This window comes from Artemia franciscana, unplaced genomic scaffold, assembly GCF_032884065.1.
Source record: "Artemia franciscana unplaced genomic scaffold, ASM3288406v1 Scaffold_1013, whole genome shotgun sequence".
Lineage (NCBI taxonomy): Eukaryota > Metazoa > Arthropoda > Branchiopoda > Anostraca > Artemiidae > Artemia > Artemia franciscana.
This window is the reverse complement of record NW_027062723.1, coordinates 163,671-305,751: the sequence shown is the minus strand read 5'-3', so window position 1 is coordinate 305,751 and position 142,081 is coordinate 163,671. Positions and strand designations below refer to the sequence as shown.

The window sequence follows — 142,081 nt, the reverse complement described above, 5'->3', positions numbered from 1 at the left end:
AAAGAGTAGTAACATTCGATTCCCTAATCAACACTGTTTCCTAATATAATGGCTGCTACCGTAACAATTAGTTCCCACTCCCTTCACCTAGTGGGACCGACATAACCTGAGGCTATATGAAAAAAAAACTTTTTATTTAATAAACGTTAAGCTAATTAAACTTAGCTAAAGCTGACCAATTAGAAGACTATTCACAAAATTCAGAATGACTAGTATATTTGAGAATACGATATTGAGTTGATATTAGGCGATCTCAGAAGCATGAGCTAATGTCAGACACTGACACAAGCTGAGCCTTGGTTTTGGGAAAATTTCGTTGTGAAGGGGCCTTAAGCTGGACTTGTCTTTTGCTTAAATTCCGCATTACTATTTAAGTTATTATTACCCTTTTTTTAAATGTCGATTTGCTTACAGGTAGGGCAGAGGGGTGGTCGCATAAGCTCAGTTATAAACAGATGCGAATTTCAGCCTCATCTGGATCTGGAATTCCAATGTTTTCCTCCAATTTTCTTTACCTTTAGTCTTGATTATAGGCTATTTTTTCATCTTGAAATTACTTACTTATATTTTTTTTATGCTTCTTCAAATAAATTACTTATATTTCCTGAAAATAAATCCGTTGAATTTTTCCTTTCCTACCGCCTAATCTGAGACGCTTGGTTTTCTATGTAATCAGTTTTCCTAACTACTTGGAGACGCTTCTCCAGGGACTTTTTAGAAGCAATAGCCCTTCTCTTAGGACTTGTAAATTTTGACATATTTTCCTAATTAGTAAAAGTGAGCTCGAGTCCAATGACTGCATTTGAATTGTAAAGGATTTTTAAAAATTACTTCAGCTTTCAGAAAGTGGCAATGAGGGTATAGAAGATATGCTAAGGGAAGGTGGGATTGGGGGTGTCAATTCATAAAAATGTAGAGGGGGCAAGGATCTTTTTCATTTTTTTTTTAAAGGAAGACACAAAATAGGCATTTTTCAGGATCTAGAGGGGAGTGGGTAATTTTTTCCGTTTTTTTCAATAAGAATGAAAGAAGTGTTTTCGGGAGTCTAGGAGGGGTGACTGACCCCACCTCCCTTCAAATTGCTGCCCCTAGGGGGGAGTAGACGACAGTTAATAAGGCTAATAAGGGGCGATATCAACAACCAAACCTGAGATTTGTCTGAAGAACCCCTAAGAGGATTTGAAAGATTTTAACCTGGGAAAGCACCCATCCTTAGTTTCTTGCCCCCCTCCATTCCATGAATACATCTTCTTATGCTCTCTCTCTCTCCTAATTTTTGCCTCCTGTACTTATGGAATAAGGTGCGCAATTGTCTGGGATTTTCTATAGCTTATTATATATATATATATAGATTTGGCATTAATTCAAGACCAGGAAATGATCATTTCTAACAATCCCCTTAGGTTGTTTTCTTGTATTTAAACAAATCGAATCTGTAACCATTTTGACAAATTAAATGCAATAATCCTTTCTTAGTTTATGAGCCATTTCCGTGGAAATTTTTATTCAAGAAAAGAACTGTTTTGAATATTATCTTATGAATGAAAAACGTTGTATTATGGTTGATCGTAACGGTTTTAAGTGCAATATTATATATGATTTTCCAATCATGTATATCATGATTTTCATGATTAAAATGTATATCGTGATTAAAATCATGATTTTCCACCCAAGTATACATGATTTTCACGGACATTTCATAAAAATTTGCACCTTAGTTGAGGAATAGTTAAGATTTGCTAAAACTAGTCCATTTCTCTGAGACTAACTATAATCTATTAAATAGTTCTCGTTAAAATGTTGTTAGTAAAGAGTTATCCATGGTAGTAGTAACTGTATCAAAATAATCTCCATTTATGCTTATACCGAATGTGTAAAATCTATTAGAGTGCTCATGACATCAAAATAAAGCATTTTTTGCCTCCCTCATGCAATCTCTTAGGTCTGTTCATTCCTGAATACCACTATTTTCTAGGATTTTCGGATATTTCAAAATTATTAAGCTTTTAGAGTATGACTTCATGTTCGTTGGCCTGTGAAAATAGATAATTAAAACTAATTAATTAATTTTTTCAACGCTTCCGATTTTTCGCCTACATTGCTTTTTTTCAAATTCGATGCCTGCTACTACCAAAAATTGCATAAACAAATTTTATTGTAAAAAATTGTCTTTATTATTAAAAGTCTTTTATTAAAAATGGAATTCCCTATTTTTCCTAATTTAGTTGAGATACATATATGTGGTCCTGTAAGATTCTACGTTACAATTCAAATAACCAAATTTAATGTTCATTGTCCTTGGTATTTCACGTTTAAATGTACACATACATAATTGTTAAGATAACTAAGCTCACGTAATTCCAGAAAAATGGCAGGAAGACCTCCGGAAGCAGTCCGATCCGGATGAAAATTGCACTATCATATTTATTTCAAAGCTCTTTTTTAATTGATTTAGTCGACAGTCCACTATTGATACTATAAAACATTTTTAGTTTACAAAACGCTTAATCTGTTTATTTTTAGTTTTCTTAACTGTATATTTAACTAGTAGGTATTACCAAGTAATGTTTCCTATATTTTTAAAACCGTCTTTTATGATTTGTTTATGTTATTTGGACAGCAAATAACTATACTGTAACCTAAGGTGAACAGGAATTATCCCGCGCAACAAGGAAGATGCTGCCCTCAGAAGCTTATGTAAATCTTAAGTATAATGTACCATATAATAAAGACAAAGGCTCAAAACAAAAAATGTAGATTTGGCACATTATATTGTCTTGGTCCCAACTATCTTGCGCGGGCGCCCAAAGGTAAAAACGCGCATATACATGAAAAGTCATTTTCAAGTTAGATATACCGCTGAATTCTGTTCAAATAGGCGAATCGATTGGTGTAGTATGTCGTAATAAAATCCTCTGCAAAGATTTTTTTAGGAAAAACACGTATCTGCAGCATTTTGCCCTATTTGCCAAAGTTGAAAAATCGACAGTTAGCAGTGTTAGCGAACTTTGGTGTGTATTTAAATTGCATAATTGGAAAGAATACTGTCTGAAACCAATTGTAACAAGATTTTACTTCAATTCTGGGTCTAGTGTGATGCAATGGGTGGGAAGGTGTCGCAAAGTTTGAGAAACTTTGAAGGTGATTTTCTTGAAAAAGGAAAAGTGTATAAATGCGTTTACATTTGGACGGCCGTGCATTTTAAGAAGGGGTAAATTATACTGTAGTACTTAGGCTAGGGGTTTAAGAGGTGAAAATTCATTATACTAATTCTTTTATCGAAACAGCTCAAACCAAGAGTAGCAGCGAAAACCGTATTTTGATTTAATGAAACAATTGAGAAGCATGTTTTACATGGATGAGAATTCTATTGTGGAGGATAGAATGTTATATAAGCTTAAAGAGCTTTAATATTTCTGGTTGTTAATATTCATATCATATTCTTTTTATTGCCAGGGTATGCGAAAATTTATTTTCATTTCCCTGTGTACATTAACAGATGTATATTTCAGATTAAAAAAAGGAGAAAAAATGGCCTTGGGAGTTCGTATCAGAAACTGGCTAAATTAAAAATTCTGTCAAATGTGAAACAGTTTATTAAAAAAAGATACAAATGCAGTGCAGTGTTTCAAAATAGGATCAATAAAAGTTTGCAAGAATTAATCTAAAAAATAAAATTGGCAATCTGAACGCGAGCAATTTGGTTTTATTGCTCGTAAAAATTTGCATGGCGTGAAATTGTTGCAAATTTAAAGTTATCAAACCGTGATTTTATTAGTTGTCATTAAAAATGTCTTTCAAAATGGGAACTGTATGCTTTCCAAGGTTTACATAGCTAGAAGAGAAAACGATTAAGGTTTCATATTTCGAATATTCATGAACAAGCTACCAAATGGCTGTATCTGTATTTTCATTAACTCCCCTTTCGGTGTACTAAATTCACATGTTTGCTCTTAAATTCGTTGTGTCCCAACAACTGATGAATATTAACCAAATTTCTCTTTGCTCACGTCTATTTTATAAATCTGAAAACCCTAAACATTTGGACTGTTGTCCAACTAGTGTACTTTTAAATATTCTTTAAAAGTAATCACAGTAGTTGGAGATTTCTTGAAGTATATTGGAATTTTTTAGTCATAAGACATTTACTGTTATTTATAGTCATGAATATGCCCAATTTATATTATAACCTAGAAAATATATTATCTTGAGTTTTAAAAATGACAGTCTTGTTTCAATACAATAAAACAAATAAAAAAGACATACAAGGTTATGAAATTCCAAAACATTGTGAAAATTTGGCAAATTTATGTCGCTTTCAATTCATTTCCGTGTAAATACTATTTTGTATAAAAATAGCTTGTGTAATCAAAATTTCTGTAGACGTGGGTTCCTTTGGAAATTTACCCCTCCCCCATCTAAATTACCGGGATTTAAAAGTGAAAGTGAATCCATTTATTTTTAAATCGATGATATAGCGTACTAAATAAATATTCTACACAAGAACTAGAGCTTGTACAGGAGGTGTAAATTGCTTATCGAAAGGGGGAAGAAAAGAAAAACGACTGTGGAGACAGTGGAAACTTCATATTCTTTGCATCGTTTTGCAGATGGCTTGATATTATCCTCTCCCAGAGTTGTTCAAAGGGGGGAGGGTGATTGGGGCAAGCTCTCCTGGGTCCATGGCTGGAGGGGGCACCGCGGCTGGGGGGTGCTCAATTTGATCAAGTTTTTTCATTTTGATTCTCCTTTTTTGCTTATATTTGAGTAGTTACAGGGGAGGCTGTAATTAATTTTTCCTTGGGTGCTACCAACCCTAAGAACGGCTCTTTCCTCTTCCCGCAATCAATTCGGTTTAAAGAATCATGTTACCTGGTGTAAACTTCTGTGGTAAAATCGTGCTTTTCAACAGAACAAGGTATTTCGTTTAAAATTACCTTTTCTCTCTTTTTTTAAATCTCTAAGAAACAGAACTACCTCTTTTGACTGATGAGTCAGTTTGTCGGCTTGATTTTCCGATTCTCTTGGTTGCTAGCTTGCCGAATGTAGGAATTTATAATATATTGAACAATGTTCCAAATGAAGAGATGAAGATATATATGTTTCAGTCAAGGCCTATCAATGGGAAAATCACTGTGTGGCCTTTGGAGTTCTAAATTGAGACTGGAAACCAGGATTTTTTTTTAAAGGAATGCCATATTTGGTTTATCCTTTATTTTAAAGCTCTAAAAAAATTTCTAGTTCCACTTTTTTCAAACTTCAAAATTTTGCCAACCCAGATTCTTCACGCTTAATTCCAATAGGCATATATTTCCCGATATATGCAATAAACATCAAACCATTTTGATTTAATCAATATATTGAAAGACTTTTAGCAAACTTGGGAAGAGAATATGCTTTTACTAAGCCAATTCGGCCAATATCATTAGATAATGGTATCGATAATTTTTTTTTTAAATGAATATTTTCGCAACTGCTTAAAGTATGAGATTGCATCAGGGGCTTCGACACTGAAACCTTAAATTTAGATACTAGACTTGGTTAAATTTGCTTCTGAAAATTTCAAGTAGTATTTGACCGCCTGTGGCCAAATACTGCTTTGAACCCAAGAGGGTCACAAAAGGGCAATTAAGGCAACACATAAGGCCAATTAAGGAAAGGTCATATTTCCACCCGTTATCCTTGTTTCTGTAGTTTGAATACTGTATAACGTTTTGCTTGGTATATTAACAGGGTTTGGTTTACACTGTCACTATTAAATGGTGAAACTCTGTTGAATCTTACAGCTTTATGTACATACTGCTCAAACTACAGCAAACATATTTTGCAATATATAGGTGGCAATTTTTTTTCAAAATCCATAAGGGATTCAGTTTATATTCTGTCCACAGTAGTCGTAAACGATTTTTTCTCCCCAAAAATCATACAGATGGTGCTGAGATTGTCATTCTGCCTTAACTATTACATTTTGAATTAAATGTTATATAAAAAGGAAAGTTTCTTTTGGCACAACTTTCTCTTAAAATTTGTTTTCGAGCTCTTTCTAAGATCAATTGAACGCAAGAAGTTGAGGAATTATGAATCATAAAGCGGGGCTTTTCATGTTAGAAAAACTGAAAGTCCACTAGCAACTGGGGAACTATGTTCTACAAACTTGTTAATCTATCTTGGCGACAAGAAAATCGTATGGAATCCATTTAGAAGAGGAGGAAAAATCCAAGAGGAAAAAATCCTTAATTTGGACTATAGCGATCTTTCCGTCTTTGCTTCACTGAACTGGAACGAGATTGCGAATCTTTTTGCGGACCAAACTTTGTCTCTCTTAAAAGGCGAAGTGCTTCGGCTTGTTTTTATATTTAATTGTATAAAAGAAACTCGAAGTTATTTACATTGGGAGATTAGGTTTAAAAATTTATATTTTAGAATTGTTTCTAATACTGCAATGTTTTTCAGTTTCGAACCTTCAACTTCTAATTGAAACTTCAACTTCTAATTTTGGAGTTGAAACTTCGAAGACATATGAGGCTAATGAAACTATCTTTCTTTGGTGGGAGAGTGGAAGGATTCTAAAAAAAAAAATAGTTTTAGGTCTGAGTGATCTTATTTTTATCCACAGATCTTCCGTATTTCTCCAACACGCGTCGGAAATTTGGGGAAGTATCATCGTGTCATAGAGAAGGATCTATATTTTCATTGTCTTTCCTTGTTATACGTCCCACGTTAGAGAAGTTTTTATTTCGAAGTCGTAAGATAGATAAAATGGGACAAGATAAAAAGTGCTAATATGCTGTGTCTGTAAAACAAATAACTACCTCCTTGGACTCACATAGAATTAATTACCGGATTTTTTAGCCTGTAATGCACCTACTGCTACTACTAACAGCTCGCCACAGCATGAAGCCGCCCGAGGCCAACACAGCTACGCACACTCCTCCTCCATCCCAATCTGTTCGAAACCTCCCTCCTTACGCCTTCCCAGGAAGTTCCCATTTCCTTTAAATCTTTATGACATCCTTTCAACCCAACCGCGGAAGGCTTGCTTTCCCTTTAGCCCTAGACGTGATACACCAACCCCTAATTATCGTAATTTTTGGTTCTGAGAATATCTCCTTAATATTAAATGTTTCATGACGCTTGAATCTGAAGTATTACTCTGTCCTTTCATAAACAAACCTAAATTATAATTAAAATTGATCTATTTTAAAAGACCATGTTAGGAAAAGACATGGCCGTAGTTATGTTGTTCTTCTATTTTTTTTTTCTTATTTATTTTTTTTTTTTTGATATGTGCTGTTGCGTTTCAGTTCTTTTGAAATTGGTCTCTGTCGTTTTTTAGAATTTTAAAAATCAGCACAGAGTATTACGGGGTACTTTTTTGGCTAAAATTTTCTGATACTCTACCCCTCCCCTCACGCCACAAACCTCAATCTTTCATTGCTAAAGCAATGAAATATTGCTAGTACATCGCTACAGAAACAATGGTTTAGTTGGAAAGTATATTTGTTGTTTTTATTCAAAGAGCTGTATGTAATGTAGCTATTAAATATAAAAAAAAACAGTTTTTTACTGAAAGTAAGGGGTGACATTAAACTTAAAATGAACAGAAATTACTCCGTATATGAAAGGGGCTATTCCCTTCTCAACGCCCCGCTCTTTACGCTAAAGTTTTCACTGTTTTAAAAAGTAGATTTGAGAAAAAGAGTCGAGCTTTCGCGTAAAGAGCGCGGTGTAAAGTAAGAAGCTCCCTACTTTCAGTTAAAAAAAAACTTGTCTTTTTTGATTAATTTCTGAACGTTTTTCAATTAATGCATGTTTTGATTTTGGCTCTCTGCACATGAATACTTAAAATGAGATTAACATATTTATTTATTTTTGCTAAATGACTCTTTCTTGGTTTTGATCGGACAATTTTGAGAAAAAAGGAGTGGGGGAGGAGGCCTAGTTACTTTAATTGGCAGGAAAATTAAGAAATGCAATTAGGAGGTTCTACCTTTCATTTATAAATAAGTTTGTATAGGGAAAGTCTTGTCAGCTTTCAAAGATAAAATCCGTTGAATTTATTCAGTTTAGTACAGTGGTTATAAGTTTTAGTTTCAAACAGTTCGTGGTAACGAACTATAGTAAGGAGCGATCCGGCTCAATAGTAAACGAAACTCTAAAAAACGGAATTTTGATACTAATAGATACATCAAAAGAATCGGATTTTCATGCTGATTTTCAATATATAAGTTTCATCAAATTTAATATTACTCATCAAAAGTTGCGAGCCTGAGAAAATTTGCCTTATTTTGGAAAATAAGGGGAAATACCCCCTAAAAATCATAGGATCTTGACGAAAATCACACAATCGCATTCAGCTTATCAGAGGACCGTACTGTAAAAGTTTCAAGCTCCTATCTATACGAATATAGAAGTTCGTTACGTAAGTTAATTTATAAGTTACGTATATTTTTTACTAATAAAAACGTTCGTTAAAAATTAAAAATTCTAGTTGTCTGTTTAAGTAACCGAAAAATTGGAGGACAACTAGGCCTCCTTCCCCACACTTTTTCTCAAAATCGTCTGACTAAAACTAAGAGAAAGTCATTTAGCCAAAAAAAAATTAATACGCAAATTTTGTTTTGATTATTCATTTGCGGAGAGCCAAAATCAAACATGCATTAATTCAAAAACGTTCAGAAATTAAATAAAAAAACAAGTTTTTTAATTGAAAGTAAGTAGCGACATTAAAACTTAAAACGAACAGAAATTACTCCGTGTATGAAAGGGGCTGTTCCCTCCTCAACGTCCCCCTCTTTACGCCAAAGTTATTTACTGTTTTATAAAGCAGAGTTGAGAGAAAGAGTCAAACTTTAGCGTAAAGAGCGGGACGTTGAGGAGGGAAAAGCCCCTTTCATACACGGAGTAATTTCTGTTCGGTTTAAGTTTTAATGTCGCTCCTTACTTTCAGTTGAAAAACTTGTTTTTTTTATTAATCGTAGGAAGTAGCGTGTCCTTTTGAAGCACTGCAGTCGCGCTATTTTAGACGCAAATATTTCTTGGCTTGTAGGCCTACTGTCTTGAAGTCTCTGATTCTTAATCAGCACAAGTCCAGACAATGTTTCCCAAGTGTTACCCCTGATTGACGATTAAGATTTTAATAATTGAACTATTTCTATAGATTTCTTTCTTCTTAGTGAACTCAAATATCATATAAAAAGTCTTTCGAGAGCTTTTGTTTAGACTATCCCTTTAATTGTTTGTCAAATATATTTACACAGAAAGTGGTTTGATCAGTTCTACCGGGTTTATGCATTTCCTTAGAACCGGTTTTATCAACCGGTTCACTCGGTTTTAGGGGTTGTATTCTACAAATTTTTGTTGATAGACTATAATTTTCATTGTTTGGAATCTTTATTTATGAAGAAGTTCAAATCGTTTGACTTTTTCTGCCAGTCTTTATAAATTGCCTTCCAATGTGCCCTCAATTGTAAGAGCAATTTTAAGACAAATTATTTTGGAATCTTCATTTAAGGATTACCTTCCGTTGTTGAAGACTTCATTTATAGAGAAAAGCCATGGTTTGACTGGTTCTACCGGTTCTTTGCATTGCTTTCGAACCGGTTTTATCAACCGGCACTCTCGATTTCATTAAATTGCTTTCTATCTAATGGATATAGATATCATCGGAAAAAGTACCTTGGGAATCTTTGTTTAGATACCATCTCTTTCATTGTTTGGAAACTTTATTGACAAAGAGACCGAACCGTTTGACCGTCATTCGCTTAATAGCCTCTTCAAAATTATGTTAGAGTATTTAAATGTTTTATTTCTTCCAGATTTTAAATTGATTTTTTATTTACCTTTGAGCCCTGTTCTAATGCCCAGTTAGAAAGAGGATATCGATGTTGCCATGTCTACATTCTCGAAGGACTTCAGTTTTTTTAGGATGATAAAAGTAAATGGTGGGACATTATTACCTTGAATACGCCAAAGGGCATATCTGCGAAAAAATTCAGCATATCTGCGAAATTATTAAATATTTGAATAGGAGATATTTAGCTATAAAATATATCTAGTACGATTATGTGAACAAAAGCCATCAATGGAATGAGGAATTTAGAACTGGGTCGTACGAATAATTTTGGGTCTCTTGAGGAAACGGAAAATTTAGATACACCATCTCTGGCGATCACGACGATCTCTGGTAGAATATCAAATCCGTGTAATTTTTCACACAAATTGGTAATCGAAATAAATTCCCAGAATTTTACTTGTGAGATCTATGTAGAGGGAACTTTAGACACAAATAGAACCTCAACCCCGACCCGGAAGTAAAGTATACTGTATCTGATTTCTGTCCTACAATACAGGGTTGCAAGAAAAATTGAAGAGATAAGGTGTTCATCGATTCCCCAGCTATCACCAACCGATAAAGCAGATTTCCTTTACCATAAACGGTGCATCTTGTTCAAAATTGGCTTCTTTGCAAGCAATGTGTATTGATTTTGGACGACCGCAGATGACATTCAAGAGTTTTACTTCGAACTTTTTTATTTTTCTGAAAATCAGACATGGTTTGCGCCTATAGGGAAGGGTAGCGAACCCTTCAGCCCCCCTTAAAAGACAAGCGTATAAGCAAACAAGTTCCTGGGAGGGTGTAAAGAGGGAATAGATTGGGATGGAGGAGGAGCGTGCGTAGCTGTGTTGACCTCAGGCGACTTGGTGCCGCGGTAAGTTGTTAGTAGTAGTAGTATATGGAAATATACACTATTTTACAACATTAAGATGATTTATAACGTTTTTTTTCTGGCAAAAACCTTTCAAAGCTTAAAAAGAGAAAAATCTTGGCGAGTACTTTGGGTAGTACCGAATACTCGTTTAATGCTTTGGAAGTACTAGCTTGCCCTCGAAAACATTTCATCAATCTGAACTTTGAAATGAGAATACACTAACAATATCGACTTTAAAGAAAACAGACAAAGAAAACCTAACAAATTTGATGCATTCATCTGTGTCTAACAATTACTACTACTACTAACCACTCACTCCAGCATCAAGCCATCTGAGGCCAACACAGCTATGCTCGCTACTCCTCCATCCCAATCTATTTTTACACACTTTCCCTTAAATCTTCCCTTACGACATCTCCCCCCCCCCATTTCGGGAGCTACCTTGGTTAATTCTTACAATGAATAACACGTTGAAATAAATTTTAGGAAATTAGATAAAACTGTATACGCAGTATCAAATGCTTTAGAACTCTTTTTGTCAAACTACCCAGACCAAAGCAATGCGGTCTGGCATGTTTTCTGTGCAACTAGAAAAAAAAGAACCTTTGAGTGTTGTATTATGCTTCCAACTCTAGTCTTTGTGGGTTAGATGCTTTCTATGTAACTAAGTCTTGTTGTTATCTCATAGTTTACGTTTAGTTGCCCCCCCCGCCATTAGGTCGATGAGGAGCAAAGTTTTTAAAGTATAAATTCTTGCATGCATGGAACACGTACTGACCAGGTTACCACCCTCTATTGCCCTGATTTATCACTAGTTTCGTGGTTTCTTTTTCTCCCTGTTTACAGCAGTCCCTGCAGGAATCTAGTTATTGTTGGCGATACACTTTTCTGTTGACTTAACTGAAGTTTGTTTTAAAAGCTAAATTTGAAAGAACTGCAAGCAGGATAAACTAAAAAATTTTATCGTAAACTTCCGAAACCTTAAAGGTTTTCTGGGGGTTTTGACAAATAGAGTCGAATATAGACGCGACATTACTACAATTGAATTTACAGGTTTTTCTCTAGTCTAGTGGTTTTCGGACGATTTCAGATGATTTTGTATTGTGTTAGTGGCAGACCCGATATAAACCATAAAATATGTGTCTGACCATCCTTCTGGTGCCAAGATTTAAACTATATCTTCTTTGTAGTAACTAATCTAAGTGTTATTGATGACCTTGGTATATAGATAAGAATAAACCTTCCTCTTAATTCCTGTTTTCTAATCAAGTAGTAGGAGTCATTTCCAGTTCTTTGAATATAACCAAATCTCATTGTTTTCCCATCTTGCATAATTAACCGTGTCAGAAGCATATTCAGTTCCACAACATTATTTGTACTTTTGCCGCACAAGTTCTTTTACATATCACACATTAGATATGAGATGTTTCTTGCCACTATCCCATTTGTTTAAGGGTCATCATCTCTCTCCCAGGTTAAAAAGGGTAACCACAGGCATTTCTGTTCCCCCTTGTACCCTTGAAAAGGTCTTTCTCTTGAGATTCGCGCTTCAATTAGGGAGTTCCTCGTTTGTAAGACATTGTTGGTGCGCTGAATCCCACTTCTCAGTTTCTTCTCAAGAGTCATAGAGGGAGGATCTCTTTTGTTTGTGAAGTTGAGGAACTAACGATTCTCTTGACTGAAGTAGTCGAGCCACTTGGCTCCTCAAGAAATAATATATTATTCTCTCTCTCTCTTTTCGATTTTTTTTTTTATGCTTTGTCCTTTAGGCACTAAAGTTTTGAAAGAACTAAGCCTTCCCTTAGAAACCTCAGTAATCTTCTAAAGTGTGCTCAGAACGATGGTCGTTAAATGATTTTAAGTTGCCGGTAATTGGAACTTTTTGTGTCGCTACCGTCAAAAATATCCCCTAAAACTTTAGCCTTTCAAATAATCTTACTCTTATCTGGCTTTCTAGAAATATAGAAAACTAAACTTGTAAATTATCATCAAATTTTGACAATATATAAAACTTTGAAACAAAAAAAAAACTTTGCTTTCATCTTCCTATTAAAGGCCAAGCCAACTTTTGAAATACTGTTTTAACTTTTGAGGTAAACAAGGAAAGACATCCCAGTTAATTCATTCAGGGTAACCATTGCTTTTTTAACATGGTATTTTAACTGCCATCTAAAGCTATAAAAAAATTATATCAATAATGGAATATTCGTGCGTCGTCAGGTATTGATTTAAGCTTTTGAAAACCGATAAATTATGGTTAAAAATACTCAATATCAAATATTACTCAATGGTCTAATATTACTAAACGAGAACAATTAATAATAGCAGTATTACTAAATAACTGTTAAAATATTATTATAAAAAATACTATATAGAAAATTCTAAATATAATTAAATACTACTGCTAAAAAGAATTATCCTACTCAACTATTAATACTAAATAACATCACTAAAATCACTTAACTTAATGTCCTTTGTTATGATCATTTAAAATTAGCGTACTGGTAGTAAGTTTGCTATCGAATTTTATTTTATTTTTATTTTTTATTTTATTTTTTATTATTATTTTTATTTTATTATAGAATTGTTATTTTATCTAATAGAAAAACATAAAATATTTGAAAAAATATTTTTTCCCACAAGAAGACATTCATGGTAACGGCACAATAAACTCTAAATCGTAGCAGTTTCTGTTGGATCTGGGCCACATAGTAACATAACTGTTGATTTTTTTATTTTTTTTTAGTTACCCTTAGTATCTCCTTCTTTGTTCCTAGGTTGGTTTTATCGAAAGAACAGTCACCCATGCTTGTGTAGCCTTCTTTATGACATTCATGGTAACGGTACAGACATTCATGGTAACGGCACAGAAAACTCTAAATCGTAGCAGTATCTATTTGATCTGTGCTACATACTAACATAAAAAATCGATGAGAGCAATCGTGTGATGCACGATGGTGCCAGACACCCACAAACAAAGAATTAAGACATTCATGGTAACGGCACAGTAAACTCTAAATCGTAGCAGTTAAGAAAAAAAATCGATGACAGCAAAGAACGAAATATTTTTCCTTACATCGGAACAAGAGTTACTATCTGCTGAATTTTCGCCCTTTGATTTTTTTAGTTACTCCGAGTATCTCCTTTTTTGTTCCTAGATTGGTTTTATCGAAAGGACAGTCTAAGGGATTTGAGGAAAGACTGATTCAGTTTTAGCTGTGAGGTCTAGCAGTGTATTCCCTAACTTGATTTTATCACTAATTTCAATAAATTGAATAGGAGCTAAAAAAACAAACAAAAAAAAAAACAAAAACGGATGATTCTTTGACAACGGGTGCACATAATTACTTTAGGGGGGGGGGGTGATTAAAGGCTAGAGGCTTACTAGGGGAAGGGACTTGCTAATTAAAATGTGCTTTATTAACATCGTATATTAAGCTTGTTTTATGGTTTTGTATAATTCTGTCCCTTGTGAACGACGGTGGAGGATGCCACGTTTCTGTCGGGTAATACACGATAAGTTTGTAGAACTGTCACGCCGTTAGTAATGCTATGCTTCAAGTTTCTGATTTGACAATTGCTGGGGAGGGGATACTATGCTTAAAAGGTACTTTGTTAAGATCAAATGACAAAGGTTTTCTGTATTTTTTGTTCATAATTTCCTTAAAATTTTGCATCGTGGCTTCCCGTGATGAGCGGTGGAGGATGTCAGCTTTTCTTGCAACCACGAGGAACTAGTTTGTGCTGACACTGTCGACTGCGGCAAGTTCACTTCAGTCGCAAATACCACCTTTCGTTACATGTATACAATTATCTCTCAATGGCACAAATATTGTAGGATTCGGCATTAAGTGGCAAAAAGAAAAAGATAAGGTTTTGTCCAAAGGACTTTGTATGAGCATAGCCAATCCAGGCTCACAATGAGTATGAGTAGGAAGAATGTAGTAAAGGATCCAAATCGCTTAACTCAAAAATAACAACAGGGAAAATTGACGCAAAGTTTGAATGGCTGATTTTAATCATAATGAAATGAAAAGGCTAGCATATTCAAATTGGAGAAAAGGGCGATATTAAAGCTTAGAATAACCAGTAATGACCTTAAGTAAAAGGCTGAGGCAATCACTTCTCATTTGTTCACTCCCTGCTTGCGCTAAAATTTCACCTTTGCTTTGCTGAGAATAAGGATGCTTTACCAAAGATAAAGCTAAATGATTATTCCTTGATTATTTTTACTATCACATTATTATATTATTATATCGCTATAGTATTATAATTACATTGTTATGATTAAAAGGTAAAGGTAAAGGATACGGCATTAGACTTTACAGTCCGTACCGGCGGTGCTGATCTCCGTTTCTTGGCCTTTCAGCCAGGAAGTGCAATGGGGGGTTGGGGGCCAGCCATCCTGTGCTTTCGCACACCCTTCCTGTTTACCTTCCCCAGATTTCTCCAGGTACCCATTTAGAGCTGGGTCGACTCTAGCTAAGCTTACAGAGTCACGCCACTGACCCCCGTCCCAAACTGAAGAATTGGGTACACTGGGATTCGAACCCGCGTCCTCTCAGACAAGGGATCCCGAATCCATTGCACCAACCCACTCGATGATTATTATACTATATTATTATATATAACAGTACTGTTCTATTGTTATATTTTTCTTTTATTATAGTGATTATTACTAACTATTCTGCGATTACTCATGAGACCTTGAGTCTCTAATCTAGATTTATATTATTCTGTTAGCCTGTGTATTTTCTGTGCTCTTGATGGTTTGGGAAATCCTGTTGAAACCTTGTCATGTTTGACGCATAGTTCTAAGAGCAAAAGACGGAGTAAAGTGACTGTCCTTTATTAGAAGATCGTATCAAAAATATGTCTATATTGCATTTGTAAAGTAAAACTTTTAAATTAAATGCAACTCTTGATTAAACAAATGCTCTTCACCTTAAATTAACAAAAAAATTTATTTTGTTAACAATATTAAGAATTAATTCAAACCAATAGCAAAAATAGTAATTATTTTTTTTTTAATGAAGTTGTTATTTTTCTAAAAGTTAACATTTTCTATTTTTTTTTTTGTTTTTTTTTTTTGCCCTCAAAAGTTTTCAGATTTTTTTTTTTTTTTTTTTTTTTAATGTTTCAATTTTATTTTCTTAAAAGCAAATAACCCTTAATATATTTTCGAAATTTGTACTTCATGATCTATTTCATAGCGGTCCCTAGTTATGAAAAATGTTCCAAAAAGTGAGTTGAAAGTTTCGTATAACTAATTTTGATTAATTATAATAACAATTCTTTAACATATAGCTATTAAGTTAACTCCCACTCCTGTTCCGAAATTTAATTTAGCTCCCCATAAAAACGACAAAAATATTTCCTCTTTTGCAAATAAGAATTCCATATTTCCTTTCCAAACATAAAAAACACATTCTAACAAAGATGAAATACAATGTATACACATTCTATAAAGGTTTTGCTCTTTCTATTTTGAAAGTGACAGACTTTCTAAAGTTTTTCCTGTCCTCAAAAAAGCATATAACTCCGGCAATTTAATCTCAGTTCCGCAGCTGTTTAAAACTATATAAAACATTGTCGCCTGTGAACCTGTTTTTCTTTGGTGTTTGCATAGGTCTTGCAATAGAAAATTACAAATACTAGGGACCTTTTTCCCCTTGATAAATAAAATGCATTTCATGTTGGCAACAAAGTTAATTTTAAAGACAAGGGGAAGGAATTCTTTTGATAAAAGGAAATGTATTTATTAATGCAGGTCATCTGTTTACATAGTTTAGGCACAGAGAAACAGAATTTACATGTGAAATATGTTGTGACTAAAAAAATGCTCGTTATTTTTACTGGCTTAAAATTTCACACAAAAGAAATTTCATCAGGCTTTCTGTTCGTTATATTGGCTCAAAATTAAACAATGATGGTAATTTGCTCTACAGACATTAATTAATGAATTAGTTTCATCCCCTTCCCCTAAACGTGCTACGGGAAGAGGTACTGTTTACTGATTTTTCCTCCCCTGTTTCCCTCCTGAAATCAATAATCATGCATAAATATGAACTTGAATTTAAGGTGAAAGCCATGAAGTATTACCTCTGCTCTATCGATTGATCAAGTCTGGGAGTGTATAAATTTTGGTTCTTCTAGATTCAATGCTCAATATTTGGTAACAAGGTTCAGCAAGGTTTCGCGAAGGAGTCTCTCCCTCTCCTAACTTGAAAAATTGTGCTGTTTGGCTTGTCTACCCTCCACCTCGTGAAACTGATAATCATGCATAAATAGGCTCTTTGTAAACTGGAATAGCTAAATTGAGATCATCAATTTAGCTTGAAGCCCTCTCCTCGGATGAACTGGCCCCCAATAATTTCTTATTTATAAGACAGCCCCTGTGATCAGCTTTTTATATTTAAATTTTATTCTTATTCCTTCTGGGTTACAAGTAACCACTCTATAGAGTGCATTAGGTACCAATCTTATTTCAGACTCTGTTAGTTTCTAATACTCAAGGGGAGTCACTTACAAGAAACTTATTCTAATTTAGTCTTCCAGTATTTATCCCTGTCCAACTTTCAAAACGCAAAATCCACAAGTTTGCTGGAAACGAGAAAGCATTTTAGAGAAATATAACTTTTTAGCCAACGGCTGATCGGACATAAATTACAATTTCAGTACAAGACACTCGGCCTAGCTTTAGGCTAAATGTAAAACCAATTCCTTGAACTTTCCCTACCTCGATCTGCAATTAGAGAGTTCAGATCAAGATTCTACCTTGGGGACGAGAGGTGCGGGAAATTGATATTTGAAAAGGAAATTAATCCTATCTGATTCAGATACGTTTAATTGTCTTGAAATATAATTGTGCTGCATATCCAAATTCTAATCTCTGAATGTCTAAACTAATAATCTTACTTCCTTTTAAATCCTATGAAGGATTCCCAGGACAGGAAAGAAGATCAGACTGTAAAAAGGGATCTCTAGAAAATACGTAGACTGGTGAAGGTTTGAAAATCCAGCTTTGACGTGGAAGGCTTTTGAAAATTGAGTAACTGTAGGCAAATAATAAGAATGAATTTGCTGCCAGACTGATGAAATGCGTTCAAACCAATTTTGCGCGTTTAAAACCAATTGTTTCTTGAGAGCCTAATTTTTTTAGTTTAATTCACTTTCTATGACAACCCCCCTCCCGTACTTTCTAGATTGGTAGAATCGGAAAATTCCCTAAAGTCAGCTATTCGATTTATCCTTATTCGAAACAAAATATTTGTAATCGTTCTCTGTGCCCCCCCCCCAGTTAATCCACACAGCGATTTAAAAAAAATACGGACTGGGGAAATGCATTATGGTTTTGGATGGCTGACTTACAGCCTCTTTGTCTAGAGAAGGGGGAGGAAAAATGCGACCGTAATAAACATTTCTAGCATGCAGGGTGAGCGGTAGAACTTAGGAAGATTCTAAAACAGAATGAGAAGCAGTGAGTCACAAGTCAAACTAAAGCTCGACAACCCGACTAAAAAAAAAAAAAAAACTCCTTGCAAAAAAAAATGTTTCAAGTAATGTGTACTATATATGATAATCTGTCATGATTTGTCGATTCATAGCGTCAGTGAGAGATGCAGTAATTTAATTTTTTTTCCTTATTTATAACACATTATTTTGATTCATTTTCTACCAGGTATTTTCTATTTCAGTCATTTTCAGTCAACTACTAAAAGTAGATTATAATCGAGATTAAGCTCAACTAAAAAAAAACCTGGCTAAACAAAAATAATCTGTTTGGATCTGTCGATTGACAGTGCGTTTTAAAGACATACTTCTCAATTTTTTGCAGCCACCTTAAACCTAAAAAGTAGCCTCAGGTTGCAATTGCTCGAAACCTCCACATCGAATTCTTTTTCACTGACGAAATGGATTTTACACTTGAAATCTACATTGTAAATATGCTGTTCCTCAGACAATCTAGATTGTGAAAATGATTGTGAACATTTGACAATCGAGATCATGAGTTTCTGATCTGTATTGTGATTTTGACAATCTTGCTTTGATTGTGAAATAGATTGTGGACATTTGACAATCGAGATCATGAGTTTCTGATCTATATTGTGATTTTGACAATCTTGCTCGAAAACAAGATTGTGGATTTTGCCAGTTCAGGTATCTTTAGTTGTGGTTTTTATAAATTTTGCTGTTCCAAAGTTTGAGGTTAGAAAATTTAGCTGTATTAACTCCTTTTTTCTACTGATATTTCTGAATGTTATTTGAAGAATATGGTTTTGTCCCTGAAAAAAGACTCGTTCATTCAATCAGCATGTCTATGTGCATAAACTCATGCGGAGACCATGCTTATCTTAGGCTCAGGCCAAAGTTTCTTGTAAAACAGGTCCCTAGCTTATATAGAATAGAATATATTTATTCACTACAATAGCTGGAGCTAGCATTAGCATGTCATGAAAAAAATAATTTATACCTTCAAAAACACTCACAGGAAAATTTAAACAAACATTAAAATTTAAACAAACATTATATTTTAATATTTATTGGAAATTATAAAGTTTATCTGCTTTAAAATTATCACTATTTTTATGTTCACCAAGCTTTAGGAACATATTGAGTTATTCAATTAAGCTATTATTATTTTTGTTATTTAAAATTGATCCATGTACTAAATATGTGTCTATGATTTGATCTGGGTTTCTGGTTTGCTTATCTGCCGCTAATGAGTACTTTTAATATAATTCTATATTTAACCCAGTTATTGCTTTTTAGCTTCTGATGTGTAGGTCTTTATCTCGGATAAGGGGTTTAAATATTTTCAGGAGCACTCGAAATAGAAACAAAATGTTTTTATTCTATTTCTAACAATTAATATTATATATTCCTATAGCTTGGTGTCATTAAAAGGTGTGAGAAACTTCTGGTGGCCGGTTGTGATGTGAATAATATATATTAGCAATATGCCAGTCTTCTTGATTTTTAGGGTATTTGATTTTTGGCTTTTTTATGATGGAATCACCCCCAAGATTTTGAAATATACGCCATGAATTAACGCCACTGCTCCTATTCCTGACATAACCAGCATCTACAAGTCTGTTTATGCCTTTCAGTGACACTAAACTGATGAATATAAAATTATTAATTAATTGATGAAAATAAAAACGAAACTTTCTTTTTGGCTGTAAGTTAAGTTGAGAATATTCTAATTTCTCACATAAAAGAAAAACCTGCAAATCCCATCCATATATTCGCGCCTAGTTTGTATATATTTGTGAAGGGGCTTTCTTGATCAGGAAGTTTTTGTCTATATTCTTTGTAGTATCATATACCGAAACGTCCATCTTGATGGAGAATCGCTTCCATATTTTGTTTTAATATTTTATTTTGGAATGTAATATCGACATCTGATCTGACTAACAGATATGAATAGCTGAGGCTGCATGCCAGTGAAGAAACTGAAGGGGATACTAGAGATTTCGTCATTGGAGGGGGGAATCATCAAATTTTAAGGTCCCTCCATGTATACTTGCACACTAGATAAGAACTGCGTTGTCTCGGCTGAACAAAATTAGAATCTAAAAGGGAAACAATTCTTGGTGGTTGAACATTGCTTACAAGAACTTAAAACTGCTTGCTTAATAGACAGTTAAGCGTTGCTCATGTTCGTAAGCAACTCAGGTTCATAAGCAACTTAGGTTCATAAGCAACTTAGGTTCATAAGCAACTTAAGTTCACAAGCAACTTAGGTTCATAAGCAACATAGGTTCATAAGCAACTTAGGTTCATAAGCTTCGAAGATAGTAAAGCTGGAGCATCACTTATACAGCGAAATAAAAGAAAACTTACTGCTTTATGATAGATGGTATTTACTGGTCTTTTCTCAGAATACCACTCGTCTTCTCTGTTTATCAGTTTCACATGCTCACTGGTCTCTTGCCTTTTTGTATATCTTTAGAACAGCTCAGAGTAGAGCCAGAACAGTTCTATTCAGTTAATTACCACAATTATTCCTTGATTATGAGTTTCCGTGATAATATTTAATTTGCTAGTCATTCGTTTTAAGTGGTAGTTTGATCAACATTTTAGTTACATTTTCTTTTTACAACTTGGAACTCAACTTTTGACCTGAGTCACTAGTTAAAATAAGTGTGAAAAGTATCATGCGATTCAATTATTTGGTTTTTACTTTATTTTGAAACGGATCTGATCGTAAGAAAAGCAAAATTAAATACAGAGAAGCTGGGTAAAATTACTTCTTCAGGAAAGATATCTTTGCAGAGAAAGAGAGTGATGTAGACGGGGGGAATTCCCCCCCCGATCCTCCCAAGGAAGGCCCAAAGGGGCAACTGGAAAAAAAGGGAAAAAATGGGAAACAAAAGATGCGCTTTCATGTTTTAATGAACTTTACTTTTTATGAAAGTACCTACTGAACCACCCAGGTCTGGAACCCGGGTGTGCCTTTGCATAAAGTTTTCTTAGCGGCAGTCTGTAATTCAATTACAATATAGCAAACGTACACAGAGGGATTTCTTGAAATATTTAGGTTATTGGACCCTACTCAGAAAAGTTGAAAACATGTGCCCATCGGGGCTAAACCTCCCCTGCAAAAAACCCCTGACACATCCTCACTCCCCCCCTGGATCAAAACTTGTTTGCCAATAACAATAAAATTGTGGCACGAACTGTTTCTTTCAAAGTAGCCTTGTTACTGAGAATATGGTATCATTGTCATTTTTAGGACTTGTTTATCAACTCAAAGTGTTATTACTTTAATATTTCCGTGTTGCATTTAAAATTTTAGGCAGAAAACAAGTCTCTAAATGTTTTTTTCTTCAAATGCAACTTGCAGAATATTCGGTTCAATCCTTAGGTCATTCTATCCCTCCTTCGAAAATTTTGGGGCGCAATTCTTTTGCCACCGAAAAAAATTTAATAATAAAAGTCGAGCCCCCAAAGGTTTTTTTTTCGGGAACAGCCTTTAAGCACATTTTTAAGATTGAATCTACTGGAATTGAAGTTTACATGCTAAAAGTGACAATAATTTAGGCATTTAATGTACAGACACTTGTTCATCTTAAGTGAGAACTTGCTCATTTTAAAAGCATTGCATCGTAATTTCAAAAAGCAATTAACATCCGTCTCTCAGCTTTTACTATTCACTTTTTGTTTCTAAATATCTTTCCATCACGTCTTAATTATTGCTTCTTTCCGCTTCGATGACGTTTTCGCAACTTTCTTAGCAATTCGACAGATTTATACATTCTCTCTTAGTATGTTCCAAATAGTAAAACTTTGTTCCGTGAACTTGTTTGAATTTCATCTCCTCCATGTCTTCCAACCCGCCCTATGAAATACTTTGTTAAAAATAGTCCATCCTGTGAATACCGTGAAGAAGAAAACTTTTTTTAATCATAGAATCTTTTGAAAGCTCTCATGTTGGGGTTTTTAACGAGGCAACTTTCTTAAAAGGCTTTGATTTTAAATAGGATTTGGAACTTTGTTGGATTCATATTTAATTCATGCCTTTTTGTATTATTAATATAAAATTAAGTTATAGTCAATTGAAGATTTCATGTTCCTTTTTTAGTTTATAAATTCGTGAAGCGAATGATGTATACTATAAATACAGAAGTGTTAGATTCAAAATCATTCAAATATTCGTATTTAAATATTCGTTAGTAAGGAGCGACCCGGCTCAATAGTAACCAAAACTCTAAAAAACGGAATTTTGATTCCAATAGCTACATCAAAAGAATTGCATTTTAATACTGATTTTAAATATATAAGTTTCATCAAGTTTAGTCTTACCCTGAGGAAATTTGCCTTATTTTATAAAATAGGGGAGAACCCTGTAAAATTCATAGAATATTAACGAAAATAACACCGTCAGATTCAGCGTATCAGAGAACCCTATTGTAAAAGTTTCAAACTCCTATCTACAAAAATGTGGAATTTTGCATTTTTTGCCAGAAGGCAGATCACGGATGCGTATTTATTTGTTTTTTTTTTTGTTTTTTTTTCCTACGGGTGGTCGTATCGACCCAGTGGTCCTAGAATGTTGCGAGAGGGCTCATTCTAACGGAAATGAAAAGTTCTAGTGCCCTTTTTTCAGTGACCCAAAAAATTGGATGGTACCTAGGCCCCATCCCACGCTAATTATTTTCCCAAAGTCACCGAATCAAAATTCTGAGATAGCCATTTTATTCAACATAGTCGAAAAACCTTATAACTATGTCTTTGGGGACGACTTACTCCCCCACAGTCCCCGTGGGAGGGGCTACAAATTACAAACTTTGACCAGTGCTTACTTATAGTATTGGATATTGGGAAGTGTACTGATGTTCTCAGGGCGATTTTTTGGTTGGGGGAGGGATTGAGAAGAGGGGGTATGTTTGGGGAACTTTCCATAGAGGAATTTTCGTGGGGGAAGACGATTTCTATGAAGGGACCACAGGATTTTCTAGCATTATTAAAAAAAAAAACAATGAAAAAATAAATATGAAAAAGTTTTTTCAACTGAAAGTAAAGAGCAGCATTGAAACTTAAAACGAACAGAAATTATTACGTATATGAGGGTTTTCACCTCCTCCTAATACCTCGCTCTTTGCGGTAAAGTATTTTTAGTAATTTCAACTATTTATTCTACGGCCTTTGTGATTCAGGGGATATTCTTAAGGAATTGGGACAAAATTTAAGTTTTAGCGTAAAGAGCGAGATACTGACGAGGGGGTGAACCCCCTCATATATGTAATAAAAACATGTGAATACAGAAGTTCGTAGCGTAAGCTAATTTGTAAGTTTTTTACTGTTTTAAAAGGTAGAGTTGAGAGAAAGAGTCAAACTTTAGCGTAAAGAACAGGGCGTTGATGAGGGAACAGCTCCTTTCATATACGAAGTAATTTCTGTTTTAATGTTGCTCCTTACTTTCAGTTAAAAAAAAACTTGTATTTTTTATTTAATTAAGAATAAAAGGTAATTTGAAGAGAATTAACTTTCTATGTAGTAAATGGTAGTCTTTTGAAGGCATTTTAAGGATTTATGAGAAGTCCATAGTTCCAAGTTCCAAATAAGTCCATAGATACAAAAGGAATGGTTGGACCTCTAAACTAAGTGCCGAATGCTTTTAACACTATTGACAGGGCCATATGCAGGTTTCCTTTTCTTGGTGGGGGGAGGGGTGTACAAGCAAAGGCTTTACAGAATTCAAATATATATGTATATATATATATATATATATATATATGTTTTTAACTACGTGAAACATGTGAATATACAACATTCTTCGCTGTCCCATTGTCTGTGCATATAAATAGATTGTCAGGTTTACTGACTCTTGAACATGCAACATATAATTGTCCATGGGAAAAACAATCCGTATTCAGATCTATACCTCATTATTCTAATGATGTGTCCCTGTGTCCTGGTCGTCATTTATATTCCCTGTGTCCCGGTCTTCATTTGTGTCCCGGTATCCCAGTTTGTAATTTCTCTTTGAGTGTCCCGGTCGTCATTAATATTCCCTGTGTCCCGGTGTCCCGGTCGTCATTTGTGTCCCGGTCTGTAATTTCTATTCGAATAATCCCTGTGTCCCGGTCGTCATTTATATATCCCGCCTGTGCCCCCGGCGTCCCCGTTGTAGTTGTGTCCCTATGTCCCGGTCGTCATTTATATTCCCTGTGTCCCGGTCGTGATTTGTGTCCGGGTGTCCCAGTCTGTAATTTCTCTTTGAGGTTCCCGGTCGTCATTTATATTCCCTGTGTCCCGGTCGTCATTTGTGTCCCGGTGTCCCGGTATGTAATTTCATCAGTTGACAAACATGACGTCAGTCGACAAACAACTTCATGACGCATACAGCTCAATCCTTATAATGACGTCAGTCGACACACAAACATGACGTCACTCGACACACACACACACAGACAACTTATTTATATATATATACTAGCTGTTGGGGTGGCGCTTCGCGCCACCCCAACACCTAGTTGGTGGGGGCGCTTCGCGCCCCCCCCAAGCCCCCCCCGCGCGCGTAAGTCGTTACGCGCCATAATAGTTACGCGCCATTGTAGTTGTGTCCCTTTGTCCCACCTGTGAATATAGATATATATATATATATATATATATATATATATATATATATATATATATATATATATATATATATATATATATATATATATATATATATATATATATATATATATATATATATATATATATATATATATATATATATATATATATATATATATATATATATATATATATATGGTTTTAACTACGTAAAACTTGCGAATATACAACATTCTTTGCTGTCCCATTGTCTTTGCATATAAATAGATTGTCAGGTTTACCGACTCTTGAACATGCAACATATAATGGTCCATGGGAAAACAATCTGTATTCAGATCTATACCTCATGATTCTAATGATTGCCCTTGAGCTTTGTTGATGGTGATTGCTAATCGACCATTCCCTGTCCCGGTGTCCCGGTCGTCATTTACATCCCCCTGTTTCCCCCGGTGTCCCCGTTGTAGTTGTGTCCCTGTGTCCCGGTCGTCATTTATATTCCCTGTGTCCCGGTCGTCATTTGTATCCCGGTGTACCGGTCTGTATATACATTCGTTTTTTAGTTTTGTTTTTCTCCTTTATTTTTTTCCTTTTTTTTTCTTTTTTAGTTTATTTAGATTTTTAGATTTTTTAGTTTTTTTATTAGTTTTTAGTTTTTTTTTCTTTTTAGTTTTTTTGTAGTTTTTACCTTCTTTTTAGTTTTGTTAATTTTTTTTTTTTACTTATGTCCTGGTCGTCATTTATACTCCCTGTGTCCCGGTGCTTTGTTGATTGCTAATCGAACATTCCTTTTGTCCTGGTCGCTTTCTCTTTGAGTGTCGTCATTTATTTTTTTCTTTTTTAGTTCTTTTAGTTTTTACCTTTTTTAGTTTTTTTTAGTTTTTTAGATGAAAATTTTTTTTAGTTTTTTCCTTTGTTTCTTTTTAGTTTTTTATTGGTTTTTACCTTTATGTTAGCTTATTTTTCAGTTTTTTCCTTTTTTTTAGTTTTTTTTTATTTTTTATTTTTTTAGTTTTTTACCTTTTTTTAGTTTTTTTAGTTTTTTTAGTTTTTTTAGTTTTTTAGCTTTTTTACTTTTTTTATTAGTTTTTAGTTTTTTTGTAGTTTTTGCCTTTTTTTAGTTTTTTCAGTTTTTTTTTTAGTTTTTTATTGGTTTTTACCTTTATTTTAGCTTATTTTTCAGTTTTTTCCTTTTTTTTAGTTTTTTTTTAGTTTTTAGTTTTTTTAGTTTTTTACCTTTTTTTAGTTTTTTTAGTTTTTTTAGTTTTTTAGCTTTTTTATTTTTTTTATTAGTTTTTAGTTTTTGCCTTTTTTTTAGTTTTTTTAGTTTTTTAGCTTTTTTATTAGTTTTTAGTTTTTTTTGTAGTTTTTGCCTTTTTTTAGTTTTTTTAGTTTTTTAGCTTTTTTATTTTTTTTATTAGTTTTTAGTTTTTTTTGTAGTTTTTGCCTTTTTTAGTTTTTTCAGTTTTGACGTCACCTGATCCAGTTTTTTCAGGTGACGTCACCTGATCCACGATCCACAGATCCACAGACAACTTATTTTTATATATATAGATAGTTTTTTTTTTTTACTTATGTCCTGGTCGTCATTTATACTCCCTGTGTCCCGGTGCTTTGTTGATTGCTAATCGAACATTCCTTTTGTCCTGGTCGCTTTCTCTTTGAGTTTCGTCATTTATTTTTTTCTTTTTTAGTTCTTTTAGTTTTTACCTTTTTTAGTTTTTTTTAGTTTTTTAGATGAAAATTTTTTTTAGTTTTTTCCTTTTTTTCTTTTTAGTTTTTTATTGGTTTTTACCTTTATTTTAGCTTATTTTTCAGTTTTTTCCTTTTTTTTAGTTTTTTTTTATTTTTTATTTTTTTTAGTTTTTTACCTTTTTTTAGTTTTTTTAGTTTTTTTAGTTTTTTAGCTTTTTTACTTTTTTTATTAGTTTTTAGTTTTTTTTGTAGTTTTTGCCTTTTTTTAGTTTTTTCAGTTTTTTTTTTAGTTTTTTATTGGTTTTTACCTTTATTTTAGCTTATTTTTCAGTTTTTTCCTTTTTTTTTTAGTTTTTTTTAGTTTTTAGTTTTTTTAGTTTTTTACCTTTTTTTAGTTTTTTTAGTTTTTTTAGTTTTTTAGCTTTTTTATTTTTTTTATTAGTTTTTAGTTTTTTTTGTAGTTTTTGCCTTTTTTTAGTTTTTTTAGTTTTTTAGCTTTTTTATTAGTTTTTAGTTTTTTTTGTAGTTTTTGCCTTTTTTTAGTTTTTTTAGTTTTTTAGCTTTTTTATTTTTTTTATTAGTTTTTAGTTTTTTTTGTAGTTTTTGCCTTTTTTTAGTTTTTTCAGTTTTGACGTCACCTGATCCAGTTTTTTCAGGTGACGTCACCTGATCCATCCACAGACAGACAGACAACTTATTTTTATATATATAGATAGATATATATATATATATATATATATATATATATATATATATATATATATATATATATATATATATATATATAGGATATATATATATATATTATATAAGAAGCTGTGTTATCACACGCGCTTGACTAGAGCTTTGAATTACATTCTCTGTTACTTTATTTTTTCAAGTGGCATGTGTTATACCGATAATCTCAGTACTGAAGCGATGTTTGGTTAAGGGTACTAGAAACTCCCTTTTCTCATTCGACGGTCTTCTTCCTCTCCCCAGAAGACCAGAAATACGTTAAAAGTGGAAATTTTAGTGATGTCTCCTAAGATTATGACACTTCTATGTCAGTATTTTCAAATACTCACCTTCCTTCCATTAGAAACATTTAGCTCGACTTTAATTAGTCTTGTATTTTCTCTTTACACTACCCTAGCTGCTTACTATATTTTGTCGCTTCCCTTATTTTCAACCTAAAGGTGCTATGAAAATCCGTCGCTAAATTGTGTGCACGGGACTGCCGTGTCCCCACGGTCAAGGAGAATGAGGATTCATATCTCTATCCCTCCAGTTCGTGTGTTAGAGTAATAAACATATAATATTTTGAAAAAAAACGACTAAGAATTCAGGCAAACGCCTAAAAAAGACTCTGGACACACCTAATAGGACAGGAGGCTGGTAGTTAGGAGGAAATTGAACCTGGGCTTTGCATGGAGCTCATCTTTTGTCCAATGACGATTTTATCTATAGATTTTTGCATGTAAGCTCCTAAACTTAATTGAACACGATTTATAACGAGTTAAATCAGGCCAGTAAGTAATTAAAAGTTATCTTGCAATAATCTCGGAAATAAGAAATAGAATTCGGTTAGGATTCATGAAATGTTTGTCATTGGCGTCCAGCTTCCGCCAGTTCCGGACCCAAGTATTTTTATGATTTTTATGGATTTATTATAGTTTCATATTATAAGTGTAAAACAGGTGTATATGCTTCTTCTGATTCAAGTGTTAGTCTAGTTTATCGTATGCCCCCTCCCCCACCCAAAAAATCCTACGTACGTGTTTGGAAGGTGTCATAATTCAACTCTTGATGTCACAAGATTTCTATTGAGCCTATTCATTACTTTCCCAGAAATACGTGTAACCAGAGTCCTTGAGGACACAAATTTGATCAAGTGCAGGAATAGGAAACTACACGGAAAATGCGAGGAATTACAGAAATAATCTACAAATATCGGTTAAGGGGTTATGGGTCTGAAGAGCCACATCCCCTGTGGACGCGCCTAGTTTTACCAGTCATTTAACTTTATACATTATTAAATGCCTTAGAGAACATCAATTTTGCTTAATAAAGAGTAATCAATTTGCCCCCTCTTGCTTAATTATTCATCAGACCCTTTAAATTCTCTAAAGATGCTTTATAATTCAAGAGCTATGTTGGCAATTCTTAATTTTTTTGACACGGTGTCAAAGCTCCGCTTTTCCTCCTACAATTTGCGGGTCAACTTTGTCACAGTGATTTTTTTTTTCATCGGTGAAATGTCTTCTTATTTCATGCTTGTAAAAAAAAACTAAAAGTAGTCTTTATACGTTTCTACATTGTATGCACCTGATCAAAAGAAAAAATGTAGATGTTGCAAATATTTACAGGCCGCTACATTGACAATGTACACGTTGCAAAATTTTTGTCATTGATTCCTTCTCTTCGAGGAAATTTTTATTTTGTTCGGAGAATTTTTTTTTTCAATTATAAAAAAAGAAAAAGATATGCGGGCTGTTCCTACTTCTAGAAACTCATTTTTTTTTTTTGCCTGCTGAGACTTGGCCAAACATGAAACAAAAAAAAAAAAAATGAAACTAAAGTCTAACTGTATCCCCGGACTCCAAAGAGCCCCTCAAAAACCCGTAATTAAGCACACTGGCTGTTAAGTATCAAGTAATACACAAATCCACTATATTTTGTCAACTTAGTGAGAAATCGGCGTGGCTTGGACACTGTATCTCATTCCAAAATTTTGAGGTTAATTGTCAGTGTTGCCAAGTTGAATTTTGAAATAAATAAGCAGAACTATTTAGTTAAGTTTGGCAATACTTTTCAATAGTAACAATTCAAACAGTAACAATCTTGATTCCAAGAAATAAATACACATTCAAAGAAAAGTCATACCTTCTTCGGGTGTTAGATGTCATGTAATGAAAAATCGCTGATTTTTCACCTGTGTTTCTTTTTTTTAAACTTGGCGCGCAGCTTTTTCTTTAAAAAGTGAATTTACGATCTATCGTATTTTTTAAAATATAAATGGTTTTGAATCACCCTTCCAGACAATCAGATTTCGTTTTTCACTGTCTTTGGCATACACTTTGAAGGAAATAGTTAAACATTATTAAGATCTTACTTTGTTGAGAACTTGTTTATTATCGAAAGCGGTTCTGATTATTATTAACCATGAATTGTAGGATGAAAATTAAGCCGTTCTTGGAGAAACTTTATAGGGGGGAGCACAAAGCTGCCTTTCGTCAAGTTTTAGAAAGTCCTGTTGAAATCAAACTTTGTTTCTGGGACCGTTCCATTTTGACGACTTTGTAACTGAAATTAAAGCAAAGTTTTGATGGGAGCCATATTGGAATAGAGTTTTGTCTTAAACTTTTCTGAACCCTTGGAATTTCAGAGGGATTTTGTGTGAACATTATAGATTCTTGAAAATTGCATGGGAACAGGAAAACATTTACTTTTTGAAAATATGTTATTGCGAACTGGATTTTATTTTTTTTTGTAAAAAAGAAGGAAAATTTAAAGTGAAAAATGCGGTTCAGAAAGCACAAGTAAATAATGGAAATTATATGTATTTTATAATAAAAAGTATTCTATTTAACTTTTTATCTACTTTTGACCTCTTGCTGAAAGTAATGATTTTCTTTTTCTGAAATACCAGTGATCTCTTAGGTTGACCTTTAACGCAAAAATGATAGGTATCAGGAAAAAAAGAAAGAAGAACGTGTTGTATTTTGAAAGTAGTATTTAAATTTAAATTAGGATAATTTCCTGAAACAGGTAAAATCATTTTCACTCTAAAAATGCCTCAGTTTATCAATTACTGGAAAACTCAAAATTAATCTGCAACGCAAAAATAATGGATACCAAGAAAAAAGAAAGAAAAACGGATTGTATTTCTGAAATTAGAATCAAAAGTTGAATTACGACAATTTTCTAAAAAAGTAAAAGCATCTTCAATCCAAAATGCCTCAATTTGTCAGTTACTGAAAAATTAGACAACAAAGTTTTTTCTCTGATTTAGATTCAATATTCTTTAACTTAAAAAAAGAGAAGTTTATAAAGCATGATGAATAATTGTTTCTCTTTTCAGATATACAGAAAGCACTAAGGCGCGATGGGGCAGCTGGAATGAAGGCGAAAAGGCTCTGTGATACGACTAGAAAGAAAACATAGGGAGCGTAATTTGCTCAAGTTAAACGCAGTTACTTCTTTTCCTTTACGTGAAAAAAGTAGTCCTACAATTTTTTCGTTTCAGTGTGCGCTTTGAGCGCAAAAAAAGCGCTTTGCTTATTGGCTTTGTGCCATTTTTATGTTCATGCTGCCTTTAGCCTATCTGCGACCACCATTTCTTTGCTCAGCAGATGGCTTTAGTGTATATAGTTTATGGTTGTGATGAGTGACTGTATTCAGCTTTAAGAATAAGTGTTTCTTAAATTCAGAGAAGAAAGAAGACAGTGCGTATTAAACTCACTACATATTGAGCAGTGGGGCTTTCATGAACTTGTATACGGATCTAATTGCTGAGAGTGAATAAGTCTGAAAAAGTATGCTTTTTTACTTAAGCTCGAGAAATTTAAAAATTGCTTTATTCGTTTTTATGTTTTTTCTAACCAAAGAGAGTTTATAATCAGTGTGTACTTTACTAGCAAATGTAATTCATATAGACATTTATTTGGGTCATTAGCTCCTGCTTAAAAGGATGTTATGCAGTCCAAAATCACTGAAAATGTGTTCGAATAAGGTGGAAAAGACGAAAAAGAATTGAAAAAATCCTTTTTCCATGTATGACTTTTTGTCATACCCCAACGCCATTCCACTTGGATGTAAATCTTTATAGATTACCCTAATCTAATATTAAACTTACCTTTTTATCGTTCAATTGGCTTACCTTGTCCTCAACTCGGAACCACTAAAAATGGGAAAGCAATGCTAATTACATATTTAGTTAAGGGTGAAATACACAGATCATTCAGTCTAATAGGATCAATGGCTTCCATTAACCTAGTTAATACGGATTTTTTTTATATCATCTTGTGATCCCACAAAAAGCTACCTTCTTCGATTTCCAAAGAATTCGCTAATCTATCAAGCAGAACACATATTTAATTGATTTAAAAAAAAAATATTTAGAATGATTTAAAAAAATATTCTGGTTGTTTCGAAATTGTGAAGTTTTTAAGGCAGTATTGCAATTTGGCAGAGTTGTCGCGTTCAACCATGAAAATACATAAGTAAAAATATTTAATTGAAATTGACGCGCTTCTCATCCATAAAAATTCAAACATTAGCAATTTGTTGAGTTCTCAAAGACAATTGATTTTAAAATACTTAATTTTAAATGACCTCTATCAAATAAGTTATTATGCGTGGTAACACTCGGTGTCACAAGTGGTGCTCTTCTTGTCGTAAACTCATTGGAGTTAACAATCCTCTTGGTTTGGATGATCTGTGGCGGAATTTTTGAAGTGGAATACGTCTACGCAAGATCTCATTCTTTTACCCTAACTTGTACCTGAAATTATGTTACCTGACGTTTACCTTCATAACTAATAAATGTATCTTAGCCTGTCACGTTAACTTTTCGGTAATAAACAGAAAGTTTAGTTAAAACATTTGGGACTCGCTGGAATTTTTATTTGTTAGTTATGTAGCTGTAGTTCTGTTGTTTCTTCATTGGTTTTTGATGTTTCCCACCAACTTGGAGTTAAAATAACCATTTCTTCTCAGTAAAGAAATATTAAAGTTGGGTTGGGATTGAAACAGGGTTCACCAGCGTTACCTAATGTTTCTGATTCAAGAAATTTTCTGTTTATGTACTTGCAACGCTGTGATTATTGGCTAGCCGTTTTGTCGCTATTAGACGGTACCGATTCATATGCGTGCCAGTATCTTACCGAAACTTGCATAAGTACCTTTGTTGACAATAGCTAGGATCGCCTGTTATTAGTTAAATTGATTTTTAAACGTAGACGGTGTTTTTTTTTTTTTTTTTTTTTTTTTTTTTTTTTTTTTTTTTTTTGCTGTCATTATTACTTTGCGATGTAATGACAGTTTTTTACAAAAATTGTTTAAACTCCCTTTTATTTTAACTATAGTAAGTACCAAGGGACCAAAATAAGTATCGATAAACTTTTAATTTCATTTCACATTAATTCCTATAAATAATACTTGTTTAATATGTACAAAAAAAAGCATCAACAATTTTCAAAAATTTTAAAAGCAGTCATAGAATTCAAAGTTTTCTTTGAATTCTGTTTTTTTTTTCTAATATACATCTTTTAATCGCAATTCATTTCTGGAATTAATGATTATTATGATTATTATGAATCAATGATCATTCTCAAAACCATTAAAATGTGAGAGAAGTAGTTTAGTTTCTCATATTAGAGCCATTCATAAGCCGAATCAGTAAATCGCTCTGTCATAGCAAACGCTTATATATAATAATAATGAAATAATAATAATAATAATGTAGTAATACAATAAAAATAATATCTAGTAATATGTAATGAAGTAAATAATAATAATGAAATAAAGGTATGGGCACCATGGGTGCCATATTTTGAAAAATACCTTTGATGTTCATAAAAAAATGTCCGTCCTCAGCCTTCGAAAAATTCTTTTTTTCCACCTCCATTTTTTGTAAATTTATGCCGCTGATTAGTACCCAAAAATAATAAAAGCAATATGGCCATTGAATAACAGATTTCCGTAAACCCATTAACTCTAGGCATAAACCATGGATGTCAGAAATACAGCCTACGTGTCATTAGTTGCCCCTAGAGTGTCGTGACATTGTTTGCAGTGTTTGCAATGGCACCTACACAAGAACTTAGTTCGGTAGGAGGATCTAGAATTTCGGGTAGACAGTACAAGTCTCCCCTCCCCAAAAAAAGTAAATTATACAAAGAATGGGAAAATATGACACGTATTGTAAAAACACGAATATTGAGGGGACAATCGACACAAAGAACATGCTTATTTGAAGCATCTATGGGCTATTCTTATTTACTTCACTTGTTTGTTTTCAAAAGTTAAACCAATATAGCAAATGTCATTCTAGGTTTACATATGGACATTTTAAGCTAAAGATCAAGATCCATAATGTGATTTTGATATCAAGCTTTGATGACCTATTGAAACTAAAAATATCCTAAGTATCTTTGTGTTTGAAATTCTCGCCTTTTTTTTTTTTTTTTTTTGTTGACTTTTTCAAACATCCGTGCCACCTTGATTTACCTCGATGTTTTCGAAAAATAAGAATTTAATTAAGTTATTGCCTAAATACATTTCGAAAGACAATTTCATGTCATGGAGATTTGGCTTTAAAATCCCTAAAGTAAGCTTTGGTGTAACGAATAAGCAAAAGACGAATATTCCAACCACTTTCATGGCTGTATACAGGGGGGAGGGTGTACCCAGTCGTGACCCCCCCCTTGTTTAATCGATTTAACGCGTGAATGGCTCTTTCAAAATATTTGATAGAAACTATATAAAATATTTAATAACTTTCCAATATTTCCAAATTGAAAGCTAAATTTATATTTGGAGTTCTAAGCAATATTTTCTGTTCTAAATAATTTTTTTGCGACCAATTTATTTCACCATTTTTCTACTGTGTAAGCAACGCTTTCCCTATTTAAAGGTGCAGCCAAGGTTGAACAACTGAATGGATTCTTCTGATTTGTGCTCCTTTCCCCTACAGGATTTATTCTGGATATGGCTCTGTGTAGTAGCTTTAATTGCACCTTAATTGTATACTGAAATAAACCACATTACCTACAGATTAGTCAAAGAATTTCTTCTACATTTGAGTGCACCATGCTTTAATTTTTGTTCAAGTTTGACCGATAGAAAGTTTAGAAAGTTTATTTTCTAAGACTTATTCTTGGGGCTGTTCCATCGTTCTTCTATTTTTACCATAAGCTACCAAGATTTACTGTAATTATTTTGACTTTCAAAATTTGAAAGTATTAGGTTTAACCTCTCACTATTTTAATTACAACTTAATGTAGTTATCTACTGCTTACCATGGTAAGTGATACTACCTACTGATTACAATTGAAAAGAATTGAAATTGAAAAGAAAATACGACATAGCTTTCAATATATAATATTGACGGATTTATACTTGTGTTTACTTCTAGTCTGTTAAGCTGACTCTATATTCGTTGAGTTAAAAGCTACCATATGCGTTTCACCAGCCTAGCAATTCGCAAAGTTATCAACCATGGTAACACAAATTCTGGAGGTACTGGAACAGCCCTGTAGTCTTAAATTTGTAGATTTTTGTTTTAACTGTGTTTCTAGTGTTTGGCTATTGTAATTGTATTTACTGAATGAAGTATAAGAATACTTTCGAATTTACTGTGTTTATAAGGGATGATTTTCCAGTGTTGATTGGTCGTCCGAAATGAAGATACAGAAAGTCCGAAATTCATGGTTTTAACAGTTTGAATATTAATCTAAAAGGTGATGTGTGTCGAAAAATTGGCAAGCAGCAATTATTTTTAAAAATGCATTTTTTTTTATGATTCTTTAGGCTTGTCAAGCAGTTTTGGCTGTAAAAAAAAATTGGCAAGTAGCTGGTTTCGTAAATTGTTTTTGAGGGATTTTTCAGAATTTTTAAGTAGTTTTTCTCGCCATTATCAATCACTGTATCAAGGCGAATAACCTGGGCAACCTTATCTTACGTAAAATTGTTCAAACGGACTTTGTGCGTTTTTATTTTTGACGGCCATGTTTGCTATAACATCTATTTTCTTTTGATGGGTGATTGTTTTTAAACGATGAAGTTTTATTTTTTTTTTTTTTTTTAGTTTTTTATTTGTTCATATTTTTGTCTTTTTTGTTTGAAGTTCTGTAAACCTGTTGCTACAGACTTTGTATTTTAAGCGCCTCATGTATTTGAGACGAGGTAGTTGTCCCCTAGAAAAAATAAATCTTTTAGTTTTTTCAAACGATTTGGTGTAGTTCAGTCATAATCTTCAAAATATCCCCCCCCCTCCCTCCCTCCTGGAAAGTCCAACATTTTATGTAAGGTCACTTGGCCGAGTTTTTGGACTTGTAGAAAAGAGTTGCGGGATATTTTTTTCTTATGATTCCACTTTTGTTAATAACGTCTTACTTGAGCTATACTGAAAACTACGTATTACTTTTCAATAGAAGACTTTCTTTTTTCATATCAGTAGGATATCTATAAGGGGTTACTCTTTCTCTTTCTTATTTGATATGTGTTCTACAAGTACATTGTTCATGCAAGAAGTCTGATAGGAAAAAGAGTATAGTATTAACAAACTAAGCCAAAACTAACTTGCTATGTAATCTTATTGATAGAAATGGTTCTACTGAAAGGTAAAAAGAAAATTTCTGATCTGGTCAGTGTTAATGCCAAATGGAAAGTCTTGGTGACTTTTCATCACTATTTGATGAGAGCACAGCAAACGGCAGAGAGTGAAAAACAGACCACCTGAAAAAAAAATTACTGCTTGCTGTTTTTTTTTTTTTTGTAATTTTCTGTACGCGGACAAGTAGCCATTGTAAATTGCTTTCGTGACAAAGGGGACTTAGCTTAAAAGGAAGAACATGAGTATATCCAAAATCATGATTTGTACGCTGTTGAGATAGGAGCATTTCAGTGACAGATCGGAATGCTATTTCTTCAAAGTGATCGAGGATCCTTAGAGTTTTAATTCAGCCTTATCATTTTGAATTTTTGTCAAATTTTGGGCTAAATTGACGACTTCTAAAGAAGCGTAGAAAATAAAATTGGCAACTACTCTGGTGTATTAAAGATTTGCTTGATCTTTACGAGTTCTTATCTACGTGTTTTGGGTTGATCTATTTGTCAAATCACTTACGCACCACAATCCTGGAGGAAGCAGGAAAGAGAAATCCTGAGAAGGAGAAAGCAGGGTCGAAAATATCAAAAATGCACTTTTTTTACTGACTAGCCAGCTTTCTTATATACTAATACTACCGTTTATATCGGAGGACACGTGGTCAGTGACGGTACTCCTAGGTATCAAGACTGCAGATTAAATTTGGTGAGGTTAGCAATAGACGGAAAAGTAGCCCTTTTGAGGATCCCATTAACCCTTAACAGTAGTTTTGTGTCAAAATCATGAAAGAATTACTTGAAAATTTGTCTTTTTTTGTTTTTGTTGTCCTTTATAAGTTTTTTAGTAAAATCTTTTTATTACCAAATAATAATTGAGATAAAATTAGATAGTATTGCCCACCGAATAGAAAACGTCTCATAGCAGCGATGAACGATTACAGACATATTTCCTCTTGGTTTCCACAATCCTTCCGGTTTTGCCTTATTTTCCTTCTTCTCTGTATTTGAGGCCGGTTATATATCTGATAGTAGGTAGTTGCTTTGGGAAGCTATGTCTGCGCTAATTTTTAAGCGGTGTTAACTTCTTATGCCCATTCCCATGTCAAATCCAAAAGCTGACAATTTTTGTTGATTAGTAATCAAAAACCTTTATTGATTCCTGCGTTATAATTTGCGTAGTTGCGAAATGTTATTTTGAGGTATATATATATATATATATATATATATATATATATATATATATATATATATATATATATATATATATATATATATATATATATATATATATATATATATATATATATACATATATATATATATATATATATATATTATTACATAATTGTAGATTTTTTTGCGGATGTCCTCGAATCTGAATTTTCGTTTCCTCCTTAGATGAACCGGCTAGGCTTCAATTTTGAAGTACCTGGGGTATGAATTTGCAGAGGTAATGGAAGTTAAATCACATAGAAGTAATAATTTATAAACTGTCTTTGGCAAGCATTATTTTAAAATATTCTTTATCCAGACTTGCGTGCTAGGAGCACCAGAACGTGCAATCGATACATATTCACTTTCACTAAAATCAGACGTGACTAACCTCAAAATGACGAATTTCAACCGTATCTTAAAAAAAAATGAAAAGTTCCTTCTTTTTTCTAAACCTTTTTACTGGTGTAACTTTTTTTACTCCCTAATTTATTTCTGAACATAATTTAGTATTTTGAATGACTGCAATAAGATTGCTTGAGGATGAAAACTATATAAATATATGGAAAGTATGAAATGTTTCAGATGGGAATAAATAAAACAAACTCATCAATGTTGAATTGTCGGTAATATAAGTTCATGCTCTTTTTCATGAATTTATTCTATTAAATAATGTTTATTTTCTAAAACTAAAAGATAACACACCATAGATTTTTTTTTCTGCTTGGGGCTCACAGAAAGCAGAATTTTTTTTTGGCTTGGGACTCGCACAACTTAGAATGGACAGAATATGCAGTTACCCCCCACTTTCTTTTATTTCTATTTGTTGCTCCCTTTTTTACTTCGCATTTCTTTTTTTACAATTTTTGAAGTTTCTAAGGATAAGCGTATTTGAAGTTTGAATCCGAAAGTTTCATGAGTGCAGCCTTCTTTTGATTGTACATTGTGTTTTTCCTCTTTGGCAAGTCGTCAAATATTGGGGTAACCCCAGCAAAATATCATACGAGACAGCCTTATGAGTAGATAGGTGTTTTTAAGGACTGTGAGTGATTTGCGCTGATTTGGGTGAAAATTGTATTTATAACATATATTTTGTACCTTCGTCTTTATATGTCGATTTTTTAGTGCTTATTGTGACTTATGTGAGTTCCCTACAAAGGGATAAATCTTGTACTAACTTCTTTTCAGATTGCGAGTTTAACTGCTACTATTTGTTGTCGCAATTTGTTATTTCATGCTCAGGCCAAATAAAGCCTTTGTATATCTGCTTTTGTCTTTACTCTAAATAATTTCTATAGATTTTGTAGGCCTATTCCCATTAATCAAACAGTTCGTGGTAACGAACTGTAGTAAGGAGCGACCCGGCTCAATAGTAACCAAAACTCTAAAAAATGGAATTTTGATGCCAATAGTTACATCAAAAGAATCGCATTTTAATCGTGATTTTAAATATATAAATTTCTTCAAGATTAGTCTTACCCGTCAAAAGTTACGAGCCTGAGAAAATTTGCCTCATTTTAGAAAATAGGGGGAAATACCCCCTAAAAGTCATGCGATCTTAACGAAAACCATCAGATTCAGTGTATCAGAGAACCTTATTGTAGAAGTTTCAAGCCCTTATCGACAAAAATGTAGAATTTCGCATTTTTTGCCAGAAGACAAATCACGGATGCGTGTTTATTTGTTTTTATGTTTGTTTTTTTCCCCAGGGGTGATCGTATCGACTCAGTGGTCCTAGAATGTCGCGAAAGGGCTCATTCTAACGGAAATTAAAAATTATAGTGCCCTTTTTAAGTGACCAAAAAAATTGGAGGGCACCTAGGCCCCCTCCCACGCTCATTTTTTCCCCAAAATCGCCGGATCAAAATTCTGAGATAGCCATTTTATTCACCATAGTCGAAAAACCTAATAACTATGTGTTTGGGGATGACTTACTCCCCCATAGTCCCCGTGGGAGAGGCTGCAAATTACAAACTTTGACCTGTGTTTACATATAGTAATGGTTACTGGGAAGTATACAGACGTTTTCAGGGGGATTTTTTTGGTTTGGGGGGAGATTTGACGGGGGGGCTACGTGGGAGGATCTTTCCATGGAGGAACTTCTCATGGGGGAAGAGACTTTCAATGGAGGGGGCGCAGGATTTTCTAGCATTATTTAAAAACAACAATGAAAAAATAAATATGAAAAGTTTTTTCTACTGATATTGAGGAGCAGCATTAATACTTAAAACGAACAGAAATTATTACGCATATGAGGGGTTTACCTCCTCGTAAAACCTCGCTCTTTACGCTAAATTATTTTTGGTAATTTCAACTATTTATTCTACGGCCTGTGTGATTCAGGGGTCATTCTTAAGGAATTGGGACAAAATTTAAGCTTTAATATAAAGAGCGAGGTATCGACGAGGGGTGAGCCCCCTGATATACGCAATAAAACATACGAATATAGATGTTCGCTACATAAGTTAATTCGTAAGTTACGTATATTTTTTACTTATGAAAACGTTATTAAAATTTAAAAGTTATAGTTGCCTTTTTATGTAATCAAAAAATTGGAGGGCAACTAGGCCTCCTCTCTCGCTCCTTTTTTCTCAAAATCCTCCAAATAACTATGAAAAACCCATTTAGTCCAAAAAAATTAATATGCAAATTTCGTTTTAATTATTTATGCGCGGAGAGCCAAGATCAAAAATTGCATTAATTTAAAAACGTCTAGAAATTAAACAAAAAAAAAGTTTTTTTAAATGAAAGTAAGGAGCGACATTAAAACTTAAAACGAACAGAAATTACTCCGTATATGGAAGGGGCTTTTCGTCCTCAGCGCCTCGCTCTTTACGCTAAAGTTTTTTTTAAATTTTTAAGAAGTCGAGTTAAGAGAAAGAGTCAAACTAATGTCGCTATTACTTTCATTTAGAAAAACTTGTTTTTTTTTTGTTTAATAAGGTAATTAAGGCCTTCCAATGTAATACTACTATTAGCAACTTATCGCAGCACAAAGCCACCCGAATTCATCACTGAGCACAATTTCAAGTTTTTTTAGACGGGTTTGAACCACAGTCTCCAGAGTTTCCAAGTTAGACATTATACATTACGCCTGTGATTCCCAACACAGGGCATACGCCCCACTGGTGGGGCATGGGAATATTTTGGTGGGTCATGGGCAGGACGTACACCTTTCGACTGACAACACTCTAGAGCCCGAATAAAATAAAATATTTTTCTTGTAAATGACGTGACATTCACATATTTTTAAAGAGCAAACAAATAATTTTTAAAGAACAAAAATATTTTTATTTTTAAAGAACAAGTGATAGTATTGTAACGGCGCCCTCCATTGTAAGAAGGTGTTGCATACAGAAAAAAATTCATTCGCATAAAATACACCTAGAGGACAACTCGGAAAAAGGTACCAAGTTAATGGCCTTTTAAACTACCTTCAGGTGAATACGCGTTATATTCAGGGTAATAAAATTTAAACATAACGAGGGGGGCATCAAGATTTTAAGAATGCCGAGATGGGACATGGTGCAAAATCGGTTGGGAACCGCTGCACTACGCTATCACAAGGCTCTTATTATATTGCTACTGGAGACTACTAATACTAACAGCTCATCGTCGTACACACTTGGCTATGATCTAGCGAAAAACCCCGTCAGTTACTTGACTAGATTACTCCAGGGTTCACCATTCCCTGAGGGAAAGGGCCATTGAAAGGCAGATTTTAACCGCACTTTCCAGAGTTTCTAGGCGTGGTTTCGTTCATTGAAATTAGCTCAAAAAGACGCATCTCAGTAAGCCAAATTTTTGGGCATTCTATATTTTAGTGTTTCTGCATGAGGCTAATAATCTTATTCATGACTGAATCATTTGGGAGTGAGATACGCCCTTTTATAACAAGAAGTAAAAGTGACTCGGGCTTTCAATATCACATATTTCTGCAATAAAAGGGAATCACATTTCTGTACAATAGCAATTTTTGTGCTAAATGAACCGCAAATGATTATCAGCCTTGTTGTATGGACCGGCAACGTCTACAAATAGTCAGACAACTAATCAACTAAATTAAACGAAATTTAGCGTTATTATTTCTCGAGAGTTGCTTCAAAATAAACTCGAGAAACTTTTTTTGGGGAGTTTAAATTAGTTTCAAATGGTACTGAACTCTTTACTGGCTTCTCTAGATAAAACTCTTAGCAATGAGCGTTTTAACGGGCATCTATGACACCTGTTTAAGGTATATCTTATTTTGTTAGTTTTTTGGATCACCAAATTGAAGCATGACTTTTCTATCATAGTCAAAACAGTATCATTGACTTGGCAAAAGTTAAAGCATTTCTTATTATATTATCTTCTTTCCTGAATGGTCATATAGAACGTATAGTTACTGAAAGTTGGGGAAACACTTAATCAATCGTAAATTCAAGTTATAGTGCCCTTTTAAGAGTCAATATCAATCGAAGGTAACATAACACCTCATCTCACCCTCAACTCCATATGGCATGAAATAAGAGTTTAAAAATAGCCATTTTAATCTGACCGATCAAAAGGTAAAAGAAATTGCCTATATTGAGATCGTACAGCCCCACGGGGAAGGGCTGCAAATGATATAAACACTCTGTATGAAGTTATTGCAAGGATTTTCAAGCTATATGATTGAGGATTTGCGTGTATCGTATTTATCGTATTTACTTTAGTATTAACTTTACTTTAGTAAGTATTATCGTATTTACTTTAGGAAAGTAATCAGAGAAATAAATCACTCTGAATTTATTTTTTAAACAGGAAATGTATTTTGATTCTAAAACAGCAAGTAATAGCTGTGAAATACAGGATTTAGGTTATTCAACAATGGAGACATGAAAAGATTGCCTTCATAATGTAACCAAAAACGGCTATCTTTACGTTCCACAAATATTTCTATTTCTACCCTTAAACCAAACACAACATGTCATATTTGTGGACCAATATTATTTTGTATATCTATGAATGTATAAAGCAAGTTCAAAATTGTAAACGAGTAGAAGTTTGCCAGAAAAGCTTGATTAACAGCAAAGGCTATATCCAAGATTTTGTTTGGGGGGAGGGGGGCAGGAAAGAAGCAAATTTTGTTGATATGCATTTTGTTACTTTTTTTTACGAGTCGGACAGAATTTCAGGGGAGGTCGAACCCGGTATACACCCCCTCCTCCTCCTGGATATGGCCTTGTTAACAGCTCTTGGCACTAGCCATATTGTACTGTTGATATTAGGCAGCTCTTAAGAACTGCTTATGATGATAAAGCCGACAAAAAGTACGGAATAGTTATGCAGCATGTCAAAATTTCAAAATTTTGACAAAATTTCAAAAATTCAAAAAATTTTTGAGGAAATGTCAAAATTTCCTCCTTTGCAGCAGTTTTGCCTACTTCATTTAAATAAGCTCCCATTCAGGACAATATAATGTCAGCGCCAAATGCGATTCCCTAGTGGCAACAATTTAATAAAACTAATCAAAATAAGGAAACACATTTACTTTTCCACGTTAATTTGAAAAAAAAAACACAAAGTTTTTTCAGTTCCCTTCAAATATATTCAACTTTTTTGCGCTGACTTAATAAGAGGAGATGTGTCACCCATTCGTCATTTTCCCCCTAGCCTCATCGTATAAAAAAGACGATTGAAGCAAGTTGAGCTCATTTGATTGTAAATATAAAGTTCTAGCTCCCTTTTTAAGGGCCAGCGGGAACTAAACCACCCTATCAGCGCTTCCAAAAGTTCTACAAGGCATTAGAGCAGAATGTAAAAATTGTATTTTTGATGGAAAAACTAAAGATGTGAACAAAGTGGCCCAAAGGGTGAAATAAGCTGGACCATACCAGTGTACTAGAACCCGGGCCCTGAATTATGCAAATAGCCACCCAACCCTCCATTTAAAGTAATGGCTTCATAGGTTTAATGTGCAAGAAACAATTAGACACTGGTGGAAAATACATTTTAATTTGAGTAATTTTAACTTCGAAATAATTCATCCCCACCAATACCGATCAAAATGCTTGATTTATCTGGATTGGCTGGTTTAAGGGGATTTCTTAAAAATATAGTAACTGTTAATATCTTTATTTCCTTCTTATGCTCTACTAATTTGTATAAAAGTAAGTAAAAACTTCACAAAAGTAAGCTAAAGCGGCCTCTTCGCCATGAGCATTTGTGAATCAGCGCCCCTGATTATAATTATCAAAATTTAGCTGTTATTCATCTAGATTCAGTTTTTAGATTGTGAATGTCACTTACTTAAATAACAGACGTTTTATTGAATATTGATATATTGTGTGAACATTATCAGGCGTGGCCATTGTCTCCCCTGGACCCCCCTTTGGATTAAAAAAAATATTTTTATATGTTTGTTGAATTTTATTATGCCTGGCAAGGTGGGTAGGAGAGGAAAAGGAGCTGGAGAAAAATGGTTGCCAGGGAAGGTAAGGGTGGGCAGGGGCTAAGGCGGTATTGGGAGGTTAGGGTGGGGAGGAGTAGTTGAGTATTGAAGAGTGATTGAGACTGGATTTGCTTATTATTATCATTATTTTATATTTGTATTTATCTACTGTTATTTTTAATTCAATTATTTATTGATTTATTAGTTTTTTCTTATTATTCATTTTTGATTTATTTATAATAGGTTTAAGAAAATAGTTAATGTTTAAGTAAATAGTTCAGTTAATTGGTTAGTAGTTACTTGGACTTTCGCACGACCGCAAATCCTCATAGGTTTTTTCCAGCGAGAAAGTGTTGTTTAATTTATTTATTTGTTTGTGAATGTGGAATAATAAACTTGTGAACTTATGAACTTTGATGAGTTTTTCGAGCTTGTCTCCCCATAGGCCTATGTCATTTATATATATATATATATATATATATATATATATGTATGTGCGATTAATAAATAAATAAATGAACTTGAAAAAAATGAAAATGAACTCATTGAAAAAAAAAAGAAAAATAAAATTGCTCCATGCTACAAGTACTAGTGAACTGATCACAAACCTGTTTACCGTTTCAGTTAGAGTAAAACACTGATTTTTTAAATGTCAAATTCCTTGTGTATTAAACTTCTAAGTTTTAACAAGCTAACACTAATCTTAACAAATAATATCCCTTCACTAGCTTCAATTGTATCGTACACTAAATCATTCAAACCATCCAAGCTGTACCTGCTCGAAGATGACTCTAGGATTTTGAATCTGTTTTTATTATATACCTGCTCACTGTTGCCATGACTTAGACAATGATATCGACTCATCGATTCAGTCAGTCTGTATAATTTGATTCCATTATGTTCTATACGGTTCACAAGCTCATCATCTTCACCGCCACATCCCCAAAAAGTGTTTGCATAGCCATTCAGTTTTTGGAATGTTCGGGGAGAAATTGAAAGAACTCCGCCAATATATCTTTTATAAGGAAGTGTATAATTAGTCACAGACAGGCGACTAGACAAATGAATGATTCCTGACTTGATGCAATCATATCCAACTGAAGTATGTTCGGACAACATATCCAGATCGTGAAATATCAAACACGTAAAATTATCATATTTCTGTATCTCTTTGTATCCGATGTTCAATAAAGAACCGCGATTGAACAGGAGATCATCACTCTGTTCAATAATAAATATTTGATAATTCCTTTTTTGCCTCTGTAGAAAATTATGCATATGACGCAAAAATATGGACAAATTTTCAGGTCTATTTCTATAAGGAACAATTATAGCAACTTTTATTTCACGTTTACAATCAATTGGAGCCCAGCCACCACGATGTGGTTTGCCTTTGAGGTGTTGTGCTACCTCTTTCATCACTACAGCTTTCGTATTAACCTCTATTCCTTCAGATACGTTTCTAGTTATGCAACGTCTAGCACCTGTGTAATTATTTTTACCAATTGAATATTTGTCACTTGCGATTTCTGTTAAAAAAGTGAATTTCACTAAAGTCACTATTGATATCAAAGCAAATATGCGTGCAATTACTCGCCTTTTACCCAATGTTTTTGCAAATCTGCTATTTAAATAGCAAGCTTCCATTACGTGTATTTTTCACCAGTACAGAATAGACTAAATTGAACGTCTGCATTCAAAACAAGCAACAACAAAAAAACTAACGGTAGTAGACTGCTTTGCTTTTTTGATATGGTACGCTACCCATAATTACTTGACTTACAAGTGAAATTGTTGCTTAACGTGAATTAGCTGAAAATAATAATAATTTGTACAGGAATGTATCCAGGATTTTTTTTTTCGGGAGGGAGCACAAAATGATTTTTCTGGGTTGGGGGGATACAAAAAAACTTTAAAAAATTCATTAAAAATTTGCTTATACTCATTTTTTTTACGTTTTCTCGAGTCTGACAAAAATTTGTTGTTGTTTTTTTTTGGGGGGGACTCTCTGGCCCCCTAGATATGGCCTTGAGCTTGTGCAATATACGTTTGTGATTTTCGATTTATCCAGGGGAGATAATATAGCATGGAGGATCCAGTAGAGTCGGACCAAATTCAGAAACATTTTGAGATGTATCCTCCCGAAGTTAAGTGGTTAAAGCTGAGTCCTTACTTTATGACATTCGATACAACCTTGTAAAACAATAAATGCTTATAACTGCGATGGTATTTCCCGATAGAATTTTATTTTTCTCTCTTTAGATGGGCCAACTGCCTTTAGATAGCCTCATCAATACCCCGCTCTTTACACTAAAGTTTGACTTTCTCTCAACTCTAATTTATAGAACAGTAAAAAACTTTAGCGTAAAGAGCGGGGAGTTGATGAAGAAGCAGTCCCTTTCATATACGAATTAATTTCTGTTCGTTTTAAGTTTTAATGTCGCTCCTTACTTTCAGTTAAAAAAAACTGTTTTTTTTTTTTTTTATTTGATTTCTGAACATTTTTGAATCAATGCATATTTTGATTTTGGCTCTCCGCAGATGAATAATTAAAACGAAATTTGCATATTTGTTTTTTTGGATAAATGGCTTTCTCATAGTTTTGATCGAAAGATTTCGAGAAAAAAAGAGCGGGGGAGGAGGCCTAGTTGCCTTCTAATTCTTTGGCTACTTAAAGGGCAACTAGAACTTTTAATTTTTACGAACGTTTTTATTAGTAAAAAATATATACGTAACTTACAAATTAGCTTACGTAACGAACTTCTGTATTCTCATGTTTTTATTACGTATATGAGGGGGTTCATCCCCTCGTCAGTACCTCGCTCTTTACGCTAAAGCTAAAATTGTGTCCCAATTCCTTAAGAACAATTCCTTTTGAATCACAAAAGCCGTAGAATAAACAGTTAAAATTACTAAAAATGCTTTAGAGTAAAGCGCGAGGTTTTAGGAGGAGGTGAGCCCCTCATATGCGTAATAATTTCTGTTCGTTTTAAGTTTTAATGCTGATCCTTACTTTCAGTTGAAAAAACTTCTTCATATCTATTTCTTCATTGTTTTTTTTTTAATAATGATAGAAAATCCTGCGCTCCCTTCATGGAAATTTTCTTTCCCCATGACAAATTTCTCCATGGAATGTTCCCCCAACATATCCCCTCTTCTCAACCCCTCCCTCCAACCAAAAAATCCTCCTGAAAACGTTTGTACACTTCCCAATAACCATTACTATATGTAGGCACTGGTCAAAGTTTGTAACTTGTAGCCCCTCCCACAGGGACTGTGGAGGAGTAAGTCGTCCCCAAAGACATAGTTATAAGGTTGACTACGCTGAATAAAATGGCTATCTCAGAATTTTGATCCGGTGACTTTGGGAAAATAATTAGCGTGGGAGGGGGCCTAGGTGCCCTCCAATTTTTTGGTCACTTAAAAAAGGCACTAGAACTTTTCATTTCCGTTAGAATGAACCCTCTCGCAACATTCTAGGATCACTGGGTCGATACGATGACCTCTGAAAAAAAAAAAAAAACGAATAAACACACATCCGTGATCTGCCCTCTGCCTCTGGCAAAAAATACATAATTCCACATTTTTGTAGACGTGTGTGATTGCCAGATAAGTGTCCGATTTTATCTTTTACAGATTATTAAGTGAGTGTTAGGTCCGTGGACCGCAAGAGGCACGCTCTGATGCGCTAAATCTGATGGAGTGATTTTCGTTAAGATTCTATGACTTTTAGGGGGTGTTTCCCCCTATTTTCTAAAATAAGGCAAATTTTCTCAGGCTCTTAATTTTTGATGGGTAATACTAAATTTGATGAAACTTATATATTTAAAATAAGCATTAAAATGCAATTCTTTTGATGTAGAAATTCCGTTTTTTAGAGTTTTGGTTACTATTGAGCCGGGTCGCTCCTTACCACAGTTCGTTACCACGAACTGTGTGATTGCCAGATAAGTGTTCGATTTTATCATTTACAGATTATTAAGTGAGTGTTAGGTCCGCGGACCGCATGAGGCACGTTCGAACGCACTAACTCATGTGCGTCACTACATCCACGCAAAAATTGATTAGCCACTAGTGTTGAAAATGAAAAACTTATAAGAGACAGATAGACCTTGTAAAGGTGTATGTCTTAATGTACATTTAAAAGAGGGCGACTTGTCTATCGTATCCTAAGTTAAGCCAAACTCGAAAATTGAGAACTGATGCGCAAACAAAGATGTTTATTTTAACGCTGCTTCTCATCATTTATTTTTTTTTTTACCAAGATTGGATTGGCCGGCGAAAAGTAATTTGCTTGAGAAAGTTCACTTTATTGCATAAACAGTAAAAAGACGCCTCCAAAGAGTTCTCAATAAAAATTTATACAAGTCAATTTATTACGTCAGAGAAGCTGTGCTCAATGCCCCCCTCAATCAATAAAAAATATCTTGTCTTCCGGTTGTTACTTTTTTTCAGAGATAATGACATCGAACCAATGGTCATAAAAAGGAGGAGGGAATTCAATCTAACGAGAATATTTGAGCCCAGTACTTTTTAAAGTAACAAGGTATATTACAAAACAAAACCTGCATTTGTATCCTAGAAAGACGATAATTTTGACTGAAACGACATTAAAAAAAGAAAGAAACAAAATGACTAAATGTATGCCTTGACTTCAGTTGAAATATTTTAATAAATGTATACCTTGAAATCAATTATACTTTGATTTCAGCAAACTGCCACTTGGTGGTGATTTTGCACCAAAGGAGAGAAACTAAATCCATACAAAATGAAAGCTTTGCATGAAGGCAATGGAGATTATCAAACAATTCGTGATAACGAACTGTAAGTAAGGAGCGACCCGGCTCAATAGTAACCAAAACTAAAAACTGGAATTTCGAATCCAATAGATATACCAAAAGAATCGGATTTTAATGCTAATTTCAATATATAAGTTTCATCAAGTTGATTCTTATTCCTTTCATATTTCCAAAATATCACAAGTGAATTTATTTTGTTGTAAATATGTAGTCATTTTAAGACGCGAGAAAAGGTTTTAAAAAATTAAGTAAAAAAAAGACAACAGAAATGTCACTGCAAAAGATTATTTCTCTAATAGGAAAGTCACGACTAGCATATATATATCATCTTCATTTAGTATTTAGAAAATATCACATGTAAATTTCTTTTGTTATAAGTACATTCAACGTCATTTTAAGACATGAAGAAAAGGTTGAAAAATTTCTAAGTTGAAAAAAAATCAAAAAATGAAAAATAGGGGAGGGGGGAAACCAGAAGTTAGGGAAGGGGTATAGGGGGCCCTTGGAGGTGCGACATAGATGACCATAAGTTCCCTCTTAAAAAAAGCGTTGATAGAAGGGGTTATTCCCATGAATATGCAGATACAAGCGGTTACACTATGCCTATGTTAATATGTGCTGTCAAGTAAAGTTCAATACTATATCATAAATTCTGTTAGTCCATTTGAAATCAAATAAAAAAGTTTACTTAAGTGGTCGTTCCTCTGATTACGCTGACTCGATCATTTAAATTCAAATAAACCCGTTTATTAAAGTGGTCATTCTTCTGATCCAGTGAAGTTTGAATATATGCAAATGAGATTCTCATGGGAGTATGCAAATGATGTATCAACTGTAGTATTTGGAATCAGGTTGCTAGATAAACCGGTTATGTAAATTATGTATCTGTTAGACCCATTGAGGCTATATCGATGGAATAAATTATCTATTTTTTGAAGTATAGGCGATATGTTCCTGTTGGAATATGTAAATGAGGTTCCGGCTGGAGTACGCAAATTATGTGGGCCGTTCGTATTTATAGAATATCTTTAAAGCCTCACGTGTGCTGGCCGGCCGTAGATGCCCTATACTACTTATTTTCAAGAGCAGATATACTTGAATGAAACTTTTTCCAAAGCACTGTTACACAAAAGTTAAATCTTAGGATAAAAGATCGGGGGTTAAAGGGTTTAATGGGGACCCATTAAGGTTAGCCCTAAGTAAGATATTAAAAACGAGCAGAAATTAAGTAAAAGTACGCAAGTATTATAAAAGGTCGACTTTTTCCCAGACAACTCTAAAACGAACGCTCTAACACAAGAACGATGCGGTAAAAAGTTTATTTGTTTTTATGACAATACCTCGAGAAGGGAAAGGTTTATTTATTCACAGTTCCTTTAAACAATGAAATTTCCGGTTTAAATATATAGAAAGCCAATTGGTAATGAAACCACTAGCTACCAAATAATGAAACCAAACAAACAAAAATAGACTGAATGATTAAGTCAAATTTTAAAGTAAATATTATTACTGAGAATGAACGACAGAAACTTAAAAAGAACAAAAACAAAAATGAGTAATCCAGTCAAACTGAAAACAACAGAATCTACCAAAAATAAGAGTTAGTACCACCCCATCAAATCAGTCACCTCAACACAGGTCCACAGACTTGACTGTCATCTCTATTTTGTATACTTGTCACTATCTACTTTTAACGTTAAGCAAAAAAAAAAAAAAACACAAATTTTTTGTATGTTTTCAAAGCAAAAATGAAATTATTATTCGACAGTCCCGGAAACCCATAAATTTTAACAGCTAGAAGTTTAGAAACTTAAACTGAATACACTTAAAACACTAAATAAAACATGTTATATTAAAAAAAATATTACCGCTATTGGTAATAATAAACAGAATACCAAAAAGACGAAGTCATTCCTTGTGAAAATAAACATAATTTGCATGAATTTAACAAGTTCATACTTTCTAAGTTAGCAATGCATTTCACGAAAGACGAAACTTTAAAGCGAATTTGCACTTTGTATTACAATGTTCGGCTTAGCTGTTTGCTCCAGAGACGTTGTCAGTATTCAGATCTCGAACTTAAACTTCATCGCCCAACTTTGGGTAAACTTTTAATGAGTTTGACCGTCTCAATACTCTTTCAATGTGGGAATCGGTTAGTATTTTCAACGACTTGTATGATCCCGTAGGATTTCAACGGAATTTGCATTTGCTTTCAACGCTTAATTAAGCAAGCCTATATTTTCCAAAGTTGGAAACAAAATCTTCTACCGAAGCCTATGTTTGAAGTTGGCCATTTCTAGTCCTATAATATGAGTTTAAATTGTTGTTTATCTTATATTCGAAATGGAATTATTGGCAGATCATAAATTTGTAGGTTCAGCTAAACTAGTTAAAATAATAAGCACAGAAATTTAAATAGGAATTTAATTTCTGAATGGAAATCCTATGTATAGGGGGTTCCAACTAAATTTGAAACCGAGGGAAAGTAGGTTTAGCCAGGTTTTTCAAGGGCTAAGAGGGCTTAGGTTTTATCCCAAAGAGAAAAAGAAACATTAATGTCCAATAGTTCCGTGTTAAGATAGTGTTTTAATTCCATTGGTTTATCTTTGTGACGTATTTTCGCAAGCCAATGACATTCCTTAAGCATAGATCAGAAAGGGAAGCAAAATAAACACGTCTCTAGATGAATGTGCATCAAATACTAGTGCTGAGTGACAAATATAGACTGAAAAAGAATTGTGATTTCAGGGGAGAGAAACAACTCAACGTATTTAGAACCTGATTTTCCTTTTGTGAGAAATATTAAGCCAATAAAAAGAACGAGCAGTTTCAAAGCCAAAGATAAGCCAAAGCCAAACCTGCTTCTTGAGCTGCAAAACGTCAATTTTCAAGTCAAATGCCGGCAAGTGCAAATTCTATTAGAGCCAGCGATTCGTCTAGGTCCAAAATCCTTCACAAGAGGTTTTGAGCCCCTCGTCTCAAAAACCACCCCGAAGTAAGAGGTGAATTTTGTATTTATTCTTAAAATGTCAGCTCATAGTAACATAAATGCTGCAGCGATTACCATGCTCTTTGATAAATTATCACCAGATGATTAGCCTTTTCAAGCAACAAAAAGATTTTACCACAGCAAATAGGCGTTTTCTGTCATTTTGTGCCACGCGACATCAGCTTTGGGCAAAATAGAGGCGGAACGCCAGGCAATACTAATTCTAAGATAGTCAATCGATTTGTCATGGTATAAAACCGTAAAAATAAGGCTCTCGCTCCTATATTGATAATAAAAAAAACAAGTTTTTTTTAAATGAAAGTAAGGAGCGACATTAAAACTTAAAACGAATAGAAATTACTCCGTACATGAAAGGGGCTTTTCCTTCTCAACGCCCAGCTCTTTATGCTAAAGTTTGACTCTTTCTCTTAACTCTACATTTTAAAACAGTAAAAAAGTTTAGCGTAAAGAGCGGGGCGTTGAGAAGGCAAAGCCCCTTTCATATACGGAGTAATTTCTGTTTGTTTTAAGTTTTAATGTCGTTCCTTACTTTCATTAAAAAAAACTTTTTTTTTATTTGATTTCTGAACGTTTTTGAATCAATGCATGTTTTGATTTTGGCTCTCCGCAGAGGAATAATTAAAACGAAATTTGTATATTTATTTTTTTGCTAAATGGCTTTCTCAGAATTTTGATCGAATGATTTTGAGAAAAAAGAGAGGGGGAGGCAGCCTAGTTGCCCTCCGATTTTCGGCTAATTAAAAAGGCAACTAGAAATTTTAATTTTTTACGAATCTTTTTATAAGTAAAAGATATGCGTAACTTATAAATTAGCTTACGTAAAGAACTTTTGTATTCTCAGGTTTTTATTACATACTAGCTGTTGGGGTGGCGCTTCGCGCCACCCCAAAACCTAGTTGGTGGGGGCGCTTCGCGCCCCCCCCCCGCACGTGTAAGTCGTTTCGCGCCATTGTAGTTGTGTCCCTCTGTACCACCTGTGATATATATATATATATATATATATATATATATATATATATATATATATATATATATATATATATATATATATATATATATATATATATATATATATATATATATATATATATATATATATACATATATATATATATATATATATATATATATATATATATATATACATATATATATATATATATATATATATATATATATATATATATATATATATATATATATATATATATATATATATATATATATATATATATATATATATATATATATATATATATATATATATATGTTTTTAACTATGTAAAACTTGCGAATGAACAACATTCTTCGCTGTCCCATTGTCTGTGCATATAAATAGATTGTCAGGTTTACTGACTCTTGAACATGCAACATATAATTGTCCATGGGAAAAACAATCCGTATTCAGATCTATACCTCATTATTCTAATGATTGCCTTTGAGCTTTGTTGATGGTGATTGCTAACTGAACATTCCCTGTGTCCCCGTAGTCATTTATATATCCCCCTATGCCCCCCGGCGTCCCCGTTGTAGTTGTGTCCCGGTCGTCATTTATATTCCCTGTGTCCCGGTCGTCATTTATATATCCCCCCTGTGCCACCGGCGTCCCCGTTGTAGTTGTGTCCCTGTGTCACGGTCGTCATTTATATTCCCTGTGTTCCGGTCTGTAATTTCATCAGTTGACAAACATGACGTCAGTCGACAAACAAGTTCATGACGACATACAGCTCAATCCTTATAATGACGTCAGTCGACAGACACACAAACAAACAACTTATTTATATATATATAGAAGATAGATAGATATGAGGGGGTTCACCCCCTCGTCAGTACCTCGCTCTTTACACTAAAGCGTAAATTTTGTCCCAATTCATTAAGAATGACCCCTGAATCACAAAAGCCGCAGAATAAATAGTTCAAATTACTAAAAATACTTTAGCATAAAGAGCGAGGTAATAGGAGGAGGTGCGCCCCTCATATGGGTAATAATTTCTGTTCGCTTTAAGTTTTCATGCTGCTGCTTATTTCCAGCTGAAAAAAAAAACTTTTTCATATTTATTTTTTCATTGTTTTTTTTTTAAGTAACGCTAGTAAATCCTGCGCTCCCTTCATGGAAATTTTCTTCCCCCATGACAAATTCCTCGATGAAAAGTTCCCCCAGCAAATCCCCCTCTTCTCAACCCCTGCCTTCAACCAAAAAAGGTCCTCCTGAAAACGCCTGTACACTTCCCAATAACCATTACTATATGTAAGCACTGGTCAAAGTTTTGAACTTGTAACCCCTCCCACGGGGACTGTGGGCGAGTAAGTCGTCCCCAAAGACATAGTTATAAGGTTTTTCGACTACGCTGAATAAAATGGCTATCTCAGAATTTTGATCCGTTGACTTTGGGAAAATAATTAGTGTGTGAGGGGGCCTAGGTGCCCTCCAATTTTTTTGGTCATTTAAACAGGGCACTAGAACTTTTCATTTCCGTTAGAATGAGTCCTCTCGCAACATTCTAGGACAACTGGGTCGATACGATCACCCCTGGGAAAAAAACAACAAAAAAACAAAAAAACAAATAAACACGCATCCGTGTTCTGCCTTCTGGCAAAAAATATAAAATTTCACATTTTTATAGATAGTAGTTTGAAACTTCTACAGTAGGGTTCTCTGATGCGCTGAATCTAATGGTGTGATTTTCGTTAAGATTCTATGACTTTTAGGGGGTGTTTCCCTCTATTTTCTAAAATAACACAAATTTTCTCAGGCTCGTAACTTTTGATGGGTAAGACTAAACTTGATGAAACTTTTATATTTAAAATAAGCACTAAAATGCGATACGTTTGATGTAGCTATTGGTACCGAAATTCCATTTTTTAGAGTTTTGGTTACTATTGAGCCGGGTCGCTCCTTACTACAGTTCGTTACCACGAACTGTTTGAAACAAGAAAAATCACAATTTTTCCAAGCATCTCAATTCCCAATCACTGACTCACGAGCATATCATTATTTATTTTAGTTTTTTTCTGTCAGAGCTTGGAGATTATAAAAAGACCTCAGAAAGATGTTCCACAGTTGGATGCTACCACATAGGCGGATCAGAGAGTGAACCAATTCTTTTTCTTTTAAAGAAAATGAATTTAAAGGATATTTACGAACTTGTAAATTGGTGACACACCGGGAACTAGCATAGAAGGGGTAAGAAACGAAATCGAAGAATTGTGTAAAAAAATTCAGAAAGAAGAAAAAATTAGTTTAAAAGTCCAACTGGCTCCACATATTATATCTCAAAAGAGGGGAGGGAAGATCAATGTGTAGTTCTATTATCAAAATGGAGACATTTCACAAACTTCGAGATATCAATGAAATTTTAGACCGTTGTATTAAGAAAATAAATAAGACCGCCGAGAAATATTCAGAAAATAGTCCTGGGTTTACGATAACAGCGATTGAAGGATTTGATTTGCACCTAGCATTTGCTGACTATAACTATCCCATTGGCGAAAAAGGGCTCAAAATCCCTGAACTCTTAAGGAATAAACAAGCTATTATTGATCTTAGAATTGAACAAGGAAATGGATGCTTTAAATGGAGAGTTTAAGCTAGTGGGCACCAAATTTTGTCGGATAATGCTACCAAGAAATGGCTTCCAGCTTTGAATGAAGCGGGGTTAGACGGGGAGGGGGCTTTCCTACTGTTTGGTTTAAATACTTTGAGGGAACATGACCTATTCGAATGAAAGATATTAAACTCTGGGAGATAGAAAACCCAACTGTAGTAATAAGCGTGCTTTTTTTATGAATCTAATGAAAAAAATATGTCCAATACGGGCCCCGTCTAATTTTAATGTAACATATTATCCCTTCTTATTGTACGTAGAAATGATAAACCGGATACTTTTCCCCAACAGTAAATCTCAGTAGACTTATTTCTAATAGGCAATATACTAGATATTTTGGGTTTATCACCTGGCCCCGACATCTAACGAGGGGAGATTAAAGGACCATTTGAAATATTGTTCCTCCTAGGCCTACAGGTAGAAGAAACGTTACCGTAAGATAAAGCGACGCTATAATTTAATCATAAAAAATTTTGCGGATAAAAAAATTTAGTTTAAATATAAAAATTTTGCGGATTTCGACTCAATAATTGAAAAAACCGAGGATCATTTAGGCCAGCACAAACCAGCAGCTTTCGGATAAGCTCTAGTCAAGTCAAATAGGGAATTGGTGAAATACTCGGAACATTTAGTGCCTTCTTGCAATATTGAGGGTTTAAAAGAACTTTTAAAAGATGCAGAAGTTTGCCTACACGAAACATATGAGACTAAGAGGGAAATGGTCATTACTGAAGGTGATAAAAAGAAAACAGACAGTAAAATGTGCTTTCATTTGTGAAGAACGTCTAGGAAAGGACTCAAAATCTATCAAGAAGCGTTCTGTAAAAGATCATTGTCATATTACAGGAAGTTTCAGAGGCATGGCCCACAATGTTTGTAATCCTGTATCAAACAGTTCGTGGTAACGAACTGTAGTAAGGAGCGACCCGGCTCAATAGTAAGCGAAACTCTAAAGAACGGAATTTCAATGCTAAAAGATATATCAAAAGAATCAGATTTTTATGCTGATTTTAAATATATAAGTTTCATCAAATTTAGTCTTGGTCATCAGAAGTTACGAGCCTGAGAAAATTTGCCTTATTTTAGAAAATAGGGGGTAACACCCCCTAAAAGTCATAGGATCTTAACGAAAATCCCACCATCGGAATCAGCGTATCAGAGAACCCTATAGAAAAAATTTCAAGGTCCAATCTACAAAAATGTGGAATTTCGTATTTTTTGCCAGAAGACAAATCACGGGTGAGTGTTTATTTGTTTTTTTCCTCAGGGGTCATCGTATCGACCAAGTGGTCCTAGAATGTCGCAAGAGGGCTCATTCTAATGGAAATGAAAAGTTCTAGTGCCCTTTTTAAGTGACCAAAAAAATTGGAGGGCACCTAGGCCCCCTCCCACGCTCATTTTTTTACGAAAGTCAACGGATAAAAATTTTGAGATAGCCATTTTGTTCCGCATAGTCTAAAACCATAATAACTATGTCTTTGGGGATGACGTACCCCCCACAGTCCCTGGGAGAGGGGCTGCAAGTTACAAACTTTGGCCAATGTTTACATACAGTAATGGTTACTGGGATGTGTACCGACGTTATCAGGGGGATTTTTTTGGTTTGGGTGTGGGGTTCAGGGGAGGGGGCTATATAGGAGGATCTTTTCTTGGAGGAATATTTCATGGGGGAAGAGAAATTCAATCAAAAGGGCGCAGGACTTTCTAGCATTACTATAAAAAAAACAAACAATGAAAATATAAACATGAAAAAGTTTTTTCAATTGAAAGTAACGAGAAGCATCAAAACTTAAAACGAACAGAGATTATTACGCATATGAGGGGTTCTAAAATTACTTTAGCATAAAGAGCGAGGTATTTAGGAGGAGATAAATACTTCACTCTTTATGCTAAAAATTTTTTAAGTAATTTCAACTATTTATTCTACGGCCTTTCTGATTCAGGGGTCATTCTTAAAGAATTGGGACAAAACAAGATTTAGTGTGAAGAGCGAGGTATAACGAGGGGACCAACCCCCTCATATATATAATCAAAAATATAAGAATATAAAAGTTTGTTACGTAAGTTAATTCTTAAGTTGCGTATTTTTTTACTAATAAAAACGTTCGTTAACAATTAAAAGATCTAGTTGCCTTTTTAAGTAACCGAAAAATTGGAGGACAACTAGGCCTCCTTCCCCACCCCTTATTTCTCAAAATCATCTGATCAAAACTAAGAGAAAGCCATTTAGCCAAAAAAAGAATTAATATGCAAATTTCATTTTAATAATTTATGTACGGAGACCCAAAATCAGACATGCATTAATTCAAAAACTTTCAGAAATTAAATAAAAAAAAAATAAGTTTTTTGAAATGAAAGTAAGGAGCGACATTAAAACTTAAAACGAACAGAAATTACTCCTTATATGAAAGGGGTTTTTCCTCCTCGACGCCCCGCTCCTTGCGCTAAAGTTTGATTCTTTCTCGCAACTCTACTTTTTAAAACAATAAAAAACTTTAGCGTAAAGAGCGGGGCGTCGAGGAGGAAAAACCCCTTTCATATAAGGAGTAATTTCTGTTCGTTTTAAGTTTTAATGTCGCTCCTTACTATCATTTCAAAAAACTTGTTTTTGTTATTTAATTACGTATCAAGCTTTATCTTCCTATCGGCTTCCTCAATCTTTACTATTATTAGGATTTTCAAAGATTGAGAACGTGAATTTTTAGTTTAAACCAATCACCAAGACTTGTGAGAGATATATGGCCCCTAAAAGTTTAATGGAAGAATGATAACGATACAAAATACACCGTGCAATTTTTTGATACTCTTAGTTTTTTACCGAAATCCTTAGAAAGTCTAGTAGAATCCCAACACAGTGAAAATCCCTTCAACTTTCCAACAATAAGACAAAAATTTCCTCCAGAAGAATAATTTTCCCTACTTACACGGAAAGACGTTTTTCCTACTCTTACCTGGACAGTTTTGAGAGGTTTTTGGAAAATACATTACCTTCAAAAGAAGCATTTTATAATGATTTGGTTCAAGAGCGACTTTCTGAGATGGATCTTGATTTAGCAAAAACAGTATGGAAAAAATTCAATTGTAAGAATCTGAAAGATTATACATCATTTTACCTTGCGTCTGATACACTTACGTTAGAATTACATTACATTATGTTTAACATTACATTAACATTACATTTTATTAACATGGAGTTTAGTGCCACCATTTTTGACCTTTATAAGCTTAAACCCAACTATTAATAAGTTCCCCTTCCTTTGCATATGACATAATGCTAGAAATGATGTAACCGAGCAAAATTGAACTGACTACAGATCAAGAAATATATCTTTTTGTAGAAAGAGCTATTTACAGTGGTTTAGTTCTCCATAACGATATGTATGTAAAGTGTGACCCTAAAGATAAAGAAAACCAACCTATGGACTCTGTCTAGACACAAATGCTCTTTATACACAATGCATGTCCCTGTTTCATACCCCATTGGGGGATTATAAGTTTTTAGACCCATCCGAATACCCCGATTTTAATACCGTTGAAGAGAATGGGGAATTTGGGTACTTTGTAGAAGTCAGCGGGGCTTTGAGAAACTGTGTATTATGAAGATTTCGTACACCCAATTTCGAGGGGAAAAATTTGGTTTGAGGATTTATCTCCTTATAATCAAAGACAGGTGAAAGAAGAAAAGGTGCCTTGGACATCTAGTGAAAGTTGGTTGCTTGTTTAAACTATAAAAGAAATATTATTTTATATTATTAAACTTGAAATGGGTCCTTAACCATGATTTTCGAGCTTTAAAAAGCTTCAAATATCCAGCCCTATATTGAACATTTTATGGAGAAAAGAGCTCCCACTTATTCAAAAACCAAAAGCGAGCTTCTTAAACTTTTCACTAATACTATCTTTGGCAAGTCAGTAGAGCAAGAGCGCAAACAAATGCGATGTGACATTATTACGGATTTACCTCAACGATCACAAATGACAAAAGATTTAAATTTCCAATGTTATACCATAATATTAGAAACATGGCTTTGATTTTTAGGAAAAAAGACATGTTTTCCTTAGAAAAAACGTTGCCGTTGTGGCAGGAATCCTTTCGACAAATTATACAAGCTAATTTCTATTAAGTTTAATTTTTAATTTCTGTCTTTACTTTTCACGGAAAAATTTAAATTTTGACGATTTTGTTTGATTTTTAATTGGACACAAATGGATAACAAACGCAACAAAGATTCTTCCCATGCAGAAAAATGACTTTCCTAGCTTTTCAAGGAAATGGATTTTCCTTGTTGTTCAAGCCAAGGGACTTTATCTTCATGTATGCCGTGTTCAGCCAAGGCAATTCTATTGCTGTACTTCGTGTTTCGATCCGACACCATTTTTAGGGGATTTTAAGGCTATTTTTTGGTTATATAGGCTGTGTTCATCTTTCACTTCAGGTTGTAACTACCGCAGCAACCACGATAGTCTTTTGGTGCAATTTACGAATTGTGAAGTTAAAAACGAAGAGACCCGAATCGCTGGGGAAAATACAATTTTTTTGAGTTGTTTCAGCACAAAAGAAAGAAGGACGCTGCATTAGTAACCGCCTGGTACCATCTTTATTTAAGTTATTCAGTGATATAACCCTGGGAATATTGTCGTCCACACAATTTTTTAAGATTTCCGAAAGAAAATAAATTAACACTAGATTAATCATTTTTATCTTTAATTGAGTAACTAACTTAAAAATACTAGAAAATGACTCGGTTACCTAATAATAAACGAGTGAGCTAGTCAAAGATTTCCCAACAGACCAAATAATATGTTTCATAATAAAGGATTTGCCAATGGGTAACCCACTGGGATCACAAGGTGTACAAGAATACTAGATTTCCATGGCTGGAGCCCTGCTGCATCCTTCTCTCTTGGTGTACCCGAAAGATTCCAGTGCCCCCACCCCTCCTGTATTTACACAGAGCGCAGCATGAAAAAAAAATTCGGGAAAAATATTCGTCCGTGATAGGAAAAAATTAACCTTAACAGGAAAATGCAAGTAAGTTATTAAAAAAAACAACATATATATAAACATATATATTCTAATGAGTAGATTCGTTTTGGAAGTTTCTAAAATTTGAGATTCTGCTCTTTTCTTAGTGACTATTGATAGTTTTCTAAAAGTGACTTGGTAGACAATGTTTCTTCATTGAACACTTTTGTATGTCTTCTCTTAACCCTTAACCTTAGCTTTCTACAACCAGCTGTTCTTAGTTCAAATAAACATATACTATACGTAAAATATATTTTATTACTTTACTTCATAGTCATACAAGAGAATTCTGTTTTACAGTTACATTCTTACATTAGAAAAATTGGGAAAACTTTTTCGAAAAAACTGGGAAAACAGCTTTTCCTAAGTGAAAATCGCAGTTGAAGAAAAACTATTTCATTCGATAAGGTAATTCGCACGACTCTTTACAGTGAGGTAACGCATTATTTTTTAATCTCTTATTTCTAAATTTCGTAGTATCTTTGTTCAAAGATACTATCTTTGATCTTCGATCAAAGATCTTGGTATGTTCAAAGATCATTGGACTTATTACTTTTTTTAAAATTCTGTAAAGTTTATGCTATTTTCTGCCAATTAGGCAGCAAAGTTGGTTTTGGTTTCAGACAAATATTGATTCAATACTATATAACAGTTCTAGAATATTCTAAAACTGTGGTTTCTTCATACATTTTAAAAGAAAGAAATATAACGCACACTATAGTTTAAAAAATACCGACAAGAAGCACTAAAAAATGTAGCACGTACACCTTTCTCAAAGTGCCACTTCGGCTGATTATTACACAATATGTAAACAAATAAATAAAAAAATCTAAGCAGAGCTGTTTGACATAGTTTCGAATCACAACGCAACCGTTGTTTACTAAGATCTTTTAGTAGAACCAAATCCACTGAAACCCATGAGTGCTGACATCTCATCAAAATCCTCGCCAGGTGGTCCATCATCAGTTCGTTTTTTCTTCTTTCTCATTCGAGACAACTCCCTCTGTTTAGCTTCATCATCTCTTACTTCTGCTAATCTTGCATCTAAATCATATTCTTTGCTCTTCTCTTCTTTTTTCTTTTTAAGCATATCCATTCGTTGCTTTACCTGATCTAAGCTTGATCTCTCTACGCGCATTGACATGCCCAAATTCTTTTGATCTAAAAAAAAACTAATGAGTAATAAGGAATATAATATTACTAGGCCAAAACATCTACGCACGCTCCTCTTCTATCCAAGTCCATTAAACCTCCCTCCTTATTCTCATAATTCTGTGTTTTGATACTTTCCTGTAATTTGTTCATTTGATTTGCCTGTTTTCTGTTTTGACAAGCTTGGGTAGAAAAGATTTGCATCTCATCTTCGTTAACAAAATTTTAAAAGACTGTCTGTCTTATTTAACTCCATGCTACTAAAAATAGAGTTATTCCTATTTAATGTTAGTAGTACAATACACGCATGCTCCTCCCCAATAGCTGGTAGGCCAATAGCGTCGTAGTCTCTTTTGGAACTTAAACAAGACGCTAAAACTTTCATTTACTATTTAAATGAGACCTGTCACAATATTCTAGGACCACTAGGAACATACGATCACCCTAGGAAATAAAAACAATTTAAAACAAAAAATAATCACTCGTCCATGAGCATATTTCTCGAAATTAAATAGAAATTAATTTTTGTCAACTGAAAGTTAAGAGGAACATTAAAAATTAAAACGAATAGAAATTATTCAACATATGAGGATTCCTCTTCAATCCCTCGCTCTATACGCTAATGTATACGCTCTATACCTCATCTCATCGTTAAAAATCAGATTTTTTCTCCTAGAAGAAGGCACTGTAATTAGAATCATAATAAAAAGAAAACGCTGAGTAAACATCACAGCTGCCGCGTACACATCTCCTAAAGTTAATATTAACTTAAAACGACTACTGCCTATACTATAATAGTCGCAATGACGCAACCTCATTCCGGATAAGAATGTGACCAATATGTAACATTGTACTTTAATTAGGTCCTTTCGAATCATGGGGGTGAAACAAATTTGGTGGTTTCCTCAATGTCAACAATCAAACAAATATATATATATTATAACTTCAAAATGGTAACACACTTACGTTTCTTGCCATTAATATGATCCAAAAAATTGATGGAATCCTTTACGACGCAATCACAAACGTTACAATAATACCTAAAAGAAAAGGTAAAAAAAAGTTAGTTGAGCAGCAAAAGTAATAGAAAATCATTGTGCAAGGAAAAAATAATTATTGGGCCACAAACACACATTCAAACTTGTTTTTTTTTTGTCCATCATTTTTAACATAGCATAAAATAGGCCATCCCGAATCAAGACAAATTTTGAGCGACAGGAGTTTGAAATTACCAAGTTACATGAAATATGACAACTGTTTTGTCTTGAAACAAGGCTTCACAAAAAGTAGATATCTACCAACACTGCACATCGCACCAGTCTTTACAACAGGGCCAACGACAATAAGTCACGGCTGGCCTTTGTACACCTCGCATGTAGAAAACAAAAAAAAAAATTGCAAAGGAAAGAAAAATCTGATTTCAGGATTATTCTATTGGTCATGAAGACATTTACTGCAGTAATTACAAAATCTGTCCATAAATACGCCAAATTTATAAAGAGTTTATAAGGCTCCTCAAAAGTACCTCACCAGCCATGATGTTGATAACTTTTAGAATACAATGAAAATTCTCTAAAATCTCAAGGAAGTTCAGCTTTTAATTAATCGCTAGTTTTTCAGAATTCAACAAATGTAAGAAAATATCATGAGTTAGTTTATTTGAGCTAGTTTTGCAGATATGTGTAGGATAAACTTTAAAGCAACAATTTTTGTTTGTTTTAAGTTTCCACTCAAACTACAGATGAACTTTGTTTTTTAAGAAGAATAACTCAAGCCCTTTCTAAAGAAGGCAAATCTCATCTTAGGGCGTAGTCTCGTTATAACTTCTCCCTAGGCATGCACTTGTCCTTTTATTTTGAACAAATAATTGTAGATACTTATTTTTAACCCGTCTATCAAAAGCTTATTCTAACATTTATAACTGCCTATGTTACTATAAAACATGTATGTTATTATTTTTGTTTTAATTATTTTTTGCCTTCGAGTCCAATATCAAATATAATTAATAGGGAAGAATTAGACGATGTGTAAAGCATTTTACTTAACATCTACTATTACTTCCTTAATTTAAACAAAGAGAGCAGGCTATTTATTTTAGTGTTATCTTTTTAACAAAAACGTGAAGATTTTCTTGGCGGATAAAAGTTGACATAGCTTGGATGATGACTGAGAAATCAACTTTAAAAAGCCTTTAAATTTCGCCAAAACATTAAAATATGAAGTGTACAGCTGACGTATTTATTCCTGGACAGTCAAGACACATAGCATAAGACATATGATACTCAGTTGTGTTTTGCTTTCTTCGATATTTACCCTTATTAATCACGGCTTGCGTTGTCCTGAAGGTAGTTTATAGACAGTTTACTGGTTTTAAAGGTTTTTTTCACGACATTTGGTAGTCATGTAAGGTTCCACCTTCATCCAAGTACAAATTTCTTTCAGAATCAAAAAGGGGGAGGGCTATTTCCTTTTTCAGGTTTTCTTCAACTATTAAAACTGTCCAACTCTTTACGATATTTATGAAGGCAATTTTCATGGATTAAAATAATTCCTTACTAAAACCAAATTAAAAATATCCTTAGACTCAAATACCTCAACTGTTACACATTTGTTTAGGTCTTAAGCATATTTCTTAACAACAACAAAAAAAATCTAACTAATAATCCAGAATTAAAAGACAGAAATGAATTGCTAATAAAGCAAAAAAAAGAAGTACTTAATATTTCTAAGCTGTCACAGTTTGCAAAAACTGTACTGCAACCTAGACTTTAGAAAAGAAAAGAAATAACCCACTGTCTAGCCCAGAGTTTGTACCATGTCTAGCCAAAAAAAAAAAAGCAAACGTGAAAATATAGTTTAAAAGCCCCCATTGTTAGGTTCCGACCAAAGAATATGTGAGACAAGAGGATAGAGAAAATTTTATTTTCTCATTTTATAGAAAAATTTCAAAATGAAACATGACAGTTAGACTCCCTTTGGCTACACTTTTTTTTCTATCACGCTCCATTTCTTTTACAGGGTATTTATGCAGTTTTTGCGTGGAGCTTGGAGCCTCTGTAACTCTTGCATGCTTTCCGGTGGGTAGTTTCTGTCACTAGTCAACAGTAGACCTGAAGAGTGTTCATTCTACAGGACCACCACAGGGTACAGGGTACAGTTTCCACCTAGTAGGTGGAAATGTATTATGTAACCACCTAAATCCCAATCTTTTCACAATTCTTGTTGAAGAAAAAGACCTTGTTCATAAAAGCAAGTTACGTATTTTGGACCTTTTTAGTGAGCTTTTTATTCTTAAGAAGCTTTTTTTACAAACGTAAATCTAAACCTTCCCATTGGCTATGAGATTTTACTACCTGTAATAAAGGGTGAGGAAAATAAAACAGAAAATTTTCATTCTAATCAATGGAGAAAAGCAAATCACTAAAAGGTATCAAATAAAACTGACATTAAAGTACTATCAGTACCGTTTCTAAGCCTTTGACCATTCTAAGCCGCAAGGTTGAGACATCCAGGGGAGGTCTCTTTTAGAAACATCTACCCAAAAATCGCTGGGAGTATACCTGTACATCAGAAAAAGTGACCCTGATATTTGGAAGGAGCATAAAATAAGGAAAAACTGTTTTTATTTTATTAGTATTTTTCCTTCACAATAGCCACCCAGCAGCAGTTTTGCCAATTGTTTGTAACACTTACAAAATAAAGTCGTATTACCCAACTTAATGTAATAAATTCTTTCTTTAAATTAAACTTTCCCTAGATGGCTAAATAACAACAAATTAACATAATTGGAATAACTTGATATGTAAAACGAAATAATATTTGTGGGAACTAATGACAATAGGATTGATCATTAAACATCAAATTCTCTAACTCAAGTCCTCATGCCCGCTCCCCCCAGTCAGTTGTCAAGGAAACATGTTACCCAACCAATATATTGCTTATATTGGGGCAGATACCATGTCACATCTCCATTTAGATTTATATAATTCTTGACTCCACTCTTGCATAGGTGGCAGAAAACTTTTTATCTAGCTACTTGTAGAAGAGTACTAAAGAAAAATACATTTCTACAAACACATGAGTAGGATTTCGAATAAGCTAAACACCCAGAATACCTACTTTATTCCACATTCATTAAGCTCAATGCAATTGATTTTTGTAATTTTTGGTATTCGACAGGCAATTGCAATTAATGAACTACATTCAAAAGTGCTTAATGAAGCCTATTACATTAATTTTTTGCTTATTGCACTTCCAAGCTCAATAAGTTTCGATTCTTTCTTTCCCAGATAGAAAATATTTAGTGTATTAGTCTAATTAGACAATTTACAAATCTTTCCTTTTAGAACCTTTCTTAAAAGGCACACGATCTTTAACTCCAACGATTTTTTTTCCATTTCTGATTATAATTTTTGTAAAAAACGAACAACATACGCGTATAAAGGGGAAAAAGGTAGGCCACTAAACTCAAGAATTGTGAGTATTCCTGTCAATTTCACATTACTCACGTAAAATTAATTTTGCTGCTCAAACGGTCTTAATTAGAGCACAATAATTACGCTCATTCGCCAACTAATTGCTATTAATTACAAAAAGCTATATTGAGCACATGGCAGGTCTCATCACCTATCATTTTACCATAATTGAAGGAGTGACTTGGGGGGGGGGGGGGCCTCCAAACTGACAAATTGGTCAAAGAAACTATCACAACTCACTTCAATTGACTAGCAGAGATATTTTATGAAGCCTCAATTTACAAATGCCTCAATTGTCAAGGTGATTACGTAGATAAATAAACTTGACTAGACATTACTGTTGTGAATAAAATATTTTCATGTTAAAAACAACCCTTGTAAACTTATTTAAATTACTTTAATGTTTATGGTTCTTATGCAATATGTGATTATGCAACAAACTTACAGCAGTCCTCTGTAACACGCGCTGAGAAGAAAAGATACTTATACCTTATAATCCATTAGTTTGAGATCTATTCATGTAGCAAGTCAGAATTGTGATGTTACTTAGACTTTTTATCTGAGCAATAAAATTGCATTTAATCAGTAAGTAATTATAATTAAATACTATCAGCTACATTAGTTTAAAACGAAAAAAGTGAGCATTCTTTGTGCATTTTAAAGCTTTTTTAAAGCATTATTTTTTTAGCATTTAGCATACTTTTAGCATTTTTACAACATTATTTTGCATTTATATGAGATGAAATTAATAGCTTCATATATATTGATAATATTTCTATCTATTCTTTTTTTATTTTAGCTTACAAGCTTGCAAGAAAAGTGGCTTGAAATATAGCTGCAATAGGGCATTTAACCTTCAGAGATATTAGGCAGAAACTTTCACACACTGCCTTATAAATGTTCCAAGCTTAGAATTACATGTAAACAAAAGAAGAAAACATTAAATTTAGCATTGAAAAAGTTCGTAATTTATACTTAGAAAATAAAGACAATTACCCTCCAGACTGAGACTGTGGAGTTGTTTTTGTGACAACTATAGTTTTTCCCAATTTTGACTCGAGGTCCACTTTATAGTCCCTTTTCTTAAGGAGCTCTCTCTTTACAGGAGGATACTTCCTTTTTCTATCTTCTTCTTCATCTGAAGATTCTATGCTCTCCTTGTATATTTCTTCTGCCTTTTTTTCATAGTGTTCGCGGTCCCAGGTGCGTCTGAAACCAGGAATTTGAGCCTAGAAAATACACATTCAGTATAAATAAGAGCTAAGAGTTCATATGGCACTTGTGACAAGGCCGGAAGAGCCAAGAGCTCATATAGTATGAGCTCTAGCGAAATTCTAAGAATCAATAGATTGATTTAAAAGGAAAATCAGAGGCTTAATGCGGGTTGGGATTTAAAATAAGAGCTCTGAGTCACGAGGTCCTATAAATATCAAAATTCGTTAAGATCCTATCACCCACTCGTAAGTTAAAAATACCTCATTTTTCCCAATTTTTCTTCTCCCTTCAGCCCCCCAAATGGTCGAATCGGGGAAAACGACTTTATCAAGTCAGTTTGTCCAGCTCCCTGACAAGCCTACCAATTTTCATCGCCCTAGCACGTCCAGAAGCACCAAACTCGCCAAAGCACTGAACCCCACCCCCTAACTCCCACAAAAAGAGCGGATCCAGTACAGTTACGTCAATCACGTATCTACAGCATTTGCTTATTCTACCCACCAAGTTTCATCCCAATTTCTCCACTCTAAGCGTTTTCCAAAATTTCCGGTTTCCCCCTCCAACTCCCCCAATGTCAACAGATCTGGTCGGGATTTGAACTAAGAACTCTGAGACATGGGTTCCTTCTAAATATCAAATTTCATTAAGATTCTTAATGAAAGTAAAAATAGTTCTTAAGTTAAAAATACCCCAATTTTTCTAATTCTTCCAAATTAACACACCCCAGCTCCGCCAAAGAGAACGGATACGTTCCAATTATGTCAATCACGTATCTATAACTTGTGCTTATTCTTCCCATCAAGTTTCATCCCGATCTCTTCACTATAAGAGTTTTCCAAGATTTCTGTTTCCCCCTTCACCCCCTATGTCCCCGGATCCGATTCGAATTGAAAATGGAGCATCTGAGACATAAGATCCTCCTATATATCAAGTTTCATTAAGATCCGATCACCAATTCTTAAGATAAAAATACCTCAATTTTCACGTTTTCCAAGAATTCTGATTTCCCCGTCCAACTCCACCCAATGTCACCGGATCTGGTCGGAATTTAAAATGAGACCTCTAAAGCACAAGATCCCTCTAAATATCACATTTCATTAAGATCTGATCACCCGTTCGTAAGTTACAAATACCTAATTTTTAAAATTACTTCCCCCCCAACTCCGCCAAAGAGAGCGGATCCGGTCTGGTACTGGTTATGTCAGTCACATATCTTGGACTTGTGCTTATTCTTCCCACCAAGTTTCATCCTGATCTCTCCGCTTTAAGCGTTTTACAGGATTCCCCCCCCAATGACTCTGATCCGGTCGGGATTTAAAATAAGAGATCTGAGCTACGAGGTGCTTCTAAATATGAAATTTCATTGAGATCCGATCACTCCTTCGTAAGTTAAAAATACCTCATTTTTTCAAATTTATCTGATTTAACCTTCCCCCCTCCCCCTCAGATGGTCGAATCGGGAAAAAATAATTTCTAATTTAAACTGGTCTGGTTCTTTATACGCCTGCCAAATTTCATCGTCCTAGCTTACCTGGAAGTGCCTAAACTAGCAAAACCAGGACAGACAGACAGACAGACCGACCGACAGAATTTGCGATCACTATATGTAGCTTGGTAGATGCCAAGTGCCATAAAAAGCTGATCTTAAGCTTAGTAGTAAAACATGGCATGCCTAGAATAAAATCTGCAGTATCATTAAACCAACCCATGCTGGTGCACGTGCTATTTTTGTAAGAGCTATTTATGAGAGCTTTTCATGAAGAAGGTCCATTTTTTAACCAGGACTGGGCCTCCTTCATTGAATGGTACACGTTTAAATAATAGACACATATTTTCTATAATTTTGTTGCAAATAATTGCAGCTCACAGTAAAAAGTGAAAAAAGGAACTAGGAGCAGTGGACGATTAAATTTTAGAGATTATAAATTTGAAGGCAACAGGTAAGATTACAATTCACAAAAGCCTAAGTTAGCGAAAAAGTTACACAAGAAAAGAAAAATACAGTGACGAAAACACATTTTTTAATTGTTAGGGTGAAGGGTAGGGATAAAGATGAATATCTACTTTCTGAGGCCTAAAAATGCACCCGAATCTAGGGCTTTTCCACTATTTCTTTAAATTGCACCAACTAGTTTTGGAAAGAAAAAGCTTGATGTGTATTTTGTGACACACAGATATATTTTGTCTTTTAATTTTCATTACGGCTTTTTGCAAGCTTATACAGTGTTTATACATCATTTTCCTTTGTAATTTTATTAGTTAAATTTAGTAAATGATGGATATTCTCTAATGATTTGGACAACAGCTTAAAGATGTTTATAAAAGAAAAAAAATAAAGCAAAGTTAAAAGTTGATACTTTTTTCCTAAGCATTTTGGAAATTTTCATAGTGCTTACTCAGGTCTAGTTATAGGCTATAAATATTCCATTTCGATGAAATTACTTTCTTAAATTTCGTAAGAATAAAGTTCTGATTCATTAGGGTACATATTTAGGCTTTAAAAATACCAAGGTTACAAAATAAAATTAGCGAAGAAAGCCTTACAAATTAGTAAGCATAATCCAGATAATAAATTGTTTTAATTTAAAATGCAAAAAGAACCTAAAAATGTGGCCATGTGGAAAACCAAACGGGTAAATTGACTAAGAACCACAAGCTCCAAATTAAACATATTGCTGTAACCACGTAATTATTTTTCCACTTAATATAACACAAAAACGGAAAAGTAGCTGCATAGAAGACTAAATTAAATTAAGGACCATAAGCTTTAAATTAAGTGGATAACAGCAATGGTAAAGAGAATAGAAAATGGGGCTTAGTCCCCCCACGCTTAATTTCATTTTTTTAGATACTTTCCAATTCCCCATATACAGTCTCTAAAATTAATTTATGTTTACTCATCAGCCTTCTTGGGATCTGAGTGGAATCCAGTAGCATTTTGTAGATCAGGAAAAGTGCATACAAAGGTGGCACAGGGCCTCACTCATGCACATCCCTTTATTCTTCATTATTTTAACCATATATTTATATTATTTCTCCTGAACTTTGTAATTACAATTTTGCCCTCCCTCAATTTTGCATGTCCAAAATAAATTACTGACAACCTTCCAGGATTAGGTCAACCAGATATACCAAAACAAGTGAGTATACAAGAATAAATTGAGGGGGAGGAGATTCTAGGAAGTAGTATATATTCATGAAACAACAAAACCAGGTAAAATGTGGGGAAAATAAGAAACGGGACAAACCACAAAAATCTTAGGATGAGGGGAGGGACAATCTGAGGGTCACTAATATTTTGTCATTGAGGGTCAATAAATAATATTAAGGGTCGCTAATATTGCATATTTGCCTAGATTGCATTTTTATTAAAGCGAACCACTTTTCCATTGGTTTTGCAATGTGAATAAAACTTTGGGGTTAGATGAACAATGCATATTAAGGTATGAGAACTTGTTTTCTAACTTCTACCTCTACTGACTACATTTAACCTTGGAAACAGTTTTTTCCATGTTTGGGCACAACGTACTTCTCAGGTAATCACTGAACTGTTTACTAATACAATAAAATAAACCCTGCTTGTCAAAAAGCAAAGAGAGTCTGAACTTCTTTCTCATTTTTCCATCTGACCCTGACAGGTACTACAATCCTCTCTCAAAATGCATAAGTATTTGACAAATTAATCAAACAATTTATGTCGCAAAAGCTACTAGATGAAGTAAATCTTCAAATAAATATAATTTTGCTGCAATTTCATGCAAACTGAGCTCAATAGCTGAAGTGTGAATAAAAAAAAATTAGTAGTTAATATTTAAGCAGAATTGCGATACATCCAATATTATTTCATTTTCTTCTTTTTTTTTAATTTTAATACGATTTGGAACAGCATCCTGTATCTGCTTTTGATCACCCATAAACTAAAGCAGCAGAAATTCTCTACATTCATAGGAGACTTTAATACTTTTGGCAGCTAGTTCAAAGTTGTTAATGAGGTCTAGGGTTAAGATCCCTAATTAATACTGTAATTTTTCATGATTCTCATTTATTACAGTTTTTTTTCCTGTTTTTTCTGATGAATAAATTGGGAAGAACAAAGCCACATTTTTCTAAACTGATTTTTTTTCCAATTTGCCATCTTACAAATATTACCTTTACGAATCACGTTAAAAAAATTTTCAGCTTGCTGAAATGTTGGGTTATAGAGTCGGATCAGTTTTTGTAGCATAGGTGAATGTACAAAAAATATAATAGAAAACAAGGAAATGACCATAGAATAAAATAGTAGGAATTCGCCTTAACCAAAAAAAAACCTATTCGCACACACTTGAAAAAATCTCCATTCATCAAAAACAGTTGAAGAGGCTAGTAGCCAGTTTCAGCCATCAATTGAGAGATAGTCATATATTTCATTTTTTTCAAACAGTTCGTAGAAGTGAACTGTAAGTAAGGAGCGACCCGACTCAATAGTAACCGAAATTCTAAAAATAGAATTTTGATACCAATAGATACATCAAAATAATCGGATTTTTATGATGATTACAAATATGTAATTTTCATCAAGTTTAGTCTTACTAATCAAAAGTTACAAGCCTGAGAAAATTTGCCTTATTTTCGAAAAAGACAGGGGAAAACTCCCTAAAAATCACAGAATCATAACGAAAATCACACCATCAGATTCAGCGTATCACAGAACCCTGCTGTAGATGTTTCAAAAATGTGGAACTCTGTATTTTTTGCCAGAAGAAAGATCATGGATGCGTGTTCATTTGTTTATTTTTCTCGCCAGGGGTGATCGTATCGACCCAGTGGTCCTAGAATATTGCACGGAGCTCATTCGAACGGAAATTAAAAGTTCTAGCACCATTTTTAAGTGACCAAAAAATTAGGAAGGCAACTAGGCCCCTCCCCTACTCATTTTTTCTCCTAAGTCACCCAATCAATGTTTTGAGATGGTCATTTTATTCAGCATAGTCAAAAAATTAAAAACTATGTCTTTGAGGACGACTTAATTCCCCACAGTCCCAGGGAAAGGGCTGTAACTTGTGAACTTTGTCCATTGTTTACATATAGTGTTGGTAATTGCAAAGTATACAGACATTTTCAGGGGGATTTTTTCTGTTGAGAGGGATGTCGGGAGAAGTGGCTACGTTGGAGGATCTTTCCATGGAGGAATTTTTTGTGGGGGAAGGAAATTTCTTATGAAGGGGGCGCCAAATTTCCAAGCACTATTTAAAAACGATAAGAAATTAAATAAAAAAACGAATTTTTTTAACTTTAAGTAAGGTACAACATTATAACTTAAAACGAACAGAAATTATTACGTATATGAGGAGGTTTGCCCCCTCGTCAATATCTCGCTCTTTGCACTAAAGTTTTTTTTAGCACTTTTAAAAGAGCTATTTATTCTAATTAAATGGCTTTTGTGATTCATGGGTCATTATTAAAGAATTGAAAAAAAAATTCGAACTTCAGCATACAGAGCGAGGTGTTGACAATGGGGTGAAGCTTATATACGTAATTTCTGTTCGTCTTAAATTTTAATGTTGCTCCTTACTTTCAGTTGAAAAAACTTGTTTTTTTTTTAATTTCTCTAAAAAAAATGGCACTTTGATGCATCTTAAGCATGTCAATTTTGCACTGCCTCACTCTATTGGATAGTGCTGAAATATATTACTTTGCTTTTGTTAATGTGCTTGTTTTGCTTATGTGCTTTATTTATAGGTAGTGGGTCTCCATTACAAGATTATACTTAAACTTGAATTCTGACGAGGAAATACGCTACATGGTGTCAGAATGGACAACACACCCTGCCACACAATCGACTGGTCATCAACCAATCTCAAACCCAATCGACTGGGGCAATCAGCCACACAATCGACTGGGGCAAGATATATTCACCACATTCCAAACTGCAGAAACAGAAAAGAATAAAGTGGATGTATGCCTGAAAAAATTCAGCGAGTATATTGAGTCCATTTTATCTCCCATATTTTCTTGATTCATTTTTCACAAATGAAAATAGGAAAAAAAGAGAGAAAACTGATTCACATGTGACAACACTAAAATTTTTGGCCCTAGATTACGATGAAATAAAAAAAAAACAAGTTTTTTTTAACTGAAAGTAAGGAGCGACATTAAAACTTAAAACGAACAGAAATTACCCCGTATATGAAAGGGGCTGTTCCCTCCTCAACGCCTCGCTCTTTGCGCTAAAGTTTGACTCTTTCTCTCAACTCTACTTTTTAAAACAGTAAAAGCTTTAGCGTAAAAAGCAGGGCGTTGAGGAGGGAACAGCCCCTTTCATATACGGAGTGATTTCTGTTTGTTTTAAGTTTTAATGTCGCTCCTTACTTTCAGTTAAAAAAAAAAACTTCGTTTTTTTTATTTAATTTCCGAATGTTTTTGAGTTAATCTATATTTTGATTTCAGCTCTCCGCAGATGAATAATTAAAGCAAAATTTGCATATTTATTTTTTTGGCTAAGCATAGTTTTGATCGAACGATTTTGAGAAACAAGGAGCGGAGGAGGAGGTCCAGTTGACGTCCAATTTTTTGTTTACTTAAAAAGGCAAATAGAACTTTTAGTTTTTTTTTAACTAATGCTAGAAAATCCTGCACCTCCTTCATGGAAAATTTTCTTCCCCCATGAGAAATTCATCCATGGAAAGTTTCCCCCACACAACCCCCTCTTCTCAACCCCTCCTCCCAAGCAAAAAAAATCCTCCTGAAAACGTCTGTACACTTCTCAATAACCATTACTATATGCAAACACTGGTGAATGTTTGTAACTTGCAACCCCTCCCATGGGGACTGTAGGGGAGTAAGTCGTCCCCGAAGCCATAGTTATAAGGTTTTTCGACTATGCTGAATAAAATGGTTATCTCAGAATTTAGATCCGAGGACTTTGGGGAAAAATGAGCGTGGGAGGGGGCCTAGGTGCCCTCCAATTTTTTGGTCACTTAAATAGGGCACTAGAGCTTTTCACTTCCGTTCAAATGAGCCCTCTCGCAAAATTCTAGGACCACTGGGTCAATACGATCGCCCTGGAAAATAAAAAACAAACAAACAAAAAAATTAAAATAAATAAACACACATCCATGATCGTCTTCTGGCAAAAAAATACAAAATTCCACATTTTTGTAGATAGGAGCTTGAGACTTGTACAGTAGGGTTCTCTGATACGCTGAATCTGATGGTGTTATTTTCATTAAGATTCTATGACTTTTAGGGGGTGTTTCCCCCTATTTTCTAAAATATGGCAAATTTCCTCAGGCTCGTAACTTTTGATGGGTATGACTAAACTTGATGAAACTTATATATTTAAAATCAGCATTAAAATGCGATTCTTTTGATGTAACTATTGGTATCAAAATTCCATTTTTTTAAAGTTTTGGTTACTATTGAGCTGGGTCGCTCCTTACTACTGTTTGTTCCCACAAACTGTCTGATTTGGGATGTAGCTCAGATGAAATGATGAGAGATATGTTAGTATTTAACGTAAAAAGTGGCAGGATAAGAGAAAGACTGTCAAGTGAAGACTGAACACTTAAACTAACAAAAGCTATTCTACAATCCAGGTTTGCCTTGATCCAGTTGATATGAAGAAATGCATCAAGCGCCCACACCACCCCATTCTTAGTTTTGATGACAGAGTAGTAAAATGTGCGGGAGTGGAGTGATTTTTTCAAGACTGATGCTGCTGATTTGGAGTCTATTGATTGGACCACATTTGGAAGATACAAATTTAAGAGATATCCTTTTTGGCTCCTATCAGCTCCAGCAGATGGAAGAGGTGTTTGAAGTTATCAATATTGGCCTGATTGTCAACAAAGTTGCTGGAATGGCTAGTAGTATGAAAGATCATGATAGGACTCTGAGGACAGTTCTGGAAAGAGCTTGTGAGAACGGCATCAAGTTCAATAAAGAGAAATGACTCCTTGATGCTGAAGCTATTCCTTACTTTGGTCACATACTGATAAAAGAAGGTACTAAACCTGACCCTCTTAAACTTGGGGGAAACAGGGAAATGCCAGCCCTCAAACGCAGAGATGAGTTGCAGACCTCCTACAGATGTACAACTTTTTGTCAAGATATGTTTCTGGCATGTCTTCCTTAAGCCAACCACTTTGGGAATTAGCCAAGGGTAAGAAGTTTGAATGGAAAGCAGTGCATAATGAGGCTAGATTCAGAATCCAGGATGCTATTTGCAGCAATCTTAGATATTTTGATACTAAAACAACTGTGGTAGAAGTGAAAACAGATGTATCACAGTATGGACCTGATACTCAGCTGATTGCAGGTCATGCAACAATAGCCTTAGCTTCCAGGTCTCTGAGTGATACAAAAAGGAGATACTCTCAAAGAGTACCAGTTATGTCCCCTGGTCAAATGGGATGAGCTAAAAGGCAGTAAGACTGCAAAACAGATAATAACAAGAGCTTCAGAAAGTCAAACAGATTCATATATTGCATTGCTGGAGTACTGAAACACTCCAGTTGATAAATCATATTCCCTTGTCCAGCTGCCTATGAGCAGAAAAACATAGTCAATAATCCCAACACTTTCATCACAACTGCAGCTGAAAATAATCACAAAGCATGTTTTTGAGAAAGCTAGAGAGAAAGCTCAAGTTAGACAACACAGAGAAAGTGTGGTTGAATTAAATGAGAGTAGTAGATGGCGCAAAGGTGTAAAAGAAAAGAAGGTAAGGCAGCCAGAGCACTCATACCTAGTATGTCTGGAAGATGGCAGCTTGCTATGGAGAAACAAGTGCCACCTACATCCCAGGTTAGAACCAATCATGATCAAATCAGTACTAACACCAACATATCCATCAACAGCCAGATATTTTAACCAGTACCCAGAAAAAGAGATGTACCCAAATGGAGCAACAATAGATGGTGATTTTATAATGCCTGTTCCAGGTTGTTCCAGTGCCAGAATGTATAGCAGAAAGCAATGAGGCTAAAACACCAAATGACATGGGCAAGGAAGAAATGGAAGTATTGATTAATGAAGTGAGCCCTCTCCTTGTACAGGAATACCCCCCATAACTAGACCACAAGCACTACAACCTGAAGAAAGAATCACATGCTCTAGTAGACTTTCCAATCCACCTGTTTCAATCAGTTTGAGCACAGATTGTGGTTAAATTAAAAAAAAAAAAAGTTTTTTCAACTGAAAGTAAAATGCAACATTAAAACTTAAAAATTATTACAAACACTAATTGCTCCCTCCTAAACACCTTGCTCTTCATGCTGAAGTTTTTTAGTGCTTTAAAAAAAGCTTTGTTCTAATTAAATGACCAATGTATTCCAGGAGTTATTTGCTAAGAATTGGGACAAAATTCAAACTTTAGCATAAAGAGCAAGGTGCTGAAGAGGGGCAGCCCCCATCATTTATACATAATAATTTCTGTTCGAATCAAGTTTTAATGTAGCTGCTTAGCTTCAGTTGAAAAACAAACAAACTTATTCTTAAATTTAATTTCTGATCACTTTTTAAATCATACCAGGAAATCAAGCTCCACCTCCATGGGAAAATCCCCCCTCTCCATGGAAAGATCCTTTAGAATATTCAAACCTAGCAAAAATTTACCCTAACCAATTACCCTTAACGTATCGACATGTAAAATTGAGTTGACAAAGAGAAAGTAAGACAAACAAAAAGAATTCTGGCAAATACCCCAGTGAAAGAATTTCTCCTGAAATGTTTACACCCCCCCCCCCATGGAAAATTCTCCTTGTAGAAAATTCCCCTTGCAGAAAATTCACCCGTCCCCATACACACACACAAGATGAATGCATACTTGCCAATAACAAATACCATACATAAACAATGGGCAAATTGTCTAATTTAAAGACCTTTCCCCATGGGCTATGAGGGATTGTATCATCTCCAAAGGTGTAGTTATTGGGCCTTTCAACTATGCTGGTCAAAATGGTTATCTCAAAGTTTTGATTGGATGATCTTGGGAAAAAGAGGAATTGGAAGGGGGCCAAGTTGCTATCCAATATTTTTGGTCATTTTAGGGCACTATAACTTTAAATTTCGGCTTGAAAGAGCCATCCCCCAATATTATATAGGACCATTAGATTGATAAAACTAACACTAGCCGTGGAAAAAAATATGTATCTGTGATCTTTCTTCTGGGAAAACAAAAATAAATTTCGTATTTTTGCAGATTGGAGCCTGAAACCTCTACAGTAAGTGTTTTCTGATATGCTGTATCTGATGGTGTGATCTGCTTTTTTTCTGAAGCTACTTTCATCTGTTTATATTTCTTTTCAGGAGCATACTGTTTATTCCTTTTAAAAGCTATAACCACTACAAATTTAAAGTCAATTTGAGGTTCTCTTAATATTTGTCTGTATTGATTTTGGGGACAATTAAGTACTGAAGGACCCCGAAGAAATCGTTATATTCTCTTAAAAAATTTCTGGTGCTAGAGAAAAAAGGAGTGAAATTTAATGTTAAGAACTATACAGTAACTTGCAAAATGGAATATTAAATCTAACTTGACAAATATAGGTAGCTTTTCAATGGCTGACATAATTTCAGCCACCTGACATTGATGCTATTTGCCAATGGCTGACATTTGATGTCACCTATTATTGGCCAAAACAACCAAATAGCCTAATCCTTGTAATTACAGGTCTTTTCAAAGACCTTAACAAAAATGTTTACAGAAAATCTTCATAAATCACAAATGTGATGGAAGAGGGCTCAAAATGGTGAACAGAAAATAGGTATTACATAGATCCCTGGAAGATCAGTTATTTAAAATTTGTATTTACACTAATTAAGATTAATTGGAATCACTACTGTCCCTGACAAGAGAAAATAAAGCACCCTTTCCTGTACAACCAAGCTATTCACCTTTTCAACACTTAGATCACTTTAAACCCTTTAGTATAACACCTACAAATTTGATTGTTTCATCATTGAATTCAGTTATGAATCAGCAATCAGCCAAGTAACATCTTTTGGCTAGTACTTTTAACCTAGGTAGATGTGAAATAAAATGAATTGAAATAGCAAAGTGGGCAGAGTTTCGTTTGACAAATGTGAAAAAATTCTTTCTTGTTAGGAGACAGCTAATTAATGATTATGCATAAACAGAAGTTAATTCATTAGCTGAGGGTTTTAAGCGAAGATTTGAGGAGTCCCTGTTGGCGATTTATGGTGTTAGTCATGCCTCAGTGGCTTAGGGAACTGCATATTGGTACTTATATGGATATATAAAAAGTGCTTTTCTAGTAAGAATATTCAAATTTTTTATTTACTGTTTTGTGATGACAAGGAACAAGCATAAACATAAAACAGAGGACCAATATGGATCAGTTTCACATGATAAATCTGGTCATTCATCTTCAATACAAAAATCAATAAATCATGATTCAATCTAGTCATTAGTGGACAAATACTTGAAATTGTAAAGGAGTCTCAAAACATACTAAAATCAATTGATACAAGATTGGCTAATCTAGAAAATCAAACAATTTCTGTGGAAAATGGTCAAGCTATCTTACAATCCTATGTTGCTCAAGTTGAAACAAAGTTGCAATGTAGCAAATGAAGAAGTAATTTCACTAAAAAGGGAAAAGCATATTGAATCCACAGAGACAAAATATCACCATGAAATGAAGTCTTCAATGTCAGCAAGAATGATGTTGGTGGAATATTATCTACAGAAAATAACATTATTGTTTGGAATACAGTTTGTGATGATGCAGCTACTGCTAAAAGTTCATTTCAAGAATATGTGCCAATGGTTTAGAATTAACAAAGGTTCCAGAATTTACAATTATTGAAAATAAAAAAGGGCAAAAGTTCTAAAAAGTAAGGGGAAAAACTTAATAATAAGACTCTCGGTTCATATGGGGCTATGAAAAATGCTTACATCAGCAATGATACTCTAAATTGAGTAGTAAGGGTATTCCAGCTTGAGTGTCTATTACTGTTCCTCCATTCATTCTTCTTGAGAGAGAAGGTGTTAGGAATGTGAAGTATAAATACAATGAGCCAATACCAGAGCTAGTTGATTGTTGATTCTAGCACTTCATTTGTTTGTTTTGAAATTAGAGCCATTTTTTGCTACTATTAGTGAAATTTGGTAATGTGGTTAGCAGCACTAGTACAAGTATGTGCCTAATGGAGAAAACTAATTATATTTTTCTACAATTGCACTACCCTGTTTTTTTTTTATTTGTACAAGGTTTTCCCCTTTTTATTTTCTATGAGTTTTTTTTGTTATGCTGTATGTTTTTATTTTGTGATTTGTTTATGATAAGTTTTATTTTTAATTTATTTCCTCTTTTGTAAGCTTTTTTCTTCTGTTTGTATTGATTGCAATCCTCCTGGATACTGGAGATCACTTGTGGTTGTTGTAAGTAGAGTTAATTTTCTATGAGTTTCCTCTTTTTCCTCTTAGACTTGTGTCTTGAAAAGAGTTGGATTCGAAATTGATAGTTATGACTGTGTGATGCAGAATAGAGAATCATGATTACATGGTGGGTTAGCTTTATATTGCAGGAAGAATATTACAGTAAAATATGGAATGATCTATATGTTAGATCATTTTGATGCTAGTCTTCATCTAGCATCCAACGTGTGAGGATCTAGTGTTGTTAACTGTTGAGCCAAGTTTTTTCAGCTGGACCATTAACCTCTTAAAAAACAATGGTCAAACAAAGACTAGTTTGTCCCGAATGTAGGCTTAGAGTCTTTTCAAACTCTGTAAAGTGTGGAGGGTGCAATTGCTCGTTTCACACAGGAGCGGAAAAATGTGCCAGAATTGATACAGCTAATTGGAGTGAGAGCTGGTGTTGTCCTGACTGCTCCTCTAAAAAAATGCCAATCAATAAGGTAAATTCTTTAAATTCACCTGTTTTACCTTCACCTCGCACCCCTTGTTCTCCAAATTCAAGAGCTAAGATGCTTAATATCTTAAAAGAGCTCAAATCGCCAGTGCTCCCCCCTTCGCAGAAGTCAACTCTAGCCTCTCCCTATTTACAACATGAAGTGATGTCCCCCACTCTTGAAGTTTCTTGTCAGACTGAGTGCCAGACCTTTTCTTCCGTCAACCCATCCTATGCTCTGAACACCACCATTGGAAAATTACGCACCTGCTCATGTGAGGTATCAGTTCAGACCAGACCTTACTCATATGTTACCAGAGAAAATTTAACATATCCAAATCCCTGTGTTAAAGATTTTGCTTGCCAGACAAATCTTGATATTCTTAAACCATTAAAAGACAGACCAGAAGAGTTATTAAGCTACATTTTGACCGTAATTTCTGAACCTCATTCTGTAACTCAAAACAGTGATATAACAAAGAATAATGAAGTCAATCAAGTGAAATTAAAAAAATTCAGAAAATGCTATATTACCCTTTGTAAATTCATTTGAGAGGTCAAGGGCGTTTGAACCAGTGACAAACCAGGTGATTAGTAATGATATTGACTGGAACGGTCAAGTTAATAATGTTGAAATGAAATCAATTATTCATGAATGTAATCCCACTGACAAATCTTCTTTTAGTATGGTAGATGATCAGGCTCCCGAACACAGGAATAACTTAACAACTTCTGGTTGTATGCTGAATTTGAAAGAGGATAATGCCACCTTTGTTTTAAAGACTAATAAGGTTACTACGAAATCTGATGCAGATATTGAAATTGTTTATGAGAAACTTGTGGCATATGAAAGTGAAGGAAACAGAAGAATTAGCTGGAAAAAAAATGGTGATCAGCGTGTAATTGAAAATAAAGAAAAAACGAAATCAGTTTGCAAGGATTTTTTACATGCAAAATGTAACCACGGAAAAAGATGTAATTGGCTCCATATTTGCAAATATTTTCTGACGGGTTCTTGCAATAAAAGTTCATGCTTGTTTGACCATCTTTCAATTTGTTCTGTTTTTATGTCAGGTCATTGTTTTGGTTGTGAAAAGTATCATGTTTTTATACCAAAGTTGTTTAGAAGGTTATTCTCTAAGCCACAAGCTATACCTTTGCATGTGTATGATGTTAGTTCTAAGAATTTGACAAAAAACAGAGATGGATTTTGGAGGGAGGCCCCACCCTTTTTAGGCCAGCATCAAAAGCACTCACGACCCCATCCTTCCCTTGGTCAGGTTCCTGTCAACATCCATTCTTATCCCCCTGCATTTTCAGCTCAACAATTAATAAACTCTTCCTGATTACTTACTCCCCCGCCTTACCCCTTGTTATCTCCTCCTCCTCTCCATATACAGAAGTCCTATTTCCTTCCCCCTTACAGTATGCTGCCCCATACCCTCCCTACTCTGCCGCAAACCAGCAATTTCTTGACAGGCATGAATCACTATTCCCACCCAGCCCCCCTTTCCCAGCACCTTACAAAACCCCACCCCCAGCCCATTCGTTTTATCCCTTGTGCCTACCCTGTAAACATGACTCAGGTCTGAGACTTTTTGTGTTCAATAATTGTCATTTAATAAGACCTCATGCTTTGTCCATATCCTTGCCCATCCCCCCATATCTAAATCCCCAAAGCAAATCCTTCTCTTACCCCTCTTCTCCAAAGCATAATAAAATTAAATTAAAACCCTACCCAGGAAATTCTCAAACCCATCAAGTCTCCCTGTTGCAATTCCCCAATCGGTTTGTTTTTCCTAAACTTTTAGTTACTAATGCTGTAAGTCTTAATTTTGAAAAGCTTACTGAACTCAAGGTGGTTTCAGAATCACATTTGATAGATATTATAGCTGTTACTGAAGGTCAATCCCATGACCCAGGGTCCCTACATCTGACAAATTATTCAGAGTTTATTAAACTCCATCCTTCAGACCACCAACTTGGGAAAAAAGGTGGCAGAGTTCTGTTTTTTACTAAGAGTCACCTTTACCCAAAGGTTATTCAAGTCCCTAACTTATCTGAGTATGATGAAATCCTCTGGCTAAGTGTTGGACCAAAAGTACTCCCTCCTCCATTTAGTATTATTGCAATAGCTGTTTTCAACTACTCCCCAAATCAAAATATTGAGTCAAAATGTAATTTCATCCAGCAATTATAGGCAAGTGCTGATTTTGTTATTTCTAAGTGCCCCAATGCTGGCCTTTTTTTAGTTGGCAATGCCAACAACCTTAAAATGGATTCCTTTTGTGCTTCATTTAAAGTAAAGCAAATTGTTAAAACACAGACGACTCGGGGAAATACCTCCCTTGATGTTATTTTAACTAATATGTATAATTTTTATAGCCCTCCCTCAACTTTGCCTCCATTAGGTGGGAGTTATCATCTTTCCATTTTTTTGTCCCTCTCCTCAACTTTTAAGCATACTTTCTCAAAGACTTATAGCACTTACTGCCCTCTTCAAAATTCTGGTCTTCTTTCTTTTGGCATGTGGCTGAGTACTGAAGATTGGTCTGACATTTATAGTTTACAAAACCTTGATGAGAAAACAGCCACGTTTCATAAAAAGCTAATTGATAAATATCAAATTTGTTTCCCAGAAAAAAGGTTTAAAAGGTGCTCAAGTGACAAACCCTTTATTAATCAAACAATAAAAACACTAATTAGCACCAAATTGAAGCTGTTTAAAAATGGTAAACCTTTGGTATCCAGTTATATCATAACATTTTGTGAAAAATTGATTTATTTTATTATTATTTATTGTTTTGTAATTTTTTTGGGTGGGAGAGGGAGGAGGTAAGGATAGCTGGTAATAATTCTGTGTGTAGCATTTTGTAAAGGGTAATGTCTATCCATACAAGTTTTATACACTTTGGGTTTAGTTGTTAATGTGTTTTATTTCTTTTAATGAAACGCTTTTATCTCTCAGGATGACAGTTCTTTCTAAATAACAATATAATTTAGTTTGAATATTTTAGCCATAAAATTACAGAATATTTTATTGTATTGATTGTCAATTGAGGATCCTAATCTTATACAGACCCTAATTAACACTTTGGAGCAAAATAAGGCCCAATGCTGGATCTACTCAGCTCTGTTGTTGAGGAGGCAACTATTAAACACCTTACACTAAAGATATAAAAAAAAGAGAGTTTTGGATATGTTAACAGCCCAGTGACATACCTTCTGACTAGGAGAGAGCTAGGATAGATAATAATTTAAGTCAACTCAGTAGTGACTGCAGATAGGTATGACCAAAAGAAACATACTTAGAGCTTGAAAAATTATGGCTAATCTTGGACATACAATCTTAAACCAAGAACAAAATATCAAAATCTCAGAGAGAATTAATCATGGGACATATTTAATCTAAGACAAGTATCATGGAGCAGAATAATTGTACCTACATAGGCTAGGCATAGAGGTAATTTTTATCTAAAATTTAAATGCTGACAAAATAAAAGTTTCCTAAGATTGTAGTAGGCTAATTCCTACAGTTCTAGGGCCTAGTCACAACTAACAGCCAATCCCAACTATCTAGGCTAAACCTATACCTTATGCATCATTCCAAGATTATTAGCCTGTTGTCTATATTCATAAAAGATTTGGTCAATATTGGTATTACCTGAACAATTGTTTTGGGTCATGAAACTATTGTTAATAGATGCATTTTGACTTTTGGAACATCTTTTCTCTCTTGCAAAACTACCACAAACTCATTGTTATGGACCTATTCTGGCCCAAATATTCTTGTATTCATACATAGCCTATAAAATTGCAATCATTTCCATTTTCATTGATCAGGTATTTGAAATCACAAATCTGTAATAGTTTAGAAGCAAATTTGGGCAGTATATTTGCACATTAGGGGGTGGGGGTAAAGCATAGCATATATTAAATATGTAAACTAACCATTGCTGTATTTAATATATGCTATTCTTTACCCCCCCCCCCCCTAATGTGCAAATATACAATAAATCCACAATGGTGAGATTGCGGTAGTTTCGCAAGAGAGAAAAGATGTTCCAAAAGTCAAAATTCATCTAGGCCTATTAACAATAGTTTCATAACCCAAAACAATTGTTCAGGTAATACCAACATTGACCAAATTATTTCGGGTAATAATTCTTTCCCCCAGAGTGTAAATAGATTAGAAAATTTCATTTAGGCTGTATATAAGATAATTCGAGCTTACTTTATCAGCCATGATACCAACTTTAAAGAATAATTCAAATAATTTGCTAATTTCAGTTTCTTCTATAAACACTTAAAGGGATTGCACCATTTAGATGGCGATAAGAACAACAATAGGTGAGTTCTCACCAGAAGCAAGATTTGCAACAGTTGCTCTGAGTACGTATGGACCTGGGCTTTTATTTGACCATAGTTGGCCCAGTAATGTCATTTAGAGATGGGGGACTGACAAAGGCTATAAACCATACAAACTGCTCTCAACTGTCCTCAAAATATTTTTCAAAACTTTCAAATACTCAGAAAATGGTAATAATTAAAATGATGCTTTAAAAGATTAGGAAAAGCTCCCAGAAATCCGATGTGCCTCAGTTAGAAAAATTGTTTTGACTTAATTTTAAAAAGAACGTACGGATATTTTTTTATTGAAAGCTATTGAATCTTTTCAGTTATTGAAAGTGGGATAAGGTGCCATTATGTTAATGAGGCTATGGGAACAAAATTTCTTACCGTTATGGTTGATAAAACCAAAGACATATCAAAAAAGAGCTAGCTCGGAATTCTAATTATATAACCTTATGACAAGAAACCGAAAAAAGAGTTCTTTGCTACTTTATTAGAAGTAACTTGATGCAAAAAGGCTGTTAAGGCTCATTGACTATTAAATACGCAAAATAGGACTCAACTGTTCAGATTATGCTATTGAGATCTAAAATAGAGCTAATGTCATGACCAACCACTTTTCAAGGTTTACAAACTCGTATTAAAACCACTGTACCTCATGAGATTTACATTTATTGTGATGCCCATTGATTTCATATTGTGTTCGATTATTTTGCTCAGAATATTCAGGACTTGAGACGAATGGGATTTTTATTCGCTATTTTCCAAGAACAGTACTGTTTTATCGAAATCGGCGATACACGTTGCGAACTGTACGTTAATTCTTACAAAGCCACTGGTATAACTGCCCTTTGGATAGAAAAAAATTGTCTATAGATCAGTGAAACAAGCATTGATTAAACACAACTATATTCACGGCATTTGACTCACTGCACGAACTTTTGACATCTGGATTTATTTTTACATTACATAAAGTGAAAATCAAATTGTACCCCCCCCCCAAAAAAAAAACATCTTTATCTGAATAACTAAAGGTAGCATGCAATGCTTTTTTTCTGCTGCCACCGGTATTATTCCAGTTACACTTGATAAAATGATATTGTTGCAAACCAATAAAGCTTTTGATAAAATCTTCAAAAACGCAAAAGAATTTTCTTGTGAGTTTGGCTTTACTGAAGACTTTTTGGAAAGTTTGCCGAGTTCCATTTTTTTTACCTAAAGAAAAAAAAACAAATTTTTACTTATTAGCCTTCAAAGTTGTGGAAGGGGATGTGAAGAAAGTGCTTTCCCCCTCAAATAGGGAATAATTTCTGTGTGTTTAAAGTTTTACTGTCACTCATTTCTTTAATTTGAAAAAAAACTTGTTTTCCATTTACTTTTTAACGCTGGTGGTCCTAAGCTTTTTAAAACCGACTCCGTTTGAGTACACATTAAACTTCAGTAGTGGATCCAGGATAGGCCAAAGGGGGAGCGGGGAAGGTGTTTGAGCGTGGGGGGGGGGTGTATTAGGTCTGGGGGTATGGAATACCCCCAACAAGGTGGAGGTTCGTAGCCCTCTCAATGAAAATTTTTAAAATTTTATTGTATATTGACACATTTTTAGGCCGTTTTCAATTTTTTATTAACGAGGGTTTAGGGGCAAAAAAGTATGGTTTGACTCAAGAATATTTGCTAAAAAATAAAAGGATTTTGAAGCTATTAGAAAGTTTTGTGTTAACATATCATATCTGACCCTTTAACATAAGAATTTGAACGTTGAAAGCTATTACCTTTTATATCAAGTAGAGGAATACTTTTAGTACTGATTTTGCTACTTTTTCAAATGATCACATTTTTAAGATAAACCTCAATGTACATTTTTAACTATCCCGCCTTATGATAAGTTTCAAAAATGTATTACTTATTATAAATGGTCTAAAGCAAAAGCCTTGTATAAGTTTTAGCTGGTTTACTCTTATCCTGAATTTAAAGGTAACAATCCAAAACAAATTAATAAGTTGACTATTTCAAAGGTCAGTAATAATGCAAAAAAAGGTATTTTAAAAAAACTTTAATGTTACAACTTTTTTAATTGTACAATGCTATGGATGAGCTATTCAATGGCATAATTCGACAAACACACACACACACACACACATATATATATATATATATATATATATATATATATATATATATATATATATATATATATATATATATATATATATATATATATATATATATATATATATATATATATATATATATATATATATATATATATATATATATATATATATATATATATATATATATATATATATATATATATATGACAATATACATAACCAAATTTATATCTGTCCATTGTGTAAACCTTACACAGTTCGTCTGATCGCCAAGAAACCTTGAGAAGCTGTTGAGTATACTCTTGCGAAGGTTTTAGGAATAATATTTTCTCCTCCCACAAGGTTCCTTTGAAATTTTTCTTGCCAATGAAATTAGAGAACCATAACCACAAATAATTGATATTTATTTTGATCAGATTTATTCATAATTTTCACATATTTAATTAATGGGTTAATTAATTATGTATTCGGTCATCTAACGGAATTCCAGTATTATGAAAATCTCCAAATTTAAAAATACAGTCATTATTTTCCACATGGGAAACCCTCAAGGAGGAGGTTGATTTAAATTTTTTTAAACATAGTTTGCATATTTCTTCTGATGTTCAATAGCTCACGACCCTCAATCTGAAACTTAGGTTGAGTAGGCTTTTATTTTTGAAATCTTATTATTCTTTTTGCTATAGTCTGAAAAAGCAACTAAAAATTTATGTGTGAACTTGAAATTTTTTTCTTGAACATTATGAATTTTTGATTTCATTTAATTTGAACTATTATCGCAAAAAGAATAACAAATGGGCAAATGCGGAATTTCAAAATATTTTCCAGAAGTAGATTCAAAGTCAGAATGTGAAATGTATCCGCTGTCCCAGTGAAACATATAAACTAGCATCGTTAGACAATTTCTTTAACGAACTGAACCATTGTCGGAGACAATTGTTATGTAATTTGAAGCACAATTTTCACAAACAAGATAATACAGCAAAGTAGAATAACTAGTTTTTATGGTATAACATTGATTGAAAAACCAGGACTGCTAATATTTCATGGCCAAAATTTTAGACGAAGTGAAGACAAACTTTATCCAACAAATTGGGAAAACACTTATTCGGCCATTAGAATAATGAGCTATGTATTCACCAATTAATTTTTGCTGCCTTTAACTCCCCTTGGCCAAAATATAGTCTCTGAAATTTTCGAGCTTTTACTTTACAATTTCCTGCCTAATAATTACATTTCTTCGCTAACTGTTTGCTAAATCAGCTTTTATAAAGCAAATAATTCTGGGTGCGTTTGTTTACTTGTCCAATGGGATTTTTACTAATCGAGGTTTAACCCCTAAAAGATAGCAACAAATACTTGTCTGGCCACGTGTTACTGAAAACGGCAAGATTAATTGCGAATAATAACAACATTGGTCACGTGTTTTTGGAACTGGAACGTGTAATTATTATTTTAATGCTATGTGAAGTTCTGACAAGGAAGAGGCTAGGACTTTGGGCCTGTTTCAAATTTTACAGGCAAATACAGCTTCAGCAATTATTTCAGAGCTGGGTAGCCTAATACAATTTGTGTGGCCAGAAATTTAATTGTAAGATTTCAAATTGTGGTTGTCATTTGCCTTTTTAAGTCATTCCATTCAAGATGCTTTGGATATTTTTTATTGTGATAAATTGTCTTAATGCTCTGAAAAGGGAAAATTATTTCAATTGCATAGGATAGGAAAATTTTGGTAGGCTAATTAATTCAAAGTCCTAAATTAGCCAGGGAAGTGCTTTTTTTTTCACTAAAAAATCACCACGTTCTTTGAACTCCAATTATATAGCCCTATTTTTGGCCCCCTTGATCCAGTTCCTGCTTGTCATTTACACTAAATTTCACTTTTTCTGTTACCTATTTATGTTTGCACCAGTTTTACCATTGGGTAAAACTGGTACAAACAGTATTACTGGCTTTCATATAATTTGAATATACCACTTGATGCCTTTTGTAATGCTGTTTACAAATATAATAATTGCTTCTACCGCAAGTTCATATTTAAGCACTTTTTGACCTCTTAAAAATGACCTAGGGTAAACCCACCGGTACTCAGTCACAGACTAATTCCTGGGCAGAATTTTTGATTAGATTGCAACATGCCCAATACTGGGTCTCTCGAGCACCCGATCTCAGTCAGAGACTTGCATTTTCTGAGTCACTTCCGAAAAACCTGTTTAGATATTCTCTGCTGAGATCTATGACTCAGGCTCTTTGTCTGGTTATTAGACATTTTAAGGTCAATCTCCTAGGTTGAAAGCTAATTCTATTAAGATAGCATTGAAATACGTACCGAGATTTCCTCCTTTCTCATTGGCTTAATTGCTCTCTTGAGGGTTGTACCAGAATATTTAAACTCTGTTGATTTAATTGAGATATTACGACCGGATTTAAAGGGAATTTAAATTTTTCACATGTCTAATTGGTAACAGCTGACCATTGGAATTAGGTTGGTTACAAGTCAGATAACAGTTTAGCATTTGAATTTTCACAATGGGCAGAAAAAAAACGAGAACAAATAAGGGACAGGAAAACCTGAGACATTGGTAAGTTCTATCTCAACGTTATAGTAGAATATATTACTTTTATTCATTTACAAGTAACATTTTCAAACAGTTCGTGGTAACAAACTGCAGTAAGGAGCTACCAGGCTCACTAGTAACCAAAACTCTAAAAACCGAAGTTTTGGTACAAACAGTTACATCAAAAGAATTGCATTTTAATGCTGATTTTAAATATATAAGTTTCATCAAGTTTAGTCTTACCGGTCAAAGGTTACGAGCCTGAGAAACTGCGCCTTATTTTAGAAAACAGGCGGAAATACCCTCTAAAAGTCACAGAATCTTAACAAAATCACACCATCAGAGTCTGCGTATCCGAGAACCCTGCTGTAGAAGTTTCAAGCCCCTATCATAAAAAAGGTGGAATTTTGTATTTTTGCCAGAAGACAGAAAACGGGTGCGTATTTTTTAGTTTTGTTGTTGTTCTTTTTTCCTCAGGGGTGATCGTATCGACCTAGGTGTCCTAGTATGTCACAAGAGGGTTCATTCTAACGTAAATTAAAAGTTCTAGTGTACTTTTTAAGTGCCCAAAAAATTGGAGGGCACCGAGGCCCCCTCCAACGCACATTTTTCTCCAAGGTCACCGGATCAAAATTTTTAGATAGCCATTCTGTTTAACTTAGTCAAAAACCTAAAAACTATGTCTTTGTGGATGACTAAATCCACCACAGTTCCCGGGGGAGGGGTGGCAACTTATAAACTTTGACCATTATTTACACATAATAGTTGTTAATTATGAAGTGTACAGACGTTTTCAGGGGGACTTTTTTGTGTTGGGGTTAGGGTTGGTCGGGGGGGGGGCAGGTTACGTGGGAGGATCTTTCCATGGAACAATTTTTCATAAGGGAAGAGAATTTCCATGAAGGGGTCGCAGGACTTTCTAGCATCATTTTAAAAAAGACAATGAGATTTTTTTTTACTGGAAGTAATGATAAACATTAAAACTTAGAAACGAACATAAAATATTACTTATATAAGGGGGTTCGTCTCTTCCACAATACTTTGCTCTTTACGCTAAAGTATTTTTAGTAACTCTAACTAGTTATTCTACGGCCTTTGTGATTCAAGGGTCATTCTGAAAGATTTGGGACAAAATTCAAGCTTTAGTGTAAGAACGAGGGATTGACGAGGGGGCAAACCCCCTCATATACGTAAAATAAATACACAAATATATATGTTCGTTACATAAGTTAATTCGTAAGGTACGTATGTTTGTTACTAACAAAAACGTTTGTAAAAAAAATAAAACAAATCTAGTTGTCTTTTTAAGTAACCAAAAATCGGGAGGTAACTAGGCCTCCTCTCCCATCCCCCTTTTTTAGCAAAATCGTCCGATCAAAACTATGAGAAAGCCATTTAGCTTGTAATTAACATAAAAATTGCTTCTCCAGACTAAACATCCATATGATATATGGGTAGATTATTGCAAAATATATCGTGCGAAGAATACTTTCCGGCAGAATATGCTTCAATCTTTTGACGATGCCAACTCCACGTGCAACTTTGGTGGAGATAATACCGATATGATGCTTCTACGATAGATTAGAAGCATTATGGAAACCGAGGTACCGCAGTGATATAACTTGTAAAATAGGCTTTTCATCAAATAGAACTTTACTACTTACATCAACAGAATCACCCACTCTAAAGAATGTCAGTAAAAAATTTTCTTTACATTCACACACAGCAAACTTACACTTGTAAACATCTCTAATCTTTTGAGAGTAATACGAGCTTTTGCTATCAAATTATCTGGGATTTTGGAAATTTTGTTAGCAATAATGTCAGTAATATATGTATCCTTTAGATAAACGCGCATCATGTTCACGTAAACTAAATAAAGTAAAGGGCCCAGCACAGACATTTTGCTATTTATAATGTTAGATATTGTCGTATGAGTGTCTACACCAGGAAACTACTTTACCCCATGAAATACAAGGCTATCAAGCATGGACTCTTGATCATAATTATCAAGCTTTTTTTCTATTCGACCAATTTTCTCCTCCAAATTTTCAATTTAACTACCTAGTAGAGCCTGCTCAATTTTTGCAAACTTTGGATTAAACTCGAGCGTGATAGACTACCTAGTAGAGCCTGCTCAATTTTTGCAAACTTTGGATTAAACTCGAGCGTGATTGAATCATAAACCTGGCTGATTATCAGTTCAGTACCTTCTTTGTTCAATTAATTTGGGTCATTGAACTTTTCAGTAACTGAAAGTAAATGAAAGTAAGGAGCAGCATTAAAACTTAAAACGAACAGAAATTACTCCGTATATGCAAGGGGCTTTTCCTCCTCAACGCCCCGCTCTTTACGCTAAAGTTTGACTCTTCTCTTAACTCTATTTTAAAACAGTAAGAAACTTTAGCGTAAAGATCGGGGCGTTGAGGAGGAAAAACTCCTTTCATATACGGAGTAATTTCTGTTCGTTTTAAGTTTTCTTGTTGCTCCTTACTTTCATTTAAAAAAACTTGCTTTTTTTATTTAATTTCTGGACGTTTTTGAATTAATGCATGTTTTGATCTTGGCTCTCCGCACATAAATAATTAAAACGAAATTTGCATATTAATTAATTGCAATTAATCAAAAGATTTTGAGAAAAAGGAGCGAGGGATTAGGCCTAGTTGCCCTCCAAGTTTTGATTGATTAAAAAAGCAACTAGAACTTTTTTTTTACAAACGTCTTCATTGGTAAAAAATATACGTAACTTACGAATTAACTTACGTAACGAACTTCTATATTAGTATGTTTTTATTACGTATATTAGGGGGTTAAACCCTGGTCGATACCTCGCTCTTTACACTAAATCTTAGATTTTGTCCCAATTCCTTAAGAATGACCTCTGAATCACAAAGGTCGTAGAATAAATAGTTGAAATTACTAAAAATACTTGTAGCGTAAAGAGTGAGGTATAACGAGAAGGTAAACCCCTCATATGCGTAATAATTTTTGTTCGTTTAAGTTTTAATGCTGCTCCTTACTTTCAGTAGAAAAAAACTTCATATTTATTTTTTCGTTGTTTTTTCAAATAATGCTAGAAAATCCTGCGTCCTTCATTAAAATTCTCTTCCCCCATGAGAAGTTTCTCCATGGAAATATCCTCCCAAGTAACCCCTCCCCCTCAAATCTCCCCCCTAAACCAAAAAAAATCTCCCTGAAAACATCTGTACACTTCCCAGTAACCATTACTATATGCAAACACAGGTCAAAGTTTGTGACTTGCAGCCCCTCCCACGGTGACTGCGGGGGAGTGAGTCGTCCCTAAAGACATAGTCATTAGGTTTTTCGACTATGGTGAATAAAATGGCTATCTCATAATTTTGATCCGGAGACTTTTGGGAAAAAATGAGCGTGGGAGGGGGCCTAGGTGCCCTCCAATTTTTTTGTTCACTTAAAAAGGGCACTAGAACTTTTAATTTCCGTTGGAATGAGCCTTTTTGCGACATTCTAGGACCACTCAGTCGATAAGATCACCCCAGAGAAAAAAAAACAAATAAACACGCATCCGTGATCTGTCTTCTGGCAAAAAAAAATGCGAAATTCCACATATTTGTAGATAGGAGCTTGAAACTTCTACAATAAGGTAACGGGAACAATAAGGTAACAATAAGGTTCTACGTTAAGATTCTATGACTTTTACGGGGTGTTTTCCCCTATTTTCTAAAATGAGGCAAATTTTCTCAGGCTCATAACTTTCGATGGGTAATTGGTCTTGATGAAACTTATATATTTAAAATCAACAATAAAATGCGATTCTTTTGATGTAACTATTGGTATCAAAATTCCATGTTATAGAGTTTTGGTTGCTATTGAGCCGGGTCGCTTCTTACTACAGTTCGTTACCACGAACTGTTTGATTGGTTATATTTTCCAGCAGATGACTTTTTATTTTCTCCAGCTGGGCTTCAGTTGTAGCTAATTGTTCGTAAATCGGGGCGATACTTGAAGACACTGAGTTAGACCATAATTTTTCTCTTGCTTTCAGGGCTTAAAAGGTCTTAGAAAAAGTTTCGTAAATTTATGTGGTATTAACAAGTTTTTGTGGCACTTTGTGCTTACGAAGTGACATATAGTGACCATAAATTCTGTCGGTCTGTCTGTCTGTCTTTCCCTGTTTTACTAGTTTAGGCACTTCCAGATAAGCTAGGACGATGAGATTTGGCAGGCGTATCAGGAACCAGACTAGATTAAATTAGAAATAGTCGTTTCCCCAATTTGATCATCTGGGGGAGTGGGGAGGAGGTTAATTCGAAAAAAAAGACCGGGATGAAACTTGGTGGTAAAAATGAGCACAAATCCTAGATACGTGATTGACATATTCGGAACGGGTCCGCTCTCTTTGGAGAAGTTGGGGGGAGGGTTAATTCTGAAAAATGAGAAAAATCAGTACCAGACAAGATTAAATTAGAAATATTCATTTATCCGATTCGACCGTCAGTGGGGGGGCGGGAGTGGAGTGACGGTTAATTCGTAAAAATGAGATGTTTTTAAGTTACGAAGGAGTGATCGAATCTTAATGAAATCTCATATTTAGAAGGATCTTGCAACTCAGATCTTTCATTTTAGATATGGCTCAATCCAGTTTCATTTGGGAGAGTTGTGGGGGGGGGTATCAGAAATCTTGGAAAACGCTCAGAGTGGAGAGGTCAGGATGAAATTTGGTGGCAAGAATAAGCGGACCGGATCCGCACTCTTTGGGAGAGTTGGGGGGGGGGTAATTAGGAAAAATTAAAAATGAGGTATTTGTAATTTATGGACGGGTAATCAGATCTTAATGAAACTTGATATTTAGAAGGATCTTGTGCTTCAGCACTCTTATTACAAATCCCAACCAGATCCGGTGAGAGTAGGCGGAGGTGGAGGGGGAAACCGAAAATCTTGGAAAATGATTAGATTGAAGAGATCGGGATGAAACTTGGTGGGTAGAATAAGCAAATATCGCAGATATGTGATTGACGTAACCGGACTGGACTCGCTCTCTTTGGGGGAGTTGGGGGAGGGAGGGTTAACTCTGAAAAATTAGAAAAAATGAGGTATTTTTAACTTAGGAAAGAGTCATCAGATATCAATAAAATTTAATGTTTGGAAGGATATCGTGTCTCATGGCTCTTATTTTAAATTCCGACCGGATCTGGTGACATTGGCGGGAAGATGGGAGGTGAAACCTAAAATCATGGAAAACGCTTAGAGTGGGGGGATCGGAATGAAACTTGGTGGTAAAAATAATCTTAAGTCTTAGATATGAGATTGACGTAACTGGAATCTGCTCTCTTTAGGGGAGTTGGGAGGAGGAGGGTTAATTCTGAAAAATTAAAAAAATATGGTATTTTCAACTTACGAAGGAGAGATTGGATCTTATTGAAATTTGATATTTGGAAGGATATCATGTCTCGGAGCTCTTATTTTAAATCTTGACCGGATCCGGTGAAGAGAAAGTTGGAGGGAGACCTAAAATCTTGGAAAACGCTTGGAGTATAGGGGTCGGGATGACACTTGGTGGTAAAAATAAGTACAAGTCCTAGAAACGGGATTGACGTAGCCGGAACGGATCTGCTCTCTTTGGGGGAGTTGGGGGGGGGGGTAATTCTAAAAAATTAGACAAAATTAAGTATTTTAACTTATGAAAGAGTGATCGTACCTTAATGAAATTTCATATTTAGAAGGATCTCGAAACCCAGATCTCTCATTTTAAATCCCTACCAGATCCAGTGTCATTTGGGGGGGGGGGGCAGGAAATATTGGAAAACGCTTAAAGCGGAGAGATTAGGATGAAACTTGGTGGAAAGAATAAGCACAAGTCCAAGATAGGTGACTGACATAACCGGCTCGGATCCGCTCTCTTTGGTGGAGTTGGGGGGAGAGGGGGGTAATTCGGTAAAATTAGAAAAAATGAGGTATTTGTAACTTGCGAACGGGTGTTCAGATCTTAATGAAGTTTGATATCTAGAAGGATCTTGTGCTTTAAAACTATCATTTTAAATCCCCACCAGATCCGATGACATTGAAGGGAGCTGGAGGGGGAAACTGGAATTCTTGGAAAACGTTAAAATCGAGGTATCTTACGAATGGGTGATCGGATCTTAATGAAACTTAATATGCAGAAGAATCTTATGTTTCAGATAATCCATTTTCAATTAGAATTGGATGCAAGGACATAGAGGGCTGGAGGGAAAAACAGAAACCTTGGAAACTGGAAATCTTGGAAAACGCTTAGAGTGGAGAGATCGAGATGAAACTTGATGGGAAGAATAAGCACAAGCTATAGATACGAGATTGACATTATTGGCACGGATCCGTTCTCTTTGGGGGAGCTGGAAGTTGTTAATTTGGGAAAACCAGAAAAATTGAGGTGTTTTTAACTTAAGAATGGGTGACCGGATCTTAATAAAATTTGATAATTAGGAGATACTCATGTCTCAGAGCTCTTCTTTCCAATCCCGACCAGATCTGTTGACATTGGGGGGGGGGGTTGGAGGGGGAAACCGGAAATCTTGGAAGACGCTTATAAACGCCGTAGATACGTAATTGACGTAACCGGACTGGATCCGCTTTCTTTGGGGGAGTTAGGTGGTGTGGTTCAGCGCTTTGGTGAGTTTAGTGCTTCTGGACGTGCTAGGACGATGAAAATTGTTAGGCATGTCAGGGAGCTGCACTAATTGACTCGTTACAGTTGTTTTCCCCGATTTGACCATCTGGGGGGCTGAAGGGAAAGGAAAAATTAGAAAAATTGAGGTATTTTTAACTTACGAGTGGGTGATCGGATCTTAATGAATTTTGATATTTAGAAGGACCTCTTGACTCAGAGCTCTTATTTTAAATCCCGACCGGCATTAAGCCTCTGATTTTCCTTTTAAAGCAATCTATTGATTCTTAGAATGTTACTACAGGTCATATCATATGAGCTCTTGGCTCCTCTTGACCTCGTCACAAGTGCGATATGAGCTCTTAGCTCTTGTTTTTGACGAATAGTATATAAATATAAGTAGTTTCAAAAATTTATTAAATACCCCTAGGGGTTTCCTTCCTCCCTTACTTGTATTTATGACCCCAGGGCAAGGGTGCCAAATGTTTATTATGTACCTTCACGAATATATTACTTTAAATGACATTAATTTAGTAGTATATGCATTACTCCGTAAAGCAAAGTATATGATTACCCCGGTTCCAAACCGGGGTAATCAATCATTTATGAACGAGCCTATAAATCGTCAACTGTATGAGATGATGGGGGAAAAAACTAAAATATTCTAAGATACGGTACTATTAGTAATGAAATGAGATCCCGTGGAACTAAAATTGACGAATATCCTACAACTTTAGATTTAAAAAAAATAATAATGTTCGTATATTTTATAGGCCTACAATCGGCGTTTCTTTACTTTTAAGAGCCAATAATGTTTAAAATAATGTGTTTTAAAGAATAAAGTTCTTTTTAAAAATGATATTCATACATTTTATAGGCCTACAATCGATGTTTCTTTACTTTTAAAGGCCAATAATGTTTAAAATAATGTGTTTTTAAGAATAATAATCTTTTTTAAAATAATGTCCATACATTTTATAGGCCTACAATCAGTGTTTCTTTACTTTTAAAGGCCAATAATGTTTAAAATAATGTGTCTTTAAGGTTATTGTTCTTTTTAAAAATAACGTTCATACATTTTATAGGCGTACAATCGGTGTTTCTTTACTTTTAAAGGCCAATAATGATTAAAATAATGTGTTTTTAAGAATAATTTTCTTTTTAAAAATAATGTTCATGCATTTTATAGGTCTGCAATCGGTGTTTCTTTACTTTTTAAGGCCAATAATGTTAAAATGATGTGATTTTAAGAATAATTTTCTTTTTAAAAATAAGGTTCATACATTTTATAGGTCTACAATCGGTGTTTCTTTACTTTTAAAGACCAATAATATTTAAAATGATGTGTCTTTAAGGTTATTGTTCTTTTTAAAAATAACGTTCATACATTTTATAGGCGTACAATCGGTGTTTCTTTACTTTTAAAGGCCAATAATGATTAAAATAATGTGTTTTTAAGAATAATTTTCTTTTTAAAAATAATGTTCATGCATTTTATAGGTCTGCAATCGGTGTTTCTGTACTTTTTAAGGCCAATAATGTTAAAATGATGTGATTTTAAGAATAATTTTCTTTTTAAAAATAAGGTTCATACATTCTATAGGTCTACAATCGGTGTTTCTTTACTTTTAAAGACCAATAATATTTAAAATGATGTGTTTTTAAGAATAATGTTCTTCTTAAAAAAAAATGTTCATACATTATATAGGCCTACAATCGGTGTTTCTTTACTTTTAAAGGCCAATAATGTTATCTGCTTTGTAACAGCTTTGTAACCTAAAAAATGCCAATTCGTATGAAGTATTAAATATGATATTGCCTCAAGGTGTTGTTGCCAATTATACATGTTTTCAACTTCCTTTAAATCTGGTCGCAATGCTAAGGAGATGTCAACATTCTTAATGATATTCTGGCAAACCCCTCAAAGAGTGGTTAAGCCAATGAGAAAGGAGGAAATCTTGAATACTAAGAATTATTGCTAAAAATCATTCCACATAACTACAAACTTGAGAATCTTTGGGATGATTTACCGGCATAAGATCTACAAAACGACCTAAAAATCAAGGCTGTATGATTAGTACAACCCTTTTAAATAGTAAAGGAAGAATATCTTAAATGGCAAATTTTAAAGGAAACTGATGATAACAAAAAAAAAAATTCACGGCCAAAAATTTTGAAATCTCGTGGCAAATCGAGAGGCTACTTTACAATTCTCTACGTCTTCTAAAATTTATTTTATTACTACTCTTAAAAATTAGAGGTGTCCCTCTAATTTTAATTTTTAAATTTTTTATGAGGTTCTAAAGAAAAAAAATGCAAATTTGTTCGGCCTATTCATGTTAAAGCTTTCAATGAAGCCACAGGAATTTTTTCATCAAAGAATCTGCTCGTGTCTGTTGTTAATACGCATTTCACTGCTATAGGAAAATAGCATTGGCTTCAAACCTCGGAGATTGACCTTAATGTCTTGAAATTTGTTATTTTAAATTGGATTTTCAGAGAGAAAATAGTGGATCCAGGATTTTCTTTGGGGGGGGGGGTTCACAATAGGTTGCTTAGATAAACTTGCAAACAAAAAAATGCCCGCAAAATAAAGGGAACCTCAACAATTATGCGCCGTAGGGTAGAGGAAATGGTCTAAAGTATTGAAGAGTTTGGCCTTTATTTTAATGTTTTAAGATGAACAGAGGAGGAGATATGTTGTATAATGCGGAGCTTTGATTAGATGAAAATAGGCAGTAAAGTGGCCATCATTTCTCACAAAAACTTAAATTAATAAATTTTGCGCTTCTCATGCATTTATTTTCTATTATACAAATTCGCTAAAAAACTACTAGGCTGTGTTGTAAAAGCCATCCCTCTTTGCAAAACAAGTAAACCCAAAAAACCAAAACAGACTACCAAAAAAGTAATGATAGGCCTATCAATTTCTTTGCCTTAGTGCCATAGCAAGACAGACTCAAAAACAAATTTTTGACAGTAAAAAGAAGTTATGATTTTAATTTCTCCTCCTTGTTACTACAAAATGAAGATCTTCGCCTTGCAGTTGGCTTTTGCAGTAATACGGACAGATTCCGTTGATAAACCTAAATTTAATTAAATAATTTTTGGCGGTATGCGACATTAGTAAAACTTAACAAAGACCGCACAAAGTGACTAAAATCTTCTTTCAAACTGGTTTACAAAAAAAAAAACAGTCTTAATATTGAAAAATTTATGAAAAACTCAACTATTAAAAATCAATTACAAAGAAAAATTACTTTCGTCCAGGCCCAAACCAGAGCAAGCAGTCCCAACCAAAAATACAACATCATGTCATGGGGGGGGGGGGGGGGGTGCTCCCGTGCCCTCCTTGGATCCGCCCCTTTTCTGAATGAAAGATTTAGCTGTCATTTGAAGACTGGGCTGCTTTGAGGTGAAGACGCTCACATGAGTGAATTTCAAATGCTTAAAAACAAATTTAATCAAACAGTTTATGGTAACAAATTGTAGTAAGGAGCGACCCGGCTCAATAATAACCGAAACTCTTAAAAACAGAATTTTATATACCAGTAGTTACAACGAAATAATAGAATTTTAATGCTGATTTTAAATATAAAGGTTTCATCAAATTTAGTTATACCCATCAAAAGTTACGAGACTGAGAAAATTTGCCTTATTTTAGAAAATAGGGGAAAACACCCCTTAAGAGTGATAGAATCTTAACGAAAATCACACCATCAGATTCAACGTATCAGAGAACCCTATAGTAGAAGTTTCAAGCTACTATCTACAAAAATGTTGAATTTTGTTTTTTTTTGCCGTATTTTTTCCAGGTGTGATCGTATCGACCCAGTGGTCCGAGAATGTCGCCAGAGGACTCATTCTGACGGAAATTAAAAGTTCTAGGGCCTTTTTTAAGTGACCAAAAAAATGGAGGGCACCTAGGCCTCCTCCCACGCTCATTTTTTTCCTAAATTCACCGCATCAAAATTCTGAGATAGCCATTTTATCCAACTTAGTCGAAAAACCTAATAACTATGTCTTTGAGGACGACTTACTCCCCCATAGTCCCCGTGGGAGGGACTGTAAGTTACAAACTTTGACCAGTGTTTACATGTAGTAATGGTTTTTGGGAAGTGTATTGACGCTTTCAGGTGAATTTTTTGGTTGGGGGAGGTTGAGCGATTGTGGGGAAAAGTTTCCATGGGGGAAGAGAATTTCCATGAAGGGGGCGCAGAATTTTCCAGCATTTAAAAAATATGAAAAACTTTTCAACTGAAAGTAATGAGGAGCATTAAAACTTAAAACGAACAGAAATTATTACGCATATGAGGGGTTCACTTCCTTCTAATACCTCGCTCTTTACGCTAAAGTATTTTTAGTATTTTCAACTATTTATTCTAAGGTCTTTGTGATTCAGGGGCCATTCTTAAGGAATTGTGACACAATATAAGCTTTAGTATGAAGAGCGAGGTATTCACGAGGGGGCGAACCCCCTCATATAAGTAGTAAAAACATACGAATATAGAAGTTCGTTACGTAAGTTAATTCGTAAGTTACAAAAACGTTCGTAAATAATTAAAAGTTCTAGTTGCCTTTTTAAGTAGCCGCAAATTGGAGGGTAACTAGGCCTCCTCTGCTCCTTTTTCTCTAAAATTATCCGATCAAAACTATGAGAAAAACATTTAGCCAAAAAAAAAAATATAGGCAAATTTCGTTTTAATTATTCCAGTGCGAAGAGCCAAAATCAAAACATGCTTTAATTCAAAAACGTTCAGAAATTAAATAAATAAAAAGCAAGTTTTTTTAACTAAAAGTAAGGAGCGACATTAAAACTTAAAACGGACAGAAATTACTCCGTATATGAAAGGGGCTGTTCTCTCTTCAACACCCCGCTCTTTACGCTAAAGTTTTTTAATGTTTTAAAAAATGGAGTGGAGAGAAAGCGTCAAACTTTAGCGTAAAGAGCGGGATATTGAAGAGAGAACAGCCCCTTTCATATATGGAGTAATTTCTGTTCGTTTTAAGTTTTAATGTCGCTCCTTACTTTCAGTAAAAAAAAATGTTTTTTTATTTAATATATCTTAAAACCATATAACAAATGTATCTTGACAAATTTAGGAAACATCCAATGCGCTAATTCAGCCACATCAAGGAGTTCTCACCACCTGCCAATGATCTATCTTGAAGATGCAATTAAAGAGATTTAAACGAGAAATAAAACCTAGTAAGAGCTGGCTCGACAACTTATGGTTGATAATATATCTTCCAACTTAAAAAGAACAGAAAATATTCTGTATATGAAAGGGATTGTCCCTCCATCATCGCCCTGCTTTTTACGGTAAAACTTCGTATAAGAATTCTATCAAATTACCTTGGTGTTAAATTTCTCCTGAAAATTTCACCCCCTAGAAACTTCCCTCTCATTGGAAATTCTCCCCGTGAAAAATTTTACTAGCAGAAAATCTCCCCCACTCATAAAATGTATGTATACTTCCCTATAAAAGACTACGTAAGCAACAGACAAAATGTATGACTTAGACATATTCCCAGGAGGATCGTGGTGTTACGGCAAAACTTCGTGTAAGAATTCTAGCAAATTCCCCTGGTGTAAAATTTGTCATGAGAAATTTACCCCCTAGTAACTTACCTGCCATGGGAAATTCTCCTCGTAAAAAATTTCACTTGCAGAAAATACTCCCGCATTCAAAAAATGTATGTATACTTCCCTGTAATAGGCTACGTAAGCGACGGGCAAATTTAATAACTTAGACCTATTCCCAGAAGGATCGTGGTATCTCGAAAGGTATAATTGTTCGGCCTTTCAACTATTCTGAACAAAAAAATACTTCTACTACTAACAAATTACCGCAGCACCAAGCCCTCTGAGGCCAACACGGCTAAGCTCAGTCCTCTTCCAATCCAATATATTCAAAACTTCCCTCTTTACACTCTCCCAGAAAATTCCCATTTCATTTAAAGCTTTCTTTATGAAATCCTCCCACCCCAACCGTGGATGACCAGCTTTCTGCTTAGCCCTAGACCGCTGGTCAAAAAGGACAATCGTCGGTAATCTGTCATCCTTCATCCGCAAAGCGTGCCCTAGCCATCTTAACCTTTCTCTCATTAGAGCCATAGAAAGCAGGATGCTATCTCAAAATTTTGATTGGACTATTCAGATAAAAAAAATTCTAGTTGTGGATTCCTTCCAGAATTCTTTTTGCATAGGCTACGAATCCACCTCAAAAATAGCCTACTTATATTTGAAGAAAGATCTGTTTTCACTCAAGTTAATTACCCTATTTATTTATCTGACGGTTCAATGAGAGCTGGGATGTTTTGACATTAAAATGCACTGTTGTGAATCATCTCCCTGTCTAAGTACGAAACAATCAGATAACTAATCGCCTCGCGGGTGATATGCTATTGAATATTTTAAACCCAACAAGGAACCAAATAATTGCACATGAAACGACAACAGTAGCTTGTTGTCATTTCCTAGGTTAATTGAAATTCATTTGTTTAGCCTGAAACTTTGTGAAATTTTTAATTTCCCAATGGTTTCTTGGGATTTCTGGCAAAAATAGGACGTTTATTAAGAATTAGATACATTTGTGAAGCATTTTTTGGGGGATTTGACAGCATGCAATTATCCGGTCAAGTCACTGCCCAATTATTAATACGTTTTCTGACCAACTTTTTACCCTCTTTGAAGTAATTAGCAATTGTACTGTTGTTGTTTTTTTGTAAAGACAGTTTGCTTTCCACGGCAAAATAGAATTATCCTTGATACTAGGGCGTTTATCCCCCCTTTTCAGGATAAAGTACAGCTTTTATGGATCAATTTTGGAAACTATTATTTTTCATTAAAATCTACGTTTTTGCATTAGGAGAACTACCCCCTGTAACACCCATATCGCACTGTTAACCCTAAAATTTCCCTTTCAGTGGGATATAATAGATTAATCACTGGTTCTAAATCGCTATGAACACAACCTGAGCCTAAAACGTACTTTTGAGGCTCCAGTCTTCTTCCCCCCATCCGCTACAATACTACAAATTAAAGTTAATCTGTATTTTCCGATATACGTGCTTTTTGCATTACTAAATAAAAAATTGCTACTTTATATCTGCTGTTTCGAGGTCCCCCCCCCCCCGAAAAAAAAAAATTCTTGCGTACGTGCCTGCTATATATATATATATATATATATATATATATATATATATATATATATATATATATATATATATATATATATATATATATATATATATATATATATATATATATATAAATCCTCCCCATATTCCCCGTGAATCCCCATATTTCTTCATGAAATCCTCCCACACCAACCGCGGATGACCAGCTTTCTGTTTAGCCCTAGACGGCCAGCCAAAAAGGACTGTATTTGGTAATAATTCATCCTTTTTCCACAAAGCGTGCCCTAGCCATCTTAACCTTTCTCTCATTACAGCCATAGAAAGCAGGATGCTATCTCAAATTTTGGATTGAAACATTCTGATAAAAAAAATTCTAGCTGTTAATTCCTTCCATATTTTTTTTTTGCATAGGCTACGATTCCAACTCAAACATAGGCTACTCTTGTAGCATACTTATATTTGAAGAAAGATCTGTTTTCACTTAAGTTGTGATCCTTTTTAAGATCATGAGGGATCCCAACGTGCGACAAATATTTTCGGGAAATCGGAAAATCAGAAAATCCGATATATATATAAATATATATATATATATTATATATATATATATATATGTATATTTTTCTATTCATTTTTACAAGCTAGAAAAACATTTTTCTTAGAAAAACAAGTTAGAAAAACAGTCCCCTCCCTTCAAAAATTTCTCCAACACAAAAAGACGTTTAAAGTATAAAACGTGTGAGATCCAACGTTTAATGTATAAAAAATTTTATGGTCAGGGGAAGTGGGATACGTGAGAGGATGTTTCTATGGGTGAATTTACCACAGGGAAGAGCATTTTCATGAAGAGTTGCTGGATTTTACAGCATTATTAAAAAAAAAAAAATTTTTGGTTACTTTTTAAGTAACCAAAAAAAAAATCGGAGGGAATCTAGGCCCCCTTCCACGCTCATTTTTTTCCCAAAGTCAACGGATAAAAATTTTGAGATAGCCATTTTGTTCCGCATAGTCGAAAACCATAATAACTATGTCTTTGGGGATGACTTACCATATCTACGTCTTTGGGGAGGGGCTGCAAGTTACAAACTTTGACCAATGTTTACATACAGTAATGGTTATTGGGAAGTGTACCGACATTTTCAGGGGAATTTTTTTGGTTTGGGTGTGGGGTTCAGGGGAGGGGGCTATATAGGAGGATCTTTCCTTGGAGGAATATTTCATTGGGGAAGAGAAATTCAATGAAAATGGCGCATTATTTTCTAGCATTACTATTAAAAAAAACAACAATGAAAATATAAACATGAAAAATTTTTTTCAATTGAAAGTAAGGAGAAGCATTAAAACTTAAAACGAACAGAGATTATTACGCATATTAGGGGTTCTAAAAATACTTTAGCACAAAGAGCGAGGTATTTAGGAGGAGATAAATACTTCGCTCTTTATGCTAAATTATTTTTAGTAATTTCAACTATTTATTCTACGGCCTTTCTGATTCAGGGGTTATTCTTAAAGAATTGGGACAAAACTTAAGATTTAGTGTGAAGAGCGAGGTATTAACGAGGGGACAAATCCCCTCATATATATAATCAAAAATATAAGAATATAAAAGTTTGTTACGTAAGTTAATTTTTAAGTTACGTATATGTTTTACAAATAAAAACGTTCGTTAAAAATTAAAAGTTCTAGTTGCCTTTTTAAGTAACCGAAAAATTGGAGGGCAACTAGGCCTCCTTCCCCACCCCTCATTTCTCAAAATCGTCTGATCAAAACTAAGAGAAAGCCATTTAGCAAAAAAAAAATTAATATGCAAGTTATATTTTAATAATTTATGTATGGAGAGCTAAATTCAGACATGCATCAATTCAAAACTTTCAGAAATTAAATAAAAAAAAAATAAGTTTTTTGAAATGAAAGTAAGGAGCGACATTAAAACTTAAAACGAACAGAAATTACTCCGTATATGAAAGGGACTTTTCCTCCTCAACGCCCCCCTCTTTACGCTAAGGTTTCTTACTGTTTTAAAAAGTAGAGTTAAGAGAAAGGGTCAAACTTCAGCGTAAAGAGCGAGGCATTGAGGAGAAAAAGCCCTTTCATATGCGGAGTAATTTCTGTTCGTTTTAAGTTTTAATGTCGCTCCTTACTTACCGTTACAATAAAAAATTTTTTTTAATTTAATATTCAATGAGATCCCAGTGGTCGATTCTTCTCGGCGAGTTTATTTATATTTGGTTCTATTGATGTTAATGATAGTCGAAGATCACCCCTTTTCACAATGTCAAGTCTATTGCGATCTTTTGATAACATTTGAGAAACACGACTAAATGCCGCTTCAACAAGATAAGACGTAGGAAAAGCAATAACGTAGAACTGCGCTTTATCCCAGAGCAAAGGGTACTTTGTAGCAATGTCGGTTGTTTTCCATATATTGTACTTTTCACCTTTGAATTTTGCATGCATTATTTCATCACTTTGTATTTCGTTGAGGGGCTCATGCAAAGATATGTCTATAAGGAGCAGCATTAAAACCTCGTTATACCTCACTCTTCCCGCTAAAGTATTTTTAGTAATTTCAACTATTTATTCTACGGCCTTTGTGTTTCAGAGGTCATTCTTAAGGAATTGGGACACAATCTAAGCTTTAGTGTAAAGAGCGAGGTATCGACGAGTGTTGGACCCCCTCATATACGCAATTAAAACATACGAATATAGAAGTTTGTTACGTAAGTTAATTCGTAAGTTACGTATATTTTTTACCAATGAAAACGTTTGTAAAAAATTAAAAGTTCTAGTTGCTTTTTTGATTAGTCAAAAACTTGGAGGGCAACTAGGCCTTCTCCTTCGCTTCTTTTTTCTCAAAATCTTCCGATTAATTGCAATTAATTAATATGCAAATTTCGCTTTAATTATTTATGTACGGAGAGCCAAGATCAAAAAATGCATTAATTCAAAAACGTCCAGAATTAAATACAAAAAAACAAGTTTTTGTAACGGTAAGTAAGGATCGACATTAAAACTTAAAACGAACAGAAATTACTCCGTATATGAAAGGGACTTTTCCTCCTCAACGCCCCGCTCTTTACGCTAAGGTTTCTTACTGTTTTAAAAAGTAGAGTTAAGAGAAAGGGTCAAACTTCAGCGTAAAGAGCGAGGCATTGAGGATAAAAAGCCCTTTCATATGCGGAGTAATTTCGGTTCGTTTTAAGTTTTAATGTCGCTCCTTACTTACCGTTACAATAAACTTTTTTTTTTAATTTAATATTCAATGAGATCCCAGTGGTCGATTCTTCTCGGCGAGTTTATTTATATTTGGTTCTATTGATGTTAATGATAGTCGAAGATCACCTCTTTTCACAATGTCAAGTCTATTGCGATCTTTCGATAACATTTGAGAAACACGACTAAATGCCGCTTCAACAAGATAAGACATAGGAAAAGCAAAGGGTACTTTGTAGCAATGTCGGTTGTTTTCCATATATTGAACTTTTCATCTTTGAATTTTGCATGCATTATTTCATCAATTTGTATTTCGTTGAGGGGCTCATGCAAAGATATGTCTATTTCGGCAACATTAACTTCGAAAGGAATTGAAACCTAAATCGGTATAACCATCCCGAGTAGGTCACTAAACCGAGTTTGCATATCCTCATGTATATTTTCCAAATATTCACAATATAATGCAGATCTTCATCTTGCAAATCAATGCTAGCACAGGCCAAACAAGGAAACTGTTCAAATTAAAAAAGAGGGGAAAGGCTGGGAGGAGCCATGGATAAAGCCAAAACGAGGACCTCCTCCTATTTTCGGTGAAGATATTGAGGCACAAGCTGTAACCTGGGCGAAGGACTGCCAAAAAGTCGGGTTTCCAGTTACAAAGGAGCAATTACGAAGCACTTTGGGACAGGTAGCGAAAGAAAAGGGTTTGTCTCATAAATTTTCAAAAGATGGGATACCAGGGGTAAGGTTCATGGGCAACTTTTTAAAACGAAACAATGACCTGACAGTACGTATTGCGGAACCGACACATGGGGGGAGGGCGACCTTGACAAAAGAGAGAATTCTCAATTTTTTCACTACCTCGAAAAGAGTAACTTCTGACAGACAAAAACTTTCTGAGAATGACTACAAATCCTGCTTTATGGTTTAACTGCGACGAGACTATGATTAGGTACGATCCACCTTTACCGGTTTTAGCACAAAGGGGATCTAAAAACTATGGTTTTGCTGCGTAAAGAATTTCGTTAAAGTGAAAGAATGCAGGGCTAAAGTCTAGTCTATTTCAAAATTAAATAGAGTAGTGTGGTATGTTAAAATACTAAAAATGATTTGATTCTATAAATTGTCGTTTATTTTAATCTATAGCGAGCGTAATTATCTTTTTTGTCCTAAAATAATCTGAATATTCTAAACAAGCAAAACTTTCACAAATGCAATATTTATCAATATAATACAAAATAAACAAAAATAAGCAAAATATATACATTTAATTACACTCTCTGGGCTAAAGACTATTAAATAAAGTGGGATATAGTAAGCGATTAAATTGGAATGCTGAAAATATATAGGCTACAGCGATAGAATAGTCAATAGTCCCAGTAATTTGGGGAAATCCAACCATTAAGAATTTAAGCCTGAATTTTTCGATGTAGGCCTGCGACAGATATCTTTATACTTTGTTTCAAAGTCTTAGCGAAATTTGTCATTTTATTTTGTTTTAGTTACGTCTGAATTAAGGCTTAATTTAGCAATTTGTCCTTATTGGTTTAATTAAACACGATGAAACTTTATTTTTGGTAATAATTCTTATAGGCTTGCTTTTTTTTTCGTTAACTTTGGACCCAAAAAGATTTTGACGAAGACACTTTTGACTCTAGATTTGCTACGAAAACAGATGAAAATTTTTGACATATATTTTGACAAAATGACTGATTTAGTCTGCACAAGTTGTGTGCATTGCACAGAGACCACACCCCCATTTTCTCCCCCAAAATCAGTGGCGCCTCACCGTGACGGGGAAGTGTAACAAAATGGAGTTAAACTGGGTAAGATTTGCCATTAGAGAGAAAACATAAAATAAAAGAATATAATGGCAGAAAAACTGGGGGAGGAGGCAGCTGCCCCCAGGCCTAGAACTGCCACTAAATAAAATTAGGAATTTTTCACCCAATGATATTTTAACTCATTTTGGACAAGTACACTCCTTGGATTTGAAGCCTAGATTTAATTACTTATTGATTTTTAGAAAAGCTTATATTTCGATGACGCACCGTAGGCTATAGTGTTCACGGTGGAACACTACATTTTCATAAAGTTGATCACGAGGCCATCACTAGATCTTCAAGTCTACGAGTTCCAACAAGAGTCCATCTACAGTCCAAGCATTTCATCGAAAAATTTGCCATTGACCACCGAAGTTTGAAAACAGAAGATTGTCTTAAATTTATTAAATAAAAAAAAAAACAAGTTTTTTTAACTGAAAGTAAGGAGCGACATTAAAACTTAAAACGAACAGAAATTACCCCGTATATGAAAGGGGCTGCTCCTTCTTCAACGCCCTGCTCTTTACGCGAAAGTTTGACTCTTTCTTTTAACTCTACTTTTTGAAAACAGTAAAAACTTAATTATTAGTAAAAGATATACGTAACTTACGAATTAGCGTACGTAACAAACTTCTATGTTCGTATGTTTTTATTACGTATATGAGAAGGTTCGCCCACTCGTCAATAATTCTTTGCATTAAAGCTTAAATTTTGTCCCCTGAATCACAAAGGCCGTAGAATAAATAGTTGAAATTACTAAAAATCCTTTAGCGTAAAGAGTGAGGTATTTGGAGGAGGTGAACCCCTTAGATGCGTAATATTTTCTGTTCGTTTTAAGTTTTAATGCTACTCCACACTTCCAGTTGAAAAAAACTTTTTCATATGTATTTTCTCATTGTTTTTTTAAATAATGCTAGAAAATGCTGCGCCCCCTTTATGGAAATCTTCTTCCCCCATGACAAATTCCTCCATGGAAAATTTCCCCCACATAGTCCCCTCTTCTCAACCCCCTCCCTCCCGACCAAAAAATCCCCCTGAAAACGTCTCTACATTTCCCAATAACCATTAATATATGCAAACACTGGTCAAAATTTGCAACTTGCAGCCCCTCCCACAGGGACTGTGGGGGAGTAAGTCGTCCTAAAAGACATAGTTATAAGGTTTTTTGACTCTGCTGAATAAAATGGCTATCTCAGAATTTTGATCCGACTGCTTTGGGAAAATGAGGGTGGGAGGGGGCCTAGGTGCCCTCTGATTTTTTTGGTCACTTAAAAAGGGCACTAGAAATTTTCATTTCCGTTCGAATGAGCCCTCTTGCAAAATTCTAGAACCACTGGGTCGATACGATCACCCCTGGAAAAAAAAAAATAAAAATAAACAAACAAATAAACACACATCCGTGATTTGTCTTCTGGCAAAAAATGCAAAATTCCACATTTTTGTAGATAGGATCTTGGAACTTGTACCATAGGGTTCTCTGATACCCTGAATCTGATGGTGTGATTTTCATTAAGATTCTATGACTTTTAGGGGGTGTTTTACCCTATTTTCTAAAATAGGGCAGATTTTCTCAGGGTCGTAACTTTTGATGGGTAAGTCTAAACTTGATGAAACTTATATATTTAAAATTAGCATTCAAATGAGATTCTTTTGATGTAACTATTGGTATCAAAATTCCGTTTTATAGAGTTTTGGTTACTATTGAGCCGGGTCGCTCCTCACTACAGTTCGTTACCACGAACTGTTTGATTCTTTAAAACTGTTATATATAAATTATTTTCATTATATTAAGCTACAATATATGTATGTTATTGCATGTTACATTGTTGTAAATAAACTTTTTAGGGTACGTTATTGGTCGAAGATATACCATTGAAAATAATTGAAGAGGCGCCATTAAAGGCCATAATTAAAGATTTCCGTCTCCCCCCCTAATGATACTGGATCCGGTCGGGATTTAAAATAAGAGATCTGAGTTTTTAGGTCCTTCTAAATACGAAATCTCAGTAAGATACGATCACTCTTTCGTAAGTTAAAAATACCTCAATTTTTCTAATTTTTTACAATTAACCCTCCCCCCCAAACTCCCCCAAAGAGAGCAGATCTGTTCCGATTAATCCCGTATCTAGGACTTGTTCTTATTCCCCCCCCCAAGTTTCATCTCAATCCCTATAATCTAAGCGTTTTCCAAGATTTTAGGTCTCCCTCCAACTTCCTCCAATGTTACCGGATCTGGCCGGGATTTAAAATGAGACCTCTGAGACACGATATCCTTCCAGACATAAAATTTCATTAAGATCACATCACCCGTTCGTAAGTTAAATATACCTCATTTCTCTATTTTTTCCGAATTAACCAGCCCCCCACTCCCCTTGCCAGCTGGTCAAATCGGGAAAACAAATATTTCTAATTTAATCTTGCCCGGTCCCTGATATGCCTGCCAAATTTCACCGTCCTAGCTTACCTGGAAGTGCCTAAAGTAGCAAAACCGGGACAGACAGACAGACCGACAGAATTTGTGATCGCTATGAGTGACTTGGTTAATACCAAGTGCCATAAAAACTATCGGGAAACACTTAGCAAAGTGCTATTACTGCCTAGGCGTGTTATATAACGCTCATTTCGCTTTTCTACTGTACACACTGGACTAGCTACTCCGTAACGTGAAGACAGAGTTGCATTACTTTATATATAGAATTACAAAGACAAACAATTATCAGCATAAAAATGATAAGAAGGTTCTTAAATAACTTTATTCGTATACCATCAACAACCGGACCAGTACCAGCTTTTAAATTCTTAAATACCAACTTAGTAAGTCTCTTGGCCATTCACATCACCCACTTTGTTATCGAAACACACACACTTCAAAACAAGGAAATTGATTCTTATCTTTTCGTTTTCATCCTTTTAGAACGGAAACCTTTCAAACTTAATTTTCAGTCGAAATTTTGTTCATCGGGTTAATTATAAATTCATTTGTTTAGCTCGCTAGCAACTGAAAACAATCTTTTTTAATGTTATTGTTTTGAGTAACTAATTTGATTTTAGCGTTGGTAATTTAAACTTAAAATTTGAAAGAGGACGAACAAAATTTTTCAAAAGAATGTAAGGACCGACATTATAATTTAAAACGAACATAAATTAGCCTATTACGCGAGGGAGGTTGCTCCATAATGCTTTCTTATTATGAATAGGCAAATAGGCCTAGGGGCTTCTGAAAGTGTTTAAACGAGGATTCTATTTTTCGTTCGGGGGAGGGGGGTATTTACCCCTGGAAAATACCCCCATGGTTGATTGATCTCCAATCACTTTTTACTTATAAAAAAAGTACTAGGTCTACTTCTTTCAGCACAAAAGTTTTTCTGTTTTTCTTAAGTGAGAAAAAACAAAGAAGTGTGGGCATTTGGACGTAACCGTACCGGATTTGCTCTCCTTGGGGGAGTTGGGGGAGGGGTTCAGTGATTTGGTGCTTCTGTACGAGCTAGGACGATGAAAATTGGTAGGCGTGTCAGGGAGCTGCACAAATTGACTTGATATAGTCGTTTTCCCAGATTCGACCATCTGGGGGGCTAAAGGGAGAGGAAAAATTAGAAAAATTAGGTATTTATAACTTATGAGTTGGTGATCGGATCTTAGAGAATTTTGATATTTAGAAGGACACCGTGACTCAGAGCTCTTATTTTAAATCCTGACCGGCATTAAGCCTCTGATTTTCTTTTAAATCAGTCTGTTGATTTATATAATAGAAAGTAAATGTATGAGAAGCACAAAAATTATTAATTTAAGTTTGGATTATTGTGGTGCCACGAAAATGACACCATCAGATTCAGCGTGTCAGAAAACCCTACTATAGAAGTTTCAAGCTCCTATCTACAAAAATGTGGAATTTTGTATTTTTTGCCAGAAGACGAATCACGGGTGCGTGTTTTTTTTTCCAGGGGTCATCGTATCGACCAAGTGGTCCTAAAATGTCGCAAGAAGGCTCATTCTAACGGAAATGAAAAGTTCTAGTGCCTTTCTTAAGTGACCAAAAAAATTGGATGGCACCTAGGCCCCCTCCAACGCTCATTTTTTCCCCAAAGTCAACGGATCAAAATTTTGAGATAGCCAATTCGATCAGCATAGTCGAAAACCTTAATAAATATGTCTTTGGGATGACTTACTCCCCCTCAGTCCCCAGGAAAGGGGCTGCAAGTTACAAACTTTGACCAGTGTTTATACACAGTAATGGTTATTGGGAAGTGTACAGTTTTTCAGGGGGACTATTTTGGGTTGCGGGGAGGTTGAGGGGAGGGGGATATGCGAGAGGATCTTTCTTTGGAGGAATATGTCACAGGGGAAGAGAAATTCAATGGAGGGGGCGCAGGATTTTCTAGCATTATTATAAAAAATCAATGAAAAAATAAATATGAAGAAGTTTTTTCAACTGAAAGTAAGGGATAGCATTAAAACTTAAAACGAACAGAGATTATTACATATATGAGGGGTTCATCTCCTCCTAGATACCTCGCTCTTTACGCTAAAGTATTTTTAGTAATTTCAACTATTTATTTTACGGCCTTTCTGATTCAGGGTTCATTCTTAAAGAATTGGGACAAAACTAAAGCTTTAGTGTAAAGAGTGAGGTATTAACGAAGGGATAAACCCCCTCATATACGGAATAAAAAAATAAGAATATATAAGTTCATTACGTAAGTTAAAGCGTAAGTTACGAATATTTTTTACTAATAAAAATGTTCGATAAAAATTAAAAGTTCTAGTTGCCAAAAAATTGGAGGGTAATTAGGCCACCTCCCCCACCCCTTATTTCTCAAAATTATCTGATCAAAACTAAGAGAAAGCCATTTAGCCAAAAAAAGAATTAATATGCAAATTTCATTTTCGTAATTTATGTGCGGAGAGCCAAAATCAAACATGCATTAATTCAAAAATGTTCAGAAATTAAATATAAAAAACTAGTTTGTTCCCTTCTCAACGCCCCGCTCTTTACGCTAAAGTTTTTTACTGTTTAATAAAGCAGAATTGAGAGAAAGAGTCAAACTTTAGCGTAAAGAGTGGGGCGTTGAGAAGGGAACAGCCCCTGTTATTCACGGACTAATTTCTGCTCGTTTTAACTTTTAATGTGGCTCCTTACTTTCAGTTACTAAAAAATAGTTTTTTTTAATTTAATTAACTTGCAATTCAAATCAAAATATGGCTCATTCTTTTTTATATTTTTTTGGCATGCCACACGACTCTACACAACTGCTCATTTATTTCATTTAACTGCATAATTACACCATGTGCATCTTTTTCATTGTCCTCTAACGCTTTCAACTTATTTTTTACATGCGATTCCAAGAGCTCTCTTTTAAATGCCTCAATATCTTATCTGTTAAATAATTTCTAATTCGTTTTTCTAAACCTACTTTTCTAAACCCCACATTGTAGAAATTTCTTACTCGTGGGACGCGGTCCTGAAACTGCCCAACCTTCAGCTGAAGCTTAATAGCTCTACGATCAGATCTAACTAAAGCTAATGTTCCCATATTAATTGATTCAGGTACAAATTGCGTTTTAATTAGCGCATAATCTACAACACTAGGAGTTGGTCCCGAAAGGCAAGTAATCATCAGATCATGTTCCCCACAAAGCGCCAGGAGCTTTCTTCACCATATATTTATTTTTGTTTTTTCATCCTTGTTACTTCGTGGTATTCTACAACAAATTGGGACAAAATCACCTAAATCTGGGATCAACACATCTAAGATCTCAGCCTCCATACCGGTATTCGCATTAAAATCCCCCATCAACACGCACTCCAGATCTCTCTAACTTTCTTGTATTAACGATAATTTTTCTTCAATAATTTCCCTAGTATTTTCTCGACTGTACGAACTATTCCGTGCACGTAAATTAATTGCTTTGGGAGTAAACCCAAAATTAATTGCTTCCCATATTCAAAACAATTACACAGTCAAAGCGTTTTCAGATCTACTATTAATTCTCTTACAACTTTCAATAGCAGGTGCTTTGACAAAACCCGAAATGCCACCCTAATATTTATTATTTCTTGATACATTACGCACAAACTTTGTTCGTTATCTTTCCGGTCTTGTCGGTTTAAAACCATAACCTGTCATCGGATCTCAAAATGCAATTTAGAAGTCTATTAAAAGTTTAAAAAAACTTGGGTTGGTTTATTTTAACTTTAATACCATTTAAGGCTTGCTGGGGGGAGGGGTTGCAAAAAGAAACCTTAAAAAACAAATGTATTTTTAATACGTCTCTTGTGTTGGAGAAATTTTTTTGGGGGAGCAGGAAGGTCTAATCCCTTCATCCTCCTTTATGGGTTCAGTATATGAAAGGGGCTGTCTCCTCATCAACGCCCCCACTCCTTACGCTAAAATTTAACTCTTTGTCACAGTTGTACTTTTTAAAACAATAGAAAACTTTAGCATAAAGAGCGGGGCGTTGAGGAGGGGACAGCCCTTTTTATATACGAAGTTATTTCTATCCGTTTTAAGTTTTAATGCCGCTCCTTACTTTCACGGAAACAAACTTTTTTTATTTAATTTCTGAACGCATTTGAATTAATGTAGATTTTGATTTTGGTGCATCGTAACTGAATAATTAAAACGAAATTTGCATATTATTTTTGTATGGCTAAATTGTGTTTTAAAACTTTTGATCGGACAATTTTGATCAATAAGGGGCGGGGGAGGTGGCCTAATTTCCCTCGAATTTTTTGGTTACTTAAAAAGTAACCAAAAATGTTTTTTTTTTCAAATAAAGCTGGAAAATCCAGCATCCCCTTTTTGGAAATGCGCTTCCCCGTGATAAATCCACCCCTTGGAAGGACCCTCTCACGTATCCCCCTCCACCCGACCATAAAACGTTTTATACATAAAATGTTGGATTTCACACGTTTTATGCTTTAAACATCTTTTTGTGTTGGATAAACATTTTTTGGAGGGAGAGGGAGGGGACCTAGTCCTTGTTCCTGGGTTCGGTCTTGCTATCATTGATAGCCTATATTTTTTATGGCACTTTGTATTAACCAAGTGACATATAACAATAGCAAATTCTGTCGGTCTGTCGCGGTTTTACTACTTTAGGCACTTCCAGGTAAGTTAGGACGATGAAATTTGGCAGACGTATCAGAGAGGCCCACTCTCTTTCGGGGAACTGCGGGGGGGGGGGAGGGTTAATTCTGAAAAATTAGAAAAATGAATTATTTTTAACTTACGAAGGAGTGATCGGATCTTAATGAAATTTTATATTTGAAAAGATATCATGTCTCAGAGATCTTATTTCACATTCTGACCGGATCCGGGGAAGGAGAAGTTGGGGGGCGGAACCTAAAATCTTTGAAAATGCTTAGAGTGGAGGGATCAGGATGAAACTTGGTGGGAAAAATAAGCACAAGTATTAAATACGGGATTGATATAACTGGGACGGATCTGCTCTCATTGAGGGAGTTGGGGGGGAGATTTAATTCTAAAATATTAGAAAAAATGAGGTATTTTTAACTTACGAAAAAGTGATCGTATCTTAATGAAATTTCATATTTAGAAGGACCTTGAAACTCAGATCTCTTATTTTATATCCCGACCGGATCCAGTGTCATTGGGGGGGGGGCGGAAATCTTGGAAAACGGTTAAAGCGGAGAGATCAGGATAAAACTTGGTGGAAAGAATATGTTCAAGTTATAGATACGAGATTGACATAATTGGTACGGATACGTTCTCTTTGGGGGAGCTGGGGGTTATTAATTTGGAAAAATTAGAAAAATTGAGGTATTTTTAACTGGATCTTAGTGAAATTTGATATTTAGAAGGAACTCATGTCCTAGAGCTCTTATTTCAAATCCTGACCAAATCTGTTGATATTAGGGGGAGACCGGAATTCTTGGAAAACGCTTATAAATGTCATAGATACGTGACTGACGTGACCGGACTGGATCCACTCTCTTTGGGGGAGTTAGGTGGCGGGGTTCAGTGCTTTGGCGAGTTTGGTGCTTCTGGACATGCTAGGACGATGAAAATTGGTAGGAGTGTCAGGGAACAGTACAAATTGATTTGATTTCCTTGATTCCACGATTCAGCCATATGGAGGCTGAAGGGAGGGGAAAAATTAGAAAAATTGAGGTATTTTTAACGTACGAGTAGGTGATAGGATCTTAATGAATTTTGATATTTAGGACCTCGTGACTCAGAGCTCTTATTTTAAATCCCAACCGGCATTAAGCCTCTGATTTTCCTTTTAAAACAATCTATTGATTCTTAGACTTTTGCTAGAGCTCATGCCATATAAGCTCTTGGCTCTTCCGACCTTGTCACAAGTGCCATATGAGCTCTTAGCTCTTGTTTTCATGTGTATCCCAAAATGACCAGTAAATTCAAGAAAAAATTTCAAGAGAATTCAAGAGATCCAATGAATTAAAATCGAATAGTTGCTGACGTCAAACCATGGCTAATCAAACAGTTCGTGGTAACGAACTGTAGTAAGGAGTGACCCGGGTCAATAGTAGCCGAAACTAAAAAACTGAATTTTTATAACAATAGTTACATCAAAAGAATTGCATTTTAATGCTGATTTTAAATACACAAGTTTTATCAAGTTTAGACTTACCCATCAAAAGTTACGAGTTTGAGAAAATTTACTTTATTTTAGAAAATAGGGGGAAGTACCACTTAAAAGTCATAGAATCTTAACGAAAATCAAACCATCAGATTTAGCGTATCAGAAAATCCTACAGAAGAAGTTTCAAGCTCCTACCTACAAAACGTGGAATTTTGTATATTTTGCCACAAGACAGATCACGGACGCGTGTTTCTCTTTTTTTTTTGTTTTTTTTTCCCCAGGGGTGATCGTATCGACCCAGAAGTCCTAGAATGTTGCGAGAGGGCTCATTCTAACGGAAATTAAATTCTAACGGAATTAAGTGACCAAAAATATCGGAAGACACCTAGGCTCCCTCCCACGCGAACTTACCTTGGAGTAATTTTTCATGGTGGAAGAAAATTTCCATAAAGGATTTTTTGCATTAAAAAAGAAAAAAATAAATATGAAAAAGTTGTTTCAACTGAAAGTAAGGACCAGCATTAAAACTTAAAATGTTTATGTTAAATTGTAAATGTAAATGTAAAATTGTAAAATTAATTACTTCAAAATGATGTAAAATTAATTAATGTCTTAAAATGTAAAATTATTACGCACATGAGGGGTTCACTTTCTCCTAATACCTTGCTCTTTACGCTAAAGTAATCAACTATTTATTCTACGGCCTTTGTGATTCAGGGGTCATTCTTAAGGAATTGGGACAAAATTTAAGCTTTAGTGTAAAGAGAGAGGTATTGACGAGTGGACGAACCCCCTCATATATGTATACGAATATAGAAGCTCGTTTCGTAAGTTAATTCGTAAGTTACGAATATTTTTACTAATAAAAATGTTCGTAAAATTAAAAGTTCTAGTTGCCTTTTTAAGTAACCAAAAAACTGGAGGGTAACTAGGTCTACTCCCCCGCTCCTTTCTTCTCAGAATAGTCCAATCAAAACTATGAGAAAATCATTTAGCCAAAAATATAAATTAATATGCAAATTTTGTTCTAATTATTGATGTGCGGAGAGCCAAAACCCAAACATGCATTAGTTCCAAAATGTTCAGAAATTACATTAAAAAAAAGTAAGTTATTTTTAACTGAAAGTAAGGAGCGACATTAAAACTTAAAACGAATAGAAATTACTCCGTACATGAAAGGGGCTGTTCCCTGCTCAACACCCCACTCTTTACGTTAAAGTTTTTTTTACTGTTTTAAAAAATGGAGCTGAGAGAAAGTCAAACTTCTGAAGTTAATTCATGTAAGCCTCCTCGCCTCAAAGCTGCTCAGTCTTCAAATGAGAGCTATATCTTTCAATCTGAACAGGGGCGGATCCAAGGAGGTCACGGGGGTGCAACCCCCATGCCATGGTGTTGTATCTGTGGTTGGAACTGCTTGCTCTAGTTTGGATCTGGACGAAAGTGATTTTTTTTTTTAAATTGATTTTTAATAGTTGAGTTTTTCATAAATTTGTCAATATTAAGACTGTTTCTTTTTGCAAACAAGTTTGAAACAAGATATTAATCACTTTGTATGGTCTCTGTTGATTTCACTATTGTTGTATACCCTCAAAAAGTGTTTAATTAAATTTGCGGGTTTTGCGTATTACCGCAAAACCCAACTGCGTGGCAAAAATCTTCATTTCGTAATAACAAGGAGAAATTTAAAATCCTAACTTCTTTAGGCTGTCAAAATGATATTTCAGGATTGTGCTGTCACAACGGGACTGAAAAGCAAAATATTTTCTTCTTTTTATTGTCAAAAATTTGTTTTCGAGTCTTGCTATGGCACTGAGGCAAAGAAATTGATAGGCCTATCATTACTTTTTTGGCAGTCTGTTTTGGATTTTTGGGTTTGCTTTCGTGTGAAGTGCGGTGGCTTTTACAACAGAGCCTAGTTGTTTTTTAGTGGATTTGTATAATAGAAAGTAAATGCATGAGAAGTACAAAAATTATTAATTTAAGTTTTGGATTTTTGTGAGGAAATGGTGGCCACTTTACTGCCTATTTTCATCCAATTAAAGATCTGCATTATATGACATATCACCTCCTCTGTTCATCCTAAAACATTAAAATAAAGGCGAAACTCGTTTAGCACTTCAGACCATTTCCAATACCTACGACGCATAATTGTCGAGGTTCGATTTAAATTGCGGGTATTTCTTTGTTCGCAAGTTTATCTAAGTGATCGTAGACCTCTTGAAATGAAACAGATTAACAATAGCTCGTTGTCATTCCCGTTCATTCTACTGAGTTATAGATCTCATTATAAATTCATTTGTTTTGCTGGCTAGCAACTGAAAACAATCTTTTTTAATTTAGTGTTGTCTGAGTAATTAATTAAATTTTAGCGATTGCAATTCAAACTTACAATTTGAAAGAGAGAACGGAGAACAATTTTTTCAAAAGGAAGTAAGGACCAACATTAGATTTTAAAACGAACATATATTAGCATATTACGTGAGGGGGGTTGCTCCAAATTGCTCCCTTATAGGGGGGTTGCTCCTAATAGGCTAATAAGCCTAAGCATTTCTGAAAGTGTTTAAACAATGATTCTATTTTCTGTTCGGGGGGGGGGGAGTATTTACACCCAGAAATTACTTCCATGACTCATAGATCTCCAATCACTTTTGACTTTAAGTTCTTCATAAAATTTTCAATAGAGAAAATTTCTGTGAGAGAAATTTTTCATTGGGTAGAGGGGGATTTCCCGAAAATATTTGCCACACATTGGGGTCATTGCAAAAGGAGTAGGCTATTTTGAGGTGGAATCGTAGCTTATGCAAAAAAAAATTCTGGAAGAAATCCAACCCTAGAATTTTTTTTATAAGAATGGTCCAATCAAAATTTCGAGAATATTATCCTGCTTTCTATGGCTGTAATGAAAGATTAAGATGGCTAGGGCACGCTTTGCGGAATAAGGATGACATATTACCGAAGATTGTTATTTTTGACCGACCGTCTAGGGCTAAACAGAAAGCTGGTCATCTGCGGGTGGGGTGGGAGATTTCATAAAGACATATTTAAATGAAATGGGAATTTTCTGGGAGAGTGTAAAGAGGGAAGCTTTGAATAGATTGGGATGGAAGAGGACTGAGCTTAGCCGTGTCGACCTAAGGCGGCTTGGTGCTGCGGTAATTTGTTAGTAATAGAAGTATTATTCTGTTCAGAATAGTTGAAAAGCCAAACAATTATACCTTTCAAGATACCCCGATCCTCCTGGGAATTGGTCTAAGTTACAAAATTTGCCTTTTTGCCTACGTTGTCTATTATAGGGAAGTATACATACATTTTTTGAGTAGGGAGATTTTCTGCTAGTGAAATTTTTCACGGGGAGAATTTCCCATGTGAGGCAAGTTTCTAGGGGGTAAATTTCTCATGAGAAATTTTACAACAGGGGAATTTGCTAGAATTCTTATACAAAGTTTAACCATAAAGAGCGGGGCGTTGAGGGAGGGACAATCCCTTTCATATACATGTTATATGGTTTTAAGATATATTAATTTTGTTTTAAGCATCTGAAATTCATTCATGTAAGCATCTTCACCTCAAAGCAGTCCAGTCTTCAAATAACAGCTAGATTTTACAATCTGAACAGGGGCGGATCCAATAAGGGCGAGGGGCGCACCCCCATGACATGGTGTTGAATTTGTGGTTGGGACTGCTTGCTCTGGTTTTGGTCAGGACGAAAGTAAATTTTCTTTGTAATTGATTTTTAATAGTTGGGTTTTTCACAAATTTTTCAATATTAAGACCGTTTCTTTTTGAAAAAAAGTTTGAAGCAAAACTTTAGTCACTTTTGTGGTCTTTGTTAGATTCTACTAATGTCACATACCGCCAAAAAGTATTTAATTAAATTTAGGTTTATCAACAGAATCTGTTCCTATTGCCGCAAAAGCCAACTGCAAGGTGAAAATCTTCATTTCATAATAACAAGGAGGAGAAATCTAAAATCCTAACTTCTTTAGGCTGTCAAAATGATATTTCAGGATTGTGCTGTCACAATGGGACTGAAAAGGAAAATATTTAGTTCTTTTTACTGTCAAAAAATTTTGTTTTTGAGTCTTGGCACTGAGAAAAAGAAATTGATAGGCCTATCATTACTTTTTTGGCAGTCTGTTTTGGTTTTTTGTGTTGCTTTTTTTTTTTTGCCAAGAGGGGTGGCTTTTACAACATAACCTAGTTGTTTTTTAGGGGATTTGTATAATAGAAAGTAATTGTATGAGAAGTGCAAAAATTATTAATTTAAGTTTTGAATTTTCGTGAGGAAATGGTGGCCACTTTACTGCCTATTTTCATCCAATTAAAGCCCTGCATTATATGACATATCACCTCCTCTTTTCATCCTAAAACATTAAAATAAAGGCGAAACTCTTTAGTACTTTAGACCATTTCCACTACCTACCTACAACGCATAATTGTCGATGTTATTTTTAAATTGTGGGTATTTCTTTGTTTACAAGTTTATCCAAGCAACCTATTATGCACCCCCCCCCCCAAAGAAAATCCTGGATCCACTATTTTCTCTCTGAAAAACCCATTTAAAATAACAAATCTCTAACCATTAAACTGTCTAATAACAAGACCAAGAGCCTGAGTCATAGATCTCAGCAGAGAATGTCTAAACAGGTTTTTAGGAATTGACCGTGAAAAAGCAAGGCTCTGACTGTGATTGTGTATTATTGCGTAATATCTTTATCAATTGAAGAAACACATGACCCAGTATTAGCTGAACTGATAGCTTTTGCTAAATTCGAAAACAGGTAGCGCTGTATAAGTAAAACTATTCAAATTAATGACCTACTTGTTCAGAAAACAGAGACAATTTTAACTGTGAAAAAAATCAAATTTCTAGGTGGTATAATAAAGTAGTTATAGTAGATTGAATGTCAAATAGTGTGAAGAGTGAACAAAGTGACTGAGTACCGGTGGGTTTACCCTATTTGTTTCTTTCTAAAAAGCCACAGATTACGTAAACAGAGCCGCTCATCTTCTTCATTTGGATTAACCTGTGCAGAGGAGAGCGATAACGAACACGAAGGGCAGTATTGGTATCGGCTGGATACTTGTCCTTAAACTGCTGGGGATAGGCGATTTGGGTATCTGCGCTTCCCACAGGTCCAATCCAGTAAATAATTTTAAGACGGCAATTAATTTTTAATTTTGCACTGCGTTTTCATTCACCCTGCGTTTTCATTATCGCTGCATTTTCCTACGCGTTGCATTTTCATTCGCGCTGCGATCTTTTTTACGCTAGCCACAGAATAAGAAATAAAGAAAAAGACCGACAAGAGCGTGAATCCAAAAAGTTTCGCGAAAAACATGACTCCTAAACAAGACCGCAAACGGAAATTATCCAGTCCAAAAAAGTCTCTAGATTTCTGCGTAGTGTGCAAACAAGGTCTTGAGCCAGAATCTAAAGCCGTATTATGCGATGGATGTGAAAAATGGCTGTGCATAGAATGCATAAACATGTCCATCCCAGAGTAGGAACTCTTTACAAAGATGTCAACCATTGGAGATATGCAGTGGTAATGTCCGGTTTGCAAGCACTCTGGTACATCAGCAGACCCCCCTTCATTAGCTGAAATCTCGAGCCGTATAACATCCAAGGTCCCAAGTGCTTTGACTATCGTGGACATAGTTAAAGGAGTGGTAGAGGATCTTAAACGTGATATCACCGAAAGCATAGATGAAGTCAAAGAGCGTGTCCATGACCTTGAGAAAAACATGGCGAAAAAATGTACTATCCTAGAAGTTAAACAGCATGTCGAAGCAGCAATGCTGCAGGAAACATCCAAGATCAAACAGGCCATTGATTCCCACCTCGAAGACGAAGTCCGCAGACTTTTTAGACAGGAAACAGACAGAGATAGCAGGAAATTTAACCTAGTTTCTTATGGCGTACCCCTGCAGCTAGGAATATACAGTGACAAGGCGTTCATTGAGAAATGTCTTACAGAGCAATACAAAATTCCTAACGCAAAGATTACTAATGTAAGACGCATTATAAGCCAATCGCCAGCTGTCAAAAAGGTTGGGGCCAATCAGTAGCCCATAAGACAAGTCGGAGCAAGCTATCAAGAATCAACCGACAGCAGACCCCCTCCCATTCTTTTCTCTGTCCAAAATTTAAACTTGAAAAACGCATTCTACAAAGATCTTACGAGCTTGGTCAAGAATTCAGTTTAGGGCAGATGCATCACGGGAAGACCGGGAGAAAAGAAAAGTCTTAGCCGCTGAACACAGACGCCAAACTGAACTAGGAGAGCCGAACTTAGCTATCAATCGCGGACAGATCGTCTCAAAAAACTCTGTGCGCCCGGGTGGCGGATACTCTCACCAGACCATGTAATGTTAGTTGCTCCATCTGCTAGCCCTGTACATAGTGTAAATAGTGACACAGTGAATATCGATAAACTAACAAGTATTGATGAACTTCCTTACTCGTCCATTCTTAATTCGTTCAAGTCCTTCACAAATGAAAGCGCCAATTCAACCGACGATAGTAGATCCTGCAGCAATTTCTTGTTTATTGAAGATGAGCCAGTCCGAAATATCTAGAATTACCAAAAGGAAGTATCTAACTCAAAAAGAAAGCAAGTAAGTCAAGATTTTTCCGCTCTAATCGCAAACGTTGACCAACTTCCTAACAAAATCAACGAGCTGAAATCTATGATTTACGCAAATAACTATGATGTTATACTCCTTACTGGGGTCTGTCCTAAGAACTCAAGAAACCTGCTCCTAGATTCACATGCTAATCTACAAGGTTACCGCACTATATCCAATTTATCATCTAGTCATTGCCGCCGTAGAACACTTGCATTAGTCAAATCCTCGTATGTTGCAACCGCTATTGCGCATCCCAGTGCAACCGCTATTGCGCATCCCTTACGCTCAAACAATATTCTTCGATATTTCAGTTCCACAGAGTAAAAACCATCCCACTGTTAGAATTGGCAGCGTGTACAGAAGCCCATCATCACCTTCACCCGAGCAAACAGATACAAAGCTAGCTGAGCTCATTCGGAAGATTGCAGACACCCAAAAGGGTGACCTGTTAATTGCGGGCGACTTCAACCTGCCGACCATCACCTGGAAAGACCAATTCCCCTATGTCACCTCTGATTCTGTGAATCCCATGATAGATATGATCCATGATACTTGCCTCCACCAAATTGTCGACCAACCGAGCCGTTTCATGAGCGGGCAGCTTCCAAGCCTCCTAGACCAAATATTTCTTTGAAGACCAGTATCCCTTCTTTATACTAAGTACATGCCCCTAATCGGGAAAAGCGACCATATTGCCATTGAAATAAAAACAACATTCCTCGAAGTAACTAACAGCTACATCAAAAGGACCTTCATAGACTATGAGAAGATTAGAATGGATCTCATCAACATCTCCTGGAATGAAGTCCTAATCGGCTCTTTAGAACAACAATGACAATGCTTCAAGGAATTACTGCTAAACAAAGCTGAGCAGTACACTTCGAGCAAGCTCATCCCAAAACCGTGAAGACTACCGACAATGACTAAAGATATTACTTAAAAATTTAACACGCGATTTATACACGAGCTTCGAATCTAAACTTGCAGACGAAGCTAAGACGAATCCAAAGAAATTTTGGAGATATGTCTTTAGCCAAGACCATAATAGACGAGGCATCAGGAAACTAGTAACTGAAGAAGGTGAAGAAATAACTGATATCAACAAGCTTGCAAACTCACTAAATCAGTAATTCGTTTTTGTTTTCACCACTGAACCCGATGGTCCGTTACCCTCTTCACCTGAATACATTGTATAATCACCAATGGAAAGCATCAATCTATCGCATACGGATGTTCTCAGACGCTTACAGAAATTAGATACTAATAAATCGCCAGGACCTGATAACCTACATCCCAGGCTATTAAAAGAAACTGCAGCTATCATAGCAGAACCACTTAGGAGAAATTTCCAGACATCACTTACCACGAGAGAGCTGCCAGCAGACTGTAAAATAGCCAATATTACATTGGTTTTCAAGAAAGAAAATCGGTCCAAGCCTGAAAACTATCGGCCAATTAGCCTGACCTCAGTCGTCGTCAAAATACTTGAGCGCATAGTCAATGATTCAATCCTTAAGCATTTGACAACCAACAAGATCTTGTCCCCCAAGCAGCATGGCTTCCAGTCAGGGAAATCAATTGAAACAAACCTCTTGGAATCATACGAAGAAACCACAGACCTAATTGACCAAAAAAATCCGGATGATCAGCTCCTGCTGGACTTTGCTAAGGCCTCACAGTCGACTGCACTCCAAAATATCCGCTATCGGCATCAATCAGGCTGTTGTAGACTGGCTGATGAATTTCCTTACAAAGCGCAAGCAGAAAGTTCGCTTATTTGCTACAGATGGCAAACCAATTAACTCTGACGAGGCTGAAGTAATGAGCAGAGTACCTCAGGGAACTGTACTGGGTCCAGCTTTCTTTCTGATTTCCATCAATGACATATTCAACCATATTGATAATGGCATGCACCTGTTCGCTGATGATGCCAAACTCTTTGGTATTGCATGCCTTCAAAAAATCAAGCGCGACATAGATGAGACACAAATTTGGACCAATGACTGGCTTCTCCAATTTAATGCAGGAAAGTGCTGTGTATTACACCTTGGAACCAATGGCAAACTACACGATGTATAACCCCACGACCAAAGTAAGAGAGAAACTAAAGAACAGAGCAGAAGAAAGGGATGTAGGTGTCATTATTGATGATAAACTTAAATTTTACAGCCATGTCCAGCATGTTGTTTCCCGTGCAAGCTCCAGTCTTGGACTATTAAAACGAACCATCAACAGCAGACAGGCATCTATATTTATAAAATTATACAAGGCTCTCGTCAGACCTCATCTCGATTTTGGCATATGTCTTGCTGGTCCTTCTTATCAACAAGACGTGAGGCTCATCGAAAACGTACGGAGACGAGCAACAAAATACATAAAAAGTCTAGCATCAACCTTATATGAGGACCGCCTCAAGTACCTCAAACTACCCACTCTGGTTTACTGACGCTTGCGCAGCGAAATGATGCTTACTTACAAGCTACAGAACAAAAAGTCAGCAATCTTTGGCGGCAATCTCAGTACCAGCCAGCAATACACAAGAGGACACTCCAAGAAGCTACCAAAGTCAAGCTCCCGATCTAAAACTCGCCAAACGTTCTTTTCGAGAAGAGTCATAAATCATTGGAATAAACTGAAAGATTCAACTGTCATCCAGTCCTTCCATCCAGTCCTTCAAAAACCAACTTGATAAAGAGTGGGAGAAGAAGGAGTGGAGGTTCGACTGGCAGCCATCAATTCAAGAGCACTACGGGTCTGGAAGACCTTAAAGCTCTCAGATGGATTAGGGTAATTAATATGCTCAGCTCTCCCTCATATGTGGCTGATACATCCTTTTGACAACCTGTATGCACCTAGAGTATTTATTATTTTGTCCAATATCCTCATCAACATTTCCTAAAAGTATATGCAAGTCAAAGTAATTGCCCATATAAGTATTTGCAGTCACAGTCATGAGTAGTTGGAGTTGCAAGCAGTTTTAGCTAAACTCACAAGTAGCCAAATTTGCAAGAGTGGGAGAAGAAGCAGTGGAGGTTCGACTGGCAGTCATTAATTCAAGAGCACTACGGGTCTGGAAGACCTTAAAGCTCTCAGATGGATTAAGGTAATTAAGGTAAGGTAATCTTTAAAACCTAATAAATTGGGATTGAGCAAAGTTGTGAAGCTGAAAACAATTTTGGGCCAATGTTCCTATTACCTGAACAATTGTTTGGGGCACGAAACTATTGTTAATAGATGCATTTTGACTTTTGGAAAATCTTTTCTCTCTTACAAAACTACCGGAAACTCACCGATATTAGTTATTCCGGCCCAATTATTCTTGTATTTACATATATAGAATTGCGATGACTTCATTGCTGTATTTAATAAATGCTATACTTTACCCCCCCCCCTAATGTGCAAATATATAATAACTCCATAACGGTGAGTTTGCGGTAGTTTTGCAAAAGAGAAAAGATGTTCAAAAGTCAAAATGCATCTATTAACAATAGTTTCATGACCCTAAACAATTGTTCAGGTAATAGGAACATTGACCCAATTTTGTTGTACTTCATTCAAACAGAGGATCTATTCTACAAGGTTTTACTTTTATAACACACATGTTTTTAAAGGTCAGGACCCTTGAGTGGGTGAAGGAGTGGAGGTAGGTACTTCAAAATACCTTCCCGGGATATACTTTAGCCTTTAGACCCATCCCTGAAAGTATCATTTTCCTAACCTAGCCCCTTTCCGAGATAGCCAAAAGTCACTAAACTAGAATTTTACCTGTTTTAAAAAATGGAGCTGAGAGAAAGTCAAACTTCTGAAGTTAATACATGTAAGCCTCCTCGCCTCAAAGCTGCTCAGTCTTCAAATGAGAGCTATATCTTTCAATCTGAACAGGGGCGGATCCAAGGAGGTTACGGGGGTGCAACCCCCATGCCATGGTGTTGTATCTGTGGTTGGAACTGCTTGCTCTAGTTTGGATCTGGACGAAAGTGATTTTTTTTTTTTAAATTGATTTTTAATAGTTGAGTTTTTCATAAATTTGTCAATATTAAGACTGTTTCTTTTTGCAAACAAGTTTGAAACAAGATATTAATCACTTTGTATGGTCTCTGTTGATTTCACTATTGTTGTATACCCTCAAAAAGTGTTTAATTAAATTTGCGGGTTTTGCGTATTACCGCAAAACCCAACTGCGTGGCAAAAATCTTCATTTCGTAATAACAAGGAGAAATTTAAAATCCTAACTTCTTTAGGCTGTCAAAATGATATTTCAGGATTGTGCTGTCACAACGGGACTGAAAAGCAAAATATTTTCTTCTTTTTATTGTCAAAAATTTGTTTTCGAGTCTTGCTATGGCACTGAGGCAAAGAAATTGATAGGCCTATCATTACTTTTTTGGCAGTCTGTTTTGGATTTTTGGGTTTGCTTTCGTGTGAAGTGCGGTGGCTTTTACAACAGAGCCTAGTTGTTTTTTAGTGGATTTGTATAATAGAAAGTAAATGCATGAGAAGTACAAAAATTATTAATTTAAGTTTTGGATTTTTGTGAGGAAATGGTGGCCACTTTACTGCCTATTTTCATCCAATTAAAGATCTGCATTATATGACATATCACCTCCTCTGTTCATCCTAAAACATTAAAATAAAGGCGAAACTCGTTTAGCACTTCAGACCATTTCCAATACCTACGACGCATAATTGTCGAGGTTCGATTTAAATTGCGGGTATTTCTTTGTTCGCAAGTTTATCTAAGTGATCGTAGACCTCTTGAAATGAAACAGATTAACAATAGCTCGTTGTCATTCCCGTTCATTCTACTGAGTTATAGATCTCATTATAAATTCATTTGTTTTGCTGGCTAGCAACTGAAAACAATCTTTTTTAATTTAGTATTGTCTGAGTAATTAATTAAATTTTAGCGATTGCAATTCAAACTTACAATTTGAAAGAGAGAACGGAGAACAATTTTTTCAAAAGGAAGTAAGGACCAACATTAGAATTTAAAACGAACATATATTAGCATATTACGTGAGGGGGGTTGCTCCAAATTGCTCCCTTATAGGGGGGTTGCTCCTAATAGGCTAATAAGCCTAAGCATTTCTGAAAGTGTTTAAACAATGATTCTATTTTCTGTTCGGGGGGGGGGGAGTATTTACACCCAGAAATTACTTCCATGACTCATAGATCTCCAATCACTTTTGACTTTAAGTTCTTCATAAAATTTTCAATAGAGAAAATTTCTGTGAGAGAAATTTTTTATTGGGGAGAGGGGGATTTCCCGAAAATATTTGCCACACATTGGGGTCATTGCAAAAGGAGTAGGCTATTTTGAGGTGGAATCGTAGCTTATGCAAAAAAAAATTCTGGAAGAAATCCAACCCTAGAATTTTTTTTATAAGAATGGTCCAATCAAAATTTCGAGAATATTATCCTGCTTTCTATGGCTGTAATGAAAGATTAAGATGGCTAGGGCACGCTTTGCGGAATAAGGATGACATATTACCGAAGATTGTTATTTTTGACCGACCGTCTAGGGCTAAACAGAAAGCTGGTCATCTGCGGGTGGGGTGGGAGATTTCATAAAGACATATTTAAATGAAATGGGAATTTTCTGGGAGAGTGTAAAGAGGGAAGCTTTGAATAGATTGGGATGGAAGAAGACTGAGCTTAGCCGTGTCGACCTAAGGCGGCTTGGTGCTGCGGTAATTTGTTAGTAAAAGAAGTATTATTCTGTTCAGAATAGTTGAAAAGCCAAACAATTATACCTTTCAAGATACCCCGATCCTCCTGGGAATTGGTCTAAGTTACAAAATTTGCCTTTTTGCCTACGTTGTCTATTATAGGGAAGTATACATACCTTTTTTGAGTAGGGAGATTTTCTGCTAGTGAAATTTTTCACGGGGAGAATTTCCCATGTGAGGCAAGTTTCTAGGGGGTAAATTTCTCATGAGAAATTTTACAACAGGGGAATTTGCTAGAATTCTTATACAAAGTTTAACCATAAAGAGCGGGGCGTTGAGGGAGGGACAATCCCTTTCATATACATGTTATATGGTTTTAAGATATATTAATTTTGTTTTAAGCATCTGAAATTCATTCATGTAAGCATCTTCACCTCAAAGCAGTCCAGTCTTCAAATAACAGCTAGATTTTACAATCTGAACAGGGGCGGATCCAATAAGGGCGAGGGGCGCACCCCCATGACAAGGTGTTGAATTTGTGGTTGGGACTGCTTGCTCTGGTTTTGGTCAGGACGAAAGTAAATTTTCTTTGTAATTGATTTTTAATAGTTGAGTTTTTCACAAATTTTTCAATATTAAGACCGTTTCTTTTTGAAAAAAAGTTTGAAACAAAACTTTAGTCACTTTTTGTGGTCTTTGTTAGATTCTACTAATGTCACATACCGCCAAAAAGTATTTAATTAAATTTAGGTTTATCAACAGAATCTGTTCCTATTGCCGCAAAAGCCAACTGCAAGGTGAAAATCTTCATTTCATAATAACAAGGAGGAGAAATCTAAAATCCTAACTTCTTTAGGCTGTCAAAATGATATTTCAGGATTGTGCTGTCACAATGGGACTGAAAAGGAAAATATTTAGTTCTTTTTACTGTCAAAAAATTTTGTTTTTGAGTCTTGGCACTGAGAAAAAGAAATTGATAGGCCTATCATTACTTTTTTGGCAGTCTGTTTTGGTTTTTTGTGTTGCTTTTTTTTTTGCCAAGAGGGGTGGCTTTTACAACATAACCTAGTTGTTTTTTAGGGGATTTGTATAATAGAAAGTAATTGTGTGAGAAGTGCAAAAATTATTAATTTAAGTTTTGAATTTTCGTGAGGAAATGGTGGCCACTTTACTGCCTATTTTCATCCAATTAAAGCCCTGCATTATATGACATATCACCTCCTCTTTTCATCCTAAAACATTAAAATAAAGGCGAAACTCTTTAGTACTTTAGACCATTTCCACTACCTACCTACAACGCATAATTGTCGATGTTATTTTTAAATTGTGGGTATTTCTTTGTTTGCAAGTTTATCCAAGCAACCTATTATGCACCCCCCCCCCCCAAAAGAAAATCCTGGATCCACTATTTTCTCTCTGAAAAACCCATTTAAAATAACAAATCTCAAACCATTAAACTGTCTAATAACAAGACCAAGAGCCTGAGTCATAGATCTCAGCAGAGAATGTCTAAACAGGTTTTTAGGAATTGACCGTGAAAAAGCAAGGCTCTGACTGTGATTGTGTATTATTGCGTAATATCTTTATCAATTGAAGAAACACATGACCCGGTATTACCTGAACTGATAGCTTTTGCTAAATTCGAAAACAGGTAGCGCTGTATAAGTAAAACTATTCAAATTAATGACCTACTTGTTCAGAAAACAGAGACAGTTTTAACTGTGAAAAAATCAAATTTCTAGGTGGTATAATAAAGTAGTTATAGTAGATTGAATGTCAAATAGTGTGAAGAGTGAACAAAGTGACTGAGTACCGGTGGGTTTACCCTATTTGTTTCTTTCTAAAAAGCCACAGATTACGTAAACAGAGCCGCTCATCTTCTTCATTTGGATTAACCTGTGCAGAGGAGAGCGATAACGAACACGAAGGGCAGTATTGGTATCGGCTGGATACTTGTCCTTAAACTGCTGGGGATAGGCGATTTGGGTATCTGCGCTTCCCACAGGTCCAATCCAGTAAATAATTTTAAGACGGCAATTAATTTTTAATTTTGCACTGCGTTTTAATTCACCCTGCGTTTTCATTGTCGCTGCATTTTCCTACGCGTTGCATTTTCATTCGCGCTGCGATCTTTTTTACGCTAGCCACAGAATAAGAAATAAAGAAAAAGACCGACAAGAGCGTGAATCCAAAAAGTTGCGCGAAAAACATGACTCCTAAACAAGACCGCAAACGGAAATTATCCAGTCCAAAAAAGTCTCTAGATTTCTGCGTAGTGTGCAAACAAGGTCTTGAGCCAGAATCTAAAGCCGTATTATGCGATGGATGTGAAAAATGGCTGTGCATAGAATGCATAAACATGTCCATCCCAGAGTAGGAACTCTTTACAAAAATGTCAACCATTGGAGATATGCAGTGGTAATGTCCGGTTTGCAAGCACTCTGGTACATCAGCAGACCCCCCTTCATTAGCTGAAATCTCGAGCCGTATAACATCCAAGGTCCCAAGTGCTTTGGCTATCGTGGACATAGTTAAAGGAGTGGTAGAGGATCTTAAACGTGATATCACCGAAAGCATAGATGAAGTCAAAGAGCGTGTCCATGACCTTGAGAAAAACATGGCGAAAAAATGTACTATCCTAGAAGTTAAACAGCATGTCGAAGCAGCAATGCTGCAGGAAACATCCAAGATCAAACAGGCCATTGATTCCCACCTCGAAGACGAAGTCCGCAGACTTTTTAGACAGGAAACAGACAGAGATAGCAGGAAATTTAACCTAGTTTCTTATGGCGTACCCCTGCAGCTAGGAATATACAGTGACAAGGTGTTCATTGAGAAATGTCTTACAGAGCAATACAAAATTCCTAACGCAAAGATTACTAATGTAAGACGCATTATAAGCCAATCGCCAGCTGTCAAAAAGGTTGGGGCCAATCAGTAGCCCATAAGACAAGTCGGAGCAAGCTATCAAGAATCAACCGACAGCAGACCCCCTCCCATTCTTTTCTCTGTCCAAAATTTAAACTTGAAAAACGCATTCTACAAAGATCTTACGAGCTTGGTCAAGAATTCAGTTTAGGGCAGATGCATCACGGGAAGACCGGGAGAAAAGAAAAGTCTTAGCCGCTGAACACAGACGCCAAACTGAACTAGGAGAGCCGAACTTAGCTATCAATCGCGGACAGATCGTCTCAAAAAACTCTGTGCGCCCGGGTGGCGGATACTCTCACCAGACCATGTAATGTTAGTTGCTCCATCTGCTAGCCCTGTACATAGTGTAAATAGTGACACAGTGAATATCGATAAACTAACAAGTATTGATGAACTTCCTTACTCGTCCATTCCTAATTCGTTCAAGTCCTTCACAAATGAAAGCGCCAATTCAACCGACGATAGTAGATCCTGCAGCAATTTCTTGTTTATTGAAGATGAGCCAGTCCGAAATATCTAGAATTACCAAAAGGAAGTATCTAACTCAAAAAGAAAGCAAGTAAGTCAAGATTTTTCCGCTCTAATCGCAAACGTTGACCAACTTCCTAACAAAATCAACGAGCTGAAATCTATGATTTACGCAAATAACTATGATGTTATACTCCTTACTGGGGTCTGTCCTAAGAACTCAAGAGACCTGCTCCTAGATTCACATGCTAATCTACAAGGTTACCGCACTATATCCAATTTATCATCTAGTCATTGCCGCCGTAGAACACTTGCATTAGTCAAATCCTCGTATGTTGCAACCGCTATTGCGCATCCCAGTGCAACCGCTATTGCGCATCCCTTACGCTCAAACAATATTCTTCGATATTTCAGTTCCACAGAGTAAAAACCATCCCACTGTTAGAATTGGCTGCGTGTACAGAAGCCCATCATCACTTTCACCCGAGCAAACAGATACAAAGCTAGCTGAGCTCATTCGGAAGATTGCAGACACCCAAAAGGGTGACCTGTTAATTGCGGGCGACTTCAACCTGCCGACCATCACCTGGAAAGACCAATTCCCCTATGTCACCTTTGATTCTGTGAATCCCATGATAGATATGATCCATGATACTTGCCTCCACCAAATTGTCGACCAACCGAGCCGTTTCATGAGCGGGCAGCTTCCAAGCCTCCTAGACCAAATATTTCTTTGAAGACCAGTATCCCTTCTTTATACTAAGTACATGCCCCTAATCGGGAAAAGCGACCATATTGCCATTGAAATAAAAACAACATTCCTCAAAGTAACTAACAGCTACATCAAAAGGACCTTCATAGACTATGAGAAGATTAGAATGGATCTCATCAACATCTCCTGGAATGAAGTCCTAATCGGCTCTTTAGAACAACAATGACAATGCTTCAAGGAATTACTGCTAAACAAAGCTGAGCAGTACACTTCGAGCAAGCTCATCCCAAAACCGTGAAGACTACCGACAATGACAAAAGATATTACTTAAAAATTTAACACGCGATTTGTACACGAGCTTCGAATCTAAACTTGCAGACGAAGCTAAGACGAATCCAAAGCAATTTTGGAGATATGTCTTTAGCCAAGACCATAATAGACGAGGCATCAGGAAACTAGTAACTGAAGAAGGTGAAGAAATAACTGATATCAACAAGCTTGCAAACTCACTAAATCAGTAATTCGTTTTTGTTTTCACCACTGAACCCGATGGTCCGTTACCCTCTTCACCTGAATACATTGTATAATCACCAATGGAAAGCATCAATCTATCGCATACGGATGTTCTCAGACGCTTACAGAAATTAGATACTAATAAATCGCCAGGACCAGATAACCTACATCCCAGGCTATTAAAAGAAACTGCAGCTATCATAGCAGAACCACTTAGGAGAAATTTCCAGACATCACTTACCACGAGAGAGCTGCCAGCAGACTGTAAAATAGCCAATATTACATTGGTTTTCAAGAAAGAAAATCGGTCCAAGCCTGAAAACTATCGGCCAATTAGCCTGACCTCAGTCGTCGTCAAAATACTTGAGCGCATAGTCAATGATTCAATCCTTAAGCATTTGACAACCAACAAGATCTTGTCCCCCAAGCAGCATGGCTTCCAGTCAGGGAAATCAATTGAAACAAACCTCTTGGAATCATACGAAGAAACCACAGACCTAATTGACCAAAAAAATCCGGATGATCAGCTCCTGCTGGACTTTGCTAAGGCCTCACAGTCGACTGCACTCCAAAATATCCGCTATCGGCATCAATCAGGCTGTTGTAGACTGGCTGATGAATTTCCTTACAAAGCGCAAGCAGAAAGTTCGCTTATTTGCTACAGATGGCAAACCAATTAACTCTGACGAGGCTGAAGTAATGAGCAGAGTACCTCAGGGAACTGTACTGGGTCCAGCTTTCTTTCTGATTTCCATCAATGACATATTCAACCATATTGATAATGGCATGCACCTGTTCGCTGATGATGCCAAACTCTTTGGTATTGCATGCCTTCAAAAAATCAAGCGCGACATAGATGAGACACAAATTTGGACCCATGACTGGCTTCTCCAATTTAATGCAGGAAAGTGCTGTGTATTACACCTTGGAACCAATGGCAAACTACACGATGTATAACCCCACGACCAAAGTAAGAGAGAAACTAAAGAACAGAGCAGAAGAAAGGGATGTAGGTGTCATTATTGATGATAAACTTAAATTTTACAGCCATGTCCAGCATGTTGTTTCCCGTGCAAGCTCCAGTCTTGGACTATTAAAACGAACCATCAACAGCAGACAGGCATCTATATTTATAAAATTATACAAGGCTCTCGTCAGACCTCATCTCGATTTTGGCATATGTCTTGCTGGTCCTTCTTATCAACAAGACGTGAGGCTCATCGAAAACGTACGGAGACGAGCACCAAAATGCATAAAAAGTCTAGCATCAACCTCATATGAGGACCGCCTCAAGTACCTCAAACTACCCACTCTGGTTTACTGACGCTTGCGCAGCGAAATGATGCTTACTTACAAGCTACAGAACAAAAAGTCAGCAATCTTTGGCGGCAATCTCAGTACCAGCCAGCAATACACAAGAGGACACTCCAAGAAGCTACCAAAGTCAAGCTCCCGATCTAAAACTCGCCAAACGTTCTTTTCGAGAAGAGTCATAAATCATTGGAATAAACTGAAAGATTCAACTGTCATCCAGTCCTTCCATCCAGTCCTTCAAAAACCAACTTGATAAAGAGTGGGAGAAGAAGGAGTGGAGGTTCGACTGGCAGCCATCAATTCAAGAGCACTACGGGTCTGGAAGACCTTAAAGCTCTCAGATGGATTAGGGTAATTAATATGCTCAGCTCTCCCTCATATGTGGCTGATACATCCTTTTGACAACCTGTATGCACCTAGAGTATTTATTATTTTGTCCAATATCCTCATCAACATTTCCTAAAAGTATATGCAAGTCAAAGTAATTGCCCATATAAGTATTTGCAGTCACAGTCATGAGTAGTTGGAGTTGCAAGCAGTTTTAGCTAAACTCACAAGTAGCCAAATTTGCAAGAGTGGGAGAAGAAGCAGTGGAGGTTCGACTGGCAGTCATTAATTCAAGAGCACTACGGGTCTGGAAGACCTTAAAGCTCTCAGATGGATTAAGGTAATTAAGGTAAGGTAATCTTTAAAACCTAATAAATTGGGATTGAGCAAAGTTGTGAAGCTGAAAACAATTTTGGGCCAATGTTCCTATTACCTGAACAATTGTTTGGGGCATGAAACTATTGTTAATAGATGCATTTTGACTTTTGGAACATCTTTTCTCTCTTACAAAACTACCGGAAACTCACCGATATTAGTTATTCCGGCCCAAATATTCTTGTATTTACATATATAGAATTGCGATGACTTCATTGCTGTATTTAATAAATGCTATACTTTACCCCCCCCCCTAATGTGCAAATATATAATAACTCCATAACGGTGAGTTTGCGGTAGTTTTGCAAAAGAGAAAAGATGTTCAAAAGTCAAAATGCATCTATTAACAATAGTTTCCTGACCCTAAACAATTGTTCAGGTAATAGGAACATTGACCCAATTTTGTTGTACTTCATTCAAACAGAGGATCTATTCTACAAGGTTTTACTTTTATAACACACATGTTTTTAAAGGTCAGGACCCTTGAGTGGGAGAAGGAGTGGAGGTAGGTACTTCAAAATACCTTCCCGGGATATACTTTAGCCTTTAGACCCATCCCTGAAAGTATCATTTTCCTAACCTAGCCCCTTTCCGAGATAGCCAAAAGTCACTAAACTAGAATTTTACCACATATTCTGAATATTAATAAATTCTGAGCATTAGAGTATTACTCTAAAAGTAACGTATTTTTTAAGACAATAGAAACTACATAGTAACATCTCATTCAGGCGCAAGTGAATTCTTCCAAGAAGAATTACCTTACCTTAATTACCTTAATTTGCACTTCGGAGCAAATTAAGATCTGTAGATCTGTTGAATGCTCCTGAGTTGAATCGGTGATGTCTCATAGCAGGTATGAGCAGGACGGAATGTCCCACTCATACTTCCAGTCTTTCGTGGCCCATTCTTTATCCAGTGCCTTCTTGAATGCTCCGGGGGTGGGGGCTGAGACTGTTGCTTCGCACAGTTCATTCCAGGGGTTGACGACTCTTTTGGTGAAGAAACTTTCTCTGGCCCTGGTTCTGACTGACTGCTTGAACAGCTTCATTGAGTGTCCTCTGGTGCACTGTGGGGGGCCTGGGTGGATGGGCAGGATCTTGGCATATGATGAGTTCAGCAATTTGCGGGTCATCATCATGTCGCTATGGTTGCGCCTGTACACGAGGGTAGGGAGGTTGAGAGCCCGTAAACGATCTTGATAAGGTTTGTCTCTAAGGTTTGTGATGCCCTTGGTTGCTCTCCTCTGGACTCCCTCAATTAGCCTGACATCTCCTTTGTATGTTGGGAAGGCAGCGCACATGCCAAAATCCAAAACGGGTCTGACTAGTGCCTTGTAAAGTTTCAGGAAAACTAGTGGGGATCTGCTGGTAACTGTTCTTTTGATCAGACCTAAGTTTGTGTTGGCCTGGGACACGCTCTTGATGGTGTTGGCATGGAACTTGAGAAGGCTGTCAACGATGACCCCAAGGTCGCGTTCCTCTGTGCTGGTCTTGATGGGTGAATCGGAGTTGGAGGCATGTTCATGCAAATGGTATTGGGCGCATGGGTTTGAGGATCCAAAGTGTAGCGTGCTGCACTTGTTTATATTGAACGATAAGAGCCATTTGTCTGCCCACAGCTGGATTTTCTGGATATCTGTTTGCAGGGATTTTACATTCAGTGCTCCAAATAGCTTTTAGTCGTCAGCATAGAGAGACAAGTTGTTTTCCACCTCGCTGAATATATCGTTGATGTAGATGTTGAACAGTGTAGGACCAAGAACAGTTCCCTGCGGTACTCCACTGATGACATCACAGGGCTCGGAAAAGACCTTTTCACCTCCAGCACCAAATAGCCTGACTCTCTGGGTTCGTCCTGACAGGAAGTCCATAAGCCAATCAACCAGGTTGGGGTGTAACTGGGCAGCAGTAAGCTTTTCTCTTAGCCTTTTGTGTGGGACTTTATCAAAGGCCTTACCAAAGTCTAGTAAAACTAGGTCCACTGGCAATCCTTTGTCAAGCAAATCTGTAATGATGTCATATGTTTCCAGTAAGTTTGTTTCAACTGACTTTCCTGGTTGAAACCCATGCTGATTAGGGGATAGGATATTGTTGACTTTCAGATGTTCCAGTATTGCATCATTAACCACTCTTTCAAGGATTTTTGCGACTACTGATGTGAGACTTATAGGTCTGTAGTTTTCTGCTTTAAGTCTGCTGCCTTTTTTGAATATTGGGGTCACAAAAGCAGTTTTCCAATCAAGTGGGACAGATTTGGCATTAATAGACTTTTGGAATAGGTCAGACAGTGGTCCTGCGATGATGGTTGCCAGTTCCTTCAGCAGTCTTGGGTGTGAGTGATCTGGTCCAGCCGATTTATTTGTGTCAAGATTTTGAAGCCGTTTGAGGATGTTGGAGGGGTCGATGCTGACTTGCTCCATCGTTGTGGGGGCTTCATAGCCCGGGCAGTTTGGCAGGGGGCCTTCCGGTTCACAAGTGAAAACTGAAGCAAAGTGCCTATTTAGTTCGTTTGCTACATCAGTTATGTTGGTTACGGTAGTGCCACAGGGTTTCACCAGTCTGGAGACAGTTCGACGGGAGTGGTTCTTGCTAGAGACATAATTCCAGAATTTTTTAGGATTTGTCTTACTTTCTTTGGCAAGATTGGACTCCAGATTTTCGTAGAGTTTTCTGGTGAGGTTTCTCAGCTTGTTTCGTGCCTTGGTGAATTTTGTGTGTTGCTGCAGGTCCCCTGACTGCCTGAACTTTTTCCATGACCTCTTTTTCCTGTTTATTTCTCTTTTGATGTCTTTTGTCATGTAGGGGAGGGATTTAGGTTTTGGTTTGAAACTGGTCTTTGTGTGGGCATCCTGAGCTTTCAGCAAAACATCCTTGAATTTGGTCCATTGTTCGTCAACTGTGCCACTTAGTACATTCGGCCAGTCTGTATTGGATAATTCATTTCGAATAGCAATGTAGTCGACAAACAGTTTTTTGACTAGCTTGTTCTTAAGTACCTTCACTTTCAGCATGAGCTCTATAGTTAGGTGATCGCTTTTACCAAGGGGTGGTGAGTAATCAATACTTTGAACTAAGCTTTTGTCATTCAAGATAACCAGGTCAAGTGTTGTTGGGCGCTGAAACAATCTGTATCTAGTTGGTTGGTCAACTATCTGGTGTAGGGACAATTCACTGAGGCAATTTAGGAAAGGCTGTTGCTTGTCTTGTTCGGATGGAGTGGCACCACATCCAAAACCGTTTATCCAGTTTATAGATGGAAGGTTGAAATCGCCGGCAATAAGCAGATGTCCTTTGAGGTTTGAATTTAGTGTGCATATTATTTCTGCTATTGCTTGTTCGGTTACAACTTGGGATTGGGCTGAGGGACTTCTGTAGATGCATCCGATTCTGACTGTCTCTGACTCATGGCTCCCTGGCACACATAGATCAAAGCAAACTGCCTCAACAAAGGGGCAAAGGAGAGGAACATCAATTATCTTTGTATTGTATCCTGCTTTAGCGAGTGCTAGTGTTCCTCGTTTGCAACCCTGGGACGACAGATTTGAGAGAACTCGGTAACCTGGGATTTTCACATGGGAATCGTGAAGTTTGTTACTACTGTTTTTAGGGCAGACTTCAGTCAGTAAGATCACATCGAACTTTTTTGAGTCAATTAGGGTTTTTAGTTCATCAATTTTGTTGGGCAACTGGTCAACATTAGTAACACATACATTAAAGTCAGAACTTACGGTTGCTGGTTCTGGTAGGCTTCTGTCCAGTATGGTTTGTCTGTTGTTATTTTCACCAGAGTCACTTTCTTCCTCGGCAGAAACAAAGCTCAAGTCTTCTTCTTCTTCTTGGGAAGCCTCCGCAGTTGCAATAGTACTTGAAAAACTTGAATCTGCTGAATTCTGACATGACACGAGCGAATTATTAGATATAACATTTGAATTAACATTAGCAGAAATAGCTCTTAAATCAACATGGGAAATATTTGGAGAAGGATTGGATGAAGCTTCACAAGAAATATCAACTGACGATTTATCAAAACGAAGCACTGGAAAAAAAAAAACTATTTACATAAGGATGCGATGATATAACTAGGTTTCCATCGGGGACTGCTTTGGAGGGGACCGGGGTGGTGCTTCCCAACTGCGATGAGCAGCCTCGTTTTTTGGAACGATTTGGCCCTTGAAGATCATGAGGTTGGGCTCACCTGAGCTTATTCTTCTTTTCAACTCCTCAACTAAAGCCTTCCTCCTGTTTCTCTCTGTCTTGGATGCGTCACAACGAAATTGTATATCCTCGTGGAGCTCGCGGGAGCGGTTAATGATTGACCTTTTGATGTCCAGGCTTGGGACAGCAAAAAGGACTGGAGGAGGGCGTGCAGATGGCAGAGAATTGGTAGGGATCGGAAGTCTTCTCACATTATTGATGTGAACGTGTCTGAGCTTTTACTTTTGATCAATATAAGATTTGATGAATAGTTGGTCATTGGGTTGCGGAGGGATCCCGAACGCAACAATGTTAAGGGCTCTACGTTGTCTGTCCCTTTCTTCAGAAAAGTGGCGCTGGATCTCACTATCAAGATGCTGGGTGAGATTGGCTTTGATGCTTGTTGTCTCTTGACGGACTACCGTCTGGACTTCGGAACGCATTTCAGAGAGTGAGCATTTTTCGGACACCCGGGTTTCCAGTGCTGACACTTGTGATTTTATCTCACTGACAGTTTGTGAGATTTCAGCTTTTAATGATTTTTCCAAGTCTTTTAAAGATGCTTGGAAAATTTCTTGAAAGGCCGCTTGAGATGGGATTTTATCAATAATCTCATTTTTCATGCTATCTAATGTAGCTTTTACGATATTCTCAACACTAGCATTTTGAGTATTAACAGATGTTGATCCATATTTACATGCTGGGCACTTGATACAAATATCTACACGTCGGGAGATTTTAGTGACAAGCAGATATTCAGGTTCAGGCATGTCTTGACACTCGGCACATATCCACTTGTCACACCCATCACAAAGAATGGCATAAGAATCATTTTCTAATGCAATATTGCAGGCAAGACAATTGTCGGATCCTTTTTTCGGACTTATATGAGTCCTTTTTGGTCTTCTACTTGATGTGGCCTTAGTTTCGCTAGGTGGCGGCATGATATGAGAAAAAATTGCTGGAAAAAATGCGGGGAAAAAAAGCTTTTCAGCCAACAGATATCAATTTATCACTGGGTTTTCAGAACTTGGGGGACCTGTGGGAAGCGCGGATACTCAAATCGCCTATCCCCAGCAGTTTAAGGATGAATATCCCGCCGGTACCAATACGGCTCTTCGTGTTTGTTATCGCTCTCTTCTGCCCAGGTTTCCCCAAATGCAGAAAATAAACGATTCAGCTTACGTAGTCTATGGCTTTAAAAAAAAAATAAACAGATACTTCAAAAATTTGGACCGGCAACACTGTAAAGGCAAAAAAGGAAGAACGGGAAGATAAGCAATTTCCTGGAGAATTGAAAATAAAATGAATTGCCCAAAAGTCTAAATATATCAATCACAGCACTGAGGTAGGTCCCTTAAATCAAAACCTAGGGTATCACAAGACCTGGGAAAATGCAAAAAACAAAGAAAAACAGTTTTATCTCACAATTTAATACATATATATTCAGGGTTCAAATTTATACAGCCACATGGATTTGTTGTTGTTGTTGAATGAGAGACAATGAATTTATTGTGAAAAAAGAAGAACAAGTTAAATTAGGATTTATTCTCAATCTTAGAAAGAAGAGGGGCAAATGATCTGATTTTCAGGACACACCCATTGATTGACCTCATAGATCTCATATGGATTAACGTAAGGTAAATTGATTGCAATAGGCTATGGAAGCATTAGAAATACACACACATATTTTTGCAGATATCCTATATCAATTGATAGACACTGGTAGGCTAGTCTAATATAGGCTATATATGCATCCTAGTTACAATTATAGCCTATTTTAAAACCAAATCCATGTTCAAAAACAAAGTCTTGCAAAATATTCAAGGGGCTCTTGTAGCCAATGATTTACCCCCTGCATCTCAGTTTGTTTAAGCATTGATGAATTGTGAAATTTTTTTTTTTCATTAGTTAGTCAACTCAGCATGAGACAAGACAAAGAGAAGTATAAAGTTAGAAAACAATTCTTAGGCTACTTCATAATATCAGAATAATTGTAAGTAACACAATAGGCTTACAGACCCACTGTACACATAGAAAACTGATTTTATTCCAGATCTAGAACAAAGTATTTTTGCTAGATCATTCAAGTAGCCAACCTAGAAAATTAATGTAGCCTATTTAATTTGTCAAAATGGTAGGAAATAAGCTTTCACCTGAATCAGGATTCTAATATATTTAACTTGAAAAATTTCACTTGAAATAATATTCTTCACCAAAACTCTCTTTGACTCTTTTTTAGAAAAATGCACTTGTGCCATTACCCCACTGTTGAATCTCCTGATCTTTTAGCCCAATCCTTAAATTTTCAATAAAAAACTGTTGACTTTCAATGTGGCTTCTGACTTTCAATGTTGACAAATGCCATGTAATCCATCTTGGCAAAAATAACAAGTATCATAAGTATTTCCTTCAAGACAACTTCCTTTCTGCTGTTTCTGATGAAAAAAATCTTGGGGTTATTGTAGATCACCAATTAAAGTTTAGCATCCATGCTAAGTCTGTTTCATCTTCTGCAAATAAAACCCTCAGTATCATAAAAAGAACCATCTCCAGCCGACACCCTAGAGTTCTTATGAAGTTATATAAGGTGATTGTACGTCCATGCCTGGAGGTTGGAATGTCATTGGCAGCCCCTTTCTTCAAAAAAGATAGGAAGTTACTTGAGGATGTCCAGCGTGGTGCCACCAAGATGGTTACCAACATGAATAAATTTCCATACAAAGAAAGACTATGTCGTTTGAAGCTGCCAACACTGACATACCGACAGAAAAGGGGTGACATTATTTTAACCAAAAAAATCCTCTCTAAAAATACCCTTCCCAGTCTCTTTGCACAGCCCTTGCATTCTGGTACTAGAGGACATTCTTTGAAGCTCTCCATGCAGTGTTCCACAAGTAGACATAGAATCCACTTCTTCAGCCAAAGAATCTTCAATATGTAGAACCAGTTCTCTGAAGAAACAGTTTCTGCTACTTCAACTGACATGTTCATGTCCCACCT

At 35.3% G+C, this 142,081-nt stretch overlaps 2 protein-coding genes across 2 annotated transcripts; both read right to left on the bottom strand.

Annotated features, from left to right (window-relative positions):
* Positions 1–42,291: 42,291 nt before the first annotated feature.
* Positions 42,292–45,076, bottom strand: LOC136042284 (beta-1,4-galactosyltransferase 5-like). Its single transcript, XM_065727237.1, has one exon. It carries the CDS (start codon positions 45,055–45,057, stop codon positions 44,056–44,058), a length of 1,002 nt encoding a protein of 333 aa, XP_065583309.1. The 5' UTR covers positions 45,058–45,076; the 3' UTR covers positions 42,292–44,055.
* A 15,015-nt stretch (positions 45,077–60,091) lies between these two features.
* LOC136042279 (zinc finger matrin-type protein 2-like) lies at positions 60,092–83,903 on the bottom strand. The gene is made up of 4 exons (XM_065727234.1): positions 83,790–83,903; positions 66,477–66,709; positions 61,972–62,045; positions 60,092–61,014 (listed from the first exon to the last, which is right to left on the bottom strand). Exons 1-4 carry the CDS (start codon positions 83,799–83,801, stop codon positions 60,734–60,736), a joined length of 600 nt encoding a protein of 199 aa, XP_065583306.1. The 5' UTR covers positions 83,802–83,903; the 3' UTR covers positions 60,092–60,733.
* Positions 83,904–142,081: the final 58,178 nt, after the last annotated feature.

Coding starts and splice junctions, on each gene's coding strand:
- LOC136042284 (XM_065727237.1), bottom strand. CDS start 45,057: ATGGAAGCTTGCTATTTAAATAGCAGATTTGCAAAAACATTGGGTAAA.
- LOC136042279 (XM_065727234.1), bottom strand. Junction 62,046..66,476: donor CCACAGTCTCAGTCTGGAGG/GTAATTGTCTTT, acceptor CTTTTCTTTTAG/GTATTATTGTAACGTTTGTG. Junction 61,015..61,971: donor TCATATTAATGGCAAGAAAC/GTAAGTGTGTTA, acceptor GTTTTTTTTTAG/ATCAAAAGAATTTGGGCATG.